At 45.1% G+C, this 141,407-nt stretch overlaps 5 protein-coding genes across 10 annotated transcripts; 4 read left to right on the forward strand and 1 right to left on the reverse strand.

Annotated features, from left to right (window-relative positions):
• Window positions 1-22,597: 22,597 nt before the first annotated feature.
• FOXD3 (forkhead box D3) lies at window positions 22,598-23,809 on the forward strand. The gene has a single exon (XM_027748785.1). The coding sequence runs from the start codon at window positions 22,598-22,600 to the stop codon at window positions 23,807-23,809; it is 1,212 nt and encodes a 403-aa protein (XP_027604586.1).
• A 7,947-nt stretch (window positions 23,810-31,756) lies between these two features.
• ALG6 (ALG6 alpha-1,3-glucosyltransferase) lies at window positions 31,757-49,290 on the forward strand. The gene is made up of 15 exons (XM_027748711.2): window positions 31,757-31,812; window positions 33,925-34,036; window positions 36,227-36,311; window positions 38,085-38,174; window positions 38,858-38,946; window positions 40,722-40,804; window positions 41,465-41,529; window positions 43,417-43,602; window positions 43,838-43,973; window positions 45,978-46,063; window positions 46,462-46,546; window positions 47,629-47,699; window positions 47,989-48,057; window positions 48,455-48,653; window positions 48,796-49,290. Exons 2-15 carry the CDS (start codon window positions 33,955-33,957, stop codon window positions 48,991-48,993), a joined length of 1,524 nt encoding a protein of 507 aa, XP_027604512.1. The 5' UTR covers window positions 31,757-31,812; window positions 33,925-33,954; the 3' UTR covers window positions 48,994-49,290.
• Window positions 49,291-49,813: 523 nt separating this feature from the next.
• Window positions 49,814-73,223, reverse strand: LOC114002640 (integrin subunit beta 3 binding protein). Of its 4 annotated transcripts, none has more exons than XM_027748718.2 (9): window positions 72,923-73,223; window positions 68,983-69,025; window positions 66,339-66,477; window positions 63,579-63,651; window positions 62,238-62,316; window positions 61,382-61,475; window positions 59,732-59,791; window positions 53,100-53,235; window positions 49,814-51,975 (listed from the first exon to the last, which is right to left on the reverse strand). In XM_027748718.2, exons 1-8 carry the CDS (start codon window positions 72,925-72,927, stop codon window positions 53,111-53,113), a joined length of 618 nt encoding a protein of 205 aa, XP_027604519.1. In that variant the 5' UTR covers window positions 72,928-73,223; the 3' UTR covers window positions 49,814-51,975; window positions 53,100-53,110. The 4 variants fall into 4 exon arrangements, with proteins under 4 accessions (XP_027604519.1, XP_039236562.1, XP_039236563.1 ...); XM_039380628.1 differs by lacking the exon at window positions 72,923-73,223 and adding an exon at window positions 71,819-72,518; XM_039380629.1 differs by lacking the exon at window positions 72,923-73,223 and adding an exon at window positions 71,819-72,516 and having other exon boundaries at window positions 63,579-63,648.
• On the forward strand, window positions 72,856-93,180 carry EFCAB7 (EF-hand calcium binding domain 7). 2 transcript variants are annotated; one of them, XM_027748705.2, is made up of 17 exons: window positions 72,856-73,138; window positions 73,384-73,458; window positions 75,500-75,687; window positions 78,115-78,326; window positions 78,444-78,530; window positions 79,012-79,201; window positions 79,852-79,976; window positions 83,080-83,221; window positions 84,217-84,326; window positions 85,020-85,177; window positions 85,383-85,516; window positions 86,948-87,096; window positions 88,832-89,041; window positions 90,114-90,221; window positions 91,230-91,526; window positions 92,021-92,089; window positions 92,723-93,180. In XM_027748705.2, the coding sequence occupies exons 3-15, from the start codon at window positions 75,501-75,503 to the stop codon at window positions 91,302-91,304; spliced, it is 1,887 nt and encodes a 628-aa protein (XP_027604506.2). In that variant the 5' UTR covers window positions 72,856-73,138; window positions 73,384-73,458; window position 75,500; the 3' UTR covers window positions 91,305-91,526; window positions 92,021-92,089; window positions 92,723-93,180. The 2 variants fall into 2 exon arrangements, with proteins under 2 accessions (XP_027604506.2, XP_027604508.2); XM_027748707.2 differs by having other exon boundaries at window positions 91,230-91,295.
• A 717-nt stretch (window positions 93,181-93,897) lies between these two features.
• PGM1 (phosphoglucomutase 1) lies at window positions 93,898-117,576 on the forward strand. Of its 2 annotated transcripts, none has more exons than XM_027748710.2 (11): window positions 93,898-94,263; window positions 104,932-105,094; window positions 105,332-105,478; window positions 108,805-108,930; window positions 109,761-109,951; window positions 110,324-110,478; window positions 110,907-111,022; window positions 114,267-114,402; window positions 115,910-116,093; window positions 116,436-116,570; window positions 117,326-117,576. In XM_027748710.2, the coding sequence occupies exons 1-11, from the start codon at window positions 94,018-94,020 to the stop codon at window positions 117,413-117,415; spliced, it is 1,689 nt and encodes a 562-aa protein (XP_027604511.1). In that variant the 5' UTR covers window positions 93,898-94,017; the 3' UTR covers window positions 117,416-117,576. The 2 variants fall into 2 exon arrangements, with proteins under 2 accessions (XP_027604511.1, XP_027604510.1); XM_027748709.2 differs by lacking the exon at window positions 93,898-94,263 and adding an exon at window positions 102,263-102,535.
• The last annotated feature ends 23,831 nt before the right edge of the window (window positions 117,577-141,407 follow it).

Here is a 141,407-nt window from a genome sequence, read left to right on the forward strand (position 1 = left end):
GGAAGAGCAGCCCGCAGCTTTGGCATTGAGCAGGACTTCTCAGGCTCCCTCCTGCCTCAGACCACTCTCCTCCCTGTGTTCTCAGCTCTTCCTCACAACATCCCAGCAGCACAGATGAAGGAAACATAACCCTAGTGCAGAGTCAGACTGGCAGTGAGGTGTCAAACCCAGGAATGTGCATCAGGGATGCAGATGTCAAGGACCAGGGCTGGAAGAGAAGGGGATTTTCAAGCAGCAGGAAAGGGAGTGCTGCAGCTGGAGAAGGCAGAGAGGAGCTCCAGACACTCAGAAATGAGCAGAGTGTGCACACATGTTCACCTGGGCTTCAGAAGCAATCACAGTGTTTGCCACAGCACGAACTGCATGAAGGAGTTGTTGCCTCTAAGTTTGTACTTTCTTGTTGCAGAAGCTGGAATCATGCAGCTGGAGACTGACTCTCTATTCAGGCACAGACAGAGACAAATGGAAGTGACCAGAATAGCCCTAAATCAGACTTTTTCTAACTTTGGCGTACTCCCCTCCAGGAATTTTGAGTGCATTCATCTAGCCCTGTAAAGCCAGCTCAGTGCTTCTCCAGGCTCCGAACACCACAGGGCCTCACCCAGTAGAGCCCACATCCACCGGACATGGTGGGAGGGACAGGGTTTAGGCAGGAGAAAGTGCAGTTTATGGAGACATTGATGTTGAAAGGCTCTGCTAAAACAGGAAAAGACTGTAAGAGCTTTGGAGAGAGGGGGTCACCAACAGCTCCCCATTTGCACCTTGGTTCGGTACATGGGACTCATCTGCACCCCACCCCATCTCTTCAGCTTGTCTCTAATATTTCAGCTAGAAATATCTGACTAGTGAGCTCAGTGTTTGCCAGCACTGAGCGAAACTTGCCGTGGGATGCAGTTCTTGAAGGGTTGAACCTCCACCCTGGGAGGATTTTTGCTGTATCACACATACAGGTACATTTGTGTCATCCTCCATAGGGCTCAGAGCTGTGCCACATCTGGACGTAGTAGATGAAGGAGGAGGGTTCTTGCACCCTGAGGGGATCCCTCTGCCCCCCAAAGCCAGATGTCATGAGAGAACACATTTGGGTGCACATCACAGATTCCCAGTAAAGGTCCCTGTGTTTCCTTTTGTGGTCTGGCCCAGTATGGTTTTTACAGCACTATCAGGGTGCTTTTATGAGATTCACCCCTTGCAATGGGAAGGTTTTTATTAGAAACATACCTTCCTCTCTGTCATTTATGATAAATAATGTTTATTGATGTTCACTTCCTTCAGTGAAATAAAGTGTCAAACAGCACGTTGGTATTTGCCAATTTTCTTTTCACATTTCATGTTATGTGCTTTTTATGTTACATGCCTGATTAAAAATTTAAACATTGTCACCGTCGGTGCTAAAATACGTTGCCAGAGCATCTCTAATTATGCTTCCTTGTCTGCTCTGAGCAGGGACTGACATTTCTGGGTCAAGATCTGGTTGTTGATATGCAGCACGGGGAGTATCCAATAGCCACTTGCTGAAAAATAGCTCCTTCTCTCTCCCACAATTACAGTGCACAATGCAGAGCAGGTACCCAGGGCAGGCTGCTCATGCCATGCCAATTCTTGGCTCATGAGGTGTTATCCACTGCCTGCACATTGTTTTGGATTGCAGTTGATTCACCCAAAATAAAAAAAGCCAACAAAGTGCTAGAGAAGGAATTCTTCTCATGGCAGGGAAGGTGGGCAGGGGTCCCATCTGCCCTCAGCGCTGCCTTTGCTGAAGCCTCTCAGGAAGGTGATGATGACCTGAGCTGAAGCTCAAGCTCCTGGACACACTGGCTATGTGTTCAAACTCCCCACAGCAGGAGATGCCAGGGGTACCCACTTTAGACAGGCCTCGGGAAGTGTTATCTCCTTTTTGAGGGGGCCTTTGCTGTTTGATCTTCCTTCAGCTGATGTCTGTTTATTTTTTCAAGAGAAAGTAAAAATATGAAATCATCCTCAAGTTTTTCTCCCTCTATAGACACATCCAAACCAACAGACCCATATCCACATGGTTAGGAAACATTTTGGAACAGACTTTTTAGCAAGAGGCTTTTTTAACCACACACACCACATCTGTTTGATTTTATATTTTTGGCAGTTTGGTTTTCAAGTACATTTTCTGGCACAGGCAGGAACCCAGGCTGGTCTGCAAAACCCCACCTGAGTGTGGAGCAGGGCATCTGAAAACACAACTGACCTCCAGGAGGAGCCTTTGTACATATAAAAATGCCACCAGTGATATGTGCTATTGAAAATATGGCTATTAAAAGAAACTCTTACAGTATTTGCTACATTTGTTTGCAATGATAACACACATCCTACAGTCAGTACCATCCAGGTTTTCCAAAAGAATCAATGTTCAGAAAATTCAGCTGTTCTCCTTGGGAACTGCTGCTTGATGAACAGTTATGAAATGCAGCCATAATTTATTGTGAACGTTCAAATTAGTTAAAAGGTGGTATTATATATGGCTCAATGTTTCATCATGACTGTCCTTATTTGACCCATTAAATGCACGTTGTATGACGACTGATATGCTGCAAGATGTTATAAAAATCCTTCCCTGTTGTTGTCAGAATTTTCTTGCATTGTTATTTAGTCTCAGAAAGTATTAACATTTTCTCTTTGGACAGAAGAAGAGAATAAGAAAAATGTGAAGCGAGTCTCCAAATTTAAAAGTAGCCAATGAATTCTAGAGGCTTTACTCAGTTTCATATCATTTTCTGAAAGCACTAGAATTATTCTGACATATTATTTTACATAGAACATCCTTAATTTGTGACCCTGACTAGCACAGAGGTGTCAAAGGTAAAAATGTGTGAGGCTAAAGAGAATTTGCAGTTTTAGCTCTGATGAATCTGGCTTTAAGTGCAAAAAAAACCCCCATATCAGCAAAATAGAGTCAAATGTGTGGCCTTAACTATCCCAGGCATTTACTTAGGTAACCTTTTCCCTTTAAATAAGTTACATTATCATATGGAACATTTCTGGTGTATTTAGCACCGAGTTGCCAAAGTACCTGTTGAATTTCTGGAGCAACAACTTGGGGTTTTGCAGCTGATTCATAGTTGATAGGGTGCTTTCCCCAGTAGTGGGGTGATTTTGTCATCTCATAACAAAGCTGCAAAAGGGGCAGGACTCACTAGTGAGAAGTGCCTCACTAATGAGAAGAGCTCACATTTCAGAGCCTCTGCAGAATATCAGGTTGGATCTGCAGAAGGGTCAGGCTGTGTCTGTGCAGACCTGAGCATGGTCCTGATGCCCCTGCGAGGGAAAATGGTTATTGCTCTTGGAGGCACTGAGAGGGACATCACAGAACCATAGAATCACAGACTGGTTTGAGTTGGGAGGGACCTTAAAGCTCATCTTGCTCCACCCTACCACGGACAGGTTGCTCAGAAGGGGAGAAACAGGCAAACTCGCATCCCTGTTCCCCACAACACAACCATTATAGTAACAAAAATTGCAGGGCCAGCAGCAGCATTTAAAAAACAAACAAACAAAAACCAAACCCCGAACCAACCAACCAACAAAAGAAAACCCACAAAAAATCCCCATGGATTTTAGTGGTTGAGTCCAATACGAAAAATCAGCGCAAACAGAGAAATTCAAATATACAAAGGGTTTCAGCAACAGGAGCATAACGCACGTTGCATCGCATGGCCGGACACAGGAGGTGGATACTGGCTGTTCCTGCAACATCAGGCTCCAGGCATCGCTGGGAATCCTGTCCAAGACCCTGAGATCCAGCTCTGAACTCAGAAACCTGTTATCACTAACGAGGATGGGAGTCATTCTGCAATAGCTGTAATAAACATTCGTTCAAACAAAAAGAAAAGTGAGATTAGAAAACATGCAATATGTCCCAGCATTAACAGAAAACCTATTTGTGCCATCTATTTTGGAAAAATTATTGAAGAACGGTTCATCCATGTGAAAATATTAGCACTGTAATTCTGTCAAGGTCAGTGAGACCTAGAGGTTTGCTGAGAAATCACCTTCATTTCACCAGGTAAATAAAGAACTCGTTTTTCAAAGGAGCCTATTGAAGAAGGCACTCCATAGCAACAGTTAAATTATGAATACAGCACATATGTTCCATATCATATCATTTACAGCACACTTTAGCATAGACATAATGCTTAGTAACAAACTACAATACCATTCACAAAATGCATTTAAATAGCATAATTTAGTTCATTAAATTCAGTCATTTACAGTAAATCAAAATTATCACAGGAATTGAAGAGAGTACACAGTTGTTTGTTTGAATAGTTAAGCTAGGGAAGTCAATTCCTTTTTGAAGGTCAAGGACACAGTTGTTTCCATTTTCTGTTGTAAAAAAGATACAGCCTGTGTCATAAGATAATTTAGTATCATCTGAATGTGATCAAGTCCTTTCCCCCTGCTTGTTCTGTATTATATAACCAGCATGCCTAAAATATATCTAAGTCAAGAAAACGCTTTATGTATAATGTTATCAAATTAGACTTCTTTTTCTTTTACGGACTAAATGGATGTGATTCTCGGTTTTTAAAAGGATTTAGTCTTGCAAATCTGCAGCCTATTACTTGGAAGCAAAGATGTATGTTTTCCTCTACTCCAGCCATCAATTGCTTGGCCTGTGGAAATATTATTATAAAAGAAAAGTGGGGTTTTTGGAGCCTTTCTAAGCGATACGTTCTGGCTTTTGCCATCAGAGGTGCAGTGAGAGTGTGTGTGTGTGTGTGTGTGGTGCTGGCAAGGTGGTGGGTGTAGAAATGACTTTGCAGCACAGACCAGCTGCACAGGGAGTTCAGGGTGAATCACCAAATCCCTCTGGGAACTCCTGAGATTTAAATCCTCCTACAATTTCTTGGATATCAGAGAGAGGAAGATTACAGGGCAAGACATGGTGCATCTCTGTGCCAGCCTGCCACACTCTGCACCACCCAGATGCCCAAAATCCTCCCAGAGGCACCCAGGTCAGGCAACTCTGCATATTTGGCAGTGTTGAGGGATATAGTCCCTTCCTAATGGCTCCACTGCAGGGATGGAGGTGAGGGCAGGACCAGGAATATGGTCCCTCTGGAATATAAAGCCAGGGAGAACTGCTATCAGAATCACTTCCGGGAATTGAGACCCCCCTGCTAGGTCTTCTCTCCCTTGCAAAATTTTGGATGCAATGGAGATAAGTTATGATTTCCTATCAATGGACTATCTAAGCGCCTTAAAGTGCTAACTAATAAAGTCTCATGTCACCCTGGTGAAAGGGGGAAGGGCTTGGGTTGGGTGTTTTATTAGTGATTGTGCTGTGTCTTGTATAAGTTTATGAGTTTAGCCTTAACTGTGCTTTTTTGGGTACTGATGGCAGCCTAGCTGGAGCAGCACAGAGGATGGTCTCCACTTCTTAGCTCAGCCAAGTCCCACATGTCTTGTCAGACCTCCTCTATCCTGAACAGGGCTCCACTGGAGGGCTGGGAATTGGGCAGCCTCCCAGCACCACAGCTGTCTTGGAGGCAGGAACATCTGAAACTGCCCCAAAGCATTTGCTTGGAGCTCTCCCCATCCCAGCTCACACCGAGCACCACCCTGGGAGCAGTCCCTGTTCTCATGGAGGACATGAGCAGCACAACAGCTACCACTTGGCAGCCAAAGGCTGACCCTGCTTCGATGGAACACCCCAGGGAAAGGCTGGGAATAGCCAGGCAAGCAGCAGCCAGCATAGGGAGGGACAATTAGGGCCCAAATATGAATGAATTATGCCAGAAAGAGCAAATTGCTTGTTGATGCTGGTGCACAACAAAGAGAGAGAAGGAGAAAACGTTCTTAAGACAAATAACCTTTTCCATCTTGCTGGGCACAGGGGGACAAACCGTGAGCAGGCACAAAGGACACAGATGGCAGCAAAAATCCTTTGTAGCACACGCTGCCAGCACAGATGTCCTGGGGCTGCGAGGGAACAAACCCCTTAGGGATTACCCTGGGCACTGAGGAAGCACCAAGAGGACTCACTATAGTAAAAGTGCCAAAGTTTTCAAAGAACAGAGCTGTGAGCCAAGGGTCAGTGCTGCAGAAATGTGTCTGGGCACACCTGGAGCCTCCTCTCCTTGTCAGAGTCCTGGAGCACTGTGAGGACCAGCCTTGCAAGACTGTGCCCAGGGAACAGGGTACCAGCAGCTCCAGTGAGAAGGACTGTGGAATCACTCAGGATCTTTCTCAACTTTTTAGCTTTTCAGCTGACATCTGGAAGAGCAGATTGTGAGCAGTTTCTTATGGGCTGGGAAACTAAGCTTCAGACCTCTGCAGAGGAGGATGCCCCATCCCTGGAAGTGTTCAAGGCCAGGCTGGATGGGGCTTGGAGCAACCTGGTGTAGTAGAAGGTGTCCCTGCCCATGGCAGGCTGTTGAATGAGATAAGGTTTAAGGTCCCTTCCAAACCAAACCGTTCCATGATTCAATGAAACCAACTTGGTGGAGTTGTTGTTTGTAATGGCTTTCCCCAGGGAACCCACGACAGGGCAGAGTTCACCTGGGAAGGTGCAAGACCTTTTCACATGCTCAAAAACCATGCACACAACAGCAGAAAAAGCAGAAGGAGTTTCCAATATTTCCCCCCTCCACCGGCAGAAGAGGATAGTCCCAGTTCAATCCTACATTAATCAGTGTCCCCTGGGACAGTCTGCGTGACCATGTCCTGTCCACAAACTGTGCCAGAGGACACAAAGTGGCCTGTTTTACAGCATCAGTGTCTTGGATCACTGTGTATATCTCATTTGGGTGCCAAAACCAAATTTTAGCTGCATCCTGCACTGCAGGGAACAGTGCTGAGTTATAGGATCTGTAATGGGATGCTTCAAATGTAAATACCTGTGTATCCACTTGAGCACAGCTATCAGACACCAAAGTCACTGAGAAAGAAAGGCAAATTCCCTGTCTTACACCATCCACCTCCTTCAGGCAAACATAGGATGCATCTGCTCAGTAAAAACAAAAGGGTTAACTCAGGACTAATTTTAGCACTGGTTTTACTGCAAGAAAAGTTGGGTTGATTATAACTCCCCTTTCCTGCTCTGAAGTATTTCCTATACGGCACTTTTCTGAAATAGATTTAAATCATTTCACAGGAAAGGCAGGATCTTTACTTATTTTATAATATGGAAACTGAGGCACGAGGAGCAAACAGTTACTTGTTCCTGGTGAGCTGCAGCCCAGGGAAACATCAGTTTCCAGGCTCCCAGGCTTCTGCTAACTGGTCTGGAAATTGCACAAAATCATTAACTCATCCTTGAAAATTTTTCATGATAGATTGTAACTATTCAGTCTGTCATCTCCAGAGCCTGCCTCTCACAGGAATTATAACCATGTACCTGAGGGCTGCCACTATGGAATAGCAGAGGGATACATCACATCTGCTGCCAGGCAATCCTTACTGCGGCTGTGCCTGAGTGCTGCCTGCTGTTATTGGTACTGGGACTTCCTCTGTTCTTACTTTAATGCAACAATGTTAATTTGGCACCAAAACTGAATTTAAGGCTTCACAGTGGGACTGAAAAGTTGCAAACTCAGGAGGAAAATTTCAGCCTCACTTGGAGGTAATTATAAGTCTTTCCTCACCCATTCAGACACTATATTAAGGCTGATGCATTGGACCAGGATTCTATCTTCAATTTACACTTTTCTTGTTTGGATGGGCTTCATCCAGACTTTGAGAGAAGGGGGGTCAGAGCTGAGCACTGACAAAGAGCCTTATTCACAAACCCCATTTGCAACTTCCCCCAGCACCTCAGAAGGGACTGTGCTGTGACAGGAGGGACGTGGACATCAGACAAACTCCAGACTTCCCCTGCAGCAACCATTCCCTGATAACAACACGTCTGCACTTCCAGGCACTGCTCTGCCTCTGGCATGGGCTTGCTCCTCTTGTGGAGCTCGGAGACCTCAGGCAGGAGCTGTCACGAGCCATCTGCCTGCATCGCTGGCTAAGGTGTTATTATTTATTAAAAAGACTTTGATTCCTTCCAAAAAACTGTCTCAGGTGAAGTTAAAGGACTCTGAGCCAACCTCACCAAGTGTTTCTTGGTCTATATCAACTGGGATGTTGAGCTCAGCTTAGGAGCTGAACACAACAACGGATTACCTGGCACACTGGAATATTACACCTCAGAGGATGGGGAGGGCTTGGGAAAAAAGAACAGCTCTTGCCCCTATAGCCTTGCCCCTATAGCCATGCCCCTACAGCCTCCTATAGAGCCCCTGCCAGCGCCCACACTACTGGGGACAGCCCAAACCCCCTTCCTGCAAGTCCTTGTGGGAAGCACCAGGAAGGACCATCATGGCCAAGGGACCAGTGTGTGTTTGCAAAGCTGACAATAATTTGGCACATCCCACGGGGCCAAAGGGGTTTCAGTTCAGCTAGCACAGAGGTGGTTTTTGGAAGGTGATAGGGAAAGTCCTCAGGGCAAGCCAAATCCTTCCGTGGAGAGAGGTGGCACCAGTGGCAGTGAAATATATTTATATCCCAACTGAAGTGCACAGCACCCCATCTGCTCCTCTGGAGTTTCCTCCCAGTGCCTGGAGCTGCCTCGGGTTTGTTAGGCAGACACCAACCTGGGGGTGTCCATCCAGCACAGAGGTCAAACAGCAGCATGGGCAGACTGAGAACAGGTCTCCTGGTCAAAGCAAGCCCACCCAAAACCCAACCTGTAGCAAACATCCTTGGAAAGCTGGGGATACAGACCCAGGGTGGGGGTCTTCAGCAACAGCAAAAGCTCTCCAAATCCTTATAGTAAGGAAAGACTTCACCCACATGGTGGTTAAGGTGCCAAAATCAGGCTCCTGCTTTTAAATTCTCCCAGGTGGTTTCTCTTTCTCACCATTGCACTGATAGAAACCCTGGAGCAGCTGGAGAGAGCCAGGCAATGGAATGTGAGAAACAAAAGCAGCGTAGGGAAGTTTTGTGGGTACCCATGGTGGTGTTCCCACCAAAACACGGGGACAAGGTGGCCATAGATGGCACAGTCAGCCTTGTTGGAGCAGGGCCAGGCTGGCACAAAGCCCTCTGCTCTCAGCCTGCCACAAATCAGCACCCAAACAAATGTTTCATGCAGCAATAAGCCTGTTGAAGGAATAAATGAGCTGCAAGGTTATGCTTTGGGAATGTCTCCACCATGGCAAAAAGGATCCTCTGTACCTACTGATTAGGGTTATATTACAATGTGGCTTTTAAGGCTCACTGTGCTGAATAAAAATTTAGGCAATTAGCGATCTTATTTCTTAGGAAGAACTGCTTGCTATCGTATATTAATACAGCTTTGGCTCAATTAAAATTGTTCGCAGTCAGCAAAAACAATTTCTGCACTGTAATGAAATAATGAAATAATTATATGCAAGGGAGGACTTCTGATCTTTTTAATTATTCTATTCTTCATTTTTAAAAGGGCTATTTGAAAACGCACTCTTATAATTGATTGCTATAAATCAGTCAGGAGCATTCTAAGGATCATAAATATTCTAACTTTTAAAAGACAAAGAAATGCTAAATATTCAATGAAATCCTTCAATATTCAGAAAATTTAATCTAGGGTAAAAGGATAGACTGCTCTTTTGAAAATAAAAAGTAAATTTGTTGTCCTGTGAAAAATGAAATATCTTGAATGTCAGTAACAGAAATGGAATTAACAAGAGATCTTTTTATTGTTTTTTAAGGTCATTAGGCTGTGAATTCTATAATTATGGAAATTGTCAGTCCAGTTCTGTGGAGTGTTTGCTCCCATCCATAAGGTATTGGAATGTTCAATCAGTCTCTCTCGTGGGAAAGTTAGGTCATAACTGTAAGTGTACCAGCAAAATTGAATTAAGCAAAGAGATTTCATTAGTATTTATAGCCAGAAGGCATCTGTAAAAGTACAGGGCAAAGAAGTTATGTGGAAGTCAAAGGAGAAAAAAAAATGGGTTTCTGGTGACAAAGGCGAATGTGAAAGAGATATAAGTGTATAATGAATAAGAGCTATTGAGCGCTGCTCCAAGGAGGGAGTTGCAAAGATGTCAAATATTGATTTTCTTGTGTATGCCTTTGGACTACATATGTAATTGTTTGGATTTGCTGTCTTCATGATACAACAATATTTGTTGTTGAAGGTTAAAAAGCAGAGTGTGAAATAACCCAAAAAAGTCTGCGACGTGTCAGAGAATTATAATAATTCCACAAGGAGGATTGCACAAGCAGAGTCTGTACTTAGGAGCAAATAAACACTTTTATGACAATCTGAAGCATTTGTCTATTGAAAGTGCAGCTCCTGGTGCTGCAGAAACACTCGCTGTGTGCAGGGCCACCAAACCATATTGCATTTATTGATGGAAAATACACAATTTGCTTCTAATGAATTTCTCCACTTTTTTATACCACAAAAATATTCTGTGATTGAGTATATACGTGCAAAGGGCTGTATGTGCTTTTGTATGTTCTCTCTGGATGTGCACACTGACAGATATAATCCTCATTTGTAAATTGTTTTTGAGGAATGACAGGGCCTCTCTGGGTCTTAATGCAGAACTGAGAATATATATTCCCCGATGCTGATTAATGCCTTAATGCAATAAAATTCTTGGAATATTTTCTTCCTGAAGAAACAAGTGCACAAATCACCTTAAAAATCATTCTGATCTTCAATGATGCTGGCATGCAAGTTCTTGATATATCTGCATAAAAGGTATTTGTGATCGTTTGAAGTGACATATCACATGTGACATTTTCCACGTGTGACCTTATGTTGGCATGCTCAGCAATCTCAATTTTACTGATGCTGGTGGGAACTTTGTCCTAAAATTCAGTGGGGTGTGGATTTCAATTAGACAGTCTCTTGGAAGTCCTGAAGAGCTAAAAGCAAACAGTGTTCCTGGAAAGTTGGAGACAACCCAAACACCAGAGCCCACCCCAGTTATTCAATCTCTTTAGGTGCTCAGGCTGGGAGGTGGGGTCTTCACTTTCAGAACCTGACAGGGTCTGACAACCAGGTTACAACTAAGAACTTCCAGTGAGGAGTAACTTGGAAAAAGCCCAAACCCCAGCTGTAAACAAGAATAAGAATGGAATGAAACTCCCAAGTCAGTGTCAGAGCTCCCCTTGCTCTCCATGGGCTGGAAGTTCACCCTCCACCTGTACAAGCTGGGAAGGAGCAAAATCCTCAGGAGACCCGGGAAAGTTGCAGTTCTCCTTAACTTGTCTAAAAGTAAAGCTCTCTCAGGGTTGAAAATCACATCTTTTCCAGGGATGCAACTTGCTGGTTATTTCCTTGCTTCTGTCCTGCATCAAGTAAGGGCATCAAGGCACCTCATTTTTCATCCCAGTCGCTGCTGCAGAGCCGTCCACAGACACAGCAGCAATGTGGGGGAATCAGGAATTCAATTTCCTCCTGTGCAGTAAATTAGCATTATTCCCACTCAACAGAGAAAATTTGGAATATTTTGCCCTGTCTGTCTCTCATCTGGAGCGGTTTCACTCTGCCACTTGTATGGTGTAACTCTGTTTGCTCTATTACACCATCAGTGAGATGGGATTACAGCACAGACGGGTGGGATTAGAGCACAGAGGCATCAAGTGATTTTCTCAGGGCCTATGATAGGAAAACCAGGCAATAGAATACAACAGCTCTGATATCCAAATCTATACGAACTTTTCTAGGCTATGCTATATTTTTTTCCCCCAAATTCAACAAATCCTCCTTAAGAACTCATTTTGAGAACACCCATTTCCTCCTTAGGAAAGACTAACCACAAATTAAATGTACAGTTAATAAGGTATGTTTAACACCAGGTTATGTGAAAATACATTTCCAAACCTGCTAAACTTGGAAACTGCTTGATTTTGAAGCACCCTCAAGAGTGCAGGGCAAGACACTGGTGTCCCTTCTCCAGCCCCCAAATCCTGCTGCCAGGAGTGAAGGGGCTGGAAGTTTTTGGAGCCCTGCTGTCAGAGTACAATGTTGCCTAAGCAAGCATTAAGAGATTATGGTAATAATAGGTGTGCTTACTCCAAATAAAAGGTTTCATTAATCAAGCCATACTGAGATAAACCTGTCAGTGGACAGAGGAAACTAGAAATCAAACGCTGTGAAAGTTCTGACAGATTGTTAAATAGAAACCCTTTAAAACTGAATTTAATTTACTGTGATATTACAGATATTTATGCATCAATAGGCAAGTGCAGATTGAGTTCGGAGGTCAGCTCTGGTGCTTGAAAAATAAACGTGCAGAATGAAACAGAAGGTGACAGTTACCTTTGGCAGAAATTACGGTTTATTAAACTAAATATGAAGCTCTCATCTGATTCCTGTTAAACAGCAAGGCACGGGGCTGGAGTGGAATTTACTGCAGTTATGGAAACACTCCCCCTTTTTTTAAAGTTGGATCTATAAACTTCAGCAGAAGAAAACAGGAGCAAACGCTGGAGCACAGAAGCACAGTCAGGCACTAACAGGCAGCAAGCACAGAGACCTTTCAGCAAGATTGTTCACGAGTTATGCCATTAAAATGCTGCTCTCCTGTCAGGCACTGTGTGTTTTTTACTTCTATATTAGCATTTATTTATTTAGTTTATCTTCCTGAATTAGGAAACTTAAGAAGAATTAACTTGTCCGTTTTCAGATTCATACCTTGCTCGGAATCAGGATGTTCCTCTTCCTGCCTCTTCCTCCTTCTCAGCTTCAGGAATTCAGGGAAGCAATGTGAGAGAAACGTAAATTAAAGGAGAGATTTCTGTCCAGGTACTTCTGCCAGAGAGTTGCATGAAGTTTTTTATGACGAGAAGCATGATTCACCCGGGCAAGAGCTGCAGCTCAACCTGTTCCACGTCATTCTGCGAAGGAATAAGACCCTGCTGACTGGCCACTGAAGTGTCAGAGGGAGATAGAAAATATGACATTGTTCCTCTTTCAAGGGATTATCGGGTCTTGTACAGGCAGGCATAAATCTTTTTGCCATTGGATCCATATTTAACGTTAATATTTGCCTTAAATATAATGGTTGCGTTGTTTACATGTTTTTATTTCAAACAGACGACTGAATTTGAAGGGAAAATTTGGACCTAATAATGATCCAGTGAATCCAATAACAAGGCTGCTACTGACCCTACCAAGCACGGAAAGAAGTCCTTGATGCCAGCAGTCCTAAGCGAAAATAAGTATCTCAGTGCTATATGATATGAACATATTTATCTGAGATCATATCTAAATACATGGCTCCAAAACATACAAGTATATTACATTTCACACACATAAGAAACATGTAAATCATGCAAGACATGTTTGCTATAGCTATGCTGGACATATGTCCTGCCCACGGCTACATTCTGAAAAATACTTCCCAACTTGAGGAAAAACTCATGCAAATAATTACTGCAGTGGAAGCAAGACAGGAGTAAAGTTGAGATCCAGCACAGCTTTATGAGAAAATGTCCTTTTCTGCATGCATGAGGAGTGCAGAACTGGGCCATTAGTTATTAGGAGCCAAATTAATTAGTTAATAAAAGCCAAAGCAGCAGGATAGTATGACTGTCTCAGCCATGAGCCTCCTCCTCTCCGTGAGCAGAGTGTGTTAACACCAACCAGCACCTCAACAGCCACTGGAGTCACTCAGGAGCTGCGTGTGCTGAGGCTCCAGAGCAGGAGTGACCATTGCTCCACATCAAGGTTCACTAGAAACAAAAATAAAATGGTAAAATCTATCAGGAGAAAGGAAGGAAAGAAGATATTTCATATATATGAAGACGAAGATTTACCTTACAAATTTCAACAAGACTTATCTGGAAAATGAAACTCTAGTTCAGCATTAGGATATTGTTAACCTGAAGCACATATTTAAGTCCCATTAATTTATATGATTTAAATGCTATCAGCCTTTAGGCACTGGAAGGGGCTCTACGGTCTCCCTGGAGCCTTCTCATCTCCAGGTGAACACCCCCAGCTCTCCCAGCCTGGCTCCAGAGCAGAGGGACTCCAGCCCTCAGAGCATCTCCATGGCCTCCTCCAGACTCGTCCATGTCCTTCTGATGTTGTTCCCCAGAGCTGAGGCAGCTCTGCAAGTGGGGTCTCACCTGAGGGGGCAGAGGGGGAGGATCATTTCTATCACAAGAATCATGAGATTGATGAGAATGTCCATGTGCCCTGAGCGATGATCTCATTTGGATTCTGAGGAGGAAAGCCACAAACTGGAAAATTTAAATAAACCTAAGGAACCAGAAGGAGCCCTCTCACACCTGTGCTGTGCAAGTCCTCAAAGGGAAGAATCTACAAGTATCACAGAGCCATTTTCACCAGTAGAACGTGCAGGCAGCAGTAAAAAAAATGAGTAAAGAGGAGCCACAAGGGGTGTGAGTTTCCAGTGGAGCCAAAAGATGCCCAAGTGGCTCCTGTCTATAGCCAAGGGTTGGTGCAGGGATCACTCCACACCGCCATGACCTGCTCCAAGCCCTGTGACAACTTCCTAAACTACTGCACTAGCAGTAGACAGTCCCAAAACAGGAATAAGCCCAGCCCTGGGCAGGAATAGAATTTTTATCTCCATGCCTTAGCAGAGAGCTGCGACAGCCTTCCACATTTTATTTATTTAGATGAGTTTACAAAGCAATTAAGACATTTTGGCAAATGCTGAGGTGCAGCTTTCCTCCCTTATGATAGATCATTCCTGGGTTTTTTTTCCCCCTCTCCTTCTGCACAGATAAATGTTTCACAGTCCCACAGACATATTTTCTCTCTGCCCAGTTGCTTAGAATCCAGTTTAAAATGCCTGTGAACTCATCTGTCATGGAATATTTTAACAAGAGCCCCTAAATAAGCTTTATTTACAGACTATAAATACTGCCTGACCAACTCAATACACTGTTTCATTGCCTCCTTAGCTGGAATTCCTCTTGGAAATCTCTCTTATCTGGTCAAAAGCATGAAATACAACAAAAAAATAATACTGATGTGGTTTAAGGAATAAATACTGCTTTTCACATCCTCCCCTTTCAATAGAAAATACCATCCTTTAAAGATTTTTGTCAAAATGAAAACCCTCCCTGATTTTATCCATTCTGTCCTAGACATGAGCTGGGCTCTGTGCTGCCTGTGATCCCTCAAAGAAGCTTCTGAAATCAGTAGGGTTTTACAACATGCCCTGGAAGGCATTAAAAGACTTTAATAAAATGTTTAATAAAATGCCTCTAATAAGGTGAAGTATCTAAATGGAATTCACAGAAATATCCTAATGGGCAAACTGACAGAGCTTTGTGGGGAACAGCAGCAGCTCTGATGGAAGGGGTCAGTGTTGCCCAAAAAAATTAAATATATATCTATATTTTGGTCTGAAAAAAATAGATTTTGGAGGTTAAAAAAAAAGCAGACCGATGCTGGCAGTTCTGCTTCTAAGAAGTTTGTGGAATCACCCACCTTTCATAGGAAAATTGTGATAACACAATTCTGTGTTTAGAATGTTGGAAGGAGAAAATGTTGGACTGGCACAGATATGTGGCAGGTCAGGATGGCCTTTCGGTGACTCCCCTTGCTCTGCCCTAAACCAGGACTTGAAGATGCTCAGCAATGCATAATTTCTTTACCAAAAATAAGCAAGGAGTCCCCTAAAATATTGTTACAGCACTCTCCAGTCAAGGAGCTACCTGGTTTAGGAGGTGAAGAGGTGCTTGGGGAGTTTTTGATAGAGAGATTATGGACCTGATTACATTAATACCTAACATGGGTTTTAACCTGCATTTTGGGTAAAATTCACCGTTCTGCAGAAGGCCCATAAAAGGCCTGTGCACCACTTACGCCCCACCAAGGCCCCATTTGGAGGGTGCACGTGGAGCTGGGGTGATACATGGGCCCTGTGCCTCTGGAGGGGCTCCAGCCCTGATCCATCAATAATATTCCATGTGTTGGGGAAAAATATTAGCAGAGTAGTTTTATTAACAACAGCGATAACTCAGTGCTTGTCTTTCCCTGCTCAGTAAAGGGAATCCAGGGTGTTGTACACGAGCCAGAGAAAAGGCTCACAAAACTATCCTGGAAAAAACAAACAAATGAAGCCTTGGGAAGCAGGAGAGCCCGTGGAGGGGGAGCCGGCTCCCACCAACACCCTGGCTGTGCTGATTAATAAAATTAAATTCTGGATCAGCTCGAGGATCCCACGATGTGGGAAATCTCACGGGAGTGTCTGTGAGTTAAGAACTATGTTTGCTCCACACTGGGAAGGGGAGTGGCCCAGCACACTGAGGGCTCCCAGCCGTGCTGCTTTCAGCAAAGGGATTTCCCTCACATCCCTGGAAATCCTCTTAGCTTCTTCATTTTCATCTCAATGGCAAGGGGAATAACTGAGAAAAAAAAAAACCTGCTGTGCCTTCCTCACACCTTCTGCCTACCTGCGAAGTCGGTGTAAAAACACACAGGGCAGCGATTTGAAACGAGATGCCACTGCTGCCTCTCAGTGGATCCTCATCTTGAGTGGTGTCCCTTCTTTTTGGGTTGCATTCCCCCTTTTTGAGGCATGTCCCCATGTTTGCCCCATAGCACCACCTGCACCATCCCTTTGAGCCATGCATAGATGGAGGGAAAAAAACTACATCATGCTGATTTATTCAGACAATTAAAGGCCTTTTCATATAAAATGAATATTCCTTCCGGAACCCACTGAGTGTCCCCTCTCCATCCATACATGGAGGAATCTGCAGGTTTTGAAGAAGCAAGATGACCCAAGCACATCCCTTCCCTGACCAGCCATTCCCTGGAGCGTGAACTGGCGGGTGTCCATGTCACATCCATGTGCCTCCCACCAGAGCACCCCAGAACCTGGGCCAGGGTCACCCTTTTACGCCCATCCCATTCCTCCAGGGATTCAAATAAATCAAATTTAAAGGATTTTTTGCATCTGCTTTTTGTTCCTATGTATTTATTATGCCTCACGATATAGGAGGGACAGGGATGTGGTAGGGTGTTTAGAGGATGAGTTTTAGCCATTTTTATGGGATGACTGGGGACACGAGCAGGGCCCTTCCAGGAATCAACACTGCTGGATGCCAGGGCTGCATGGGACTGCAGAGTGGGTGCAGGTGCTTGCAGGCGAAATTGGGGATAAATATCCGTTTATTTAGAGTGGAGATTTGCAAAATGAAAATCTGAAGAATAAACGAATTTTGATTGAACAGTTGCCATATGCTTTGGGTTGGTTTTTTTTCAAATCAGGTCTCAGCTAACTTTGCAGCCGTCTTGCCCAAAAGGCAGCAGAACTCCTTTGCTCACACACCCCAATTTACCCAATAGTAATTCTGTATTTTACCTTATTTGGTTAATTTTGCTCTGTCCCTGCTTTGTAAAGCACCCGAATCTCTGAGCTGTACCAGGCTCCACTCTTCTGACCATTTTGATTTTGTTTTGTGAGTCCCAAGAGAATTCCTCATGGGGACACCTGAGCGCTGCCACCTGCTTTTGCCAGTTCCCCGGGATGTTTTCCTGCCTGTGTCCAACACAGGGATGTTTCCCTGCGAGCCGAGTGGAGCCAGCACCGCTGTGCCTCTCCACCTGCACCCTCCCGGCTCCCAGGGGAGAGGCGGGAGCGAGGAGGCAATGACCAGGGCCGAGACGCACCTACAGCAAAATTATGTTGTTCCATAAACACGGTGTTTGGTTGGCGTTTAGATCCGGAGCGGGGAGAAGCTCGGGGTGAAACCGTAGGGGCGGTGGGAGGACGGACACAGTGCGGGGCTGCAGCGCTGCCCGGCCCCGACGGCGAGGGTTGCCCGGAGGGAGAGTGTGCGGGCACATATACCCGCATAGACAACCGCATCCCTGCGGGGGGGCCCAGGGGAGGTGGTTTGTGCCTCCCCGCGCCCGCCCGCGGTCCCCTGGGGCCGGGCGGGGAGCGGGACCGGGGCCGCGGGGCAACCCCGGCGTCTCCGCCTGGCTCGGAGGGGCGCGGGGGAGGGGGGCGTGTGTGTATTTGGGGGTGTCTCTCCCAGGAGGAAAGGCCTCGGAACGTGGAAAATCTGCGCCTGGATGAAATGCGAGCTCAGCGGGAAGGGCAGCGCGCAAAGAGCGCGGGGGGCCGCGGGGATGGGGGGCAGCGCGGGTTCCGCGGGGAACGGCGCCTCGTCCCTGCGGCAGCCCAGAGGGCTCGGGGGGGTCCCCGAAGTTGTCTTTCCCCCGCACGGCGGAAAGTCCCGCGGCCGCGGAGCGCCGGCCGCCCCCAGCTTGGGTTTCCCTAAAGGCGAACTGGGGCTAAATAATGGATCGATCTAAAATTAACCGGAGGAATGGAAATGCTCTAAAAATAAGCCAGCAGCTGCCGTGGTCGCAGCCCCCCGCTCCCGTGGGGAAGGGGGAGTGGGGCCGGCCGGAGGAGGGGGCGCGGGCAGGGCCGGGCGGGCTGCGCGGGGCGGTGCGAGCGATCCCCGCAGATCTCCGCGGGCGCGGGGCTGCCGGCGGGGCGGGGGCAGCTCCGCACCTCGGCGCGGACGCAGCCCCCCAAAACTCCGCCGCTGTCCAACCGGCGATTTTAATTTTCCTTTGCATTTATATATTTTTAATTATTTTTATTTGAGCTCGGAAGCGCCTGGGGGAGCGGCGGGTCGCCTCCCCCGGCATCACCGGCCCGGCCGGGGGGCGGTCGCGGGGGCTGCGGAGCGTGTGCGGGAGCAGCCCCGCAGCGCCGAGCAGGGAGAGGGTCCCGGCCCGCTGCGAGCCCCTCCGCGCACACACACGCACACACACTCACACTCACACACCTCCTCCTCTTCCCTCCTTTTTGATCCATGCAGCGATCCCATATCCTCCCGGCTTGTCTCTTTTATTCTTTTGTACTGAGGCGCGTTGTCCTGGCCAGCAGTGTGAACGGGGGCTTTGTAAAACGGGACAGATAAAAATGAGCAACATCATATTGTTTGACAGAATGATCCAAAATGATAAAATGCCTTCTCCGGAGGGGGTGAAAATGGTGAATTCCTAAAAAACAAGAGCGTCGCTTCTCTCCTCAGTCTCCCTGCGCTGCTCGCTGTAGCCTAAAGGGATCTGCCGCCTGCACCAGCCCGGATCACGTCCAGCCACTCTTTTCAATGGGAAGTCTCTTTTTAAAAGCCTTCATTTATTTATTTTTAAATAAATAAAGAAGGGGGGGGAGCGACTTCGTCTCGGGACCCCCCGTTCTCCTCGCGGCGAATGAAAAGCACAATTTTCGAGAGAAAGGCTCGTTTTGATTAAATCTGACATGCTGCTGATAACTCCATGCTAATGTGAAATAATTAACATAATAGCCATAATTAAAAGCACGCTAACAATGCCATAAATTTATCACACAATTTTACTAGCTTTCTGCCCCTAACTGCTCTCTCATCGTTAATTAAACGTGTTGCCTTTTACGGAATGAATGTTTATACATTTTCAATACAAATAAATCCGAAGCCGTTTTGGAAACATGACCAATTTCGTTTTACACTGAGATCTGCCGGGTTTACGGGCGATTTATTACAATTTAAAAAAAAAAAAAAAAAAAAAAAAAGAAGAAGACAAAAAGAAAAGAAAAAAGGAAATTAAACCTGTCCAGATAGAGGCCTAAAAAAATAGGGGAGAAAAAGATATATATATGATAATCTGCATCTTTAGCGAAAAGGCTGGCTGGAGGGGGGGTCCAGGCGCCGCCACTCGACCAGCACCGACCCCGTCCCCGGTCCCAGCCCCGGTCGGGGGATGTCTGTGTGTCCCTGTCGTGTCCCTCCCCTTGGATATGTTTATTTTACAGGGATTTCTCACCCGCGGCCCCTCTCCTGCGAGCCCCTTTACCCCCGCACGTTTGTACCGAACGACAATGCTGGTTTAATCCAGGTCAGGTCAACGATTTATATAACTCATTAGTGAAAGTAATAGGCTTAAGGAGCTGAAAGGGGACACCTTTGGTTTCTCCTTCCTTTAAAACGATTACAGAAGCAGAAATTGCCCCAGCCCTGCCTTTCCTCCTCAAACCCCCCCACCCCCGAGGCTCAGCCTCTGGATTTATTTTTAACTCGCTTCGCAGCCAGTATCTTGCTTTGCCATATTAGAATCAAATTGAGTTGTAATTAATTTCTCCGTCTCTATCATAACTTATTCCATCCTCCCTTTCCACGCTGCTCTGCCGTGTCTCTATTTGACTCCGTATCGATCCAGACGATACAGTTTGTTTTTCTCCTGTTGCTAAATCTATCTGTCTATATGGGCGCCCACTTTCTATTTCTGGCCGTGTCATTATTGTGGGTTTCCACCTCCACAGAAGCTGCTTTAATTATTTTATCGCTTTGCAGGACGCAGTTCCTGCTCCCGCTCCCCTTCAGCCCTTGAACTTCGATGGGTTAGGGCGCTCCCGAGATATTTGGGGAAAACTTTCCCGATTTTTAGAAAAGATTTTCTCCCTCTCCACTCCGGCTGGATGGGCTTCTAAATACTTTCTAACGGGGTGGGCTCCAAAATACTGCCCTAAACTTCACTAGATGAAGGCCTGGAACCGCAACAGCGCCCGCGGAGGGGCGCGGAAAGGCGCGGAGCGGGGCGGCCCCGCTCAGCCGGCAGCCGTGATTGAACACGGGATTAGCACAATAGAGCCCTAATCGAGGGGAAACGTTTCTTTTCACGCTAAGCACCGTAATTAATGGTATGAATCAATTAATTTGACTTTTATTGTGTCGAAGAACAGCGCAACAAATGGAACGGGGGGCTGCGGAGTTGGGGGTTTTTCTCCTTTTTCCCTGGGAGAGCCTTTGCGGTGAGACGGGGGGGACACATAACGGGAGTGTGCGAGTGCTGCTGTGGATATGTGAGTCTGTGTGTGTGAGAGGGTGGTGCGCGGGCGCGGAGCCCAGGGTCATGGTCCACGGGGCGCGGAGATCCACTGGGAAACGCGGAAAAACGGAGTGCAAGGGGAAACCAGTCTGAAAGTCCCCCCCATCCTCCCCGCGGCCCCTTCTGCGGGGTCGGGCCCGCCCGCAGCGATCCGTCGAGGCTCTGGGAGAGGCCGGGACATCGACCTTAGCGAGACTCCGATGGATTTTGGGGGAAGGGAGGGAATTGCCTTCCTAAGCCAGCACCGCTCGTAGGAAATCGTTCGCTCCTGGGACATTTTTCTAATTTAATTGCATTCACCGAAATCGGACAGCACGTGGGAGAACTACAAGAGTAAAAGGCTCAGCGGGACGGATTAAAAAGCCAAACATCGTGAGCCACCCGTGGCCGAGGGCCCGGGCGGGGGGTCCCGCACCGGAGCAGGGGTGGGCGGTCGAGCCCCCTCCCGCCCCGCCGGGCGCCTCTCCCCGGGCCGGGGCTTACCTGGGGCCGCGGCAATACGGTCCTCACATTCACACACACTCCCTCATTTCCTACTTTTTCTTACGCTAAGGCCCGCAATGATTAAGTCGTTAATACCTCTGGAAAAAAAAAAAAAAAAAAAAAAAAAAAAGAAAAAGAAAGAAGAAAGAAAAAAAAAATGAAATAAAAAAAAAAAAAAAAAAAAGAGAAAAAAGAAAAAAAAAGAAACCGGCTAAAAGGGTCTTTATTTATAGTTTCCCTTTGTTATTTTACGTCTTTTTTATTTCTCTCTGCAACTAAGTTAATAGATTAATCAATAGCCATTCTCTGATCTTCCGTTCCCAGCTGGTGGTGTGCTGCTAGAAAAAAAAAAAAAAAATTAAAAAAAATTAGAAAACCACAGAAAAGTGGTTTCTGAGCCCAAACTTGGTGCTTTTAAGCGCTATGACGGCGGCGCATCCGCCGAGCCTGCGCTGCCGAGCGCACCGAGAGCGGCGGCTCCGGGCCCGGCGCACCGAGAGCGGCGGAGGCGGCGACGAGCCCCCGGTGCGGCAACTCGTCCGCGGGGGCCGGAGGGTCCCGGTGCCGTCGGGGGCCGTCGGGGCGGGCGGAGCGGAGCCGCCGCTGGTCTTTGTTGACAGTCCATGAAACAACTCGAGTTTTGCATGACTTCACAGCGGGGCGCCTGACGTCAGGCGGTCACGTGGAGCCGCCTCCGAGTATATCTTTAACGGGAAAGTAATCTATCAGGCAGTCGGGACCGCCGCGCTGCCAAAGTGGCGAGCGAGGCCCCGCGACCCCCGGCCTCCTGCCCCCGCCCCGCCCGGCCGCCGGGAGCTCCGTCCCCTCCCTCCGCCGAGGGGGGGAAAAAAAAAACAACCAGCAAAAAAAAAACAACCCAGAGGAGAGGAGGAAAGAGGGAAGGAAAAAAAAACCCCATCCATCCAGCGCGGAGGGCGGCGGAGCGGTGCGCGGCGCCGCGGCCGCGGAGCGGAGCGGTGGAGCGGCGGCGGCCCGCGGAGCGGCCCCATGCGCGGCGGGCGCGCAGCGCGGCGGGCGGGACCCAGCGGAGCGGCCGCCTGAGCCCCGATGCCCGGCGGCGGGAGGTGACCCGGCGGCCAGCGCAGCCCCGCGCACGGGAGAGCGGCGGGCGCGGCCGCCCCATGCCCCGCGGGGACGGCCCCATGCCCGCTCGGGTGTAGCCCCCGGGGCCGGTCGAAGCCGCGGCGGGAGCGGGGCGCGGGGGGACCCCGGTGCGGTCGGGAGGCCCCGCCGCCGCCGCCCCGCCGAGCGGGGATGACCCTGTCGGGCGGCGGCAGCGCCAGCGACATGTCCGGCCCCGCCGTCCCGGCGGCCGAGGATGTGGATATCGACGTGGTGGGCGAGGGCGACGACGGGCCGGGCAAGGACAGCGAGGGCGAGGCCGGCAGCCCCGCCGCCCTGCCGCGCCTGCCGCTGGACGAAGCGGCGGAGCTGGCGCTGCCCGCGGAGCCGGGCGCGGGCGCGGAGAGCGGCAGCAGCGGCAGCGGGAGCCCGGCCGGGGCGGCCCCCGGCGGCGCGGCCGAGGGCGGCAAGGGGGGCGGCGAGGAGGGGGCGAGCGGCGGCGGCGGCGGGGCGGCGGGGCAGAGCAAGCCCAAGAGCAGCCTGGTGAAGCCGCCCTACTCGTACATCGCCCTCATCACCATGGCCATCCTACAGAGCCCGCAGAAGAAGCTGACGCTCAGCGGCATCTGCGAGTTCATCAGCAATCGCTTCCCCTACTACCGGGAGAAGTTCCCCGCCTGGCAGAACAGCATCCGCCACAACCTCTCACTCAACGACTGCTTCGTCAAGATCCCCCGGGAGCCCGGCAACCCGGGCAAGGGCAACTACTGGACGCTGGACCCGCAGTCCGAGGACATGTTCGACAACGGCAGCTTCCTCCGCCGCAGGAAGCGCTTCAAGAGGCACCAGCAGGAACACCTGCGGGACCAGACGGCTCTCATGATGCAGGGCTTCGGTGCCTACGGCCTGGCCGGCCCCTATGGCCGCCCCTACGGGCTGCACCCCGGCGCCTACACGCACCCCGCGGCGGCCGCGGCCGCGCTGCAGTACCCCTACATCCCTCCGGTGGGGCCCATGCTGCCGCCCGCCGTGCCGCTGCTGCCGTCCAGCGAGCTCAGCCGCAAAGCCTTCAACTCCCAGCTCAGCCCCAGCCTCCAGCTGCAGCTCAACAGCCTGGGCGCCGCCGGCTCCATCGTCAAGTCGGAGCCCAGCAGCCGCCCGTCCTTCAGCATCGAGAACATCATCGGCGTCCCGGCCGCCAGCTCGGCCGCCAGCGCACAGACTTTCCTGCGGCCGCCCGTCACCGTGCAGTCGGCCCTGATGGCCCACCAGCCGCTGGCGCTGGCCAGGACCACCGCGGCCATCGCCCCCATCCTCAGCGTGCCTACCAACATCATCGCGGGGCAGTTCCTGCAGCCCGCAGCCCCCGCCGCCGCCGTGCAGGCCAAGTGGCCGGCGCAGTAGCCCCGGGCGGTAGCCCCGGGCATCGCCCCGGAGGGCTCCGGCCGCCCCCTCGGGGCTCCGCGGCCGCTGGGGCTCGGGGCGGCAGCGGGCACCGGCCACCGCCGCTTGTACATATTTGTATCAAAAATCACTGACGTTGCTTTCGGGGTTTTTATTTTTCTAAAGAGGCGAAATGACGGTCGCGATTAAGGAGCTGCGAACTTTCACTTTTTTTGAAGGTTCCGGCGCTCCGAGCGGTTTTATCCGAAATAAACGAACAAACGAGAAAACGAAATTGTACAAAAAAATAAGCGGGGGAAATTTTAAGTATTAAACGAACGAACAAAAAAAAAAAAGAGAGAGAATTTTGGAGAAAAAAAAAAAAAGGGAGGAAAAACGCTGTCATTCTATTATAGAAGTCTGTTTATATATGAATGAATATATGTATTCTAAATGTTATCCCTTCGTGTTGTACACAACTTTGTAAATAAATTTTTAAAATGCTCTGCCCGTCTCTGTGTGAGCGGCTCCTCTGTGACCCCCCGCTCGCAGGACGGGATGCGCGGCCGTGGAGAATCGCGGAGGGGGGAGAACAGCGCGGGGGGCGGCCGCGGAGCTCAGGTTCTCCATCCCCGCGGAGGTTTGGGTTCCGCAGGTCGCAACGCGGGGCGGTGCGGGCGGGTTTCCCAAGGAATCTCCCGCCGCTCGGGATGTGCTTTGCGCGGCCGCGCAGCGAAAGCCACCGGCCCTGCTTGTTACCGGAGCAGCCGCCGCGGCGGGGCCAACATCGCACCGATTCTTCCAAAATCAAACCTTCCCCTGCAGATCCGAGGCTCCCTCAACCGCGCCGTGGTGATGTTTCCCTAAATATATACATTTTTCTCGGCCTGACTTCGGCTCCGCATCTCGACGCTGCGGGATTCCCGGCCGGAATTGGTACGCTTTGGGTCGGCGTTCGGGGCTAATTATAAGGAAAATTATTTTGCATAAAACACGTTGGGTCAGTTTAAGCAATGTTTATTATTTATTTTGTATGAAAAAAAATTATATATATTCAAGTCGTGCCCGTGCGGTGTCCGAGCGCGGATCTTTCGTTTTGATCAGGAAAATTATCGCTGTTAATGCAGCGGCTCTTCCCGCGGGAAGGAACTGGCCTTTCCCAGCTAATTCCTAAAAACTCTGCTTTAACGGCAGCTGCGAAAATTAAAAAAAACAATAGATTCAAGTATATTTTCGGGGCTAAAGTAAAGAGCCGGCCAAGAGGGAAAAAAAAAGAGAGAGAATTAATATGTAGTGTCATAATATTTAAAGCAGCGCTTTGTGGTGTTGAACCTGGAGAGATCTCGGTCTCTCCTGTGCACTGACAGTGTTTGATACTTCATTATCTTCTTCTTACAACGTGACATTTTTTGTCACCTTTGAAAACCTTCGTGGATTTTGCTTTTCCGCCCAAATAATTCGTTGTCTTTGTTAGGAAAATCGGTGGCGTGAAATGCAGGCGGGATGCGGCAGGCTCGGCTGCGGGAGAAGCTGGACCGGGCGCTTATTTCCCTTCCAAAAACCCGCTGGCAGCCGCGAATTTAAAATAAATATATAAATAAAAGTGTCCTTGCTTTCCTGGTAAGCAGTAAATATTATTTCTTCCTAAGTAAATATTTATACCTCCGCATACATAGACTAAAATAAACCGAGCAGCCCCGGTGATGAGATCGTTTGAACTTTATAAATAAGGACTCGCTAATCATCTGCCAGGGACAGGGAGAACCTGGAGAGAGTGGGGACACGCGGGGCCCTGCACGGGCACCCACGGCCCCGCGGAACCCCACGGAGCGGAATGTGGCGGTGCGTGGCGGTGCCAGAGGAGCGGGTTGTTTCACAGTTGTGTCTGGGTAATCGGTTTTACACAAACAGCAAATGGTGGGTGATCTGTGCGATTGAGGGGGTTTCTATATTTAGCGGATCCCCTGGGAAAAAAGGAAGGAGCCTCTGCCCGGAGTCACTGTAAGGCTCAAGAAGCTGCTGATCCAGGGCTTCCAGAGGACACCGGATAACAGGGGCTCATTCCATTCCCCAGCCTTTGTTACTTATAAAATTACTCGCTCATATTTCCCCACATAGCAGCAATACCTCGGCTCGGCATCTGCGCGGCGGCGGCGGCGGCATCGGCAACTTTCCTCCCGCTGCCTCCCATCGGGAACCGCTTCTAGCTCCGTTCCCTCAGTCCTCTCTTTCTCTCCCCCAGTCTTCCCTCGATCGTCGAGGACATCGGCTGCCAGGAGAAGCCTTTCCCCGGGAAGGGGCGACGGCGGCGGCGGCCCCCGGGGCCGGGCAGCACCGGGAGGGCGCGGGGCTGGGGAAGGACCGCGGTGAGACCCCCGCCCAGCCGCCCCCTCCCCGCGGGAGCCGCCGGGTCCCGCAGCCGCGGGGCCGAGAGAGGCAGCGGGTCCGTGCGGGCGGGGGAGGCTCCCGGTGGCCGCGGGGCTGCAGTGGCGCACCGGGGCCTGCGGGGGGCGCGGCAGGTCCCGCTGCACCCGCGGGAATGGACGCGCCCCCCCGGGACCGGGAGCATCCCGCATCCCCCGGAGCCCGGAGCATCACTCGGGGTTGGGATCACCCTCACAGCCCCCGGGGCCGGGAGCACCCCGGGGAACCGGGAGCACTTCAAGGGTATGGGAGCACTCCCGGTGTCTGCAGCCGCCCCCGGGACGGCACCGAATGGGCACAAAGCTACCGGTGGGGCTCGGCGGTCCCGGGGGTGCCAGAAATCGGTTCCCATATAGGGGAGGGTTTGCAGCCGGGACGGGAGCGGCTTTCCCGCAGGGTGCTGCCCAGAGGAGTGGGCGCAGCCTTCACAGCCGGACTGGGAGCGGCGGGCCGGGGGCAAACGGGAGCACCATGTCCTGGCGAACTTTCCTCAGCCACGGGCCTCAGCCAGACCACAGAAACTCTTTTCCTTGTTCTTTCTCTGCTTTTCCCTTCCACGAACTTGTCCGATGCATATGGCACAACTTGACACGGCCGGTGACAGATGCCCATTAGTGTAAGTCGTGTCACGTCGGTCCCTGGGGTGTGTTGGAAGTAACTAGATCCGAAACACCGCGAAAATGACCCTCCTCGCAGCCCAGAGAGTTTACCCAGAGCCACCTCCACTCCGCTGACACTTTCCCCCCTTGCTTATTGCAATTACGACCCCGCCGCTCCCTCCGTCCGGGGAAGGAATGTACGATAGGATCTGGCCCTAATCCTCTAAACCATCACGTTGGTTGAAAAAGGGACGAGATGGGCTCATCAGGGCCATTTCCTAGGCTCCCGAGGAACTCTCGTCTTTCCCTGCGCGGCCGCGGGAGTTGCGCCCCCTTTTCCCCCCCACTCCGCTCTGCCGTCTCCCAGCACCGTCTATTTATAGCACCACGGTCTGTTCCCGGGCAGAGCGCGGGGCTCAAAGTTACGGGCTGACGGGGCTAATGGGTGTTGAGAGGCTGCGGCGAGCGTTGGAAAAGGCAAGGAAAGATCTTCTGCGGACACTGTGCATTTATCGCGCGTGGACGTTGTTCCTCTGTAAGGAGCCCCCTCCGCCCCCAGTCCCCTGGCTCGGCACAGCCGTGTTCCCGGAGGGGTAGCGGTCGGAGACCCCTCTCCGGAGCTGCGGGACGGTAGAACTGAGGCCCGGTTTCCCGGAGGAAACACCGTCGGGAGCGCTCCGGGGGCACCAAGGGAGGGATGCCCATCGGACACCTTCCTTCTCGGTCTGTCCCGCAGGGAGGTGGCCGGAGAAAATCATCCACTGGGGACATCGAACCCCTTTGGGATACGGTTCCCTGTTCCTCGAGGGTTACTGATTTGGGTCCGCGCCGGCTGTACCGGGGGCATTTAACCGCCCACCCCCCGCATATCGCAGCGCTGGCCGACTCCCAGCGCTCCCTCCGACTCTGGGGATGCGGCTCTCCTGGGCCAGAAATAAAGGAAGGGGGGCCAACATTTCGCTTTGGGAAGCGCCATCCCTCGTCCTTCATTGGGCTCTCGGGAGTCTCCCGCTCCGGGAAAGACACAAGGACTTCCTTTTGCGGGGGTGAAGATTTTTTCTCCCGCCTGCGGGTGCGGGGCAGGGGGGCAGTTCCCAAGGGAATTCGATGGGATTTTGCCTCCTGGGGCAGCTCGGGCAGTTTTGTGGACTCTTCCTCGTGTCCGAGGCGCACGGGGGTCCGACCCCGCGGGGTCAACTCGACCCGGGAGGCGGAAAAACGGCCTCGCCATTCCGAGGGGGACTTTATTGGTGTTAGAAGGCAGCCGGTGACAAATCACAGCGAGCTCCACGCGCAAGTTGCGCTGCCCATCCCCGCGGATCTGGGCGCGGGAACGGGCATTCCCCGGGGCGGCGACTGATGCGCTCCCGCTTAAACCCCCGCCCGGAGCCGCGAGCATCCCTGTCATCCCTCCCCGAAGTCTCCCTTCCCACCGCCGTGCCTTTTCCCCGAGCCGGGAACTGCTGCAACTGGCCAAACACCCTCATGCAGTTTTCTTGGGAGACAACACTTCTATTTCGGGGGCTTTCACTGAAATTACGTGTTACCAGTGCTAAAACATAAAGCGTTATGTACTTAAAAGATGCAGAGCATAGGTATTACATCCACAGGAAGTATTTTAGTCAGTGAATGTTCAATGTAGCAGGTAGAGATGAACTTAGCACGTCTTCCAGACTGAACTGGGAACAGACTCTTCAGCCATAAAATGCACTTAACAGTCTATTTAATAGTGGCGAGGTCCTTGAAAATGCAATATCCATGCTAATCTTGCCTTTTTCTAAATCAGAAATGAAAAATAGGTCAGGAAGGTAGAACCTTCCCCTTCCATTTAAAATGTGACATTTAATCTATTTAAATAACTAAGTAAACTTTATTAATCCAGGATTTGGTAAGCAAGCTGAGGAAGCAGGCACTGCGCGACTTTATTAAGACGGCGAAGTGTGAGAGGGAGCGTCCTTGAACTCCAGGTGCAATAAAACCCCGGGTTTCTCGAGCTTCAGCAAAATGGGAAAAGCCGTGACACAGGAAAACGGCCCAATCTCTCCTCTCCATGAAGGGGTGGAAAGTCTCGCTCTGCTTTACCGAGGGCTCGGAGCATCCCCCGGGCTGGGAGTCCCCGGGTCGGGCGGGGGAAGCTCCGTGTCCCCCAACGCCCAGAGAACCGCAGGGACTCAGGAAAACCACCCAAACCCTCAATAATTTCTAGTTACTTTATTAAGTCCTAGTATTTCAGAGGAATAAAATAAAATAAATCCATCTCCCCGGCAGTGGTTTCAAAAATGTTTATTCCTGTTTTTGCTCGAGAAAGGATAGGAAAGAGCCGAGGCTCCAGCGGGCTGTCGGTGCGTGGCTCCCAGCGCCCAGCTCTGTGCCCGCTAAATCACGGCCGATGTTCTGGTGTCGGCATAAAAGGTCAGATTGTGAATCTGCAATTGAAAACGTCTCCAGAGTTTGTTTCTCCGCTCGCTCCTGCATCACGGCTCCGCTCAGAAACGAAATCCTTGACGAGCTGGAACTTTTTATGGCCGCAGGCTCTTCCCTCAGTCTGCCCCAGGAAAGACTTTCTTATTATCCTGACCGCATTTCACTCCAAATTTATGGAACACCCGGGAGATATTTGCCTTGCCACCGCTGGGCTTTACATAAAGCCTGAGAGCCAGGGTGGAGGAGAAGCGGCAGCGGAGCCGCCGAAGCCTCCCGAGAACGCCAAGGGTTAAGAAAAGCCGTTTATCTGCTCATTATCGGTTTCTCTTTACTCCTGAGCACCAAATCCCGCTCGTCTCCTACCCCGCGGTATCAATGTGTCCTTAATGCCTTTTCCAGTCATTGATCTGGTCAAAGTCACCGCAGAAACACTAGTGACAGAGACTCAATTCCAGGCGACGTGCCCAATGCAAGTATTTAGAAAGCATTCAATAAAAAAGCTTTCCCGGGGAGTGAATGATTTCACCTTGCAACAAAGAGCGCTCAGCTAATTGAAATAATGCACTTGAATGTGCGGCCATGGGCTCCTGCTCGCCCATTCCAGCTCCAGAAACTAATTAGGAATAACCTGCAAGATAAAACAGAAAAACTTCTTCCTTTTTTTGCGGTAGGAGCCCATAGGCAACGATCACGGACTGGGGGTGGCTGAGGGCTGCTGTGCTCCCCGGCCTCGCCGTTTGGGCAATTCCGGGCACGGAAAATCCTGGAGGGAAGAGAAGGAAAGGAGAGGAAAAGAAAGAGAAGAGAGGAGGACTGAAATAGGAATATGCCCTGGTGATTCTTCGTCGGGTTTAGGCTGGGAATTCACTTTGCATCGCGTGTTTTCAGTGTCATAAACCGGCTCCAGCCACAGTGGGTTCAGGACGTGTAACTCTATATTCCAAGTTACTTTGTGGTTGATGAGTTTTTAGGATTATGCTTATTTTGCAGAGTTGTGATCTCCAGACAACCCTTAAAATCCTACCAATATCCTGCAATAGAAGCATTACTTAGCAGCAGTATAAGTGATGGAGTACAACAGATTAGATAAACTGTGTAAAATTTGATGGGCATAATCTGCCATTTTCCACAGGATTATGGCTCTAAACATCACGGTAAAACAGCAAAGAGGTGTGATTTTTGTCTTTATCAGTTTAAGACCTCAGACTTTCAGTCTCTTCATGCTGTCTCACCTGAGGTAACACCACAAGTGACAGAAATTATGACAGGTGTCGGAGGGACCAGGATGTCCAAGCAATTTACACTCAAAAATGGTTGTGATAGTGGAAATTAGTATTCTAGATGTTGTTGCACTGGAAGAACATAAAGAAAGAAAACCCATCTCTGGTGTTATGGAATACTATATTCATAGTGCTTATTTATTTTAAAAATAACATGTGCTTCTAAAAAAAAAATAAATAATTGTTTCCTATCTCTGGTTACCTTAACATTTCATTTACAAGTAATCAGACATTTCTTCACCACACTTTCATTCAGTAGCAGTTGTATTTAAACCCATCACAACTTTCAGTCTTGGCATTCCAGTTCAAGGAGAGCACTGCTGGCAGCTCATGTGGAAGGTCTGGACACGAAAACCTCAGTATGTGGTGTTAGTTTTAAAAAGAATCAGTTTTCTATTCAGTTTCAGTCAGACACACAGCCAGAAGGAAAGGCCAGGTTGGACCGGGCTTGGAGCAACCTGGTCTAGAGGAAGGTGTCCCTGCTCAAGGTAGGGGGTGGGATGAGATGAGGAGCTTCTTCCCAGTGACCTGGTGTGTTGAAGAACAAGTCTTCCAGCTGCTCCCTTCCTTCTGTGAAAATGAACCCACACTGAGATTCAATGCCTGAACAAAAAGCTGGTCTTCCCATGTGCCAGGACTGTGCTTTTCATCAGCAATGCCCAGTAGCGCATCCCCCACTTGCCTGAGCTGCTGCCACGGAGATGTGAGCACTACATGTGCCACGGAATCATGGAACGGTTTGGGTCGGCAGGGACCTTAAAGCTCATCCAGTCCCACCCCCTGCCATGGGCAGGGACACCTTCCTCTATCCCAGGTTGCTCCAAGCCCCGTCCAACCTGGCCTGGAACACTTCCAAGAATGGGGCAGCCACAGCTTCTCTGGGAATTCCATCCCAGCTCCTCACCACCCTCACAGCCAAGAATTCCTTCTGAAATATCCCACCTAACCCTGCCCTCTGGCAGTGGGAAGCCATTCCCCCTTGTCCTGTCCCTCCAGGCCCTTGTCCAAAGTCCCTCTCCAGCTCTCCTGGAGCCCCTTTAGGCACTGGAAGGGGCTCTAAGGTCTCCCCGGAGCCTTCTCCTCTCCAGGGGAACACCCCCAGCTCTCCCAGAGTTGAAGTTCTCCCTTCCCCCGCGAATCCATGAAGGATTCCCAGGCTTCCGCCCCGCGCATGCGCACAGCCCGCCCGGAAGGCGCCTCACAGGCGGAAGCGCGCGTGGCGGCCGAGCCGGGGAGGGAGCGAGGGCGGGAACGGACGGGACAGGACCGGCTGAGCTGGGACCGGCTGAGCTGGGCGGTGAGCGGGGCTGAGGGAGGCAAGGGCGGCTGACACGGCTGGGACGGTTGAGGTGGCTGAGGGGCATGAGGGCGCTGAGGGAGGCGAGGGGGGCTGAGGGGTGAAGGGACTGCGGGGGCTGAGGGGTGAAGGGGCTGGAGGCTGAGGGGAGCAGGGGGCTGGAAGCTGAGGGGAGCAGGGTCCGCTGGTGGGCGGGAGCAGCTCGGGCGGACTCGCAGAGAGCCCTGGCCGTGAGTCCCTCAGCGACAGCTTATCCTGGGGGTCTCTGAGGAGGCCGGGGGGTGCGAAGTGTGTGAGTGGGATCTGAGAGCGGGGTGAGTGAGTTATGAGGGGGATGAAGGACTGTGAGGAGTAAAAGCACCTCCTGACCAGGGTGAGGGGAACAGCAGGATCACAGACGGGTATTGCTGCAACAGATTAAGTTCTTCATTCAGCGTTCGCGTTTCTGAGGAGGGGAAAGGCGCTGCTGAGACGTGTGCTGATTTAAAGCAAGTTGTATTAAGGGCTGTGCATCGCTGGCTGAGTTCTGTCAGCGTCCCTGTGGCCAGGAGTGGGTGTTCTGTGTTGGTGTTATTTATCTTCGTCGTGGGCAGTGTGGAAGGATAGTGGGATTTTTGAGTGATTTTCACCATATGCTTCCAGGTGGCATCTCACTATAGAGACCCTCAGTGTCGCACCTGCAGAGGCAGAAGGTGAAAAGTTTGGGACTGACCAAACCAGCTTTATCATCCCCTGAAACCTCTTCCTTGTTTAATATTGTTACTCACAGGGTAGCAGAAACTAGAGATTTGTGCTCTAGATTCTAATAAAAGCATGGCTTTTTGTTTCAGGAGGTGTGAGATAATTACTAAAGCTGAAAAATAAGTAGGAAAGAATTATTTCAAGAACCACTTTTGAGGGGAGAGAAAGAAATTCAGTATCTCAGAAAAACAAGTTATTCCAAAAGTAGGGAATGGCAGAAGTAAATGAGAGGAACAGAGATGGGGGAGTCTGTAGATGTTATGTGGAAATTAAAAAGGTGTAATTAATTAATAAATGTTTTGATGAGCTGGAAGGGAAGGGCAGATGTATTTTATAGAAGGGAAGGGCCAGGCTTGTGATGCTTGATTTTGGAATTCTCATAGACCCTGGGTCTGTTAGACCCAAATTTAGGAAGCACAAGGGTCCACTTAGAGTGAAAGGATCTACAGAGTCGACCTCATTATCTTTTATTTAGATAAAAGTGCCTCCCCTGTGGTTTAGGCACATCGAAAACATGCAAATGTCAGTGTTCACCTTTCTATGGATAGATGGTGATCTACTGCTGCCACAGATTTATATTATTAATTAACTTTTCCCTTGGTGGTGCTGGGTCACAGCTTTCTGTGAATAGGAAATAAATATGGATGTAGTTTGAGCAGAATCACCTAAATATACCTTGGATGTTGCTTGTCTGTTACTAAAACTGCTGCTGTGAGGAGGTTGGTTTGTGTTTTTTTGTTTGTTTGTTTGTTTGGTTTGGTTTTTTGTTGTTGTTTTTTTGTGATTTTGTTGTTGTTGTTGCCTTTTTTTTTTTTTTTTTTGCTCATGAACAAGTATATTAAACTCTCTTAAGTCAAATGATGCCTTTCCTGCAAGGAAAATCTGTACCAGTTGTACCCAGGCTCATCCCATCTGTCACTATCAAGGCTGGACTAGTTTCTTCCTCACTTTTCTTCTAATTCAGACTAAAATATTTTTGTTTCTTTGGGTCAACGTTTGCATATTCTATAGTTAGTTAGTGGCTTGTTTTGTTTTGTTTTCTTTTTACATAGGGCAACATAATTATTTTCCTCTTTTTTGCTTTCTGAGTTTGATGCATGTGGCCTTTAATTTTTACAGATTTGGCAATGTTTCTTATTGTTCCTGGATTCTTAGTGTGGTCAAGTAAGTTTGCTGGGAGATCAGCCCTCATTTAAATAACTTGTAATACCTTTAAACCAGCAGTGCTGCCTATCCCAGATCTACACTCTGCCTAATTTGGCAGTGCTGCTCTTAACCGAGAAACTAAGTGGCCTTAACCAGGACTAGCAGTAATCCCCAAGGAACAACCCCCTGGATGGTATTGTAGCAATGTTTGTGGTCTTTTTTCAGGTCCCTTTTGGCTTGTTACAAAGGCCAGCCATGGAGAAGTGGAGCTTAATGACAATTACTGTGTTACTGGCACTGACTGTGCGCTGGGCTGTGTCACTGGGCTCCTACTCAGGTAATGCACCTTCACAGGCTGAATTATGGACCTCGTGGTACATTAAAATGAACTTTTTATTTATGTGAAATCATAAATAGGAAACAATGTGTTATTTCAAGTAGCATCATATTTTAGTGTCTCTCGATTCCCCTCAGAATTCCTTGTTCTCGATTTTTGAAGAGTGCAATGATTAACATCACAGCTGCTTGGAACAAAACACTGGGGAAAAAACACCAAAACTTTTTTTTTGAGGGGTGGTGGTGGTCAGCAGTGTTTTAGGTTGAACATCTGGCTGTTCTCCCCTGTGCCTTTATGTGCAGAATATTGCAGTCCAACTGTAGATTTGTTTACTATTGTCCTTTAAATTCGATATCAGACAGCTAAATATAAATTATGGTTTTAAAACTACAGTAGTGCTAATGAAGACAGCGTAAAAGTGACGTGGAGTGAGGGATTACTCTGCCTTGGAGCTGTGCTTCCTTGAGCTTGTTTACAGCCTGAGCTACAGCTGTATCCTGTTAATGGATGAGTTTTTCTCCTCCCCATGTCAGAACACTTGCAAAGAATTAGCAAGTTTCTTTCCAAGCCTCTCAGTGCCATTCCCATTTAGCATAAGCTTGCTCTGAGCTTGCTCTCTGCAAACTGAGGAAAAAAATAAAAAACGAACCATTATTTTCAACCTTCATCAGTTAAAAGTATCACAAGCTCAGTTTAGTCCAGCTCTGGTTTTCTGTTGAGTCAGTTGGAGCCTCATCCCCTGAGTGGTTGGAGCTGTTCAGGAGTATTCTGGTGATTGAACTGGTAACTCCTGGGCTTCATTCAAGTGAAGGAATTTGCTTGAACTGGGAACATGCCCAGTTGTTTTGGTTTGCTTTCTGAAAATGCCATTCTGAGAGATCTGTAGGTAACTGAGGCTCTGTTACCCATCTCTAGGCAGAAAACACCCTATGTTTTGCCACACAACACTGAATTTCTCTTACACTTCAAGGATTTACAATTCCACTGCTAACAGGATTTTTAAAACTTGATTTAATTTCAAGTCAATCAAGACTTTGAAAGATAGTCTAAAATAATACCTAAACTAGAACAACATTTTTTTTAATCTGATTTCCTACACAATGATCATGTAACTCCTTTTGGAATAGGAAAAGGAACAACCCTTTTAAAATAAAATATTGCATTTTTATTAATTTTTAACCCAGTTTGTCTGTATACTCCGTGCTTGCTATGGATGGAAGCTAAATATGCGTTCTTAAATTAACTGACCAGTCTATATTTGGCTTTTTATAATAAAACTTTGGATTAAAATCTTGAATTTCAGTGATCCTATGGCAGATTCTATGTTCCACTAGATTTATAGCTCCAGAACTGACACTGATAAAACTCCTGTTCCCCGGTGACCTCACTTATTTAGGAAACTTTAGGTTGAATGTGTCATATCGTGGAGATAATCTATTCTCTCTACCATCCAGGAATAAATTAGCAGAGATAATATGTCCTTTCCACTTTCTGGGAATAAATACTACATATGTGAGCTTGTGGGACTCCCACAAACATAGATCATGTGAAGAAATATAGATGGCTTTCCTATATTTTAAAGAAACCCTTAAATCTCTGTCTGGCTCATGTCAATATTTCACTGGGAGTACAATCAGTCCAGTCTCTGTTCTCAATAAGCAGGTTAATAGAAGTAAATAAACTGTGTGAAGGTGCTTAACATGCTGCCAGTATCAGAGTTAACCTTCCATTGAGGGAACTATTTGAGTAGACACTCAAGTGTTTGCATTGATAAAGCTTTTTTTTCTCATGAAAAAAGGCTGGTTGTTGATTTTAATAGTAAGGTACCACAACGTGGCTGGAACGCAGGTGAGAACATGGACTAAGGAAGTGCAGTAGTTCACACAAAATCAGTGAAAGTGCCCCATTTTTCATCTACACTTGGAAATGATTTTTTTTGTCAGATGAGGAAGCAGTTCTTCACTGCACAGTGCCTTGATAAATGCTTATTGCAGAAATATCCAGAAAGCCAAAAGAACACATACCTTTTTTGTCCTCCCTGTGAGACTGCATAGCAGCGTCTGTTTGCTCTACAGTACCATAGAGGAATGGAGAATAAAATCAGTAGTGTATTAATATGCAATACATAACTGGGGGAAAGCAATCTGTATAAACCAAATAATTCCTGACTGCTTTGTCCTATTTTTGTAGGTGCAGGAAAACCACCTATGTATGGAGACTATGAAGCTCAGAGGCACTGGCAAGAAATTACTTACAATTTACCCATCAGGCAGTGGTAGGTGGTGCTGGTGGAGCTCAGCTTACAAAGGGTGAATGTGCTGAAATTTTGGTTGTGTTTTACACCTCTGAGTCCTTTGTTCCCACCCATTTCCTATTGGATTTTTTAGATGTGAGTGCCTGGAATGTAGATGTAAGGATAGTGACCTTAATTTGTACAGATCACTTAAAACAGAAGGAAAATTATTCCAAATATTTTATTTCTTTTTACATTATTGCTGTTATTCCTTAGATCACGCATGGAACAGTAAAAATTATTTAGTCCATATATATGATACAACACAAACTGGAATATATTGGAATTCCAGGTCATCTTCCAGCAGGGACAGTGGTGGTGTTTGTCTGGTGTAATTTTTCCTCAGCTGTTGGGGAACACACTGATATGACAGAATAGGATATTAATTCAATTGTATTTCTGTAAATATCTGCAGGTGACTCTGTGTAGTGACCTCAGACCATCCTGTTGTATCTGTATTATCATTTCCAAACCTGGGATAAGGGATATTCCATAATAATGGAGTTGGTAGCTTTGATCCACTCTGCTACACTGAACTATATCTACTTAAAATTAGGAGTTGTAGCAGCCATTATTTCCAGGCGTTCCCAGGGGCCAGATGAAAGTGTTGCAGGCTGGGTTTAGCTGATGGGCTGCCAGGTGGGCATCTTGGTCCTGGTGTATTTGCTCTCTGTTGTTATCATTTATGTAATTTTATATTTTTAATGGAAGTTTGAGGTTTTTTTGATTGGTTCTGGTCTGGGAATTCAATCTCTAATACAGCAAAGTCGTATTCAATCTTGGGCATTGGGAAAAACACATCTATGCAAGGGATTACATTCTAGAACTTAAATAATTCTTATTTATGTTGTTCTTTAGAGTCTTGACATTATTTACTAAAGGCTGCTTTAAGAACGTTCTCATCCTACTGCTAATTAAAACTCTGAAGGCTTTCTTGATAAATATTACTGGATATGGGGTTGGGGTTTTTATTGAAACTATGAGTTGATGTAAGGTAAAATTAAAAAAGATAAACTCCCCAAACTTTAAAGTTCACTAAAAGTTGCAAACCATTACATTCTGTTGAAGAATCTGCACTGCCTTGGCATGAGTGGTCTTGAATTGTAGGATGAGAAGCAGAGATGCAACTCAAAGAAATGTGATTTATCATCAGCTCATAAGACACTTCAGGCAGCTCATAAAGAATTCAAGAAATATCATTTACTATAATAAATGTCAAAAATTGGCTGCATTTGAAGAGAGAAACTGGAAAAGCCAAGAGCTTGCCCTGTGGTAGCTGGAGTAGAGTAATCAGTGTTTCACCGGGAGATAAAAAGGATCTGATGCCTTATTGTTGTAACTTTTCCTTGGACAAAACTCTCTGTTTCTCACTTGGAAGAGGTGACAATTTGAACTGCTGCCAGCCTTCCATAGAAATACTGACACAATGGAATCACAAATGGGAAAATCCTTTTCCTTTCTTGCACGTGGTCCACCTGAGTTCTGAGGGAGAACTAGGATTTTCCCGCTCCAGATAAATGAACTTTAGCAGCTTTTCTAAACCTGTTCTGCAACCACAAATATGTGACCTCTGAGTCACTGTTGCTGTTACTTTGTTGCTCGAGATTTTCTTTATTTGCAGTAAAATTAAACAGATACACAAGTTGCTACCTTCTATTTTAGATTTTGAATACATTTAGCATTCAGCCTTTTCCTTGGGCCAAAACCAAGCTGGAAATGTAGATACTTATTTAAATTTAATTTTATTTTTTCTAGGTACTTCAACACAAGTGATAACAACCTCCTGTACTGGGGCCTTGATTATCCACCTCTCACAGCCTATCACAGTTTTGTGTGTGCTTACATGTAAGTTCAGGATTTCAAATACTTCTGTGTTACATTCTCCTTTTTGCCAGGTCTAAATTTTAGCAGCTTCAGATGTGGCTTGGATATTCAGCTTTCCACTGCTGGATCAGTGATGCCCAGGGAAAAAGTGCTGTAGGAATTGGGTGCAATTGCTCGGGAAAGCTCTCGTGTGTGGAGAGCCCCAGTGTCATTTGATGACTGGATATCATGTAAATAGAATTCTGTTATTGGAATACTTTTTCCACAAGGGCTTTACTGCCGTTGGAATGAGACTTATGGAATAAGAATGTAGGTTAAAGTGCACAGGCAGAGCTATGTGGGGCATCTATGTGAACTGTAAATGGTTTATATTTAATACTTAAGTATGAAAGGTATTTACAATTGTTTTTTTAAAAGTCAGTGGAACCAGACTGAAGGTGGTTATCTTGTTCTAATAAATATTGTACTCCCTTTTTACTTTTTCCAAAGATTAGGTTTTTTTAATTGTGAAATAGTTTATAGTGTAAACTGATCTGGGGGTGAGGAAGATCTCTCACTGATCACTATTGCTCTTTGAAATATTTCTTCTCATTCATCTTGACTCTTGGAATATGCTCCTGTGCATGTCATCTTTATTGCTGAGAGGAGTGTAAAGGGAAATGAGAACTGTCTGCATTTTGATGTGTCTGTACTTTGTTTTCCAGTGCCAAGTTAATAAATCCTGACTGGGTTGCCCTGCACAGCTCCCGGGGCTACGAGAGTCAGCCACACAAGCTGTTTATGCGGACAACAGGTAGGGAAATCACATTCCTTAGCATGGCCCTGCACCTTTGGCTCACTCATTTAACGTGTTTGATATGCAGCTTCTCTGTTTTTTCTGGTTTATTCTCAGTTCTTTAACTCAGGTGGCTTTGCAGGTCCATTTATGAACCAAAGTCCTGTGTTCTTTCCTCTTCTGCCATAGTGATAAATATAAAATACAAAAACAAGTTTCCAACCCAACTGATTCATTAAAAACTCTGAAACAAAGCTACTTTTTGTAGCATAGACTAATTTTTTAATTTTGAAAATAATATTCTTATTTTCCCTTCCATTCTGATAAATAGTCTTTTCACTTTTAGCTGAGTTTGTTTTTTATATTAAAATTAATTTACATGTAGACTGGCATTCACTGACTTAACAGCCAGTTGAGGTCTCAGAGATCTTTATTATGAGCGGATACTTGATCTCAAAGGGAAAGAGATTTGATATTATTACTGTTAACAAAAAAGTAAAAATTTATTTTACCACATCTATTCTGAATTTCATTTTCCTGCAGTCACTCTTCTGACTCTTTGATTATGTTGAAGTGCCACTACAAAGAAAATGATGAAACAAGTAGAGAGAAAATGTGTCGATAACTTGATTTGGTAACTGTATCAGAAAAAAAGCAAACAATGTCTCCAATGAACTCTTCTTATCCTGTTTCTGTTTTCCTTCATTTTAAGTCTGTGTTGCTTTCTCTAACACTCAAGTTCCACAAAATGCTTTCTGATTGCAACAGCAGAATTTGTTGTTCATCAATAGCTTTTCTGTACTTCACAAACCTCTCAGTCTGGTCTCTGGTAATTGATCGAATTGAAAAAAAAATAAAAATCACTAGAACTTAATTACCCTTGAAATGGTCTTTATTAATTTTGAAATCAACTCACTTGACAAACCACTGATGGATCTAGAGAGCTGATAAACACTATTTAACAGTAGCCATTAGAAGAATGCATTAAAATAATTCAGAGTGGTCAATGTCAGCTTTATTTGAAGCATCAGTGTATTTGTTTTGCTAACACCTTGGGTATATTTGTTTAGTTGTGGCTTAAGCTGGCAAAACAATTCATCACTGGGTAACTGAGATATTGAAATGTTTTCTTCCAAAGACCTTGGCTAAAAAGAGGCAAAGTACACTTTCCCTTTTGGAACCATTGCACATTTTATGAAACTGTTTTTTTAAAATAATCTGAGGTTTTTCTCAGGCTCAAGGAGAATTCACCTGCTTGGCATAATCCCAGGCAGGGGAACCTGCCGGTTCTGTTTTCTTGTCAACTCTCTTACAAATACTTGCTGTAGGCAGGTTATCAAAGCCAAATCACTAGTTTTAGTCTCTTTACCCACATCACTAATTCACTCAGAGATTGTTGCAATCTGGAGCTTCTTAGTTGTGCCCCCAGAGTATCTGTCCCATCAAAGAACCTGCCTGGATCCAGTCAGAGCCGATTTCTTTGGGGCATTCCCAAATGCCTCCCTGGTTTTGGCATGTGAGGAACTAGAGTGTGCTCCCTGTGTGACTGAGGCTGTGCCAGGAGCCAGGACAGCTGAACACGTGGAAGCAGCAGCTTTGGGACATCAGAAATGAGCCTTACACACATTAACAAGATCAAATTCTGTGGACCTGTTTCTTTTTGTCCTTTGAAGTGGAACTGCCCAGTTTATTCTGATGAAGAACTTTCTGATATTTTAATGCTCACTTGCCTGTATGTTGTCCTTGTCATCTCCTAGGAGGATTCTAATGTGAAGTTAATCTTTATTTTGCAGTGTTTGTTGCTGATTTGCTGGTTTATATTCCTGCAGTTATTTTATATTGTTCTTCCTTGAAAGAAACATCTGCTAAAAAGAAGGCAAGTACCTGGTGTGTGTGTATGTGTAAATTAAACAAAGAAAACACTGTTACAACAGGGTAGAACTGTAACACTGAGTTAATTAACATCCCAAACCCATGTAAAGCTTACAATCAGAGTAGCTCATATTAAAGGCTTTTCAGTTAAAAAGATTTAAAAAACCATTATTTTTTCTTACAGCAATTATTTTAATGCTTTCAATAACAAGATGCTCTAAAGTTTAGTAGCCATGAACTCCTGAATGATATTTCTTTCTGAATTTGTTACTTGAGTAGTAAAAGCAAGATTATGGTGTGGCACAGGGGCATCTGAGAACTGCTTTTTCTTGAACACTCCTCACAGTAGATTCAATACATTTTGGAATAATAAGTCTTCTGGTTTTTGGAGTGGTTTAAGGTTTAAGATGGGTGTGGGTGATCTTTGAGCTGTTTGCAAAGGACAGGCAATATTCAATATTTTCTCATTTATGGAAAATTTTTAACCTTTTTTATTCCTCACATTGTTACTGACAGATGATTACTTGTACAGAATAAGATTCCTACATATAGGGTGCACCAAGGAGGGACGTATTTTTGTACTGCAGAGGTGTAAGTTCCTCTGTCTGATGTCTAATTTGGGAATAATCATTTGTCCCCTCTCATTTTTGATCCTTCTTTCCAGGTTTCCAGTGCTCTCTGTATCCTACTTTATCCAGGCCTCATTCTTATTGACCATGGACACTTCCAGTATCCTTGTTCTGCACTGAGATGAATTTGTGTTTATGGAGTAACACTGTTTTTAGCACTTTTTTTTGGCTGGGCACAAGGTTATTCTTGCATACAAAGTCATCTGAGGGGCTTCTGCCACCCCAAAGCAGAGATATCAAAGGAACTGTAAGTCTGAGACATATTTGAGATAAAAATTATTGATATTGGGACAAATCAATCCAAACATGAATATAATTCTTTCTGTGCCTCCAGCTCGTATTTCTGTCAGTCACTTTATTGCAGACAACACCAGTGGTGCTGTGACAGGGAAGAGAATGATGGCTTGTGCTCCTGTGATTTGTGTTTGGAGAGGGAATCACCTCAGATCTGCTTGGGTGGCAGAGGAGTGTCAGGAGTAGCTGTGGGAAATGTTCAGTTCTATAAAATGGGCTGTTCTGTCCTGGCTTCACAGTGAAGTGAATCCAGGGCTGACTGGTCCCTGTTGGTGCAGACACCTTCACAGGGGATCTGTTTTAATAAGAATTCTGGTTTTGTGCTGGGTTTGTACATGAACAAGCAAATGCTGTCAGCTGACCTCGTGTTGGGGGGATGCAGTGGAAGCAGAGATGTCCTGCAGAGCCTCTGTGGGCTGGTCCAGCCCTGCCACTCTTACATGAACAGCATCACTCTCTGTGCTCTGCTCCCAGGAAGGCAAAGATGTGCTTAATCTGAACTGCTGCAAGATCAGGGCCTTTTGGTGGGAGTTGGCTGATGGGAAATCAATGAGCTGTCAAATACACCTGAGGACTGGGAGTGGGAAGTGGGAGTGGGCTGAAAGCAACATGGGCCATGTGGATGTGTCCTACAGATACCTACACTGGCAGAGGGAAACCAAGTATTGTGACATTTCTGGCAATACAAGAAATGCAAGGGACTGTTTACAAAGGCCTGGAGTGACAGGACAAGGGGAATGATTTCCCACTGCCAGAGGGCAGGGTTACATTAGATATTAGGGAGAAATCCTTCCCTGTGAGGGTGGTGAGGCCCTGGCACAGGTTGCCCAGAGAAGCTGTGGCTGCCCCATCCCTGGAAGTGTCCAAGGCCAGGTTGGATGGGGCTTGGAGCAACCTGGGCTAGTGGAAGGTGTCCCTGCCCATGGCAGGGGGTGCAACAAGATGAGCTTCAAAGTTCCCCCCAAAGCAAACCATTCTGGGATTCTGTGCCCTATTGGTTGATCTCATTTTTTTAAGAATGCCAAATAAAAGACAAAGCTAATATTTTGTTGCAATTTAATAGTAAGCATAGCTTAGTCTGTTCCAAATTTACTGATCTTGTGAACCTGTTTTCAAAGTCATAAGGCAGCAACATTGCTTTTAGTAACTATTATTCATTGTTTGTGCAGTATTAGCAGTTAAGGGAACTGGTCATGGATGAGGGTGCACTGTGAGTGTAATAGAATCACAAGAACCTCAGAAGTCCTTGAACTAAATTACATATAATTTAAACCCTGATATATTTGAATATTCTGCACATATCTTTTGTGAGCTGGGAGGAGAAGCTTGTGAAAGCTTTATCCTTAATTGTGTAAATACAGAAAAAAAGTTTCCCCTGATGCATGTTGTATAGTACTGTCACCAAAAGCTTGGTTGACTGAATGTACTTTATATATGTAATTAACACACACATAATTTGTCCTCGTATTTGCCTGTGCAAGCTCTGAATCAAGCCTTAGAAATACAAAAATTACATTTTAAACGGAAGTAAAATTATTTCTCTCTCTGAACGAAATAGTCACAACTGGTGATGTGTTTTTAAAACTAACTTGGAAAAACTAATTTTCCAAGCTATTTATGCCTGTCCCTCAGGGCATTAATTACTGACTTGCAGAACTGAGATGTGTGTCTTGTCCTTGACATAAAAAACCATATACAACTCAGTGAGCCTCGGCTTTGCCTTGTGGGGTGTCCTTTGTTTGTCCCATGACTGGGACCTCCTGGGCTCGGTGGCCTTTTGCTTGGCCTTAAACTACAAGCAAATGGAGCTCTACCATTCCCTGCCCTTTTTTTGCTATTTACTGGGGAAGTGCTTCAAGAAGGGACTGAAAGGAAAGGGGTAAGTGGCTTTAAACTGTTCTGTCTTTCTCAGGAATACGCCTGGGCAGCCTGGCATGGAGAGTGGGATTCTCCTAATCTGCACGTGGGCATTTCTGAATTCAACTGTAGGGGAAGATACTTCTGTAACATCTTCCTCTCCTGCAAAATGAGTATTTGCTGCTGAGATCTAAGGCAGGTATTTCTGCTGGGTTGCTTTTCCTGAAGTGAGAGCTTTTTTCTTCTCTTGGGCCCAGGTTGGTGCTGTTGACCAAACTGGCAGGGACAGTGGTGCTGTCCTTCGCTGCCTGCTGGCTCCCGTTCGGCACCGACGTGGAACAAATCATGCAAGTACTCAGAAGACTCTTTCCCATTGACAGAGGCTTGTTTGAGGCATGCATGTTTTCTTCTCCCCACCCCACTGCCCCTGCCCTGTATTCTTAGATCCCTTGAGAAACCTTCAGTGTGACCTTTAGGGATTTCATGGGGGAGACACACCACGGGACGGGTAATTCGAGAGGCTTCTTCAGCAGGCAGTCCTTGCCAGTTATTTAATCCAGTGTTTAACCCCAGCTCAGCTGGCATCTTCCAGGATATTATACCAGTAGACAACACTTATCCCATCATCAGACCCATACTTCAATCCATACATTTTTCCATTGAAATAGATTCCATAGTAATTGACAGTGTCAGAAGATGTAACCTTGAAAGTGAACAGCTTCAGCCTGTCTTTCTCTCTTCTCAGCTCTTTTCAGTGGGATTAAGTATTTAAAAAAAGGATTTAAAACAATTTTGTGGGTACAGCCCAGAACTTCCTTTTTGACCCGCCTTGTGCCAATTTCCACAATGTTTTCCAAAAGTTTTAGGCCAGTTCTGCTTTTCCTAAGGCTATGGACAGTTGCATGCTGGCAAGTGCTGAGTACTACTGCAGCCTTAATCCAGTAAAGCAATTCCTCCCTTATCTAGTGGCAATGCCACAGGAGTTTTGGGATGAAAGAAAGGGTTCCCATTTCCCAGTTCACAGGGAGTTGTTGCTGCTCTTTTGCTCAATTAGGGCACGAGTCAGTATTACACTCTTATACAGCAGATTCTCACCTTCAAGCTTAACCAATAAAATGACGCTTTGAATTTCAGGTTGTGTTGTCACAGGGATTAAAGCAAATACTTATGTAGTTTAATTAATGTTTATTATTCTTCCAGTCTTTCTCAGATGTAGATAATATCACAGCTGGCATGTTTTTCTTCAGAAGTTAATGTTGATGTACCAAAGGCAGCAGTACAGAAGTGTTCTTAATGTGCTCTCTGCTAGTTTATTTAAGAATCCCAACAAACAAACACCAAACAACCTCTCCAAAAAAGACCCCTCCTCACACCCACACCCCCTCCCCCCCCCCAAAAAATGACCCTTTTTCTTGGAGATTATTTGGAATTTATGAAGAAATAGTTTGGGTCACCACACTTTTTATTCAGTACCAAGTTTAAAAATACAGTCTGTAAATGACAATAACCAATGAGTCCGAAAGAGCTGAAGGATTTTAGTCTAATATTAGCCCAGATATTTCCTGGGCTGCTCAGGGCAGTGACTTGCTGGATGCTAATGCGGATAAAATGAGAAATTGTCCACGTAAGCACTGCCCAGTAACTCAGCCCGGGGCGTGTGTGACAGGTTCTTTGACTTGTGTCCCTTTGCAGCCCAGGAACACTTGCTGAGGCTGTAGAATGGTGCTGGCTGTGAAGTGGTGTTTGCTGGTGCTGCCAAAGCAGTGTCCCCTCGGAATCCTCGGCATATCCCGTGTTGCTGGCGAGCACGTGAGGGAGGTGGCTCAGTTGTTGGTGCTGGTGCCTCCGTGGTGTTCTGTCCACACAGCTGTGCCTCCAGCAGCTGCTTGGGGATGAGTTTCACGAGCTGTGCTTACAGATTTAATTTGGAAAGTGATCCTAGCACAACTGCTAATGTCTTTAGACTCCTTGATTTATTAGGGGTTAACTCTGTCAGTGCTGGCGGGCACTGAGCGCAGCTACAGCCAGGCATGAATGAGAGGGGCCAGCACGGTGTCCTCCTGGAAAGGGACTCCCATGTGCCAGTGTTTGTTTGCTCAGGGACACGGTGTCAGAGCCATATTCTCACAGAATATGTGGCCTCACGAGTTAAGTAGTTGTCCCGTGTGCTGGAGAACAATTTCTCAGTTATTTTAGAGCATGTTTTAATCGAGTCTCTTGAAACTTCCATTCAGAATAAGCTCAAGTACATCTAAGAATATGATGTACATCTGCAAGTGTTTTTTGCACTCTCATAGTAGAAACCCAACAATCCCCACCTCCCAAGCCCCACTGTTGTCACAAACATAAGTTTAAATGAATATAATTATCACTAATTACCTTTTTATTTTCTTCCAGGATAAAGTGGCCAATATTTGGTGCAGTCTAAGTGTCCTTATAAAGATAAAGAATGTAGTATCACCTCAAACTCAGCTCAAACTCAGGTAAGACATAACTTTAGTGCTTTAGGTAGTTTTTATCTGCGTTATTTTTTGCAAAAGGAGTGAATTTTCTCAAAGAACTATGAGAAGTTGTGTTTAAAATATTGAAAATACATTTTCTTTCCTATGCTGTACTTTTCTCCCGAGTGATGAGGGCTTCCCCAAGTGCTGTTAGGAACTGAAAAATTCCCTGCTTGTCCATATAGTGATTTAAGCTGCCTGGTTAAAACAGTTAAAATTTGCAAATTCAAAGGATTACCCCTTTTAGTGCTCTTAGAAGTCAGAGCTCACAGGTCTGTTTCTCAACTAAGTGAAGAATTCAGGTCTAGGCCTGCAGAGTGAAGTACTAATGGATGTAGTTGCTGATATATTTAAACTGTTTTTCTTACAAAACTCTCCAGTTTTGCTGTGACATTCCTGAGCCTGCTTCCTGCCTGTATCAAACTCACTGTCCAGCCTTCCCTCAGAGGGTTTAAATTTGCTTTGGTAAGTGTTTGTTTGTAATTGCTCCTTGTTTTCATCCACCCCTCAGCACTGGGGTGTGACCAGCACTCCAACAGCAGTTGCTGCAGAGCACAGAGGGGTGTGTGCCATGAAATGCTGAAGGAATTGGTTAAAAAGGGCTTTACTTTCATGTGTCCAGGGGGTCTGACCTGTCTTTTAAACCCAGACTTTTTACTTTAGCCTCAATTTTCTTTGTTTAATGTTGTATTTTATCAACTTCCTCCAAAGAGCCTTCAGAAGATTCCATACACATTAAAGCCTCATACAGAGTTGGGATTTCTCCTCTTTTTGTTTAGCTACCAAAGTGTTAGTTTTTCTTATTGCATCGGCTGCAAAATTCAATTAAAAAGTTCCCAAATGGACACTGTGAGCTCATTAGTGGTTTGAAAATAAAATGATCCTGTTATCCCAAATGTTTGCCTTTCCTTAGTCATACCATTGAATTGAAGCACATTGCCATGACTTATGCAAAAATCAAAAATTACATGGAGCTGGTTCTAAAGTTTCGAGAGGTACAAGATAATTTCTGTTTTTGATTTATGTGAGCGATGTTTGAGAGTATATCACAACACTGCCTAGAAGTCACACTTTCTAAGATTTAGTTGATGTTTTCAGTGTGTTTTTTATTTGGTGGGAGCAAAAACAAATCCAAACCAGTTTATTTACTCCGGTGTATTAACTGTTCATGATGAGGAGCAAATTTTTATGTCAAAAGGGTGGGCAATTCTTACCATGACTGAGGTTTTCCAGTGCCTGTGTGGGTGAACATTGTGTTTCCTTGGTGGAGATGTTCTTGGTGAAGCTGAGCAGGAGTGAGAGCTCTGAAGGAAGTGCTTTCTTACTAATCCTGGTCAACTTTCAAACCAAGTGTTTTCACCCACGTGTGGGTGGTTCCAGGAGCTGCTCTGGTGCCTGTAAATGGCACTGGAGGAAATATAGCAGTTAATTAGAAAACTCAGATCACTGAGCTCCTGCCTCCATGTGGAGTCTGTGCCAGAGACACTAAAGCAGAGCTTTGCATTGCAGTCACACACACTAATCCAGCTCTGATCTCCTTTCCTAAGGTTAGTTGTGCCCTGTCATTTTTCCTGTTCTCCTTTCAAGTCCATGAAAAATCCATTCTTCTGGTGGCAGTGTAAGTAAATTATATTCCTGTGGATATATTTTGATCTTTTCCTCGAGCTCTTATTGCATGCTGCTCTTTAACCTACAAATATGTTGAATTTTAAACACTCTGCACATTTGCTTTTCTGAATAACCTGGAAATGAAGGTGTGAAGTACAGCCTGGCTGGTCTGTCCTGTGTCACTCTGGCTGAGGGAACAGTCACCGGTGCTGCTGTTCCATGTGCATGTCCCACATGGACCTGGAAGGGGTGTTTGACAAGGGAAGATCTGATCCCTGGTTTTCCTCTTTTCGTTCTAGCCCAGTTTGCTTAATCATAAATGAAATCCCCTTTATGGCCACGTGGTTTTTACTCGTATCAACTTTCAGGTGAGTTGGAAACTATTAACATGGTTGGAGAGGGAGTTTGGACAAGGGATGGAGGGACAGGACAAGGGGGAATGGCTTCCCACTTGGGTTAGATGGGATACTGGGGAGAAATTCTTCCCTATGAGGGTGGTTAGGCCCTGGCACGGGTTGCCCAGAGAAGTGTCCAAGGCCAGGTTGAAGCAGCTTGGGATAGTGGAAGGTGTCCCTGCCCGTGGCAGGCGGGTGGAACAAGATGAGCTTTAAGGTCCCTCCCAACCCAAAACCATTCTATGATTCTCTGAACACCATGTTCTTCCCCAATTCCTGTAAGGCTAAATGTATTTATTGGTTTTCCTCTTCTCATTCTTTGGAACACCTCTGGATCTGTGCCCTCACGCTGGGATGATCCTGCTCCCAGCATGTTGCCTCTCCTACTGAGGGACGGGCTGCTCCTGCCCTATGCCGTGACCATGCCGGCATTCCTGGCCACCTGCCTGGCCTCCTTCTCCATCCTGGACAAGACCTCAGCAGAGGACCTGCAGCTCAAAGCATTCTCCCTTTCCCTGAAGGGATATGTGTCTTGGTTTAAGTCCTTTCCCAGGATTGTCAGGATTCTGGTAAGCGATTTAATTGCTGTAACTCTGAGTTGCAGCACAGAAGTGTCAGTGGAGGGGGGGCTGTAACAGAGCACCCAAACAATGCAGTAACAGCTCACCTGTTTGAGGTGTTACACCTAATCCATCATTCCTTATCTTCCAGTTCCTCCTTTCCCTGTCCCTGATGGGTGTGCTGTCTCTCCTGAGTGCCGCAGTGCCTCCTCCCCAGAGCCTCCCGGATTTATTCCCCATATCCGTGTCCATTGTTTCCTGCTTACACTTCTTATTATTTCTGGTGTATTTTAATGTTGTGATACTCTGGGACTCCAAGAATAGCAAAAGCCAGAAGAAAATCAGTTAATCTACCTGTGGAGCTCCAGGACTGAACTGTGCAGGACAGAGTGTGTTTGGTGAGTGCTGTCAGCGCTGCAGGGGAACCTGTTTGGGATGGACACAACTGCTGGAACCCAGGGAAAGTCAGGAAACACGTTTGGCTTATTCAAACACAAACCAATCAAAGACTGTTTCAAAGGAGAAGTCTGTTGAAGAGCATTGGAAATATGATTTGGTGTGTTTTCTTCAGAGGTGTCATACTTTTGTTACCATTTGTAAACCTAAAATGCCTAATAAAGGACCAAATTTTGAATTAATGCTAAAATACCCTGTATTTGCTGTATTAGCAAAAGTAGCATTGAGTTTGTTCCTTTCCCAGCATAAAAAGCATAAGGAAGTCATGCAGGTAAAGTCAAAACGCTGGACCGGCAGCTCTGAATTGGTGTTGCTGAATTGTTTTGTGACACAAACTTTCCTCCACTGTGACATTTCTTCCTTCACTGTTGGTCAGCAGCTCTGCTTTAAGTGGTTTTAACACCTCTGCAGTCTTAGGACTCAACTGCTCTCTCTTCAACAGGACTGAAAAGCCAAACCCTCTTGTTTCTCCTGCTGTAAAAGCTGAGGTGCTGCAGTGCAGTTGGAAACCAGGTATGAGGGGGGAAAAAACCCCAAAACCCACAACAACCCCCCTCCTTGCACAGCAATTTGCAGACGTAAACTGAACTCAACTCTGCAATTTCTCCCTGGGTGCAGCACAGCCTCCACTGCCAATAATTCAGAGAATGCATATTGATTGAGTAATTATAAACATAACAAAGCATGGAGGAAGAAAATAAATCATAAAGCAATTTAGGGTTGTATGGTTTAATTAGAAATCAGTCTATGTTTTTCTTCTGTATCTATGTATGTATATATATTAAAAATAAGCCCCCCCATCCTTGTTGAGAGGCTTCCCCCTGCCCTGGCTGTGCTGTCACATTCCAGCCTGTCACTGCCATTAGTGTCAGTGTGTGAATCAGCTGTTCTGGGAACTTCCAACTGTGTCAGTTATGAGCCCTGTCAATGGAGTGGCTCCGAGCTGAGTGTATTTATGCAGTTTTTCCAGCCTTATTTGTTGTGGAAAAAGTACCCAGAGCCAACACTGTGCTCCTGGCAGCTCCAACAGAGTGGAAACGGTGCTCTGGAGTAGTAACTGAGGATATGGGGGGTGAGCACAGTTCAGCAAATTCTTACAAACCAACAAACTTCAATATTTTCACAAGTATTCAGAATTTTCTGTGGGGGTGACTGCAACTCACAGCACAGCCTTTCTTTTTGGAAGTGTAGGCCGGGTGGCATTGATGCGTATCAGGACACAAAAATAGGAATCTTTGTCTCCAGAGGCTGTGAAATCCCAAACCCACCATGCTCCCCCCCAGCAGGGCTGGGGGAAAGGCTGCCTGAAGTTTGTCAGCCTTGGAGGTCTCTAAGGTGACAAGGAAAATGAAGGTGGAGGGAAGCAGAAGCAGTTCAGGGTTTAATGAGCCTGGTCTGTGTGTCCAGCAGGAGCCCAGGCCTGTCCTTCCCCCCATAGCCAAACATTAGTTTTGAGTGTATCCCTTTTCTTTGTCCTTGAGGTGGCCTCGGGGGGTGATAAAGTGAGAGTCACCCGATCCACCTTGTGTGGAACTGGAAATGGTTCTTAACAGCCCCAGCTGTTTCAGAGGCAAGAGCTGGTACAGCAGGAGGTCAGAGCCACAGTAACTGCCTAAATAGCTGAGGCATGTGAGCGGGGCATGTGCAGCACAGTCTTCATGTACAGCTTTATTTCCCTAAAAAATGACTAAATACCAGATTTAGTAATTGCCATGGTGTAAGTTATGCTGTAACTCATTGCCCATCACCACCTTCACTGGTATTTCCTGTACAAGTTTTATGTTCTCCCAAGACTGCCCATAACAGCTTGATTTAGACCAGCACAGTCAGTTCCAGGCTCTTCTCAGATCAATAATTATTTAATTTCCAGCTCCAGAGGTTACAGTCAGGTTACATAAACTCTCGCTGGTTCAGAGCAACGGGCCGGTGCCCCTTACACACAGAACAACAACCCACAGCTCTGAGAGCCTGACAGACTGGTGTGGAAGGGAGAAAAACTGTCCCAATTCCCTTCCACCAGTTACTAATGTTTTTCCCAGTTGGACTGCACAGGTAGCGAGGTGCAAAAACATTTTTATTAACTAAAAACTCCCAAAGCTTGAGCGTGTGGAACATGTTCATCATTTTAGTGCCTGAGTTTTAGTCATAAAAATCAGTTTATTTCAGGAGCTGGACTTTGCAGGAGTAAAAAGGACATTCAAGTGGGTGTTTATGTTGAACTTAAGAAAGTATAGATCATTGTACTGCACTCTTCCAACCTAATGAAAGGATTTGGGATACTGGGGATTCCCTAGGTTGGAGGGGTGGAAAAAAGAGAAGCAGCTAGTTTATATAAAACAACTCTGCTCTTACATCATTAAATACCAAAACTAAACTAAAATGTTGACCTAAAAAGCAAATGTTCCCAGAGCATGTATGTTAATGCTGGGTTTGAAGCTGAGGCCTTGGCTTGGGTTGAGTTTAGAGGAAAGCTGGTTGTGGATGACATCCCCAAGTGTGGCAGCACCAACAGGAAAAGTGTTTCTCAACAGCTGAAACACGGAATAATTCCTTGCACTGCAAAACTTCCTCTGGCTTTAGAGCCCACCCCGTGTTAGAAAAGAACCTGCAGAACCTACAGTTTATTTCCCAGGCGGCAGCAGCAGCCCCAGCTCCCAGCATGGTGGATTATTTCCATTGGGATGATGTGGTTGTGCACATTGTTCAGTTTAAATGGACGCCAGGAATGTTATGTGACTGCACCTGCCTGGGCAGCGACGCTCCCGCACCGGGACTGGGGGGAGATTGGTTTACACTCAGTTCTTCGCTCCTTTTAAGTCCAGTCCAGCAGATGTAGAAGTTTGGGGTGATGTGGAATGCATTTTTCACATAATGCCTGTGGGGAGATGAGGAATGGCTAAAATAAATAGCAATTAGACAACAGCATCATCACTCAGGGGATGTGTTTGGAGGCTCAGGGCTGTCTGATGTCCAGGACAAACCTCACTGTGTGAGAAACACACACACACAGCCCCACGCAATGCAGAGCAGCAGCTGCTCTGCCCTGGACTGCAGGAACATTTTAGGATGGTTTAAGGACATTCTGTAGAAAAAGTTGAGGAATAATTGCTAAAAGATCATTTAGCCACCACAATTGTGTTTTTTTAAGCAATAAGAAATGGCCTTACAGTGCTGGTCACTCATGGAAGGGATAAGAAGTACCAGGAAATTGTCATTTTTTGGGCATGAGGTGCAAAGCCTTATGCAAATACTCACTGACTACACTCTGCTGTCCATGGACATAAACTCACAGTAGACCTGAGTACTTTGAGCCAGCTGTGAACTGAAACCTTGGAGTTGCCAGCATGACTTTACTACAAGCTGATAACCCAATGTAAGACTTAACTGTATCATGGAAAGGCCACTCAGCATCTGCAGGATTCAGGAATTATGCTGACTGGAAAAAAGGAGGATGCTGGCTCTGCTCTCCTGGGCTGGGGATGCCATCCCTTGAGGACTCTGCCTTGGGAGTGGGAACTGGCTCGGAAGGAGTACAAAAGTCTGGCATAAGCAGCCAGGAAGCAGTAGTGTAATGGTAGATTGTGGTCAAGCAGGGTTTAGAAGGCTTTTTGCTATTCAGTTACTTACGGCTGATTACAAAGTAAAATGGAACCTTCATTGAAGAGCCAAATGCAGGTGTGTGAGCTCAGCCCTGCCCTATGGCCATACAGCGCCTCCGTGCTCCTCAGTTATGGGAATTAGACTTCAGCTTCCCAAAGAGAAATATTCTCACACTGTTCAGGAATTGAGATCATCTGTGGGTATTCTCATCTTTAGACTTCATGAAACCAGTTTTCTCCTGCTCAGGTAACACACGATGACAGACAAGGTCTGTCACTACCTGGGCTTTTCCCTCACAAGGACAAGGAGCCAAAGGAGGAACAAACTGATCCCCTTGGGCTCTTGAGCTGTGCCTGCAGGACATCCCAGAGCCCTCTGGAAATGCTTTACAACAAGTACCTGTATCCTGGTTACATTCCTGGTCTCTGGGCCAGTGCCTGGGTGCTGGGGAGGGCAGAGAGCAGGCCCAGGGGCTCCTTGCTTTGTTCCAGGAGTGAGTTCAGGAACTCGGTGCTCCCAACAGTTTGGATGTACCCTGAGGAGGGGAAACGAATATAAACATGATGTGTGATAAACAGGGGTGTTATGGCAGAATGTGTGACAATCCCTCCCCAGTACAAGTTAAATAAGTTGCTGCAGTGGTTAAAACCCAGGAGCCCTTTTCCTTGGAGTCTCAGTTATGGGGTCTCATCCACTCAGCCCTTGTGAGTGGATGTGCAAGTGTTACATTACCAAAGCAGAACAGAATGTGCTACAAGTGTCAGAAGCTGGTGCTTCTTTTTTGCTATTAATAATAAAAGAATAAATAAAAATGCATCAGGACCATATTCAGCAGAACCCAACCAAGGACTCCATGAGAGGAACAACCATCCCTGGAGGCCCCCGCACCTGAGCCCCCCAGCCGAGGAGGGCAGGGCAGGATGAGGGCAGAGCAGGTGGCTGGGAGAAGGAGAGGAGAAGAGTGCAAGGGCAGAAAGGAACTCAGGGAATGAGAACATGCGTGGAAAGGGTCTGGAAGCAGGTGCATCTGAGTGCCAAGGCTGCCAAATGGTCCTGCAGCAGATGAGCAGCTCTGCCCCCAGGACCCCGAGTGTCACGAGGAGCTTTGATTCCACCACCACCGAGGGTGAGGAGAGAATTCAGAACTGTAATAAACACACCAAGAAGAACAGACAGGTGTTCAGAGCAGCTTACAATGCACAGAAACTCAGCTGGGGAGGGGCACCAAACCCCCCCAGCCACGGGGTGCTGGGGAAGGTTCTCCTCAGTTCTCCCCACACAGTTCCAGGACATGATGTAACACCAAGACCTGCCCATGGATCAGATTTGAGGTGCTGGCAACGTCACCAGCAGCTGACCCAGACCAAGCCCAGGCTCTGTCCTAAGCCAGGTCTCACACTCCATAAAAAGGCATCCAATCCAACTCGGCCTCAGGTCCCACTTCCGGCATTATTCCTGATAACCACCACTTGTTCACACAAATTATCAACAAAACCACACCACAACTGCTTCCAGCAGGAAACTGTCCAGTCTTGTATGACAAGGAACAGAAAAAAATAACAGACTGAATTATGAGCTGGTTTACTTGTACTAAATGCAATTCCTAACTCAGTCTTTATGGAACTGATTTCCCTTCAACCATGGATTGCAGCATTTGGACTGTGCAGCACGTGGAGAACCCAAACACGCCACAGCCACCACACTGAGCTGTCCTAAAAAATACAAGCTGCCCAGATTCACATAAAACATCATGAACTCAGCTTTTTTTTCAAACACAGAATCCCAGAATGGGTTGGGTTGGAAGGGACCTCAAAGGCCATCCAGTTCCACCCCCTGCCATGGGCAGGGACACCTTCCACTAGCCCAGGTTGCTCCAAGCCCCCTCCAGCCTGGCCTTGGACACTTCCAGGGATGGGGCAGCCACAGCTTCTCTGTGCCAGGGCCTCCCCACCCTCACAGGGAAGAATTCCTTCCCAAAATCCCATCTAACTCTGCCTCACCTCAGAGTGAGCTGTTCTTAAAAACCCCAACAACACAGACAACCCCCCCAATCCCTCCTCTCTCTCGATATCTTTCTATGCAGAGCTTCTGAATAAGTCAAACTACATAAAACCAAAGAGAACACTCACAAAACTCCTGGATGAGGATGGATGTGAGCAGAGCAGCTGGGAAAGGGACGTGTGGAAGGGGCCAGAAGGCACCTGGGCTGCAGCAGAAGAGGTGGCTGGTGCAGGCCCAGCTTGTTCCTCTCCTCAGCTCCAATTTTAGGGTTCCCAGGGTAAGGCAGGAGCTGGAATCACCCCACCCCTGTTCCTGGAGGGTTGGCAGAGCCCTCGCTGCCCTTGGACACGGCACCTCCTGGCCCACAAGAGCATTAAAAGGGCTGGATCTTCCCAAGTTTCCTTCCCCCTCCTAGTTCCCCTGCCACTCTTCCCCAAGTTTGACTGCTCTAAAACATTTACAGATCTAAAAAGCAGAGAGAAAAAAAATGTTCACCTGTCGGGTGATATAAAACCAATCTTCTACTAAATGTGCCAGAATAATTTTTCTCCACCTCAACCACAGTTAAAACCTTCAGTCTATTCATTACTGTCTTTTTATAGTATTTTTATTTAATAAAACCTATTAAGACTACCATACAAATCTCTTTACTTATGCTTTTATCTTTTAACTGATCAATTTTTATATTGCTGACATCCCTTCTTCACCATTTGCTCATTTAAAAATTCATAGTATATGAGCTCTGTCTCTGGAGAAAACGTCTATAAAATTTGTTACAGCTGGCAAATGTGTATGAGTCAGTGATAGCACATGACTAAATGCTTCACAGAAAATAAAATTTGTTTCTGTAGTAAGCAGAACTGTTTAAATGTTATTTATTTTTATGTTTCAAAGAAAATATATTGTGAAGTGCTGCATTGATTTAATAGGCAGCAATGTCTGTGTACACGCTGTACCCGGGAAATTTATGAAACCTTTGCACAACTCCTTTAATTGAATTTTCCAAATCTCTCACCACACACAAATAATCAATATCTTCTGCAGAGAAAACCAGTCAGAATTATTACAGTCTTTCTTTTCAATTTTGTTGTCATCAGCACATACAGAGCACCTGGATATTTGTAATGTCTGGATGGCAAGTTATTTACACCTCTTAAACATATAATTGCTACTAAGTGAGTCCAAACTAATGTTTCTTTTCTTTTTTATTTAAAATAATTATATTCATGGGACAAAGCAGTATTTATTGTCGTGTAGGAGTTGCTACATGTAGCTGTTGGAAGAACTACAATTCTTCTGAATTTTTCATTAAGCTTAATACTCTCAACTAGATCCACTAGAATTAAAAATTAATAACTGTTGTGTCTCTAAGAAGGTAAATAGGAAAATAGAGAGTAAATATGAGTGGAAATCTCTGAATAAATGGGGCTGCCACCCAAATCTGAAATGCAGGGTGACAGTTCTGGATGTGCCCACACTCATATGTCTCACATGCATTTCTGGATCTGCCACAGCAGGTAATGGTTTAATATTTTATCTGCATAGTACAGGGTGTTCCATCACTGCAGCTCTGGAACCTGCTCCTTCCTTCCAGCCCAAAGCTCCTCCTCACACCCAGAGAGACTCCTCAAACCTCGGGCTGAACTCTCAAATATGGACTGTTATGGAGTGGGGGCACCCAACAGCTCCCAATCCTGCAGGGAAGGAGCAGTGGAAACCTCACCCCAGCTCCTCTGTCAGGACAAGACTCCTCCTTGTCTTAGGGAAAGCGCTGCCACTGCAGCTTTTGGGTACTGGGTGAGTGGGTTTTGTTACCTTTCTAGACTGGGAGGGACTTGCTTGGTCCCAGACTAAACCAGACCCACCTGCACAGACCAAGGCACGGGTGCAGCCAAATTCAGCCTGAGCAACAACAGTTTCTCATCCCCAGGATACAAAGCAGCCCACTCCTCTGGGGGCAATCCCACCCACACTTGTGAGGAACCGAGAGAACTTTGCCCTGTGTTGATGGTGGAAAAGCCTCAGGAGCACAAACTCGGATATCCTTCCCCAGGGAAGAGCAGCTGAACGAGGCCACGTCCCTCCAGCACCACAAAGCTCTGATTTCTTGGAGCTGAGTCCCAGAGACAGGACACAACACTCAGAGGGTTTCAGCTCCAAGGAATCATCTCCCAGTTGGAATGTGTGCTGAGCCTCTCCCTAATCTCTGCCTACACAGCCTGGCTGGGGCTGGGCTCGCTGAACTCAGTTGAACATCAAGCTTTAGAGTGTGTTTTTTCAGAAAATATTACTTTTTAATTCAATTCCTATTTTAGTTTCAGAACCTTTCTGACCAGGCCAAGAGGACAACTCATCTCCTGGTTGGATTACAAGTTAGGAGAACAGATGGCACCATCAGGGACGTGAACTCAGGGCAGACATTTGGGATGAGAGGCAAAACACCAAACCTGGCCTAAGCATTGAGTAACAATGTTTGCAAACACAACTCTAAGTCTCCATCTAATAATCTGTTTGAAAACAAGTCCTTCAGCATCATTTTTGTTCCTTTTAGAGCTGCTGTGCATCTGAATCACAATTTGAACACTAGAAAGCAGCTCAAGTTTCTGAATCAATTTAGTTGTGAACCTACTCAGTTCACTTAAGTTCCCAAGACTTACTTTTCCCAGCAAAGGGATAATGACATTTCTTCCCTGCAAGTGAATTCAAAGCTGGGCTGAGAAAAATAACCATGTTTTTTAAGTTAAGGTTTCACAGTCAGAAAAATTCACCTCAGCAGTCTGATGTATTCCCCTTTTCCCTAGGAGATCCCAAAGGAGGAGGAGGAGGAGAAGGAAGGATAGATGGGACAGACCCCAAGCATGTCTGAAGAGCAACAAATTTGTTTTACTTTATGTGAGAATGATGTAAAAAATAAATTGTAAATGTGACTTACCCTCACTGCCTTCAACCCACCAGCAGAGCAGACTCAAGGGGTTTAGTCCTAGGATACCCAAAGTCCAAACTCAAACTGACATGAATTGGGATAAATAGTGGAACATTGTATTTTTACCTTTTTATCTGGTTGGAGAAGGAACTCTGCTTATTAAGGAGGCTTCTGTATATTGCAGTTCTGCCATGGAATTTATGTTTTGCCATCTATCCAGTCTTCAAAAAACTGGATTGGTGAATGGGAACTCAGCTTTACTTCATCCCTGATCTCTCCAGCTTTGCTTTCAGTAGTGACTCCAAGTGGCATTAAATGAAAACCCGTCCAGTTGATCCTGACCCAGTCTCTTGGAAAGCCACCACTACTGATCCAAGAGTGCAAAAGTCAGTCCCTTGTACTAAAACCAGGATGGAAGTTGGGAATGTTTAGAACTAAACTCGGGGGGTGACTGTATTTCCCCCTGAGCTGGGCAGGATGAACAACACCATGGAAAGAAAGTATTTTGGATTTCATTGTGGCCTGAAAACAGTTTTCCCCAACACTGCAAGATCTGATCTGCTCTAACACTCCCTTGTTTCCCACGTGGACAGCGGATGGAGCCACGGATATGATTTCTGTCACTGGTTTTGGGAAGCAAAGTATTAGTGTAGTTTGTAACAACCAACCAAAGAGCTTTCCTGTTTGGAATCTTATCTTCACTCTCGGAATCTCCCAATTTATTAAACTTTCCTTTAAAATATGCACAGCCCAACCTACACAGCCATTCCCAGCATACACAGGGCATGGTTGGGACTGGGACACACCGACTCCATTTCATCTCTTGGCAGTTGTTTTACCATTTGCTTACTTTCTATTCCAAAACATTTTGTTTACTGTAAATTCCAGTCATGGCCAGACAATGCTGCCCTTTTTTCCTGCTGGTCACCCAAAATGATAAACTGAGCTCCACACAAGGCTGCCCATTGAGCCAGGAATGTTCTGGATGGAGTTGTTTTAAGAGGAGGTTGTTTATGTAAAGTAAATAAATTTCATGCCTCACCATGTGATGATAATGTGACATTCCCTGGGTACCAACCCACTGAACAGTCATAAGTTCTCAGCCTTGCCATAACTAATTAAAAATAATTCTGAAAAAGCCACATCCAAAACTAAAAGGCAAAGGAAAACATTTCCAAATGCTTTCCTTTGATCACACACTTCTCTGCCTCTCCTACAACTGCATTTTCAAGATTGCAAAATTGAATTTATTCTTTGTTAAAACAAAACTCACAGTGAAACTACATCAAAATTGGTCAACTTAAACTCAGAATTCTATTTTCCACCCCACTTTCATAAAGTATTTTTCCTCTAACAAGACTGGGTATGTGTTTGGTGTTAGAGGCTGGTTTTTAGAGCAAAGATGGAACTAAAAATGTGTATTAAAGAGCAGGGCACAAAGGAGGCAGCGAGTGTTTAAATCTGCACTGGCCCATGGCATTCCCATCACCGGGATCATTGGAACAGGAGGACACAGGGAGCTGTAAATCAGAAAGAGCAGACTGCACAAATGAGCCAAATTCCTTCCAAAGGGTTGTCACTCCTTTACATTTGGAGATAATCTGCTGGAGCCCAGGAAACCCAAGTTTAAGCAGTTTTCTTTCCTTTAAGAGAATTCCCCACAGCAGAGGGAATTTAGGCCTGAGCAGATCCAAACAAAAGAAGCAGCAGAGATGCCATCACTGCTTTTAATTCTGGTTTTGCTGTATTTTCAGACAGAATGTGTGAAGAGAACAGAAATATCAGAATATCAGTGGGGAAGTTGTTGATTTTACCGTGTGTGAAAGAAAACCCCAATCCTGTGTGTGTCCCCTCCTTCCTGCCAAGGCTCCAAAGTGGCCACCTGGTATTAAATGCCACCAACTTCATGGAGAAACACCCAATACAATGAAAAGAGCAGAAAATACTAAATTCGTGTAGTGGAAGTTTTCAGAGGAAACACATTTGATTCTCATAATTTTTTATAACTCCACGTTACCCAACTTATTGCAAGTGGAAAGAACTAAGAAGGAATCAACCAAAAGGAATCAAAACACGAGTTACACGGGAGTTACACGGAGTTTCTCACCTGGGGCAGGGAGTTTTCTATGGTTTGCTTTCAACAGCTGCAGCTCTTCTGCTTGACTCACTAGTGAAGAAATAAATCCCAAATCAGAGATTTCAAAGGAAATGATCCCTCTGCTGCCTTCTTCACTTTCAATGCATTTCAAGGAAAAAAGCCCTTACCTATGTAATTGTGCTTTAAAAAATTAACAAAAAGTTTTCAAAATTCAGATAATTTTGACAAGTGGTGCTTTCAGCCTCATACCACATTTTGTTGCCATTGTTTCCTGTGCTTTGTTCCTAATTGAGAGATGGGGAAAAGAGGATTCCTTCCCAAGGAGCTGACAGAAAGAGTGGACGAGACAGAGAATGTCAGCAGTAGTTCTGAGCTCTCCTCTGGGCTGTTGGACTGTCCTATCCAGAGCAGGGAAGGGAACACAGACCGTTTCCAGGGATTTTCCTTCTGTATAAGAAAGGCTCTGCCATTACAGAGGGAACAGTGCAGTGTATACACATGCAAAAGGATGTGTATTTCTTTCCTGAGGTGTATTCAGGAAAGAAATGGTAATTTAAACCTCAGGAAAGAAATGGTAATTTAAACAAGAGCAGCTGCTGGAATTGTGTGCATAAATTCCAATGCTCTGGGAAGAAGAATTCACTAACACCTGTTGGCTTTACTGTCCACCTGCTTCCAACTGCAAACAGAGCAGTTCCAGGTTTTGCTTCCCTATAGCTGGTTCCAGTGTTTTTACACTTGGCAGAAAACAGAGCAACGAGGCAGGTTAGAGAATGATGTCTGTTGGCATTTCTGGTGCAGGTTAAGAAACTATTTTATCACCTCTGCATGTTTGTCTGGAGAGTGGACACAGGGACTGGCTGTATCCAGGTATTGCTCATATTCCCTGCTCAGCTGGAGGCTGGCATGAGAAGTCTCCAAGAGCAATGTAAATGACCTGGAAAAGGTGACCCTGATTTCTTATCCCTGGAAGCCAATATCTCTGGTCTTCTGTAAATATCCACACTGTTTTTTTTTTTTTTTTCATTAGACTATTTCCCCATCACATCCTCCCCTTCTGGTTGGGAAGAGCAGGAGGAATGAACTTCAGAACCTCTGACTTGGAGGAAGGATAAAGAGTTTCCTAAAAATGGACACATATAAGTGAAAAAACTTCAGCTTTTCGGGTTCCTTTGGCAAAGTATTACAGATGTGCCATCTGGGAAGCGCCCTTATCCCAACACAATAAGCATCTGGAATGTCCATCATTTAAAGATACATGAATAGCGATTTTTAAAGCCTGGAAATCTACAATCAGCCTAATCCTCCTGCCAGGCAAACAAACAAACCAATTTCCTCGGAAGAAGAGAAGACAAGCAAAGCAATCCAAGTGCAAACGTTTATCCTAATTCCCAGCTAAGTACCCACTAAGTATCTAACTATTTACATGAGAAAAGGTGTTGCTTTTCCAAGTTTTCCCTCCCCATTCAGTTGGAAAAGCAGGACACGGGGCTGCCTGTCTTTTATGTCCCTGTTGGATGCACGAGGAGATTTAAAGCATTTTTCTTGACCAAAACAGAATCCTGGGCTCTGACACTCCATTATAACACCGGGAACCATCTGGAGTGATCCTCGTTCAGTGGATAGAAAGGGGATAAACAGATTGGAAACCCTCCTTACGCAGTGTTTGGGTTTTCTGCACTTCAGCACTCAGGGCACGAGAGGAGTCTGAGACACCGAGGATATTTTCCAGCTCTCTGCTGCCCTCCAAAGCCTGGAAAACAACAATTAAAGACACTGGTAAATCCCATTCCTAAACTATCTACTAGTTGTCTACAACTTATCAAAAACACCTGAAAGAAAGAACTTTTGGAAATTGCTAACAAATAAACATTTCAATTAAAATATTTCAAATAAATTCTAACAAATAAATTAATATTTTAAATTAGTGTAAGCCTTTTTTTTAGTAAATAAAACCTTGTCAGATCATATAAAATAAATCACTACAGTACTCTGAGTACACTGAATTATTTCCCAGCTATTGATATAGAGCAATGAACCTTCTGCTACATTCATTAAAAATGAAACAAAATGGGAATAAAACAGAAGAGTGATTTGCATTTTAACATGCATTAAACAAACTATTAAATGATGACATATTAGTGGTAAGTTAAATAGTACCATCACTTCATCAAAAAAGGGATATTTCATTTTTAAGGACACAAAAATCTATGTAGTAATAATTCATATTTCAAGTTATAAATAACAGTTGAGAACTACCTATGTTTTTATTTGTGAACAAAAGGAGGAGTGATACAAATTAAAAATGGTGGACTTGGAAAAGCAATTCTTCTAGTTTAAAAAATTTTTCTAAGTTCTGAGGTTTTTTGCATTTTCTGGATTTCCAAGTCAAACCTGCCTGGCTTCAAGTCTTTTATTTGCTTCCCTAAAATTTAAATGCTGCATATAAAATTTTAATTTTGATTTCAAATCCTGTATTAAAAGCAGCTAAAAGATAAATCAGTGTAAAGCAGACCTGGAGGCTCGTGAGATTTGCTCTTATTTTCAGAATTCTGGCCAATGAACTTCTCACTTGGGACTGCAGTTTCAGGAACCTGGGTCCAGAAAAAGTAAAACAAGTCCAATTACTCTAATCACCACTCACTGAAATTCCATGTTTGCAATGTTTCCCAGAGTTTCTTCCCAATGGAATCAGGTTGGATGCAGCTCAGTGACCTGTAACACCAAAACCAACCTGCCTTTGGTTGGGATTCATATCCCAACCGCCAAAAATCCCTATATCCTAATTTTAAGGATAGGAACTCAGGTTCAGCAGTATCAGAGGATTTTCTTCAGGATTTGCACATTAAAAAAATTCCTGCCATGATAGTTTAGGGTATTTTCTCTTTGAACCACTTAAAGATGCAAATCAAATAATCTATTTACTGTTTCCTCTCACAGAAGGGAGAATTACCCTCATAAAACCCTCAAATTTAGGAACAGAGCTACAGTATGGAAATGTAGAAAACTACATTTCCATATGGGAAAAGAAAACAATAATAGCAGTGTATTGGACTATATATTTTCCACCTGTGAAACTCAAGTGTCTGGAAGTTCACATAAATATCAAGTGTAGGTGTTGGTTTATAAATGTTTTTAGTGGCAGGTCAGTAACTGCTGGTCTTCTGCAAAGCTTTTAAAAATATACTGAATTACTGAAGGCAAACATTTACATGTTAATGAAGGCTCTGATTACTCCAATTGTTCTGTAGTTCAGGGTTCTGTCACCAAGAAATGAGTTGCCCAAAGGAATTGCTGAACCACCAAAAAAGCCCTTTAGTCAGTTTAGTTTACCACTGGTATAATTTTAATATTTTATTTTTCACTATGTAACATGTCACCCAAACAATTCTGTCAAACTCCATCACTCAGAAAACACCGTCCTACAAGGAAGGAATTTCAAGCTCATGGTGGGGGAAACATCCATGACAAGGAAAAAGCCCAACAGATAAATTGAGAGCTCAAAAGGAAGAGCTACAACTTCAAACACGACATTTAGTTCAATAATGCCTATCGAGGAAAACAGCCCATCACACACCTCACCTGAAACATTTATTTAAGTGCTTTACTAACTGGGGATTGCCCCAAGTTCATTAATGTCAAGAAATTTATACCTTAAAATTAGATTGTGGCAGAAAAGACGAGAATTGTAAAAGATTTTGCATTAATTTACACCTATAACCATTCAGTGCCTTTGAATATCTAATCCTGTGCAATCAGAAGCACTAAAAATAATGGTTATTAATTGAATTCTGTGTGAAATATGAAATAAAAATCACTGCCCCCATGACAAAGTGAACACATTTGATGCACTCACCCATCCTGCTCTGTTGGAGGCTGCCCTCTCCTGGATAATCCAGTGTGGGAATTGCTCTGCTCTCTCCCACCTCCTCGGAGTTCACAAGGAAGAAAAGAAACAATAAAGATAAAAATAAGATATTTTCTATTTGAAGCACGTGAAGTAGGTGTCACTATGAATCTTGATTTTAGAATGATCTTTTAGGAAGAGGGGAAAAAAACCCCCAAACTCACTTGGAAAGCAGGACAGATCCCCTGGAATGAACCACACTAAATTCACTACAATTTACACTTTTGTAATTTGAGCTCTCATCTACTCACTTTACATTTATATTCCTGGAAACCTTGGGATTAGAGTATTAATAACTGGAAGTTGGGATAATTCTGGCAATCCCAGATCCCACCCTGTGGAAAGAGGTGCTTTTCACATCTCTCTGTAATAAACCTTCCTGACATCAGACTAAAAAAGGGAGGCCACGCTAAGCATTAAACACTTCGATTTCTTATTAAATTTGAATTATTACACACAAGTATCAGCACTCAAGGATGAATCAACTTTTAATTTTTATTTTGTAAAACACTTAGAAATATCTCAGAATGACAAAGTGCTATACAAGTTTAAGCTGTTCCAATACAGCAGCTGAAGGTTAAGACCCTCAAAGATTCAATTTTAAATCTAAGTAGTCAATAGAACTTGAACTTAATTTTGTAGCAATTTTTGTTCTGTTGTTTTCTTACATATTGGTCTCAGAAAAACAGAATATTGATTAAAGTGTAACACCTCAAAGGTGATATCCAGAACCTATTAAAGCACCACAGCTCTTAAAATAAAAGTGTTTTTTCAGAAGGAGAACAGAGATTGTGGGTTTAAAAGGACACCCTGAAACCTGTGATTTAATAATTGTATAACACCATTTTGTACCTATATGAACACAGGAAAAAAAGAGCTGGTTAGTGCTACATTACTGAGTAATTATCCATCTAAATGTCAGCTCTGCTCATGTGATCAGGCTTTTTATAGGCAAAAGGAATGTTCCCCTATGTCCATCCTTAATATCAGGCTGGAAATACACGTTCACCTTTCCCACTGACATCCTAATATACATTTTAATTCAAGACATTTTGCCCCCGTTCTACTTTCACCTGAGAGATAAGGCATCATCTAATTCAAGTGCAGAGAGGCTGGGAAAGTTTGAAAAGTTGTAGTAATTTAAACATTTGTGTGTCCTCATGAAAATTAACAGTTCATTAAAGCAGGTAATAAGGATAGTCAAGAGAACATATCTAGAGAGCTACAGATTTTTAATTTTAACTGCTATCATTATATACAATTTTAAAAGCTTTTGCAAAGGTAAGGAGAACAACTAATGGCAACTCTTCTTGTGGAAAGGTTTCTTTGTACAGGGTGAAGAGATTCATATTTACCACCAAGTACTACCAAATCTAAAGCATTCAAACACAAAATTTCCTTTCTGCTGATAAAAGCAGAGACTGACAGAGAAATCTGACCTGGGAAATATTTGAAAATACCTTTCTCTCTGTAGGAAAACAGAGTAGATAAATTTAGATGCCAAGGACATAAGTTCCCTAATAAACAGAGTCAGGAAGCTGCTCACTGGAACAGTTACTTTTCACAGCAAGAAGAAAGTTGGAAACCAGTGGGTTTGGATTCCAAGAAAAAAATGCAACACATAACCAGGAGTATTTGTGGAAACATTTAAGACACAGCTTTAATGCAACTTTGTTGAAGAGGAAAATAATCCCAAAGAGAAACTGTTTAGAGTCTTTTAAGATGGCAGGAGTCAGCACCTAAAGAGCTGATTAAATGTCTCTTGAAGATTTTGGGATGCGAAGGAAGTGGGAGCATGGATATGCCCACCATGCCAAATAACCATCTTTTCAGGAATCAAGAAGAAGCCACTTAGTTTGAGAGGAGGAATTGCTCACAAGACAGGGTAGGCCCTGTGACAAAGACAGAGGATTGCTGCCTCCATCCCAGACCTGGAAGTACATAATGCAGGCCTTGCATTGCAAATCCCAACACAGTTCCTAAAAGGCCACAAAAATAAAACACATATCAGCTGATAAATCTTCAGTTTTGTGGAAGCAAGACTGTCCTTTCAATAAATGAGGTTTCCATGACTGGTTGAGACACACAATCACTTCTTCCCTGTGGCTCCCTGACACTTAAAGAGATCACCCCCACAACCTACAGAGCCATAAAAGCACGTCAGGCCACTGAAAATCCACTTCTTGAGCACTCGGAGCTTGCACCAGAAACTGTGACCGTGGAACTAAGGGGGTGTAAATCCCAAAGGGAACTGGAAATAATATAATTATAAAAATAATTATATATTTTCTGAAAGCTAATGACATTCAGTACTATGTTCATTAAAAATTGCCTTGAAGTGCCTTACCATGAAAAATAAAAAATACACAAAATAAAAAAGGACTTTGCTAACATGCCAAACCAGGGGAATTAATGGAATTATTGACAAAAATGCCAGTGTGGAAGTTTTTTACTGAGTCAAAGCCAAACATTTTTAATACTGAGCAACAGAAAGCAAAACTTGCCTCATAAACAAGTTGTTTCATAAACACTCCCAAGATTTAGACTGAAAAGATTCAAGCTTTAAAAGTCAACATCAGCTTTTCCAAAAGACATTAAAAATTTTTAAGGTGAAAAAGGAAACAAACATAGTACAGGAGAGACAAGTTACTAGGTTAAGCCAATAATCAGGAAAATATTGTATTAAGAAAGAGGGAATGTTCAACTAACCTTTTGCTGGGGGGTTCCCGGGATTTTGTTCCTTGTGGCTCACAGGGGATGAAAAGGGACTCATCTGGCGTGTTCCTGTTGTTGGGGAGTAAGAATTCAGATTTTTGTTTCTGATCTTCTGAGGTGTTGCATCAGATGGCTGAAATGCAGCAAAATACAAAAATATCGAGATTAACACTGATAAAATCTCTCTGAACATTTACCATCTGGTAAGAGGTTCTCCTCAGTAATTCCTAACTTTATGTACTCCCATAAATTGGAAGCCCATGTTGTATGTTGTGGTGGGTTGCTCTATCACTCCCCCTCCTCATTAATATTAGTTTTACTCTAAAAAAATAAAAGCTCCTTTTTCCATAAAGAAAAGTCTGTGTTTTCCAGAGATTTAGGTATCACCTGGTTGGTTGGTTTGGGTTTTCTAAAGCAGCCTAAACCTGATATTATTTTTCCTACAGTATTAAGAATTTAAGACACGTAAGAACTATAAGCAACTATTTTTAGATTTTAATTGCATCAAAAGATAGTTATTTCTAATGATTATCTACACAAATGTTAATTTAAAAAATCCCAAGTAAGTTCCTTAAACCCCAAATTTTGTGTCTGGTTTAGGATTTCAATATGTCTAATGGCAGCGCTGGTATTGGTCATTAGTAATATGACTTACACCACATTTTGAAATGTTTAGTTTGCTGCCCACTCACCTCTGTCTTGTTTTAGCCTCAAATACTCTAAATAATTTCACATCAGCCATCTATGCTCTTGTCTACCAGTACTGACACAACACCTGATGGAAACGCTCAGTCTGTTGCCACTGTCTTGCCACATCCAAGCAGGTTAAAGAAATGTTTCAAATGATCTTTAAATGAAATATTAATTTAAATATCAATGCCAATTTAGGCACTTACATGTCAGCAAATCTCCAATCTGCTCACGGTTTCAGGATATTTTTCCTGCTTGAACAGCAGCCACCTCTGGATATGGATAAGCACATCCACATCTGAGCAACTACCTGGAGGAAGTTACTGTTGTACTTACAAGGACAGTATTTATTTGGCAGTAAGAATTTCTCCTCCAGTTATGCAATTTTTTAATGATATCATGCAAACATTCCAAAATCTAAAAACACTGATTTTTGATCTTTAGTTCATAGGTATTTTAACCAGGAGGTGGAATGACGGACTCCTGAAAAATAGGGAATGAACTGTAGAAACAGCAAAGATGAAACAGATGCTTCAATCAAATAATGTGTGTTTACTACTTTATGTTCCTTCCTACCTTCTAAAAAGTTATTTAATTATGGCACACTTTAAATCTCTGACATGTCATTAGAGGCACCGTATGAACTAAAAATCAGTGTAAACCCACATCACTGAGCTCCCACTGAAAGTTTTGATCACTCAGATGGGCTTTTGTGAAGCTTTTTGCTACACAAAACCTGAATGCAGGTAACCATCCAATAACTCCTTTTAGCTCATCTGCTTTAAGGCAGAAAAAGAATTCCATGGAATTTCAGCTGGACCACTCACCTACAAAAATGTTACCACAGCCTAAGAAACAGATGCAAAATGACACTCACAGCTGCACTGTGAGCAGAACAAGTTGGGTAATGGTACACTAAGCTGCTAATTAAATTGCTAATGATTTTTTTTTAGTGCCACTGCGGTATTTTGCCACCTTTGTTTAAATTTATAAAAAAATATCTAGAAAAATTTTTTAAATTGTGAATTTCTACCTTGCTAAACACCAGTGAGGCCTCCAAAGATGTGCTGCATGGGAGCAAATCTCTTCACAATGGCACAGAGATGGAGATTTCCTGGGGGCTCGTTTGCTGATCAGTTATTTCCCCCTGTACTTTTCCCAAATTTTCCTTCCTTTAAAGCCTGCCATCCTCCCAAAATCCTCTACAGCAACACCCACCGTGGTAGGAGAGATAATAAACCCACATATGTCCCACCATGCTGGGACTGGGAGGACGCTGGAGCTGCATTTACAAAAAATAATAGCACCAGTACAATTTTATTTTCATTGTGATAACTGGGGTGAAATTTATGGCACTGTTTGTACTTGATTGTTTCATTCTGCCAGATTAGCTGAGGGAGGTAATTACAGCTCTGACATGAAAATGCCTTTGATGTTTTCATTTCAATTTTGCAGTTTGTAATATGCAGATTCCAGCATTGCCATAATTCCATATTGTTCCATGTACAATTACAGGGCAGAGCATTTGCTCCCCAGGATAATGGAGCTAATTTTTAATAAATTATTTCACCAAGGATCTTAACTCATTCAGCTCTTGGGTAAATAGTGATGGCAATAACAATGTGCATATTTTTCAAGTGATTCATGCAGAGGTACATTACTTAACACCAGGCAGTTCTGTGACAAATGAAATACTATCAATTTTATACTATAATATTTGTCAGCAGTAATTTTGTGCCTTAGGATTCTCCCAGACAACAGCCAGTCTGTAACAATATAAATGCAGCTCTAATGAAACAGCACGTTTATACACACATAATTTTTGCACACAGATACATACACATATAAATATATATATACATCTATAGAAACACACACATATAGATATAAATAGATAGATAGATAGATACATATAAACTGATGGTTCCACACACCAAAAAATACTTACATTATCTTTTTTGACAGTGTCCAACTTTAATGCTCTCTTAACTCTGCAAGAGAAAAATATGGACAAGTTTTATGGTATCTAGACACAAAGATGTCTTTTAGAAACATCTATAATTGATATTTTTAAAGACAGTTTCCTTTGTTGTGTTTCACATTTACACAGGAAAACAAATGTCATCCAAAGCAAATCTATTAACTGATTAAAATACTGTGTACCAAGAACATTGTTTGTTTAGAAGGATAAAGTGTTTGCATAAGAAAACCTGATTCTCCATTTTATAATAGAGATAAAAATCAAGACACTGAAGCGAAATCACACTGAATATTTGCTTTTTCCCCAAGATATAAACACCAAAAAACCCACAAAAGCCTTTTCTTTTACATACCTTGTGAGCAAGGGTTGAAAGGATTTTGCCATTAGTTGAAATAATGCATAAAGCCATTTAAAATACAGGTACAGCCAAGGAGAAAAAAGTAGTTTTTCCCATCATTTTAGCTCTTAACATGATTCAGTGCTGCCAGACTATGACTTAACAGGGGAACAGATGCTCTATGTCTTTACAGGTCCCCAAACCATAAGAAACTATTTGCTTCCCTTCTTCCTTCTCCTGATTCAGGAACATGCCAAGCTCTCTCTGCAAAATCTGCTCTGCTGAACTGGATGCCCAGCTGTTAATGGCAACACTGGAAGGGGAAAGCTGAATATTTATAATACTTTATATGGTACAGCTGTCTGCTAAAGAGCAGTCATCAAAATTTTATTGAAGGCAGGCTAAATGCTCCAAGGAAAGAAAGGTCAACATAAATTAAGACTATTTTTCCCACAGACAACTGAAAGTTTTTAAGCACGCTCCTAAATCTTGGTCTAAACCACGATATAAAACAACAAGAAACAAAAAAATCTGTGTAAGAACAGTCCCCAAGAAATGTATATATTATATTGAATTAAACAGGATTTGCAACATACATCATATTTCAAGAACTTGGTTCAGTTTTCATCTTGGAAAAGAACGTTTTGCCTTGTAAGGAATTAAGATGACCTCATTCCAAACATACCCTTTTTAAATTTATGCTGCTGTAAATTAAAGACAATAGGAATGGAAGCACATCTTTGATATGTAACTCAGGTAAGGGTCTTATATGAAAACTGTTTTACAACCCTCTCCATTTCAAAAAGGGGAAGAGAACGTTCTGTCTTAAAAATGCCAAAGGAACAGGTAACATTAAAATTAAAAAAGCCTATGAAATTCTGGCCAAGGGGCAGTGAAAGCTGTAACAGTTTGATGGAATTCTTTACAATGTATTTCTTTTTTAAAGAGAAACCCATATTGAAGGAATCCTGACTCCATTCCACCTTCCAGCCCATGGCAGCAGGGAAATATCCTATTTATTAATGGAGAGGATGCTCTGGGGGCCAGTGCATTTGCATGTTGTACCAAGGCGTGTGATGATGGAAGATTTTATGACTGAAAGGCAAAGTAAAAAGCAGGATCTGGACTCAGCACAGCTGTAGGATGAAGAGAAATGAGAAACTAAGTGAAAATCCCATTAAATTACAAACATTGAGAAAAATTTCTTAGGGGGAAAGTTGTGGACTGATCAATGGTATGTTCTTTGGAGTCTGTCAAATATTGTGGACAGGAACAGAGAAGCCCAAATTTCTCTCTGCTGGCCTCCAAAACCCCTGCAAACTCCCCAGATTATGGGGGCAAAGCTGGAGCCTCATTCTAAGCACTTAAACATTGGAAAGGGCTGGAATATTACATTGGAAGACACAATTTTAGCTTTAGACAACCTTTCCTTGTGTTTCCCAATCCATCCTACACAGCAGCCTCGTTTGCTTGTGGCTGTGTTTTTACTGTTTGTCTTTTCAATGCCCTAATGTGAGAAGTTACATCAAAATCATTTAAAATTTGTGCTCCCTGCCTTGGACTCTGAAACCAAATTCATCCCCACACCCAACACGAAAACCCTGTTGGCCAAACTGTCTTCCCTCTGATCTTCCAAAAGGTGAGAAACCAATACATGCAAACAAAATTCCTGAAGTATTTTAGGGAACAACACGAAGAGCAGCCATTCTAGTTTGGGTTATCTTTTTTATATGGCTGGAAAAGCCTCACTTTGGCTCCAGTGTAGAACCAAATGTCAGACTGTGAACAAGAAAAGGAGATGGAAAGATGAGGTACATGAGGTGACAGCATTTAACAACTCAGTCTGAGTTTTCTACCCTTGAATTGTAGCCTGACTAGACTTAATTTATTTTCTTGACCATGCAGAGTATGACAGCACATGTTTCCAGCCAGCTGTCCAACCTGAAATGATTATTTTGCCCATAATATTTATCAGGTTAAAGAACTTCACTTCCTCTCCTTTATAATTTATGAATGAATGCAACAGCAACAGCCATGTCCAAGGTTAATGCACAAAAAACCCATAGAGAATCAGGGATTTGATCATATTATTTCATTATTTCATTTCAGGTTATTGTAGCGCATTTTGAAGCCACTTCAGTTTGCTTCCTCTTTAGGTTCTACTTTTACTGGAGAAAAAAACAAAGCACCTCTCTGCTCTTTACATATTGCTCCATCTTCAAATGTGCCAGTGAAAATGCCATTTCAATTGGAAAAGCAGAAAAAAATCCTATAATTTCCTATGTTCAGCTTAAATGGTGGTGAAACTCAGTGTGAGAGAAGCCAACAAAACAAACAAACAAAAAAAACCAAAATTTGTGTATTGTTAAGTTTCCTTTGTATTTCCTTTGTATCCTGCCATGACTACTACAGATTCCATGGTCAGGACTGGCAGAGGTTGGAACCTTTGGTAGCTTTAATATTTACCTTTGAAATCCATAAGGAGTTATAAACTGGGATAATATCCCAAGCCTGTATGGAGGCATCATGGATCTTACGGCCTCACCTTCCTGCTGTTGAAGTTGGTAACACCTTTTGCACCCCTATCTTTTGTATCCAAATCCTTTGCACACCTGACCCTTCAGTATCCCGTCTCCATGTAAATCATCCTAAAGGGATTCTGATCCTATTTTCTTGTGTATGTTTCATCTATGTAGTAATAGAGTGAACCTTGCTGCTGAACTCCGTTAAAGTCACACTTTCATAAATCCATATTAAAACCTGCTTTTTGCCAATCCCTTCAAGGGAGGGGTCAGAGGATGGACCAGGCTCTGTTCGGGGGTGCCCAGCAATGGGACAAGAGGCAATGGGCAGAAACTGATGCCCAGGAAATTCCACCCGAACATGTGGAAGAAACTCTTTCTAGTGCAGCGACCGAGCATGGGGATTGCCCAGAGAAGGTGTGGAGTCTCCCTCACTGGGGATATTCCAGAACTGGAGCAGGTGACACAGGAACGAGTCCAGGTGGGTTTGGAACGTCACCAGAGAGGGAGATTCCAATGCCCTGCCTGGGCAGCTGTTCCTGTGCTCTGCCACCCTCAGTGCGAAGTTGTTCTTCCTCGTGTTGAGGTGAAACTCTCTGTGTTTTCGTCTAAGACCATTGTTCCTTGTCCTGTCGCTGGGCACCACTGAAAGGAGTCACCCCGGCCCCCTTCGGAAATAGAGAACACAGAGAGTATCACCCGCAGCAACATCACCCACCCAACCCCGCCAGGGGAACCGCCATCGAAAGCATTCCCCGGTCCCTGTTTTCCTCTGGAAGCAAATCCCGCCCTGTCCCCAGCCGCTCCTCCCCTCTCCCGGACGACCCTCGGCGCACTTTTCCCCCCAGGGAAGGGGCTCGGGAGCCGCCGCTCGGCGGGAGCCGTGCTCCCCTCACGGCTTCCCGCCCTCGGGATCCGCCCCGCCGCCGTGAGGGGAGGGGAGCGGAGGGAAAGGGGAGAGGGAAGAAGAGGAAGAGAGGAGGAAAGGGGAGCGGAAAGGGGAGCGGAAAGGGGAGCAGAAAGGCTCCGCTCGCCCCTCGATACCCACGACATCCCGCCGCCGCTCCCGCCGCCTTCTCGCAGCTCCCGCCGCCTTCTCGCAGCTCCCGCCGCCTTCTCGCAGCTCCCGCCGTGCTCCCGCCAAACGCCGCCGGCTGGAAACGGCGCCGAGGGCGGGCCGGGCCGGAGCAGGGCGGGGGAGCCCCTCAGGGCTGCGGGGCCCAGGCCGGGGCCGAGTTGGGCTCGTCGGGCCCCGCCGTGCGCGGTACGAGCCGGGCCGGGGAGCTTCGGGCGGGAGGTTCGGGGCGGCCAAACGCACCTCAAGGGTCCCCTCAGAGGCCGCCTGGGGAGGGCGGAGGGAGGGAGGGTTGTTGGTTCCCCTCAGATGCGCTGGGGGAAGGAGATTGTAATGTTTTCTACAGTGGGGGGTAAATTTAGTCCTTGAAAGGGGCTGCGCCCACCCGTGAGGGAGGTGACGAGATCCATGAGGTAAAAGTTTCCTCGTTTCAGGTGGGCGAGGCAGGAGGAGGGCGAAGCTTCCCTGTGCAGGCGTGCATGCTCTATGGATGAGCCTCGGTCCTGAAGGTCAGTGTTGTCGTGAGGGGTCTGACTTTGTATAAATAATTTCTTCACATAAAGGGTGTTCAGGCATTGGAAGGGGCTGCCCAGGGAGGGGGTGGAGTCTCCATCCCTGGAGGTGTCCAAGGAACGACTGGACGTGGCGCTCAGTGCTCTGGGCTGGGTGACACGGTGGGGATCGAGCACAGGCTGGACTCGATCCTGGAGGGCTTTTCCGACCTCAGTGATTCTGGGATTCTGTGATTCAGTGACTAAATTCCTGTTTGGAAGATGTTTTTTATCTGTTAGAATCATACGACCAAAAATCAAAAGTAGTAGTTCTTGTGTCATCTTCCTGTTCTGTAGAATCACAGACTGGTTTGGGTTGGGAGGGATCTTAAAACCCATCCCATTCCACCTCCTGCCATGGGCAGGGACACCTTCCACTATCTCAGGTTGCTCCAAGCCCCATCCAACCTGGCCTGGAACACTTCCAGGAATGGGACAGCCACAGCTTCTCTGGGCAACCTGTGCCAGGGCCTCACTACCCTCACAGGGAACAATTTCATCCCAATATCCCATCTAAACCTGCTCTCTCCCAGTTTAAAAGCCTGGCCCAGAATGCTCCCCTCCACCTATTTTGTCTATAGTGTCATTTATCCTGTAAAAATGTCCCAGCGCAAGCCATGGGGCTGCTGGCAGTGCTGTCACTGAGCCATTGCTCCCTGGATTTCCCTCAGTGGATTGGTAGCACTTCTTGGCAGACCTGTGGCCCACACAGGAAATATCTCAGCAATGGGAAGTCCAAGGAGCACAAACGAGAGTTCGCATTTTACAAACTAGTTACTGGAAAATTAACATTTATTCTTCTTTTCCTCCTTGACTTTCCCCCCAGTTCCATTTTGAGTGTGTAACACTGGTGCTTTATTATAGTGATACCCGTTTGCAGGAGCCAGACTGTGGCAGGGGGTCCCTGTGGGGTCTTTCTAGTGCCTGTGTAATATTAAAGTGTCAGGCAGGCAGGCTGGGTATTACAAATAGGGTACTTCATCCATGAGAAGAGATTATTATCTTCCTTTCCCAGGTGTAAAAGACCTGTATAACTCACCAAGGTGCAAGTGATTTAGGCCTCCCGAGTCAAAATCCAATGAGTCCTGAAGGGGACCCTCTGATGTCGTTGTCTTGTTGCTGAACTTGAGCTATTCCATTTATTATACTGGAATATATTTTCTGAAGTCAACATTGGGTAAAATAATACGAGAGGCTGTTAGAGCAACAGCAAAACAGGATTTAGTGGCCCTCTGTGGTGGCCTTCTAAAAACCTTAATCACCCTTGGAAAAAGCAGAAAGCTGCTGTTACCATTTACTGGCCATTGGTGAGCAAACAGCATCAGTTACTGCTTGGAACTGTTTTAATAATTGAGGAAAAAAGCGAGTTTCATGGTTTTTTCAATTCATTAACAATTATATAGTCTAAGTTGCTCAAAGTTTTATGCATATTCTTAAAGTTTTATGCACATCTGTTTTTATTATTTATATTTGGATAGCTCTTAGAAGTAGAATTGTGTGCTTGACTTGGCATATTTGAAAGACTAAGGGTGACGGTTTTGATCAGTTTTGCTTTTATCCACATGTTTTATTGAGTTACAACTGCAAGAAGAGAAAGCATGGATAGCAATGGCTTGTTTCACAGATAACGTGAAAAGGTGTTTTTATGCTTTCAAAAAACATGATTATATAATATTTGTATTATCTAACATATATTAGATAATAATTGTAATGTCAAACGTCTGAAAGTAAAATAAATTACCATAAAATTAAACTTTTTTACTGCCAGTGAAGAATAAATTGTGAGTTAATAAGTAGAGCTCAAGCTTTTTTTTTTTGTGGATCTCATGGTGCTACCTACAAGTGTAGACAGTTATTCCCATCCCAGATTGAGTCAATGGGAAGGATATCACCTGAATGTTAGGATAACTGGTGCCAGTCTGTGTTTCACAGGACAAACAAAGCCATTATTAAGCAGGGAAACGGTAACAAATTCTAACTGTAATTGTGCCCTTCACAGGATGGCCAGCAGTCCCAGGAATAACGCTTCCCTCTCCGTTCAGAAAGCCACACAGGTGGAATATTCCCAAGGGAAGAAGTCCCAGCATACAGAAGAAGCAAACTTCTACATGAACTGCAGAGCAGCTTATCTGACTGTTCTGAAAAGCAGCTTGGAAAATATCAAATCCAGAGAACAGCTCAGCCTAGGTAATGATTTGATCCTTTTCCCTGTACCTGTTGTGTGGGATGGGGACAGTGGGTGGTGTACAAGCAGTTCAGCACTGAGAGTATCCCAGTGCATAGGCTCAGTAATAGTTTTAAGGAATTCACAGTAGTTTTGGGTAAGGTTCAGATTTCAATATCTTTGAAGACATTTTCCTGTTGTAAAATATCACATAGTGATTTTTCAAAGTTTATAGGAACTGCCGTTCCTCAAAGTTTTTCATTTTCCTCAAATCCTTAATCTTTGTTGCTGGGTGTTGGATGACTCATGGAAGTGGGAATATCAGACAGAGCTTTTTCTCTGTAAATCACCAGTGTGAGTGCTCTCAGTTCAGTTTAGGCTGGGCAATTGCCCTGGCACAGAAAATCACCATAACTGATATTCCATAGGAATTCTTACTCTGTATTTCCACTCCTACTGAGTTAGGATGCTTCCACAGAATGAAATAAAAAGTTTTCATTTTTTAATCCAGACTGTATTTGTGTCAAAGTAGTTCCTGTCAGCAGTACAGCAGGAAAGAAATCTCTCTGGCTGCTTCAGCTGCACTAAATAAAGCTGTTGGTAGAATCTGACTGTACTTCTGTGTTACACTGGTTGGAGCTTCTTTCCCTACAGCAGTACATGAAATCCTACCCATCAGCAGGCACATTCTTACAGCATGTGACTTAGTGCTCTCCAGGCTTCCTCAGCTGTAATAAAAGTGCCTTTATAACATCCTAATGATAGTTTAGGATAATCTGGATTTTAAGATAGGGGTGGTGTGAACAAGTGTCATCTCTTTAATATATGCTTTGGCTTTCATCTCTATCCACGTGCCACTCGGCTCCATAGCAAGTGTTTGGGCAATTTGGTTTCAAGGTTAACTTTGAGAGGGCAATTAGTCGCTCAGGCTCCCAGTCTTTTCAGAAGTATTTAAGAACTTGTGTTAGAATTTGTAAGCATTGAGAATTATAGAATTATATTGCATCTTAATTCTGGCATTTCTCAAATGTGCTAATGTTTAGACATCTCTTGCTACATGATGTTTGGCTGATACTCTAAACTGTAAAGTATTGAACTTAGAGATTGGCCCTGTGACATTTTATTGCTAGGAGTTTTGCTTATTCACAAATGGTAGCTTCATTTCCTGTGCATTGTAATAATACTGAGGTTATTTAGCAGAATCAGTCCATAAAGAAATATAAATAAAAGGTGCAGGCTAATTGAATTTTCACAAATGCAGACTTGGGAGGCAGGTAGGGTATGGCAAGTGCTGGTCTCCCTGGATATATAGAAACACAGAGTTGTACATTAGAAAGATAATCTGTTAAATGTAAGTAAATACTGTGCTATGCTGACATTCCAGGGAACTCTGCTATCCACAGAAACAACCACACAGAATAACTGCCCTTCCTTGGCTGACCTTGACCGCAATCTCCAAACAATTGCTTTGTGCCCAAGTGTGGCACAGATGAAGGTATAAACTGTGCTGTGTCCTCCTGGCGCTGCCTGCAGAGGTGACAGGGCAGAAATCTTTATTTAGTCCTTGGCATTCAGCTGCAGATTAGCAACAAAGGTGTCTGGTTTTGTTTGTTTGTTTTGATGGTGACACAGTTGCCCACCGAGCATTGTAACAATGCCACCCCCTCATTTCACAGATGGTCCTGGGCAGTTCTCAGCACAGGCCTGGTCAGTGCTCAGCTGGCTCAAAATCAAATGTCAGCCCAGGTGGAGATGAAGGATCTCTTGTGCTTCCCTAAAAGACTTGATTATATGGCAAGATACAGAGGCATCCCTCTGGATTCACACAGACTGTTCATTTGAGTTTAATTTCAATTTAACATCATACCTTCATCACACTGAGAACTGATTAAAGGATGTTTGCAGTGAAGACTTGGAAGAGGCAAACTAGATCTGGGAAATTAATGTTGAAGAATGCCAGGTGTGAGATCCAAGGCACTGGTTACATGTGTGGGATTGGCTGTTGGCTTTAATGTGTATCTGTTGGTATCATTTTTCCTTTCATGTTGTGTAATTTGAATTGATGAGCTCGAATGTGTAGATGTGACAGAAAATATTGTTTAATATAAATTCTACACTAGATCTCAGTTTTTGGCAAACTAAGTGGAAAGACAGAGATTTTAGTAGAAACAGGATCTAATAATGTGCAGATTTACAAATAATGTGCTATTGATATTAAGGCACAGGATATAGGCTGAATTTTACACTTGTCACTTGGGAAGACTTGTCTTTGAATTTGTGGATATTTTGATTGAGACTATACCCAAGACTGTCCTTTAGACCCACTTTTCCCTTGGAGTGATTTGGCTTAAAAAAAAGGTCTGAACATGGAAAATGATTCAAGAATGTTTTGAGAAAACTCCTTTACTGACAGCTGGAATATATAGTTAATATTGTGTTATATTGTTCAGTACTTCAACAGGCTGGAAGAAATCCATCTCAGAAGACCATTAATAAATATTGGACTTCACAAACAACTGCACTGAATTTTGATGATTTTTGTGCTATTTTAAAACAAGAAAAGCCAGTTACAAAAACTGAGCTGCTCGAAGCATTTGGAAAAATAGACACAGATAAAACTGGATATATTTTACATGATGAACTCTATAAAATCCTTACAACAGTAAGTAGCAGTGGAAACTCAATTATCCGTCTTTAACCATTAGCAGAGATTTTGGAAATGAGATGGTAAAACTATGCTACAGTATAAGAATGATTGGTTTGGGTTTTTTTATTGCAGAGAGGTGATAAAATGACTTGGGATGAAGTGAATGCAATTACTAAACAGGCTGATTTTAACTGCAGTGGCAAACTTCATTACAGCAAGGTATGGCAAACAGAGACACTTGGTTTTGTCTTACTGACTTGGTGTTACTGACTCGATCAAACACAATATTACCACCTCCATGTGTCTAGTGATGATCTTACCCAGGATCCCAAATTGCCTGTGACTAAATTGTGAACTGGATAAACAGCTCACAAAGATTTGTGCATAAGTATAGTTTCATAGGAGGAAAACTAATATGATTTTTAACAAAGGATTCTGTCTTCAAATTTCTAGAAAGAAATATAAATCATCTGTTGGGTTGAAAGGCAAACTTAATTTTTATTCAATATTTGGACCTCCTTGTTGAATGGCTCCACTTTACTGTGTTACTGGAGTGGTTGTTCTGATTCAGGAAAATTAAAATTGTGCTTGAAATGCATCACATCTGCTGACCTGTCCTTTCCTTATTGATGTTAATTTTACTCCTTAAAATCATGAGAAAGAATGTTTCACTTACCAGATTCCCTTTCTTTCCTTGCAGTTTTGTGAGTTGTACCTGACCACCAGGGAGCAGAGCTGCAGGACTGCCCGGGAGAGGCTGGAAGTTGACAGTAGGTTGAGGCAGCAGCAGTTTGGGAATCAAGCTGAAACTTCCTCTGAAGGGATCCCACTGCCAGTGCCAAAACCATCGCCCAGAATCTCCAAGAAAACTGATCACAAACTACCAAAAGGTGTTTGTATTTCACATTGGGAGTTTTCTTCTGCTGGAGGTGAAGCTCTGGGTCAATGAGCAGTTGAGTTTTTGTTGAATTTTTCTCAGATTAGTGAGGAGGTTATTGATTAGTGTAATTTCAACAGTGACAATCACATAAGTATCTCAGCAGAATATGTTCTCAAATTGCTAAGAATAAGCTCTCAGATTCCTAAGAGCGAATTCTGTTGGCTGTCATGTGACACAGCCCAGAGGGAAGAGAGAAAATGAATGCTCAGATGTTGCAACATAGACAAGTTATTTATTTCCTTCCCAGATCAGAGATGAAACCTTAAACATTTATCAATAAAATGTGTGTTTGTTTCAATTATCGAGGCTGCTCTTCCAGCACAATCAATAGGGGAGTTTAATGTTCTTCCTGGAGTTACAAAGATTCTTTAAAACCTTCCCAAACTGGAAAAAGACCACAGGCTGCAGAGGTGCAGTGTATGGAATATTGCATGGAATTTGTGCTGGTTGCAGCTTCAATTCTGGGCAAAAAACCATTCTGACAAACCAGTGATGACGGGACTCAGTTTGTCTGTGTGCTTACAAACACAAGGTTTATGATAAATAGCACTAGGAGGGGGTTGAAATAATGTAATTGTAACTAAATATCTGTGTTTGTAGCTGACAGCAGAGCTCCTTCAAGGCCCTCATCAGCCCAAAGTGGCAGAGCTTCCACTTGCCCCGCTGTCAGTGTGGGTTCCAGCAGCAACAGGAGCACAAAGCTAATTGAGCCCGACACAATGAAGGTATCACACTGAAATTATGCTGTTTTCCTCTAGGCACACATGTTATTGCATTTTAAATAAGCTAAAAATCAGAGAAAAATTACTTCTTATGTTTTATTAAGAGTTTGTCAAGGGCAGCTATAAACTACTGAGAGTTTGAAATGTGTTATTATTAACATTTTTATATACTGTTGGTTTTGCTGACATCTAGTTATTGAAAATAATTTTTCAGGTGTGAAGGTTTAATAGAACCAAGTGTGTTTTTTTATAAATGAAACCACTGTTGGAGAAAACGTTTTAATGACTTCTTGAGAAATTTAAAGTTTAATAATTTATTAGGTTGGTGAGAACTTTAAATGCTTAAGTAGTCTGAAAGATTGTGTATCATAAACCTTTACATGAAAGGTAATTGGAAATAAATAACAGATCTGGGAGCATATTCAGTTTGTTGGGCATTACTTTCTAAATATATGCTATAGCCTGAAAATATTGATTTTTAGTTAAACTAATATGTTCTATCAGTATTTTCTTTTGAATAAATCACTCATTCAATATAAATTCCTGTGGGAGAGAGACAACAAAGTCACTTTGCTAAGTCAATATTTGTAGAGTGTTAATATTGATCTTTTTCCTTTGTTTTCCCTTTCCTGACTGAACCTTTACTAGTTTTCTTTCACCAGAAAATAATAGCTGCAGAAATATAAAGCATTAACTGGAAACTGCTCAGATACATTAAAAATGTGCACCTTGAGACTCCTGTATAAAAGGGAAAAAATGGTTATGACCACACAGTGTAACTGCTGCTGGAAAACTGAACTGATTGTTCTCAGGAGCTACATTTTTGTTTCAAATAACAACTCTGGATTTGTTATTGAACTCCGAAGTCCTTTATATCTTCCACATTGCTATACAGTGACATTTGTTCTATATGAAAATTTAAAAACATCATCTCAGAGGAATTTTTTGCAGTCTGTTTTGGTATCTGGACCTCCATGCAATTTAACCTGCAATTTCACCTTGTTCAAGCCTGATGTGTGGGGTACAAAAGCAGCACACACTTAGCTGAGATTGGATTCTTCTTTCTTTGCACAAGCCAGTAAGAACTGACTGAAAAAACCAAAGCAGCTGCAGCTATCAGTTAGTATTGATTAGCATCATACAAACCCTGCAACCAATCAATAAACATGAAAAGGTAGAACTAGAACTGTTAATTTTTTATAAACTCTATTTTGCACAATGCAAACTCGGTCAGAATCAGTGAATAAATAAATACCCAGGGATTCATTTGTGGTGTGGATCGGAATGTAGCACCCAAAAATTCTTCTTAGTCATCTTCTATTCAGAAATATGTATTTATTTTTCTCTGCTGTTCACCTGTGGTTTTGGGGCAGTAAGAAAATATTGCCATGAGGAAGTTGGACCAAAGCCAGTGTAACATTTCTGACAGAGGAGAACACTGGAAGTCAAAATACGGTAAATGTCCGAATTAAAAAAATGTGGAATGTGTTCCTAGTGCATTCTTCCATGTGTTTTCTTTTTCTCAGTGGAGTTTTGGGATGTGTTCAAAGCCATATCAATAAATTTGGGGAGAAAAAAACCAGCCAGTTACAGATGTGCATAAACATCGTGTTGACCTGTTGGGCTTCAACTGCAGCTGAATCCCAGTTCATGAAAAGACTGATGGAGATGTTAAATTTCTGCAGAGTGTTCTTGGTGTTGGTTTTAGTCAAGATTGAAAGACATCAGGAAAAAAAGAGAGTGGATCATGTCCTAAAAATGGAGGTCTTTGCTTTAATCACAGGAACAATTCCTGTCACAAACACTGTTTTTTATTTGGAATTCTGCACCGGTGTGTGGACAATTTCAGTAGTAACTTAAATTGCAGTAGCAGTGACCAGCAGCAGGTAGTGCCTAAATTTCTGTACAATCAACATTTCTAACACAAACATTTCCCACTTTGGCTGTTATTTGACAACTTCTGTTATGCTTTGAAGTGACATAGTAAAATCAAACCAGAAAATCATCTTTTATCTTCCCAAATTTGCCTATTTGTAATTTGACATGGATAATTTAGGGCACTTAGCACCACCTTATGCTCTCTGCAAGAATAACAGTTCAGGATTTGATTTCCTAAAGCTTTGATCAACTTTTTGTCCAACAGTTCTATCAGATATTAAACTGGGAGACTAAATGAGCAAACACCCACTTACCTCAGCTGTGTCATGTTTTAAGGATGAAATAATTGTTGCCTTTAGATCAACATCTTGGGGGAACATAACAATAAATAATTTGAGATTAAGATAGTTTCCAGCTATGTGAAATGAATGTTTGAATGACAAGTGTTTAGAATAGAGGAGCTGATCCTGTTCCCACAATAGTCAGTGGCAAAACTTAAGGCTCTTAGATCCATGAGTCCCTGAGTACCCATTAATCCAAACCAGGGAAGGCAAATCAAGGATGTCTCACATTCCTCAAGGCATACAATGTGTCTGTATTTATTTTATCTCTTTTTTTTTTTTTTTGCCAAAGAAGTATCATTCTAATGATATTTGAAATTGAAAATTGGGAGCTGCTGTTCAGAAAAAATAAATAATTGAAGCACAGGGCTGTTTCAGCAAAATCAGGGTATCCCTAGAAACATTTATTATTATTCACAAACACAGCACTTTTCAGTTTGCCTTTCCAACAGCTTTGACAGAAGTCAAGAAAATTCACATTATTTGACCAGTACTTGTGTTTGTGATTTGTCTGAGCAAATAATCCCTCGTTGCTCAGCTAATCAGTTGTGTTCCTTGCTTGGTTGGCCTGAGGGATGTAGCAAAATTCCAGCCTTTTGGTGGTAAATCACACAGTTCGGAGAATTTCATGAATTCACTGGCAATTCAAATTTGATTTTATCTGTTTGAGCATTGGGGAAGTCTGTTTTTGAGGCATTTTCACAAGTGAAGCAATAAAAATTGACTACAAAAAGGACTATTTAAGATAATTCTTGTTTTTAAAATAGGGTATCAGTGCTGTATCTTGTGTATTTTGTGCAGGATTTATTAAATAATAAAATCAATATTTCAGAGAAGGTGCTTTTATCCTGATCAGAGATAAAATCTAATACTCGCTCGGTTCCCAGGAATGGCAATGTGCACAATCCAGAGGCTGCTTCTACTTGGAAGAAGATGGTGAAATCATCAGTCACAAGTACAGGGTGCACTTCCCTCAGAGGTCCTCAGTTTGTGTCACCATCAAGCCTTTAAATGTTCCCCAGGTAGAAGGTGAGTGTATTTTTATTTCATTTTTGCTCTTCAAAAGAGTGAAAGCCACCATTAGATCCATCTGGGATCAGTCAGTGCTTTCCAAACACTTTGTGGTTTACAAAGGGGCTTCGTCTTGTTGCTGCATTGGAATTATTTTCTCTCCAAGAAGATTATTTCTTTTCTAATCCTGTAAAACAGGAGCCATGAGATTCCAAAGTTGGTTTAGACTCATCTGTTGTGCTACAGGTTGGTGATTGATTCTGACTGAAGCTGGTAATAAAAACTTCACTGCAAATAATTGATGGAAAATAGTCGTTTTCCAGTTACTGCCTGGCTGAAATGGGAAGCTGATCAACAGACTTCAGTGAGAAAAAGGGATCTGAATCTGACAGATTGGAGTAATTTAACAGATTTGAGGATGTCTCGGTGCTCTGCTCAGAACTTTGGGGTTTTTTATGGCACCCTTTGTACCTGGACCTTAGACGGTTCTGCTGCAGGATTGTCCAGACATTGTAACCAAAAAAACCCTCATCTTTTGTATAAAAACATTCTACTTTTGCCCAATATTATTGTCCTGTGTATGGAACTATCTCCGTGTTTTCTTGTGGAGAGGAAGGCACAATGCCGGTGTGTAAGGAAAGGATCCATGTCAGCAGAGCAATGACCTTTTCAGGAGAAAAATGTCTTCACATTTTGAACAAATTTGTGTGGTGTGTAACCACTCTTTGGTATTCTTGACTCTTAATGATAGAGCTATTCTATCAATACTTCCTAATGATAGAGCTATTAATAGGAATAATTATCTGTAAGACGATCACAAGGCTTGGAACAATTTCCCTGATTGGCCTAAATAGGAAGGAAATCCCAATATCATAGAATGGATTCTTAATTTCCATTTTACACTAACAGGGATCAATATTATAAATACCATGAATATATGTATTTTGAGGTCCAAGGAAAACCACTTTTGTGCCATCATTAAGCATTTATATGTGGGATATTTTTCTTTTTAGGAAGATCTTGTCGCTGGTTGTCAGTGGATACAGCTTTATTTATTCTGAAGGAGAATGAAACCCAAGAGAATCTACAGCTTGTGAGCTTTACTGAAGTACAAAACAAAGAGGTCAGATATTGTTGTGTTCCAGTTCTGACTTTGTTATTTAGTGTGTATGTTGATATTATATGGGTGAGTCCCATGTGATTGGAAGGAATTCAAGCTGTGCTAGTCAGACTAGAGAGAAGCAGCACATTTTCCATGCATGTTCCCTTTCAAAACTGACAGCACTTGTGCAAAGTAAGATGTAACAGAATCACAATTCCACATGTATGGAAGTTTAATGGAATTCTTGTAAGAACCACGTTATTGTGTGACATGTTGGCAAGTATTGCTGAGTTGCTGGTTACATTTCCAGATACTCTCAGAAACTCACTTTATTCCTGTGCCTTCAAACCCAAAATTTCAAAGGCAAAATGTGTTAAAATTTCCTCTAATTTTCTTTCTCCTTCCACATGTAGTTTTGAACTTCACAGAGCACAGGATATTCTTATCCTCTGACAGAAATAAGGGAGGAGAAATGGCAGCATTAACTTAGTTCTGCCTTCTCCCCTCATCTCTGGTCCTGTATGTTTTCTTTAAATCTTATTGTAAGAGATTCACTAGGTGTTTTTATCTTTAAAATGGCATCTCTAAGGAAAGCACCCAGCATTACCAGTGTTTTCAAGTGATTAATCACTTTTGTCTGGATATTACTGGTAATAAAGAAAGGCATCATTTGAGAAGTGAGTGACAAACTTGCCTGTCTTCCTCCAAGAGCAGATGTTTGGCTGGAAAGGGGAGCTTGGATCTGGGAATTACTGGCTGCTCCCGTTCACAACAGGCTGCAGGCTGAGGAAGGGGAGAACACAAGTTACTGGAGAAGCAAAATTGGTGTATAGGGATGAAGATGGAGAGCTGACCCTCACCAAAGATTTCAGGTGAGTCATATTCCCAAACAGGAATTCCCAAACTTTCTAAGAGGGTGTGCTCCAGCTAAAGTGCAGCTTTTTGAAAGCTGTATCTTCCAAAAGTACTCTTTATACAGGATATTCTCAAATGGACTGAACAGTTCCTGACAACATTATGAGCCAGTAAAGCAAACAGAAGCCTTTGGAAATAGTTTTGCCTTTTTTAATCTTTCAGAGCTGCTTTATTGGATATATTTGAAACAATAGATTTGGATGGGAATGGCCTCCTGAGTCTGGAGGAATACAACTTCTTTGAGCTGAGAACTAGTGGAGAGAAGTGTGATGAGGAAGCATGGGCTGTGTGTAAAGGTAAGTTCATTGCTGTACTTAATTAAACTAATTAGGGCCATCAATCTACTTCCAAGTTGTACGTGTATAATATAGAAGAACTGAGTATTTTGTAGCCTATTCCAAGAACACATGTGGATGTTGTTCTCTTCTCCTTTTGTTTTCTTTTTTTTCCTTTTCCAGTCTCCTGTCCTTTGTTTTGCTTCATTCTGGTGTGTGTGCCACTGACCTTCTGCTGAGAAAGTTCTTCCCATTCCTAATTGTTTTGTAGCTGCCAAAAACTACAGGTTTTCTAATCCTGGATCCCGTGGTGAATGAAACTGTAACAGGTATTTGTTTAATCCCTGTCCTTTGTGCAGATTAGGCTGGGGCTGCTTTCCTATCTCACAAAGGGCTGAGAGGTTCATTTCAGTAGTGTCTGTGGTGCTATAAAATGGCATCCAGAGTTGCTGTGGATTGCCAGTGTCTCACTGGGTATCAGCCCACGTCATGTTTGACATAATTCCTTTGTAGGCTGTGACATGCTGGCTGAGATACTTTAGATCTGGCAAATCCTTCTCATCATTTCTCCCCAAAACACTCCAAGGTATTGGATTTTTTCCTAATTGATGGAAAACTCATATAAAATCCTTTTCTCTAACTTTCTCCTCTGTTTCATCCCTGTACTTTTCCACACTTGGACTCTGCACTTATCTCCACACAAGTAGGAGGGGTAAATATGTGTCAATAAATAAGGGAGGAAAGAGGAGAATCTGGTGAATGTTTTACCAGGTCATTAATCAGTTGAAAGGGTTCAGACAAATATCATAAATCTTGATACCAAAGTTCAAGCCATTTATTACAGCAGCTGTACCCTTGGATAGATTTATTAAATTGGTAATCCCTTTTTAATAATATATAGTAAAGATTTAGCATTGTTATGAAGATGAGAAAACCATTTTTAAAACTCTCTGACACAAGGACATTTCCATTATGTGTTTGCTGACATTAGAGTGATATCTATGATATTCTCCCTAGAGAGGGGTGTTAGGATTACTGGAATTTTATTGCTTTTTAGGAACTAAGTAAATCATTTCTATATCAAGGACCTCAAGCACTAAGGGTGCTGGTTCCAGCTGACTTTCATTTCCCGTTCCTAAAATACCCCTTTCTGCAAAACTCAACCACGAAGTTTTAGCATAAAGAAAAAAATCAATGTGAACTGTTTGTGTTTTGAAATCTCCCCCTCTTTCGGGTTATCCAAGGGACCAGCTGTTTCTAGGTATTATCCAAAATCCACAGGGAAGCTCTGCAAAGAGCACGTGCCTGGTCAAGGACAGTCCTTCCTAAAGAATATTGGAGAGCCCGAGGTTGCAAAATGGCTCCATCTTTTAAACTTTGGCTTTGGAAGGATAAAGGGTGTTTGCAGAGAGAACAGACTTTTGAGGAATACTTTCTATTTCCTTTAAACAGAGAATTTTGAGATGAAGAAGAATGAACTCACGAGACAAGGATTCCTGGATTTGAATCTCATGGAAGCCATGGACCGGGAAGGGGATCCCAGTGACCTCTGGGTCACTCTGTTGTCCCTGGGCTACAACAAGGCCTTAGAAATGACAGAGGTATGAGGGACACAAAGCAAAACCAACTGTTTAACTGCAGCACTGTTTGTGTCTGCCATGAACTGATTCCAGCAGCTCAGGGATCCACTCCAAACATGGTGAATTCAGGATTTACACTGTTTCCTAGGATAGCACTTGGATTGCTGAAAGAGGAAGTTTTCTTTTTGCTTTAGAGAAAGACAGGATTTTGTGGGTTGTAGGGGAAGAAATTTTGGATTATACCCATTGAAAGAGTTCATTGCCCTTGCTGGTGAGATGTGATAAGACAGTGACGGTAAACTGTGACCTCTCAGCAAACTCAGAAAATGCAGCACTTGCTCTCCTTAAAAAAGCCACTTTCCTGGCCCAAACCACAACAAAAATGGATCGTTTTTTTCCACATGATTCAGAATTCCTAATTTTCAGACATGACTATTTCTGTTATTGTTGCCTTTCACAACAGTGTCTGAATGTGTTCAACATAAAATTTTAATGAAGAGGCTTTGGGTGACACGCTGTTTACTTACAGGCCCAGGGATTTTTTTCTAAAGTGTATATACACTTAGATATTTTATTTTATTATTTTATTTCATTTTTTAAATTTATTTTTACAGAAATAATTTTGGTGTTAATAGTTCTCGCTCAAGAAAGAGGATCTTTTTAATGAAGAGGAAAAAATTTATGAAAACTTAAAGAAAACATTAAATATACAGATAATTAAATATTTAAGTTTCATTCCCAAGAAAAGACTTCTAGGATCATAGTCTGATAATGTCCTTTAACCTTATTAAAGTAAAACAGGTTAGTGTAGTCACTGTATAAAATATCTGTGTGAAACAAATATATGCAGACCCCAAAACAGTCAGTATGAGAGATACCAGCTCTCAGTGAAAATCTTGGCATCCTGGTGAGTGATTTCACGATGAGCAGTTTCTCCTTTTCCTCCAAGCTGTGGTTGGCAGAGCCCCTGCAAAGCTGTTTTTCTGCATTTCAGCCGCGAGAGGGAGCGATCCTCCAAGAAAGAGGATTTTGGGGAGGTTTTTATCCGGTTGGGAATTTCAGGCAGGTGTTTTGTGCCTTACACCAGCTGTGGTTTATGGCTCCAGCCTTTGCTTTCCAAAGGACAACATTAATCTAAATATCTCCATCTGTTAACTTGTGTCTATCACTTAACACTTTAATTCCTTGATTTCAAACAATTCAAGAGTGGTGTTTTGGGAGCATTGAGCCTCTAACAAATTAAAGGCAGAACTTGGGAAATCCTGGTGGATTCCAGCAGGCATTTGAAAGGAACTGAGGTGCTGTTACTGTATCTGAAAAAATGCAAACTCCTGGTTGTTACACCAGGAGTAACATTGCTTGGTGCAACAGGGCAGGTGTATTAAACCTGTGGGAAGTGGCACAAATAGCAACAGTGTGACAGGGAAAGGAGTCAGGGTTGTTTCAGACACTGGAATACATTTGTACTTCATCCTAATTCCTGTGCATTTTGCTGTCCAAGGAAGGGTTTCCTGTGTTGGAGCTGAACGCACCAAACTAGATATTGAGTGTACTGTGGCTGGCATGAAAAATGTCATTTGTCCTCTAAAATATTGCCACGGCTCTCAGGTTTGGCATATTTGATATTCAGGGACATATGTGTATTTGGGTAATTCTACTTCAGAGCAGATATGAAAATACTGAGGAGCTGTGGATGAAAACCTGAGGGGAAAAGCTACAGCTCAGGTGATGATAAACCCCATATTTTCCATTGCAGGCCTGTCCCTTTGTCATTGACATCTATGCAGAGAGATGCAAACCCCGAATTAAAGCCATGTATCTGGAGGCAGGGGGCTCCCAGCTCAGCAGGGCTGTTTGCAGGGCCGTGGTGAATAAAGGAGAGCCCAAAGTACTGGATGGCTCTGAGAACACTGTGGTCCACACCTACAAATCAGGCAGGAGAATCACTTCTGTTATTGAAAATAAGGTATGGCATGAGACCTCTGTAGGGTACTTTGGGAATGTCGATTATTACAGTTCTTCCTCCCTCCTGTTTGTCATATTTGAGAATTACATTTTCTGATATCACATTTTTGTATCTATTTCATAAAAAAACACCCCAGTGCCTGATGTGCTCCTTTTGACATATGACTCAGACTTCTAAACATCAGTGTCAGAAAGGACAGTTTATTAAAATGAGGCAACGGTTCTAAATATCATATCGAATCTGAATATTTTTGCGTTCACATTCCAATTTTTCAGTATTTTGATAATAATTGGAGACACAATATCATCATAATATGAGAAAACAAACACTAAGAACAGGAAATAAAATTACAGAAAGTTCAAAGAATACAGCATTTACACTATTTAGCATTTTCGGTGTCCACAAGAAAGTCAAAGAGCAGTGATTTGCATTGACTGTGTTATGGATGAATTATTAACTGGTTAGTCCGACAGGATTATTACTAATCCAAGCTAAGAATTGTAAATGCAAGCAGAAGTGGTTGGTGAGAAGCAGAGATTTTAAACCTTTCTGCATAGAACATAATGAACCTGCTGTTCCTTCTCAGTCTCATTTGTACCAGGAACTGTGAGTAAATAAACACAGCTCAGTAAGATGCTGAACTTAAGATGCTTTAAATCTGAAAAGATCACAGCAAGAAGTATATTTTTAAAAGGAGAGACATGCAAAAGGGAATGGCTTAGAGGACTAATATTAGGCTCCCTGAACTCTGGGTTTAGATGTGCCCTTTAGGGTAGATGTTCCAGAGTTATTTATATGTTTGGGAATATGTCAGAGAAGGAGGTGAGGTCTGCACTCAGACAGCTGGATGCTCTCTGGTATTTCAGTGAGTCTTCAATTCTGGCAGTAGATCTGGGCTCTGTTGGTGCAAAGGTACATTTGAAACTATTACTCTTCAAAAAGTATCCTTAAAGCATTTCTGTGCTGTAAAATAGCAAAGTCAGAGGAGGCCAGAGGGATGTGTAGTCCTTACAGGAAGAATAGACAGTTAACCAGAAAACTAATGGGTTCCCTCATGTTTTTTCACTTACAGTCTGAAAACAAAGTGATTATTCATGTCAACAATGAGCAGAGTAAGAACTGCCTAAATAACAGGGGACTTACAGTTTTTGCTGTAGAAGTGGCACCAAAATCCATGATGGTAAGGGTTTTTTTTAATTTTTATTGCTCAGCCAACTTAAAATCTAAGCAATAAGAAAATCATATGACATCTTTATAGTTTTCTTTTGTAGATCTTTTATCATGAGAAGGAGCATGTGGAGAGTGACCAGTACAGATCAGATGTAGTTCTTGATGTTTTGTTATAAAAGTCCATAACAGTTCAGTTTTTCATACTTGGGCCTGTCTCAGTTGTTCATCCAATACATTACCATTTACTAAGTTTTAATAATCCTTTTCTAAGGCTGTGTTTTCTTTTTATTTTTCACTTTAGCAAATTTTAATCAGATACATTGATACCTGTGAGGGACAGATCAAGCATGCACTAACCAGAAAGAGCAATAAATGCATTGCAGTCCTTCTGCACAGTGTGATTTGCAGACAGCTGCTTCTGTTAAACTTGGCTTAAGGATGTTTAGCCACGAGGCATTTTGATCTCCTGATCCTTGTTGCAGAGCTGGGCAGGCTGTAGTGAAAATTCTAAATGAGAGTTCTAAGGGATAGAATGTGAAAATGCATTACAAATGCAGATGATGTTTTTCTTCATTTATTTATGAATAAAATCCTGGTTTTATTATTCTAAAAGTACAGTCCCTTTGTTTAAAAGAAGAGGCTTCCAAGCTATTTTATATTTCCCAGCTTTCCCGTGTGGATTCAAACCCATTGTAAACAGCACAGTCCCGTGACACAGGCAGGGCTGGGGCCTATTCTAATACTGCTGCTGACACTTTAGATATCCATAGGTTGGTCCTCTAAGGTGTCTTTTAGTTGTAATTTAGGCTTCATTCAGTACTGGGTTCAGTGGCCCTGTGAATGTTTTGCTTTTGTGTAATTAAATTCCGTGGTAATTTTTGCCTATCCATCAATATGGATGAGGAATGTTCATCATTTAGTGGTGCAAGCACTGAAACAGTTCATTTTGCTTACACAGCACGTCAGGTGGCAGTTCTCCAAACCCAGCTGTTTCACCTGTTTTCTCTCTCCTGTCCAGGTCTGTCAGCACGTGGTGCCCCTGAACGAGCAGGAGGAGTGGATTTATAACTGCGTGCACTCCCTTGTACGTTAAACCTTCTGGTTACAGAGTTGGGAACATTCACACCAAACCAGGAGTGGTTTTTGGCAGCTTCCAGACAATTTATAATCTCGTCCTTCTCAAAAAGCTGCCATACATTTGTGCTCTGCAGAGTTTGATTTGTTAAAGCCAGTGAATCACATATTTCTGATATCACTTATTTCTGCTAAAGGCTGTGAAGAAACACGTACAGTGATAGATTAGGATGGAATAAGTGTAAGTATGTAAAATCCTTGACAGCATAAATTATTGGTATGAAAACACTGAGGCACAATAAAAATTAGTGCTGTTCAGTAGAAATACAACTGACAGCTATAATATAATAGTGTTTTATAAAGGCTGGTTTCCCTAAATATACTCTAGTTTTCTATAGCATGTAGTGTAGTCCCAGCACAGGCTGGAACTGCTTCAGTGAGGAAAAACTTACTTTGGTGAATGAGTCTGGTGGGTTCCTAATTAAACACTGGTGTGGTTTTGGTGTGAGATGGATAAAGGGATGAGGCTCAAGATTTTATTTTGCCTCTTTTTCCTTTTTCCCCCTCATTGAGAATACTCATCTTGCACTTTTTCTGTAATGACTGCCTAATTTTATACTCTTTTATGTAAAATAAAGTCTGCCTTTTTGTATGTAGTAAAGAAATATTATCATTTGAGGAAAATGAAGGTTTGTCTTGAGCTCTTGACTGTTAACAACAATTAATTATTTCCAGGGTAGCTGAAATAAGGAGACTGAAGTGCACCAAGTTTAGGCTGCAACAGCAAAGAAAACCAGCTTTGAGGTACTAAAAATATTCATCTTACTTTTCTGGTTCCTCTAAATGTCTGTTAATGTGGGGAAAAAAAAGGATGACCCTGCCCACTGGATGCTTAAAAAGTGTCTGAGTTTAAAATAGCTATTAAATGTACGTGACCTCATGTGTAAGGGCAGCGAGGAGTGTTGCAAAGCTATTTTTATCTGCCATAACTCCTGCACTCTGCTGTTCCTCTGCTGTAATCTTACACTGGGCAAGTAAATGTCAGTGCCAAAAGGAGAGCTGGGCTCTGATTTACACACTTGGTGCTAGGGCAGGTTTCCTGGTAATCCTTTAGTTTTCCATTTTTTCCCCATAGCGAGTACAGTAGATGTGGTTTTCATTTTCAGAACTGTCTAAAAGAAGTAGAAGTTGAGGCCACACAAATATTTGGTGATTTCTAGCTCTGCCTGAGTTCTTGAAATGCTGCCTCAGGCAAGGTGTGGGTAAATCAGAAGTTCCCAGCTACGTGTCTAAGGAGGAGTTAGGAAATGATGAGACACATTCTCTGTAGAACAGACACTAGGAAGTGAGCAGCCCATTATTTGCATTTCTCTTGTTTGTCAAATCAGTCTTTTTAGATGTGGTAGGAATTCATATGCAACTCTCTCTGCATTTTAGGAAAGGAATGGTTAAGGCTGAAGGAAGAGCTTAGTGGAGAAATCACTGCACAGGAAAGACTTGGTTTTGCTGCAGGTAAAAAACATGGCACAGCAACAGGGGAACCTCATTTATGTTCTGATCCTCTTGCTGCTAGGAAGGGTTTAATTACCCAGATTTTAAAGGGGGAACATGAGCAAGCTCTCCATGGCAGGCTCTGCCTTTCCTGCCCTGGAGGAGATGAGAATAGAGATCTCAGAATCTACAGATTATTTTCCAGTTTGCTTCAAGTCCAGGTGCTACCAAGACAGAAAAACACTCCAGCTTCTCTTTTCAAGGCTGAACATAGGTACCAGCTTATTTTCTTCAACGGCAGACATTTGAGAGAAAAAGTGTCTGTAACACCTGTAATTTTAATTTCTGGAATTACCTTACTTTTGAGAACTGGTGCTATAATAACAAAGTTCAGCTTCTTCGTGGGTTTGCTAGCACTGACCTTCTCTGACCAACCTTCTGGGGGTATTTGGGGGGGTCCTGGTTGCGTGGGGTGGTCACTTGAGGCCAGGGCCTGCCTGTAGGGCCTGTGGTGACATCCTGCTGGTAGCTGTAGGGACATGGAGGGTCTGGAGCACCAGGAGCAGCTGGGGGGGCTCAGGCTGGAGAAAAGGAGGCTCAGGGGGGACCTTGTCACTCTCTGCAACTCCCTGAGAGGAGGGTGGAGCCAGGTGAGGGTCGGGCTCTGCTCTAAGGGAACAAGGGACAGGACAAGAGGAAATGATCTCAAGTTGTGCTGGGGGGGGTTAGGTGGGACATCAGGAAGAATTTCTTCACGGAAAGGATGATCAGGCTTTGGAAGGGGCTGCCTGGGGCCGTGGTGGAATGCCCATCCCTGGAGGGATTTAAAAACCCTGTGGATGTGGCACTTGGGAACATGGGTTAGTGGTGGCCTTGGCAGTGCTTGACAGTTGAACTCCATCACCTTAGAGATCTTTTCCAACCTAAACCATTCCACGATTCATGACACCTGGCCCAAGCAGAGCACCCACCCACGGAGGTGCTCAGTGCTGTGGCAGGACAGGGGAGCTCAGTGCTCCTCTCTGCACACCCAGAGCTCGGCAGCGCGGCACCCGCACCCTCTGGGAGCAGGACAGGACACGGCAGGGCAGGGCAGGGCAGGATGCTGTGTCTTCTCTCCGCTGGGTGCCCAGGCGGCCGCGCGGGTGGTGCCTTTAAGGGGCGGTCTCGGGGCGGTGCTGGCGGCGGGGCCGGTCCGGCCCGGTGCCCCCCTGGCTCCCGGAACTCTCCCGGCGCCGGCCATGGTGCGGATCGAGACCGTGAAGACCAAGCCCTACGGCGACCAGAAGCCGGGCACCAGCGGGCTGCGCAAGCGGGTCACGGTGTTCCAGAGCAATGCCCACTACACCGAGAACTTCATCCAGAGCATCCTGGCCACGGTGCCGCCCGCAGAGCGCCAGGAAGCCACGCTCGTGGTGGGGGGCGACGGCCGCTTCTACATGAGGGACGCCATCCAGCTCATCGTCCGCATCGCCGCCGCCAACGGGGTAAGGATCCGGGATCCGGGATCCCGGAAATCGCTGGCGCTTTGCGTGTCCGCGGCGTGGAAGTAACTCGGTGAGTGACAGATGAGCTGACGAAGCTGCCGTGGGCACAGCTCGCGGTGCAGGCAGGAGAACCCCCCCCGGCAGCCTTTCCCCCCTTGCGGGACGTGCGGGAGCGAGCGGACATTGGCCAGGGAGGCAAACACCACTTTCCTCATATTCCTTCTTCCTTTGGGCCGTCGGGGGGTTTTCCAGCTGAAACACAAACCAGTGCACAGCGTGCAGGTGGTGAGGTTTGGGAGGGGAGCGGCGTTCCCTTCCATGACACTGGGATGTGTCTCCGTGCTGGGGTTTCATCCCTGTTGCTTCATCTTGGTCCTGTCACTTGGGCAGCCCGAGGGAAGCCCAGCGGGGACCGGGATGTTGGCAGGGAGAGCTGCACTGGAGCCGAGTTTGTAAAGGGAGGCTTTTTCTTACATTTTGTGTTTTCCAAATGAAAAATATCCCCTTCTCTTGGGACACCAACATCAGCAGCAAACATTCTTCCTCATGGACCACGAAGGAGGGAGTGGGCTAAGGATGTTTGGTGCTCTGGGTTGGACATAGGGTAAAACCTTAGAGTGCCCTATTTCAGCTTCCCAGTGCCTCAATTACCTTAAAGATCTGACTACTTACGAAAAGAATTAGCAATTTGAGATCTCTGCCTTCTTAGGGCACAAAAAAAGCAAATAACTGGTTTATTTGGAATGGGGGTGTTAAGCTATGTAGAAATTTGCTTTTTTGTGATGTGTGGTTCCCTATTCCAGCATCCCTGAGCAGCACCAGCCTTGCTCTGTGCACCTCTGGAAGTGATGGATAGTGCAGCCTTCCCTGATGGAAAAGCAGCAGACACTGGTATATTTATCTGTTCTAGGAAGGGGTTGGAGTTGGAACATGCAGCTTTCATGCCCGACAGCACACACAGACAGGATCCCTATGGATCAGTGTGAATAAGCAGAATGGGAAACTTGTTCCCTGGGATAAAGTGTTTGTGCAGGTTTCTGGATGTGCAGCCGGGGCCTGGCGGGATGTGGCAGCTTTCCAAGCACTGAGTTCTCCATCATCTGCACCTCAGCTCCATCCCAGGAGTAAGGAAAGGCCTGGAGGTAGAGCCATGCTGGGCTGCGAGGAGGTGTTCTGGGAGGGTGTGCAGACACTCACGTACGTGCAGAGCTGAGCTCGCTGCCAGAGCTGCAGCGGGTCCCAAGGGGTGCCCTTGCCAACAGCAGTTTGCCTTGGAGCATTTTGTCCACATGAATTCAAAGTGCTGGGAGAGAATTTGCTCAAAAGGCAGGGAAAATGGGAGGTGGAGGAAGAACACGTGTGGAAGAATATGTGGGTTAATAAAGAGAGAGCAGGTAAAGCCTGAATAAGTAACCAGAGGAGGTACAGAGGGGTGATCTACAGAGTAAAGAGCTACTGAAAACTTGATGTACAGTTATTGGCTACATTTGGTATAAGGCAGTGCAAGTATTGCCAAATTTAAGAAGGGCAAAACCTCAAGAAATGAGGTGACTGAAAATAGTAGTTTTTAATAAAATTTTAATACATCTTTTTTGTGCTTGCCTTCCTGTTTTGGAATGGTTAAGGGATGGTTGCTTTGTGGTTTTTCCCTGTAATTGTAAGTATTAGTTCCTAGTGGTTACCACAGTGTAGTTAAGGAAGAATCTATGAAAATCCTGTTTCTTCATAGTAAATGTGAAGTAACTGGAAGTTGCCAGCCCTTCAAAGAGAAGGGTGGACAGCTGCTGTTAACTGGTAAGAAAGTGTCCAATAGAACAGGGAACAGCACATGGAGACTCATTCCTGGAGCCTTTGGTTTTGTCTGAGTGCTGGGGCTCTTGAAGATCTCCTGATTCCAGCAGCCAGGACTCAGGGAAGGACTCAGTGTGAGAAATGCTGAGAAATACAGAGAAAACGAGTGCTGGAAAACTGCATTTCTGGTCCTAGGGATTAAGAGGTGATTGGATGAATACTTTAAAACCATGTGGTCTTAAGACCTGGCTGAATGATCCTCTGGAAACACAGGACAGACCTGAGGGCCACAGTTGATGATTGTTAGTTTTACAAGTAAAAAGAAAGGATGCTAAACTGAGTTTTAGTTTTGTCTCTAACTGGAGTGGTTAATATGTAACTAAGTAGTTATATTTTACTGGCAACTCAGTTTGGAGTTGTAGAATTAAGGAATGTTTATCTTGGTTTTAAGTTTGCATTTATATAAGTAAACTGCAACAGAGGTTGTTGGGTTTGGCATCCAGCGTTGCCTCCCTGCTCTGTTTTGGTCTGTGTGCCAGGTTCCCTGAATGTGATTCCCACATAGTGAGTCTGACTCTTAACTACACGAATAAAAGCTTGAAAACTCCTGTTGGAGCATTACATGTCAGTAGAATGATGGCAGTGCAACAGCTTTATTTCAAAAACAACCAAAAATGACAGAACTGAAGCTGTAGATCCAGATCTGATCATATAACCAGCACCAGGCTGATTCACTGACATTGTCACCTGCTATTCCACAAATTTACTGTGCCCTTGGTTCCTTCTTAACTAAAGAGTTTTCCAAGTGCTGCAAAGTAGCTGGAAGGTGTTTTGAATGCCAGGCAGTGCTTTGCATGCTAAATACTGCCTGGCTTTGTTTTACAGCTGCAGGACACAGGGATTTTATTAGAAATGCTGCTCTCTACCCTAGGAAGTTTGGTTTCCTGGCTTGGCTGCTCTTTACCTTTTTCCCCACTCAGTTATCCAGGGAAACCAAGTGTTTAAACGCTCTTTACTTGCCACTGCTCTACTTTTGGAGCTCCCTTTGTGTTGTTCTGCCATAGCCTCCAGATCAGTTCCCACTGAGATCTTTCCTTCAAGTTAGAGCTTCTGGTGTTAAAAATATCAAAATAAAGTGATCATACAGAAAGTCATTCCAAAAAGCAATCCCTGTGTACCAGAACTAGATGCAGTGATGCTGGATCCTGCAAGCCGGTAAGAAAAGCCTCAATTTCTGGGCTTTCTAATGTTCCTGTTGTTCTCAGAAGCAGAAGGGGAAACTGAGGTGTGATATGTGAAGTAAGGAAATAAATACGAACTGCAGGTATTTCCTGGCTGCAGATGATGGTGGGTTTTAGGAGGCAGCCAATGCTGCAGCAGCTCTTACAGGTTGCAGGCTGCTGTTACACCAGCTTAGCCTCTTTCTGCCTGTAAAGTTAATTGGCTTATGCCAGTTTATAGTGGAAGGTGATTAAGGCAGTGTCAGGTTGTCCAGTTTCAGTGCCTCTTTGGAATTTTAAACTCTACACTAATGAAACTCCAGCTCAGAGACAGAGCTAAGGTGCTTTGCAGTTAATCTCTGCAAATCCAGCAGGCAGAGTTGAAATTCATCCTACAGGGATTTAGCTGTAATCTCTGGGACAATGACTCTGTATAACCAGACACCTCAGCTGTGGCTGGGCTGGCAGGGCAGCAGGATGGAGCCTAAAGCCTTCTCTTGGTCAAGGCAAAGTTTGGGATGGGAACTGGGCTGGAGAGCTGCTCTCCATGTGTGCGATGCCAAGGCCAAGCTCATCGGGATCTAGGAATGCACTGTGGGGGGTCCTGCCCACCCTGTCATGGGTCTGAGCTAGCCAATATATGGATTAATGTTTCAAATGATGAGCTGGAACGTATTTTAGGAATAAACATAAATAACATAAATATCAGTAAAAAGTGTGAAGAATGCAGAAGTCCTAAGAAATGTAATATGTACATACTATATATTCATAGCACAAGATGCAGAGTAACACACTAAGCAGCAGATCTGATGAACAGAGGACAAAGACTGGTGGCAGGATCATCCAGTTATCCAGAAAAACATCATTTCTAGATTTTAAGGTCAGGCTGCGTAAATGAAACCCAGGAAATAAAGTCGCACCAGGAACTTAAGTCCTGACCTGGGGCACCACCCTCAGAGAGGATCCAGTGTGGTTGGGGGAGACACCAACAGGAATGGCCTGAGGTCATTCTGGGGGGGAAGGAGTTTCTCCCAGTGAGGGTGGTGAGGCCCTGGCACAGGTTGCCCAGAGAAGCTGTGGCTGCCCCATCCCTGGAAGTGTCCAAAGCCAGGTTGGATGCAACTTGGGATAATGTCCCTGTCCATTGGAGGGGTTGGAATGAGATGAGCTTTAATGTCCCTTCCAACCCAAACCATTCTGGGATTCTATGAGGAGGGACAGGTGGGGCCAGTGAGGAGGGAATGACCTGAGCCAAGGGATGGGGAAGCACAGAGAGGCTGCAGGGAACAAAGTGACATCATTCTCTGGCCTGGTGGGGACGGGACAAGAATTATAAGGTCAAATGTTGAGAGGCATTTTGGGAGCTTAAGGCTAAGGAAAGGAGTGTGTTGCCTTGGGAAGGTCAAATAATCTCTACCTGGGAAAACCTTTAAGGAGAATGGTTTGTGTAGGGTCATCCCTGCCTAAGGGGATTTTTTTGGGGTTCAGGTTTTTAAGAGGATTCAGGGATAGGTGCTGTCAATCAGTAGGCTGGGGCCAGAAATCCTGGAGCATTCCTGGGTCTGCTTGAGGCAAACCAGCTGGAATCCCTGCCCTTTCCCTGGTGCAGGGGCAGGACACTGGAGATAATATGCAGCTTTGGGTGTGCTTTGAAGGGCTGACCTTTGAACACAAAGTTTCTCAGTCCTGGTCACTACCGTGGACTTCCCTGGGACAAACCTGGACATGGGGGTTTCATTCCCAGCCCTGCTGGGCCCCTTCTGTGCCACCCAGTTTGTCTGCTCATTTTAACTGGGATGCAGTGCAGGAACAGAACAGTGTCTCTTAATTCTGGAGTGACTCATGTGGATGTGCTGTGCAGATGGTGCCAGATAGTTTTTTGCCTCTCCATAATCTCTGCAGCAACTTCCAAACCTGGCTTTTTAATTAACTCTTGATAGAGACAAAGTGCAGTGCGGTTGGAGCAGCACTCCTTGTATGATTAACAGGCTTGCAGTCTGTTTATTTAACTTGGGCTCCAGTTGTCCTGGCATTGCCAAATGTCACAGCAGTGGCTGCCTGGACCAGAGTTGTCCTTGGGCACAGAGTGCCAGGTTTTGGCAGCTGGTCAGTGGGGTTTTTCAGGGCTCTTGGCACCCTCTTATGGCCAAAGTGCATGGACAGTGCAGGGAACTGTGCTTTTCAGAGGGCAGGAGTCAGGGGAATGGGATTCTGTCCTAAAGGAAAGTCACCAAATAAGCATGAAGTGATTTTACTCCGTTTGCTGCCTGGGATTTTGTGCTCTGTGTCTTTTGGACTAAGCACAGAAAAAGGGTGTAAGGAGATGATGCCTGTCAGCAGCTGGTTGTTGTCAGAAATTCCTGCAAAGCTGGAAAAGAAGGATTGCAGCTGAACACAGCCCCACAGAGGGTACCTGGGCTTTATGTGCCCTCTGAGTGGGGCAATTAGTTATTTATTTTCACTCAGTTCTTGTGTGTCTGAAGTGCAGGTCAGGAAAAGGACCCAAGCTAACAAATGTTCTGGCCTGCAGTGGGAGGGGGAGATGCCCTCACCAATCCCTAAATTCCATCAGGAACAAGAGACCCAGGAAACATGCCCACAAGGAAAAGCCCAGGGGATTGGGGTTGTTTGCTGTAGCAGAAAGGACACTCAGAGTCTATAGCCAAAGGATTTCAAGTGTGTCAGGAGTTGTCAGGAAGAGGATTATGATTTGTTTGCTGTGTCAGCTCAGGAGGACTTAAACCACTGCAAGGAAGATGTCCAGCAGATTGTAGGGAAACAATTCCAGCTGCAAGGCTGGTGATGCACTGGCATTACCTGGAGAAAAAGATTTCAAGAACAAGTTATATCAACTTTTGGGGTGTATTTGATCCAGTTCTGGGGAGGGAGCTGATGACCTGCTGAATTCCTGAATTCCTTTCCAGCTGTGAGTGATCTGTAATGATCACAGTCATCCCAGCAAAGCCTCCCAGATCATGGATTTAATGACCCTGCCTCAGTCCAAAGGTGCTCAGCATCAACCTTTTCCACCTCTGAATCCTGTGGCAGCCTGTGATGCCCAACCCCTCACCAGTCCTGCTTGGCCAGTTAGTGGTGATTTTGATTATCCCAGCAGTGATGCAGATGTTTCAGGAAAGCCCTGGGAGCAAGTGAGCACCCCAAAACCAGGGTTGTTGTTATGCTGTTCTTGTCCCTAAGCTTTCTATGCACTATTTTATATTTCATTTGACAGAATGTGTTTTACTTTATGTACACAAACATTTCACTAATGGCCAACACCCTCCTCTCCAGCTTAATCTAATTTGATTCCTCTGTCCAGTCCACATGTACTTTATTGCACACACAAATTCCAACCTTTCATAGGCCTTTTCCCTGCCAGTAATTCCACATGCAGTCACAGGAGCTGGGAGGTGGCCCGTGCCTCCTCCTGTCACTTAATGCCACGACATTTCACAGGGCACCAAGTTTATCTTGAGATTAAGAAGGGAAAGAGCTCGCTTAGGCCTTTTGCTGCCAGGTGTAATTTTGGGAGCTGGATTGTGGTTTCTGTGCCACTAGAGGGAAACCTGTGCCTAGGAATTAAGGGAGTCTCAGGATGGATAAAACACAACCCAGTTGTTTCTGTATCCCAGGAAATCTCACTGTGGGTGTAAAAGGTGTGTCAGCTCATGCAAATTATGCAACTGGATTTTAATGTACTGATGCATAAAACAGGATCTGGGGGCCATGGGTTAGTGGGGCCTGGGTGACTGGTTGGACTCAGTGATCTCAGAGGGCTTTTCCAACCTCTATGATTCTATGATCCCTTTACCTGTTGGAAGAAAATATATCAATGGCTGGAGCAATGACAGACTCGGCACCTCAGGAAAGAGTCTCCGAGCACCTTTGTGAATTCTCCCTGTTCAGCTGAGTACACACCTCCTGTCCCCTGCAGTCATAAGGGACAGATGGAGTTGTTACAAAGTGTCTGTGCTTTAACTGCTCCAGTAACATCCATACATTGTTTCCAGCAGCTCAGACAGAGGGCTCTGAGTGTTACTGAAGCGGTTTGGAGGAAAGTCTGATTTAGAATCGTAGCGTAGTTCGGGTTGGGAGGGACCTTAAAGCCCACCTTATCCCACCCCTGCCATGGGCAGGGACACCTCCCACTAGACCAGGGTACTCCTTTCCCATCCAGCCTGGCCTTGGACACTTCCAGGGGTGGGGAGTTTAGAAGTTTCTTGGTGTCTGAGTCTCTCCTGGACATGTTTAAGCTGCTCCCAAATGAGTATCTTTGCTGGATGCAGTTTTCCAAAACATTTGATGGTTTTTTGTGGTTTTAATCTCGCTGACGTTTGCTGGGGATGTTCAATTGAACCTATTGCTCCTGTAGCTTTTCAGCTTCTCTGGGTTTTTCCCACTGTTCCTGGTGGATAACATCCCTGTGTTTGAGGAGGGAGAAGTTGGGTTGTCAGGGCAGGAGCTGCGTGAGCAAACGGGAGGTAACGGATCCGCTCCCTTCCATTTTAAGAGTGACCTTTAACTCACCAGACTTTGCTAAATAACTCCAGCAGGATCCCTCTGGAACGTTGCCTCCCAGGGACCCAGCCTGCTGGCCTGGCCTGGCACTGCCCTGTGGATCTGCTGGGCTGGCAAAAACACCCGAGCGGGAGCTGAGCTGCTCCCGCCTCCCTGTTGTCCCTTCCCTGCGGGAGAACCACATGGATTGACACTGCTGGGCTCGGGAATGGCCAGGAGCTGTGCCTGTGGGAACCAGCAGATGGTAAAGAAGACAGAAACCCTTTCCCAGCAGCGTGGAATTGTGTGTTATCCGGGACATTGATCCTCCCCAGCAAGTGCGGGAAAGCGTCTTCAGTTACAGAAACCAGCAGCAGCTCAAGGTTCAAGGGGCTATTTTTGGGTGTCCAGCGGCTTCCCTGAACTCCTGTCTAATAGGTGGGCCAAGGCTGGGGACTAATTTTGGCATATTTTGCTTTTTAAATGCATTTGTATGAAAAAAGAACATGGAAGACGCTCCTCTGCCCGTGCTAACTGTGCCAACAGCCCCTTACAATGACCAGAAACCGGGAACCAGCGGATTACGGAAGAAGACCTTTTATTTTGAATCCAAGACGAACTATTTGCAGAACTTCTTCCAGAGTATCTTTTTTTCCATAGACCTGAGGGACCGCCAGGGATCTTCTCTGGTCGTTGGAGGTGATGGGAGGTACCTCAATAAGTCTGCAGTGGAACTGATTGTCCAAATGGCTGCTGCCAATGGGGTTGGTAAATGTTAAATCCCTAAATTCCTGTCGGTGTGTGGCTGATAAATGCAGGAAACCTTAATAAATTAGTCACTCTGAGATTTAATTTCCCCAAAGGCTTTATTCAACTGTAGGAGTTAAGTTTTTAAAGGAAAACCAGTTTGGTAGTACAGAAATGACTGATTTCACTCTAAGTGATGCAGTTGGGTAGAGAATACACCTGGAGAATGGAAAATAAATACTGCTTGGTGTTTGTGTGTTCTTGGTTTGGGGTTTGACAGCCCCAGGCTGCTGGCACTTGGATTTTGTAGCCTTTCCATGAGAATATAACCCCCTGATATTGTTCAGAAATGAAGTTACAAGGAGAGCCACCAGAGTGGCAAAGGAAAAGGTAAAACATGGTTGTTTCTTTCTCACCATATATAAGTTGTGATAAATACTCCAGGAGCCTTTGAAAATTGAGATGAGGATGAGGAAGTGAGTGGCAACCTTTATGTGGATCTCAGTTGTGCTGGAATTCTGTGTTTTGGAAGCAGGACAGGCTTGTCTGTTTGTGGTGGATCATGATTTATGCACTGCAAGGCTCTTGGGCTTTGGGGTTTTGTATCTGTTTTCTTTTGCTTTTTAAGAAGAAAAGGCTCTTCTGTCTGTCCTGGATCTCTTGTTATTCTGAGAGACCTGAATCTTGGGAATTTTAGGTGTTCTTTATTTCCTGTGTGCATCTTAGTGGGCTCTCAGTAAAACGAGGGTGGAGATGTTGCCTGGATTGCTCTGAGGGGCTGTAACCCAAAATTGCTGCACCAAGTGGGTCTGTTTTGAGAATTCCATGAAAGGTGTTTCTCCAGTCTTAGGTTTTTCTCAGAAGAAATTCCAGAGAATCCAAAAGGATTAAGTGTAAATTTTTCAGCACATTGTTGCCATGAGCAACCTTTTCCAGTGGTTACCACAATGGATTGAGCATTGGAGGGGTGGGGAATGACAGCTGAAAACCTCTGGAAGCCAAGGAGGGCCCTAAATCAGAGAGCAGCTCGTATGGAGACAAGTGTTTCTTCCTTTCCTTCCTCACTGTGGGGAGGAAAAGCTGCAGTTCAGGTGTGTGGGGAGGACCAGGAGCTCTCCTGTCTGGTGTGGGAGGGAAAATCCCTTGTTTTGCCAGTCCTCTGCAGCATCCCTTGAGCTGCTGCAGACCATGGGGGTGCTGCAGAATGTGACCCTCAAAGGGAAACTGGGGAACAAGAGGTGAAGTTTTGCAGAGGAGTTTCCTGGAGGTCCCATGAATTTTTGGGGAAACTGGAGGAGCAAAATTTGGAGGCTGGAATAAAGCACAGGACAAGATGTGCTGGTGACTAAAGCACAGATCAAGCAGCGCTGGCTTTGGCTGAGAATGGGGAAAAGCAAACCCTGTGTAGGTTGGGCCACTTCAAATGAAAACCCAGGAGGGCTCCACCATGAGCTGCTGTCCCACGAGCTCCCCCCATGAGCAAGGCCTCACCTTGGGGTCCTAAACTGCTGTTTCATATTTATGCTCATTATTTGCTGGAGGTGCAGATCTTTGAGCAGCTGGTCTCTGACAGCTGTACTATGCACTAACTGGTGGGCAGGAGGCTGGGGCTTAGCACCTGACAGTGCCAGGGGCCCGGAATCACACTCATCCCATGCCCTTGGCCCAGCTCCCATCGCAGGCCTGCAGTCGGGAACACTCCTCCTGATCCCTGCTTTATCTTGTGTTTGAATGGAATCCCTCCTCTTTTCTCTTTCTGTTCTCTCTCTGATCTCAGCTGATGCAGAGTCTGGTGTGTTTTTAAATCTCTGTCACCTCATTTGGGGGCTGTGTTGAGGAGTGTGTTCTGTCAGGGAAATTCATCCTCTGCTTTATTGCATGGACTCCAGCAACTGGATTCTGATTGTATTGCTCAGCACATTGCTCTGGATGCAATCTCAGTGAGCTTACTGAATTTATGGGAAGGAGGTGTGTTACTCACTGGAAGAACCTGCAGCTGGTCCCATGGGAGGAGCCGTGATGTTCGATTTTTGTGCTGTTTTGGCTTCTCTCCATCCCATCGTGTGTTTGGAAACCAAAGTTCCGAGGCCACAGCCAGAGGGGTTGATTGGTTTTTGGTGTTGTTTAGAGACAACTAAACAACATAAAAACAGGGACAACTGGAGAGCTCAGCCCTCCAGTGCACCACATCCAGCTGAGCTGCAGCATTCCTGAAGGAAAACGCTCCAAAGACCCAACAGCGTGGGGTTGGATGCACCATGGAGAGCTTGGAGGCCTCCCAGGAACAAGGGTGCCTCTGCCATCCATGCACCTCCAGGGCTCTGGTTTACCTGTTGCTGGCATTTGGGATTTGGTGGATTTGGCATTTGGGATTTGAGCCTCACAGGAGTTTGTTTTGCTGTTCCATCCCCAGATCGGGCGCTTGGTCATCGGGCAGAACGGGATCCTGTCCACCCCGGCCGTGTCCTGCATCATCCGGAAGATCAAGGCCATTGGGGGCATCATTCTGACAGCCAGCCACAACCCTGGGGGGCCCAGCGGGGACTTTGGCATCAAATTCAACATTGCCAATGGAGGTGAGGGCCCTTGGCCCCTTATTTGCTTAATTTGTTTGGTTGTTTCTCATGTTGACCCCAAGGAACCCAACTTCTGCTTTAATATCGCAGAGATCCAGTGCCCTGAGCAGTGGGTTTCCCTAAACAGAGCAAACCTGGGATGCTCAAACTCTGGGATTCCCAGCCCTGGGTCTTTCCTGAACTCCTGAAGTACATCCCTCTTTTACCATCTTCCCCCTTGGCCATTTTCTCTCCCAGGTCCTGCTCCTGAAGCCATCACGGATAAAATTTTCCAAATCAGCAAGAAAATTGAGGAGTATGCCATCTGCCCAGATCTCCAGGTGGATTTGAGCACCATTGGGAAGCAGCAGTTTGACTTGGAGAACAAATTTAAACCCTTTACAGGTAAACAAGTGTTCTTCTGGTGGATGATGTAGTGGTTGGAGGCCGCCTAGGGCATAGTGACCACGAAATAATAGAATTTTCAATCCTCAGGGATGTAAGGAGAGCCATCATTAAAACTTCTACTCTGGACTTCCGGAGGGCAGATTTTGGCCTATTCAAAAAACTAATTCAGGGCATACCCTGGGAAACAACCCTTAAAGGCAAGGGGGTCCAGGAGGGATGGACATGCTTCAAGCAGGCAATTCTGAGCGCACAGGAACAGGCTATTCCAGTGAGCCGAAAGGCCAGCCGGAGGGGAAGACGGCCGGCTTGGTTAAATAGGGAGGTTCTGAAAGAAATCAGGGATAAAAAGAAAGTTTACAGACTGTGGAAAAAAGGGCTGGCTACTTATGAAGAATTTACGAAGAGAGCTAGGTCATGCAGGAAAAAAATTAGGGAAAGAAAGTGGAATTTGAAGTTAATTTGGCTAATTCAGTTAGGGATAACAAAAAGTCCTTTTATAAATACATTAATAGCAAAAGAAGGGGCAAGGAAAACCTCAATTCTCTGTTGGACGTGGAGGGAAATATAGTTAACAAAGATAAGGAGAAGGCTGAGGTACTTAACACCTACTTTGCCTCAGTTTTTAGCAGTAAGACAGGTGGCCCTCAGAACAACTGGCCTCTAGAGCAGATAGACAGAGACAGAGAGCTGAATAGCCGTCCTGTATTCCAGGAGGATGTAGTTAGCAACTTACTGAGCCAGCTGGATCCTAACAAGTCTATGGGACCAGACGGGATCCATCCCAGGGTGATGAGGGAGCTGGCAAAAGAGCTTGCCAAACCGCTCTCCATCATCTTCCAACAGTCCTGGCTCTCTGGGAAGGTCCCAGATGATTGGAGGTTGGCGAATGTCACCCCAATCCACAAAAAAGGCGGCAAGCAGGACCCTGGCAACTACAGGCCTGTCAGCCTGACCTCGGTGCCTGGCAGGGTTATGGAGCAGATCATCCTGAGTGCAATCACACAGCACCTTCAGGATGGACAAGAGATTAGACCCAGCCAGCACGGGTTTAGGAGGGGCAGGTCCTGTCTGACCAACCTGATCTCTTTTTACGATCAGGTGACCCACCTGGTGGATGAGGGGAAGGCTGTGGATGTGGTCTATCTAGACTTCAGCAAGGCCTTTGACACTGTCTCCCATAATATACTCCTGGAAAAGCTGGTAGCCCATGGCTTGGACAAGTGTACCCTCTCCTGGATTAGGAGCTGGCTGGAGGGTCGGGCCCAGAGAGTGCTGGTGAATGGAGCTGCATCCAGCTGGCAGCCGGTCACCAGTGGTGTTCCCCAGGGGTCTGTGTTGGGTCCAGGCCTGTTTAATATCTTTATTGATGATTTAGATGAGGGGATTGAGTCCATCATCAGCAAATTTGCTGATGACACCAAACTGGGAGGGAGTGTCGACCTGCTGGAAGGCAGGAGGGCTCTGCAGAGGGATCTGGATAGACTTGAGAGATGGGCTGATTCCAATGGGATGAAGTTCAATAAAGCCAAGTGCCGGGTCCTGCACTTGGGCCACAACAACCCCCTGCAGCGCTACAGGCTGGGCACAGAGTGGCTGGAAAGCAGCCAGGCAGAAAGGGACCTGGGGGTACTAATTGACAGGAAGCTCAACATGAGCCAACAGTGTGCCCAGGTGGCCAAGAAGGCCAATGGGATCTTGTCCTGTATCAAAAATAGCGTGGCCAGCATGAGCAGGGAAGTGATCCTTCCCCTGTACTCTGCGTTGGTGAGGCCACACCTTGAGTATTGTGTTCAGTTCTGGGCCCCTCAGTTCAGAAAGGATATTGAGGTGCTGGAGCGGGGCCAGAGAAGAGCAACAAGGCTGGTGAAGGGACTGGAGCATAAGTCCTATGGGGAGAGGCTGAGGGAGCTGGGGTTGTTTAGCCTGGAGAAGAGGAGGCTCAGAGGTGACCTCATCACCGTCTATAACTACCTGAAGGGAAGTTCTGGCCAGGTGGGGGTTGGTCTCTTCTCTCAGGCACTCAGCAATAGGACAAGGGGGCACGGGCTTAAGCTCTGCCAGGGGAAATTTAAGTTGGATATCAGGAGAAAATTCTTTACAGAGAGAGTAATCAGGCATTGGAATGGGCTGCCCAGAGAGGTGGTGGATTCACCATCCCTGAAGATTTTTAAACGCAGATTGGACGTGGCACTGAGTGCCATGATCTAGTAAATGGACTGGATTTGGACCAAGGGTTGGACTCGATGATCTCGGAGGTCTTTTCCAACCCAATCGATTCTATGATTCTATGATTCTATGATTCCTTTTGGAAAGGATGAGGAAATTTGGTTTGTCTGAGGACAGACATGGCCATTCTGATCCCTCCTTCTCATCCATTGGATAAGCCAAGAAAGACATTGCTCCTGCATCCTGATATTTATTTATTTTTTTGGTTTGTCCTGCATCTTACCTTGTGTAGATCAGTTTCTGTCCTACAAAAGTTTCCACTTCAGTGGGAAAATCTCGATCCATCAAATTTCTCTAAAATCAAAGGCTGTTTTGTCTGCAAAGCAAACTTGTACTTGAAAACAGACACCTCTGCAGTTACAGTGCATTTTCTCAATTAAAAATATAGTGTTTAATCTTGTAACTGATTTTTTCCATGATTTCACAATTAAAAGCTCTCCCCATGAGTGGGAAAACTGTTATATTTCATATGTGATTTCTGTCAGTCAGCAGTGAAATATGAAAATGCATTAAAAAAAGACTTTGGAAAAAACACGGCAAGTATTTTTTTACCATCTCCTGGTGACTTGTGCTGATTAAAAAATAAATTAAAAAATGATAGAAGTTGGTGTTTCTCTCAGGCCCCATTTATGTAGTGGGATTTTTATGTTAATGGGGTTTTTATATTGCCTGTTGGCTGCAAAGGTGCAGCTCTTTTGAACTATTAAGTTCACAATTCCCATTGACTTTGGTGGAATTAAAGATCTGATTTTATATCTATCTATCTATCTATCTATATATTCCCCTTTTCCCTTAACCCCTCTCTCCAGGCAAGAGAAGTGGGACTGAGCCTCTTAGGAGTCATAGCTGGGAACAGAATTTTCCTTAAGGATTTTGTTGGTCCATTTGTCTGTGACCTGATTAGCAGTGAGAACCTGTAATTAAATTCTTAATTTGACACCATTATTCCCATCTTTATCAGCTGATCCTGTGGGATGTGGAAGGCTTTGTGCTGAGCCCTGGCCGTGTGCTCTGAGGATGCTCAGCACAGCAACAAGGACTTTGTAACAAAGATTTCAGACTCTGAGAGTTGCTCTCTGCTCCCTTTTCTTTTCCAGTGGAAATTGTGGACTCTGTGGAAGCTTATGCCAACATGCTGAGGAATATCTTTGACTTCAGTGCATTAAAGGAGCTGCTTTCAGGGAAAAACCACCTCAAGATCCGCATCGATGCCATGCATGGAGGTACCCCGGGTGGGCTTGGGGCATTTTAGGGAGATGGGTGTCCCAGGGGCTTTCCCACCTCCTTCAGAGAGAGAGATTTTAGTGGAATTTATATCCATCACTTGTAAGTTTGATTTTTGTTTTGTAGCATCCTGGATTTTTCTTCTTGCAAGCAAACTTTTTATGCCTTACGTTATTTTCTTTTGTCAAATATTGTATTTTGGGGGTTGGAATGAGATGATAACTTTGAGATCCCTTCCAACACAAACCATTCTAGGGTTCTGTGAAATGTTTGGGCTTGGGAATTGCCCCGGGGCAGAGGTATTGGTGGAGTTTGGGGAGTGCTGGAGGGCTCACATGTGTCAGTCAGCACTTGAGAGACAGAGGACGAAGCTGTGATCAAAGCTGCCCTGACTTCCCATCAGTCAGTGACCCATGGGGGTGACAGCAATTAGGCAAAGATGTGCCCATAGAGGTTTGAGTACAAAAATGAGACCATTAGACTGATTTATATAATTTAATATATCAGCCAGACTTGTGAATCCCTTTCACAGATGTCATTGGGAGCATCCTGGCTTTCTTGGCACCTTGTTCCTCTTGTCTCGAGATCTATGGAGCTCCTGTGCTTCAGTACCATAAACCACACAAACTGACCATCCTATGGGAGCTCCTGTGCTTTAGGACCCCAGCCCACACAAACTGACCATCCTATGGGAGCTCCTGTGCTTTAGGACCCCAGCCCACACAAACTGACCCAGCCTGAGCAGCCCAGGGGTGGGTGGTGACGTGGCTGGTGCAAAGCTGACCAAGGGCAGAGACAACTTGTTTCTCTCCATGTTTTGCTGTGACAGTTGTGGGCCCTTACGTGAAAAAGATCCTGTGTGAGGAGCTGGGAGCCCCAGCAAACTCAGCTGTGAACTGCACCCCACTGGAGGACTTTGGGGGCCACCACCCTGACCCCAACTTAACCTATGCTGCCGACCTGGTCCAGACCATGAAGACGGGAGAGTATGACTTCGGAGCTGCCTTTGATGGAGATGGGGTAAATGAGCTGATCTCTGGTCACTTTTTGGCCTTCTAATCAGCTGTGGGAGACTGATGCTCAGCTGATTTTAAGCAGAGGACGAAGGCAAAGCTCTTTTCTCTCCCTCTGTAGTCTTGAATGGAAGCGAACCACTTGCTGCATTTTGTCACCTGGGCAATAGTTGGCTACTGTGTCAATAAAGAAACCCAAACTGCATTTAAATAACTTTAAAGGCTGTGAAAAACCAGCAGGAAGGTGAAACACTATCCAGGTGTTTCAAAGCTCTGCTTTTATTCCAGTGCAGTCAGAAAATCCCTGGGAGCTGTTGGGTTTATGAGCAGCTCTTGTGCTGAGCAGGGAGCAGAGCTGTTCCCCTCTTGTCCTCCTCAGGATCGCAACATGATCCTGGGAAAACACGGCTTCTTCGTGAACCCCTCCGACTCCGTGGCCGTCATCGCTGCCAACATTCTCTGCATCCCGTACTTCCAGCAGACTGGAGTCCGTGGATTTGCCCGGAGCATGCCCACCAGCGGGGCCCTCGACAGGTACCAGCTGTTCAGGTGGGAGGGGGGAGGGATCCCTGTCCCTTTCTTGGGATTTAACACATCTCTGTAGTGGGGAGCAGAGCTGGGCTGTGCTCTTGGCTCTTTCTTTTCTCTACAGATAAGTCCAAACAAATGACCTTCCCACCCTTTTTTTTCCCCTTAAATTTTATAGTGCTAATTTGTTAAATGTTTGGAGATCCATAACTTAAAGTTGCTTTAGAAGAGCTGTGTGTTTGTATCTGTTCTTTAAATGCACATCTCACCCATTTTCCAAAGGTTACACTGGCATAAAATAGAGGATAAACCCCCAAAGCAGTGGCATTCCCTGCCTGCAATGTCACCCCAAGGGAGAGGCTGATACTGCAGCATCTCACATGGGAGCACCAGGAATCCAGCTGGGATGTGACTTGGCCTTCTTACCTTTGCAGGGTGGCCCAGGCTACAAAGATCGCTCTGTATGAGACTCCAACAGGCTGGAAGTTCTTTGGAAACCTGATGGATGCAAACAAACTGTCTCTGTGTGGAGAGGAAAGTTTTGGAACTGGTAAGTCAGCAATTCCTGGGATCACCCAGGATGGTGTTAGTTCCTCCTGTTAGTTCTTTATTCTTTATAGCTTGGGATTTCTCTTTCATCTGTAGTTGTTAATGCTTCTAAAATAATAAAATATGAAAAAAGGCTTGGAAGAATCAGTGTGGAAAAAACCAGTGCTGAAGGTTTTGTGAGGCAGGAGCCAGTTCTCCCTCAGTCCTTCAGGAAGGCACGTGGAGATATGCAGGAAGTTTGAGGGCCTCTTTACTAGTCCGGTCATTGAGTCTGTGGGGATTAAGTGCAATGTTAAATGTATTTTTCAACTCTTGGTGGCCAGGAAAGCCTTCTAAATGTTTTCATTTCTGGAAAGAAATATGGTTTGGAGCATGGAGTTTTATTAGGGAAGGTTTCAGGTCACTATTAAATCTCTGAGCTTAATAGGGCCCTCATTTTCCTGTTCTGAAAACAAGGTATGATTTATAAAGTTTAAATTAACACTTGCCTTTGAACAGTCTAAGCAAGTTATTGGGTTACTGAGAAACAAAGTGAACATCACAAGGAATTTCTAGGGGTATGCACGTGACACACAACTGTTATTTGTGCAGGGAAGTTGAAGGGAGCAGGTTTTGCTCCACATTGGAGCAGCATGTGCAGGACACTCAGAATTCCTGGGAGACCTCAGCAGTTTCTGAGCTCTCCCATGGCATCTACCACATGGTGTTAACATCCTGACTGTGGAAAAGGCATCTAATTCCTGCACAAAGGCGGAGTTTTACCTGGTCTGAATTCTCTTGAGATCTTGTTTTCCCTGTTCTCTAAGGACCTCTGGTGGGATATGCAAGGCACAGGGTCTTGAGGGAATTTAGGGTGGATGATTTCACACTCAAACCTTGTGTGTTTTTCATTCCACCACCTTTTAACCTGTGCATGGGTGCCTTAAATCCCCAAATGCCTGAGGTGAAGTGCTTTGTGGAGCTGGGGTGCACAGCTTGACAGGAAAGGATTCCCCCAGCTTCTTCCCTGTGCCTGAGGAAGGGGATCCCAGGCTCTGGGTGAAAGCAGGGGGCTGTGGGGCTGAGCAGTCCTCAGTGGCAATATTTTTGCAATCATATGCTATTCTGATACACTGGATTTGGCCTCAGGTTGGAAGGAAAGGGGGATTTCAGGAAAAGTGGTATTTCTGTAAAGAAATATTGAAGGAAATTGTGAGTAAAGATTTTGGAGTGCCTGAGTGATTTCAGCATGTGCTGAGTTTATATCCTGGACCTTGGCTAATGAGAGAGCACTGGTGCTTCAGGAAATAAATCAAACCAAAAACCAGCAAATGCTTTTCCACCTTCCTGGAGCTGCTGATGGGATATGGTCTGGGATGAGCAGCTCTCTAAAACTGTTGTATGAGCAACAAGCTCCCAGTTTCTCTCCATCCCCCAGCAGGGAAGTGACTCCATCCCAAATAAAAGTGACTGATTCCATTTGCAGCAGGGGCTGAGGGAGAGGTTTGGGATTTTGGCCAGGCAGCATCAAATCCAAGTGGCTGGGGGCTGCAGCAGTTTGGGGGGACAGAAAGGGCCCGGGAGTGCTGGGCTCCCCCCACAGTGCAAAGGGTGTTTGTCCACCTGGCAAATGCACTTAGGAATGAAAAAGGAATGAAAAGGGGTGAGGAAGGTTGGCTGATAGGAAGTTAATGAGGAGTTGTTTGGAGCTGGACATAATGTGAGTGTTGAAGGGGAGAGAGGTGAAGGAGCAGCCAAATAGATCCAGTAAAAATTGAAACAAACTGTGACCTGGTGGGACTGGAGTCCAGGAGCAATTAGAGTAATGCAACATGACAGAATTCCTGCTTGCTTCCTTGGGTATTTTATTCCAGCCATAAGCTGATACATCACATGGGACTGGTGTTTATTTAGCATTCCTCTCCATCACCTCTGCCCAGCTCTCTCCTCCCTCAGGGACCATGGGGATAATTTATCGCTGCGTCCACAATAGTGGGATTTGTGCAAAGCTCCACCTAACCCATGCCCTGCCCCCAGCCCTTTCCCAGAGGATTCCCACTCTGGCACTCCTGGAGAGGGTGACATGGCAGCTCTGGAGTGCTCTCTGCATTAGCTCCTTGGGATTCATTAATACCTGTTTGGATGTTTTCCAGAGTGGAAAGGCGAGAATTTTGCAGCTGTGGAGCATAGCATGAGCTGACGAGGCAGGAGCCCTGAGGGTGGGTTGGGGGTGTTCTGGGCCATTTGATCCCATTTCATTTGGGTGCTCAGGGGGCTGTGTAAGGTCCAGCCCCTCTCGGATTTCCTGTGTGTTCCCAGCCCCCTGCTGTGCTCCCAGGGCAAGGCTGGGCTGGGCTCCGGTGGCTTCCTGCTCTCTGTGCAGTGCCAGCTTTGGTGGAATCAGGAATGAGAGGCAACAGGCACAAACAGGCACAGGAACTTCCACCTGGACATGAGGGAGAACTTTTTCCCTGTGTGGTGACCAAGCACTGAACAGGTTGTCCAGAGAAGGTGCAGACTCTCCCTTACTGGAGATAGTGAAAAACCTGGATGCAACCCTGTGCCATGTGCTCTGGGGTGACCCTGCTGGAGCAGGGAGGTCAAACCAGATGACCCACTGTGGTCCTATCCAACCTGAACTGTCCTGTGATTCTGTGAGTCCTCCTTTATCTAAAAGAGGGTTTTTCCAGCCTCTCCGTGCCTGGTGTGTGGGAGCTCTCCTGGTCTCCACAGGTGGATGGAGTCTCTCCTTGCCCTGCTATTTTCCAGCCCCATGGCCAGTGCTCTCTGACCTGCTGCTCCTCTCCCCGTTCTGGGCTAATTCCAGAGTTGCTGGGGTTTGGTTCCCCAGGAGGGCTGACATTTGTCCTGGTGCTGGGCCAGGATTTGTGCTGATCCCAGTGTGCTGCTTGGCAGACAGAACGTGGCAGCTGCTCAGGAGCTTGATGTTCTTCCTGAGTTGTTCCTCTGCATTTGCCTTTTTTTTTATTTGATGACCTTTTTACTGTGCATTCCCCGTTCCTTCCTTGGGAACAGAGTTGAGGATCTGTGAACAATAAGAGTGTGTGTGTTGAAAGGGGCCGAATGTTTTACTTGGGCTGTAGCTGAAAGCAGATGATATCCTGCCCCGTTCTAATGATGCAGCCCGGATGGAGCTGTGGGAATGCCTTCCATTTGGGAGCCTGTAGTGCTGCCAGATGGATGCAGGAGAGGAGACAAGGTAGGTGAAAGGAGTGGGAGCTGTGTTTGTGCTGTTCCCTCCACAGGCTCCGACCACATCCGGGAGAAGGACGGGCTGTGGGCTGTGCTGGCCTGGCTGTCCATCCTGGCCACCCGCAAGCAGAGCGTGGAGGACATCATGAAGGACCACTGGCAGAAGTACGGCAGGAACTACTTTACCAGGTGGGAAAAGTGCTTCCAACACCTCACACTTCCTTCTGTCCCGTGTCCAACCCTCCAGGTCAGAGCCAAAGCACTGATGGCACTGGTGTGTCACCGTGGGCTGCTCCTGCCCCGGGGCACTTGCTGCTTCTCTCACAGTAATTTAAAACTCCCCGAGCAGTTTGTAACACACCTGGGTTACACGGAATGGGATTCACCAGAACCCTTCACTGTGTCCAGCTTAGGGTTGTTATTCTAGACATAAATCTGGTATTAAAGTCTGCCCAGGCCGTACATTTTATACATGCAAAGAATCTTTTTTTTTTAATTATTTTTTTCCTTTCAAGTCTTTTTTGCCATCAGTTCAGTATGTTGGGCTCTTGTGAGCCCAAATCAGTAGTGAATTTGTGATACCTTCAGTGACAGCACTATCTTGTGGAATGCCCAGCTCCCAGGCTGTTGCTTACCTGGATGAGTTTCTGTCCAGTCCCAAAATACTCTAATTTAAGCTGCAGTACACATGGAAGATGGAAAGGGAAGGAGTGAGAACCAGCCTGCACACAAGCAGAGGTGGGAATATCACCTGGAGTGAAAGCATTAGGCAGAAATCTTTCAGCTTGGAAGACCTACATGAAAATTCCCTCTCAAATTGCCAAATGAAAGAATTTGCCTTTTCCTTTTTATTTTTTTTCTTCTTCCTTCTTTTTCTCCCCACACCACAACGGCAGCACACACCTGAGGCATGGAGACCTGGGGGGAAATGCCAAAGTCTGGGATAAAAAGGCAGCCTTTTAGCACTCGAGGTGTCTGCAGAGCACACTCAGTGCAGAGGTGGGCTGGCAAATAAAGTGGCACAAATCCCACTGGCACTCGGAATGCAGAGTCTAGGATCCCTTCTGTGCTCCAGCCACTCTCTGCTGTCTCTCAAAGCTGGCAGTGGGATGTTGTCCTGGTGCAGTCACAGTTGCAGGGGATGCAGATGAGGGTGTTCAGCTGTGTCTGTCAGGGGCCTGCTGAGATGCTGTCGGCAGAATTACAGCAAATTCCTGGCAGGAGTTGGAGCCTGGCCCTGGATCTGTAACACACCCACTGTGAGACAGCACTTTGTGCTTCCATCTCCTGACACCAGCTGCTGCAGTGTATCCCAGGAGGCTGTGTTGGATGGAGCTGTAGTGCTGCACACAGACCCTCCTCTCTTTTCATAGAATCCCAGACTGGTTTGGGTTGGGAGAGACCATCAAGCTCATCTCATTCCACACCCTGCCATGGGCAGGGACACCTTCCACTAGACCAGGTTGCTCCAAGCCCCATCCGACCTGGCCTTGGACACTTCCAGGGATGGGGCAGCCACAGCTTCTCTGGGCAACCTGTTCTGGTGCTTTTTATGTGCCTTTTCTTCCCGTGCTCCCCTGCAGTGTGGGAGCAGAGGACATCCTCAGGGCAGAAGGCAGAAGTCAAAAAGGGCATCCCAACCCACCAGTGCCCACTGCACCCTCCCCTCCCTGACCTGTGTTGGTGCCTGGTGCAGGTATGACTATGAGGAGGTGGATGCAGATGCAGCCAACAAAATGATGAAGGATTTGGAGGCGGTGATGTTCGATCGCTCCTTTGTGGGGAAGAAGCTGTCGTGTGGGGACAAGGCCTACACGGTGGAGAAGGCTGATAACTTTGAGTACAACGACCCTGTGGATGGAAGTGTCTCCAAAAACCAGGTGGGCATAGGAGTGTTTTCTTTGTGTCTATTTTTATGGAATATCAATGCGTTGGGAATGTTGTGTGTGGCGGCTCTTGTTTCCAGGCATGTGCTGAGGTAGGAACCTCCCAGCAACAACATGCTTTGTGTTCGGGAGCTCTGGCAAGTTCTCCAGCGTGGGGTAGGAGGGACAGTAATCCCTGTGGGAATGGGGAGAGAGTTACAAAAGAGCCTTCTGTGGCTCCCTGAAGAGGAGGAGCACAGGGATGGTGCAGGTTGGGCATAGCCACACTGGCTCTCATGGAAAATACCTCGGATACCCAAGAGCTGAGAGGCTCTTCCCTCTCTCCTCCCTGCCCAGGGCTTGCGGCTCATCTTCTCCGACGGCTCCCGGATCATCTTCCGGCTGAGCGGCACCGGCAGCGCGGGAGCCACCGTGCGGCTCTACATCGACAGCTACGAGAAGGACGCACAGAAGATCCATCAGGATCCACAGGTGGGTGTGGAATCCCAGCTGGGTGCAGCTGTACTTAAGGTGGCACTGACCGGTTCTGTAGTGAGTTCAATATGTGTTCTTTACAGCTTAAAAACGCTGCTGTGCTCTTGTAGGCACGGGAGGAAAAGAATCCTCCTCTTATATTTAGGTTGAGGATGGATATCAGGAAAAGGTTCTTCCCCCACAGGGTGGTCGGGCACTGAACAGGCTCCCCAGGGCAGTGGTCACAGCACCAAGGCTGCCAGAGCTCAGAGAGTGTTTGGATGATACTCCCAGGGACAGGGGGGATTGTTGGGGTGTCTGTGCAGGGCCAGGAATTGGACTGATGATCCTGATGGGTCCCTTCCAGCTCAGCCTATTCTGTGATTCTATATTCACCAGTAAACACTCTGTGAGTTCTTTGTGGACAACTTGCTGTGCCACTATTGACAAATAGACTAAGAATCCCACATTCTGAGAGGAACAAACTGAACTCAGGATTTCCCTGTCCTCTGCCATCGTGCAACAGAGTTTGGGATACAGCACAGCGAGGGTGCAGCAGCAACACTGGAGCTGAGCTTGGGATTCCTCTCTGAGCACTGCATCCCTCTCACTGGTCCCACAGCTCATGTGAGCCCAAACTAGTCCTTTGGTCAGCAGAGCTAAGCTTTGGGTGTCCTGGGCTGAGCCCAGGTGCCCACAAGGGAAGGCTGGACATGGCATGTGAGAGCTCCATGTGCTGCAGTAGTTCTGAGCCATCTCTCTCTTCCCTGCAGGTGATGTTGGCCCCTCTCATCTCCATTGCACTGAAGCTCTCCCAGCTCCACGAGCGGACCGGCCGCACCGGGCCCACCGTCATCACATAGAGCGGCACCGCCGCTGGATGCACGCGGGGAAGGAGGTCAGCCCACCTCCCCTTGTCCCACCTGTCACTGAGAGAGGAATGTTCATTTTATCCTTGTAATTAAGAACACTGTTTTGCTGCTAAGGATAGACAATAATAAACCCCAGCCCTCAGCACCCCGTGTTCTGTTGCTGTGCTGCTTCTCTGTGTCCCCGTGGGTTGTGTGCGGTGCTCGTTAGACAACCTTTGGGTCAGCACATGGACTCTTGGCTTTTCCATAAACAAAAGCCACTAGGAATAACAAAAAGTCTACATTTTTCAATATTCAGAGGTTTTTTTCCTGTAGTGAAAACTTTCCTGGAAAAGAAGCACAAATACTTTTTGGTAATACGCAGTCTTTTAATCAGCCATGGCTGTGTATTCAAGCTGAGTATTTTTCACTCAGGTGGATTTTCCCTTTTAAACACCAGTTATGAAAATGAATCTCCATTTGCCTTCTGTGTGAAAAACCCCCCAACAAACCCTCCATGCAGAAATGAGCATTGCAGGGTATTAAAGTGATGGGCCACAGTCACTGCTCAGGGCTCTTTTATTTGCCCACATCGCAGCTCCCGAAAAGATGGTTTTGATGAGCTTGTTTGGTTGAATGTGGACAGTAAGAGCCTTGGAATAATCAGATTTGCAGGCATTAATGTGCAATGTCTTATCCAAGGGCACAGAGAGGGTCACTTTGGAGACAGGTGTAGCTGTTTGGTGTTAGCTGTGTGAAAACAATGTAAAGCTGCAATTATTAAACACTAAGAGGGACCAGAGAATTTAGATTTGCACCAATGAGCATCTGATTTGATTATAAAGAACAACTGGAATTGCAAATAATGGAGTTTGTAAATTGTGTTAGTACCCTAAAGCTGCTCCATAAAATGATCTAGATCAGGGTTAGGGGTAAAGAGAAAAGAGGAGGTGTTAATAAAGGCTAAAAGCTGAGGTAGGACCCGGGAAAAACCTGTGCCTGAGGTTGGGAGAGCCGTGTTTTCCATGCCTGCCCAGCACTTCCCTTGGCAGGATGGTGTCCCGGAGGTTTCCCTACAGCCCAATGCAGAGCACTAAAGCAGAAAGCTGGATTAGTGGGGGGGAAACAATTTGGCTGCTCTAATTTGCCTTTTAAGCGTTGGGTGAACAAGTGACCCCAGAGTTTATGGTTGGCCTCTTAAAGCAGGTCAGTCCTGGGCTCCTCCTAATGGAACCATGAGCACTGCTCAGTCAAACTGGGCTAAAAGCTGCTCTCTGCCCATACTGGGGCTGACTGCTGCTAACAGCTCTCTGGTGACACCAGCTCTCCTCTCCTGGGGCTCCTGACTTCTTTCAGCACCTTCAGAATGAGAGGCAGAGCACCAGGGGAGGTTCAGGTTGGACATCAGGAGGAATTTCTTCATGGAAAGGGTGGTCAGGCACTGGAAGGGGCTGTCCAGGGCAGTGGTGGAGTGCCCATCCCTGGAGGGATTTAAAAGCTGTGTGGATGTGGCACTTGGGGACATGGGTTAGTGATGGCATTGGCAGTGCAGGGTTAATGGTTAGACCTCATGATCTTAGAGGGCTTTTCTAACCTCGGTGATTCTGTGATTCCATGGCTGCAGGCCAGAGATCTCTCCTGGGGTAGCCTGGGTGGATTTGCCTGTGGGGTCACTGAGCAGGATGCAGCTCTTGGCAGCTGCCCCAGTGCCAGCAGTCCCTGACCAGACAGAAAGGAAGGGACAGTGGCTGGTGGTTCAGGATAAACAGTGCAGCTTTGGGTACAGGAGGCTTCTGAGCTTCAGTTAGTCCTGATTTTCTCAGGAAACCCACTTTTCCAGCAGATCCCTTCCCAGTCAGTGACTGCAGGAGCAGGAGCACCGTCAGTCCACGCAGCACTTAATGGGCCACCTTTGCCAAAGCTGTGGCCACAGAGGGTTTGCACAGACCCCTCTGCAGCTGGAAATTTGCATGAAAAATTACTGCTGCTCTTTCCTTGCTTCTCTCCAGGCCAAAGCACAGGACTCCTGTCCCGGAGGAGCCCAATTAGATCCAGATGTGTGTCCAGCCTATGTTTTAAGCTTTACCCCGTGGTTACGTAATGCAGGATCTCATGGCTGCAGTTTCACTACACAGAAAGGAAAAGCCATCACAGGAGCTGTCTGGGAAGAGCAGCCACAGCTGAGCCTGGAGCAGAGCTCAGGGGTTCCTTGTCCCATCCAGGGGTTCACACAGAGGTGCCATGGCCAGAAGTGGAGCTGGCAGGAACCAGAGTGTCCCAGCACACGGGGTGATGGTTTTACTGCACACGCACCTTGTGGTCCAGGCAGAAAAGCTCTAAATCCTGATTGTCTGTAGGATCTTCCATCCTAGAAGAGACTCTCTCTCTAGATGGCAGCATTGGTAAAGAGTCTCCAGGCTGTCTCCCACCGAGCCAGGGTCTTGGCACACCTCACTCCAGTGTGATTTCACCAGTAATCCAGGGATTCAGTCACAATTCCTGCATCTCTGAAGCCCTTGGTGAGTGCACCGGCTGCCCAGCTGAGCCCGAAGTGTGGACTCCACAGCACAAAGCTGAAACCCAGCCTGGTAAACCACAGGTCACTTTGAGACTGGCTAAAACAGTTCAGGGAAATGCTGCACAGTGCTGTTATTGGTGGGGTAATTCCATGTCATAAATCCAAAGTCTAATCCCCAGATCTTCAGCATGCCGAGTTCGGGGCAAAATTTCGAGGTACCACTGAAAAAAATGTGTTATTTGGTATGTTCCCATCACAGCACTGAGAGCTGTGCCCAGGCTCAGGTGGGGACAGTGGCTGCAGGTGAGCTAAACAAATTACCAAATCCAATCAACCAATTCTCATTTGTTCCCTCCATGTTTTCACACACTGACCAGGGACATGGGACCATCAGCACATTCCAGTGTCTCTGCACTTCCTCCACCATCAGAAGAGCTGCTCTCATCTCTTCCCTTAGTGTTCCTCTGCACTCCCCACCTCTGTGAGGCTCTGGAAAAATCCCAGAAATGGTGAAGTGGGACCAGCAAGGAGCAGGATCTGGATAAGGAGCAGGTCAGGGAAGCCTGGCAAGAACGGGATGGGATCAGGAGCTGGTGCTGGGATGGAGGTGGGAGCAGTGGGAGGGGTCTGTATGGAGACTGGAAGGGATTAAAGCTCCAAAACAGGGAGGGATTTGGTTTTACTGCCTTTGTTTTCACAGGTTGTGATTCCCAGCCAGAATTAACAGGGATAACAGCCCCATTCCCCAATCTGGGAAATGGCTTTAGAGGTCAGCACAGAACCTGCTGCTCACAGCATCCCACCTGCACTTCAGTTCTGGAAACTCCCACTCTCCTCTGTGGATGAACACTCAGCTACACACACAGCTTGATTGCAGGGAACAAATTAAGTTTTAATTAGGATGAGGAATCCTAGCAAGGAGCAACAGTCCAGGTCTGAAATTCATCCAGGCTTGTGTGACAGTGTGTGAGAGGAGCCAAGGCTGCAGCTGTTGGGATGGTTCATATGGCATCTGAGTGATGATGTTGAGATGTTCCAAGGACTGGAGAACCTCTGCTATGAGACAGCTGGGGGTGTTCAGCCTGGAGAAGAGAAGGCTCCGGGGAGACCTTAGAGCCCCTTCCAGTGCCTAAAAGGGCATTGGGATGAAATGGGATGTTGAAAAGGAATTCTTGGCTGTGAGGGTGGTGAGGCCCTGGCACAGGTTGCCCAGAGAAGCTGTGGCTGCCCCATCCCTGGAAGCGTCCAAGGCCAGGTTGGACGGGGCTTGGAGCAACCTGGGATAGTGGAAGGTGTCCCTGCCCATGGCAGGGGGTGGGACTGGATGGGTCTTAAGGCCCCTTCTACTACAAGGCAGAGGCTGGTGAAAAAATCCTTCCTGTCCCCAGGGTTCCTCCTCCACTCTTTCCAGTCCTGGTGAACCTCCTGCATCCACAGCACAAAAGAAAGAAGGTAAGTTGTAGGGGGAATAAAAGGCAAAGAAAGCCCTGTGTCACAGTGAGCAAGTGTGCAGAGCTTTGAATCATTTGACTCCATGTTTATCCAGCGCTCCTGGGAGATGAGGGGAGCTGGAGGGAAGCGGAGGAGTTTAGGAAGTTCACAAGCAGAGTGCTTGTGTTGTTTCTGGCACAAATTCCCAGTCATGTGTGTCCCTTCACAATGCCATTAACTCCCCATGGTGGGGCTGGGAGATCTTCGGGAATGATCAGCTCCACCACATCCATGAGGGAGGACTTGGACAGTTGCTCCTGGGCTGCCCAGAGGAGCTTTGCCTTCTCCTCTGGGGTCACCTGCCTGCAAAGAGCCTTTCTGGGTAAAAAACTGGAGACAGGGTCTACAGATCTGTCCTGTCCCTGTGCAGCCCCAAGATAAAAGTGTTAAAATGCTCTGTAATTACAGTCAGCCTCAAAGAAAAAGCTTTATGAGGGCAGGAATCAGCAGCTCAGCTCTTACAGTCCGTGGCACAACATGAAAGAATGTGATTTTTAAACAATGCTGTGGTTTAATTTGGCTCAGGTGTTTCTCCCTTTGCAAGAAATTCCAACTGTTTGAGAGTTTGGCCACTGGAATGACAGAGAAAGAAATACATATACATATAGTTAAATATGGTCCTGCCTAGTTCTGGGTACCTACATCACCCAGGGTGAAGCACAGCCTTCTCCAAAGCAAAATGAAAGCATCAGTGATATGCTTCAGCTTAGGCTGAAGAAGTTATTTAGTATGCAGGTGTTATTTAAATATCTAAATTGGAGTTTATTGGAATGCTAAAATGAATATAGCCCAGTTAAGTGCCTTTTTCACCTGAGCTCCCACCAGTTCCAAGAGGTCAGAGCACACCCCACACTCACTGGTTTATAGCTTTGTGTCCTCCTGATAAAATTGTTGCTTTAGTGGAAGGTGAATTGTTAGGTTTTATGGAGAGTAGAGAAATTCAGTGTAAATTGAAGCCCTTTATTTTTTACTTTATTGCAAAGCAGAAATGTGTGCCACGTCCAGGGCTGTTCCTCAGTGTCTGGCTCGCAGCAGCAGGTGGGACAGTGCAGCTCCTGGCAGCATTTCAGGCAGTTACTGCTGATAACATTTATGGCAGTATGAGCAATGTAAGACATTTTATTTTTCTGCTTTCTCAAAATAAAAAGAGATGGAATAGATCAGTTCAAATTAAAGAGCAGCAGCAGTGAAAGTAGACATCAGTGGTTTCAGCTCTCCAGCTGCACTGGTGAGCTCTCTATCAGGGGGAATCAAAGTCAGTTTTTAAGCAGCTCTTGGATGTTCAGCTTTGAACTGGCTCTTGTAGATATCTTATAAAAGCAGCTGAGCTGCATTTTTCAATTTTAGGTACAGGCCTTGAAAAGCCAGAGTAGCTGAATGTCCCCATGTATGTCTGGGAAACTTACTGTGTGTGGAAGAAGGTACAGCAATAGCTCAGCTCCTGTAGAAATAACATAGTGCTGATTTCTTCTGCCATTACAGCAAATAGCTGCTTGGTGTTTCATAGGAATGGTTTTGTAGATGCAGGGAAATGCAACAGATTCCTCTCACTGTGCACTAATTCCTGCACAATTGTGCCCAATGGTTTGTAGCTCAGCTTGCACACGGGATCCTTCATCTGAACTTCTGGAGTTTCTTCTCTCCTTTTTCCCTTCTTTGTTTCCAGCTTTTCCTCCTTTTCAGCCTCCTTCACAGTTTCCCAACTTGCCACCTCTGTACACAATATGTTTCCCCTCTAGACTTCCTTTCTCTTCTGTAGTACTGTGGGAACTCAAGACTTCAGGATCAGTATTTAACATCATCTACAAACCCTCCTCTGGTCCTTACTTCCAGCACTGATTAAATTCCCTTTGTGGAGCTCCAGTTTGGGTGTCCGAGGAGTTACTGTACAATCAGGTGGAAAAGAAACTCCATAAACCCCAATTTTCAGAGCTGGTAAAAGCAACTTATAAATGAATCTGAGAAACAAACGGATTCAAACAGAGAAAAAAAATGGAAGAGGCTCCATCGTGAGCTGGATGGATTAAACCTCACTTGTCCAGTTGTGCAGCAGCCCCATGGCCACAACCCTGCACACCCCCCAAAGATCTTCTGAAAAGTTGGTCTCCCTCAAAACAACATTTGAAATGTCCTTCAGAAACAAGTTTTGACACCATTTTTTTCACTTTAATGATGATTACCATTATTTTAAATCTCTGTGGAGAGCCTGTGAGTGACGGCCAAACACAGAAGGTGCTGATGCCAAAACCAGAGAGGACGTATCCGTGGCGGGAGGATACACAGGCAGGAAGATTCCAGGGAATTTTCCTAACAGCAAGAGACTTTGCTAAAAGTTATTTGATGGAATTTTTGCTGGAACACTCTTGAAGACATCTCTAATTTTTATGCGTTTAAAGCTCTGTAGATTTTCACTTTAATTCACTCCCTAGAAACTGCTACAAATGTAAAGAATGTTTCAGCAACATCTTTTAGCATAAACGATGCACTGGAAACATTACAAAACCTGAAGTATTCAGTTACATCCCGGGGTCCCATGGCTTTTATTCCACATACAATGAGATGTATGAGGCCTGAGAGGTAAAGGTTAAATTATGGATATGTATTCAGCTTTTCAGAAGGCTGAGAAGCTGTCAGGCCCCGCAGCCCCTCTCACATGAAAGGCTTGTCAGCACGTGTTGCCCAGATCGGTGGGAGATCCACACTGGAGACAAGCAGACATGTCAGGGGCTGAAAGGACAAAGAAGAATAGAACTAGTAGGGTCTATAAACCCAATATAACTTGTGTTTGTTCCCTAACCACTCCAAAACAGAGGCCAACTGTTAACAGAGGCAAAGCCAACTCCATCTTTTGCAGGCTGACAAATGGTCATGTAAGTTACCAAATAACCCAAGACCTCGGGATTAAACTTCTCCAATTGTTTTCACATGATGCAACTTTAAATCTTGCTTTTGAGCAGTATTAAATTTCCTTTCATTCCCATAAACTTCAGAAAAAGTTGACTGCTCTCACATTTCAGACTGTGACCCAGCTAACTTGCACTTTTCCCCTCTGCTAGTCTGGAGAACAGAATAATGAAATTCAGACAACAGTGACCAAATGTTGTTCCGTAGAACTTTCCTTTTACAAAACAGATGAATACTCCTGGGCTCCAAAACACTGCAGGGAACAAAACTTTCAAACCTTATGGAAATAAAATAGTAAGCCTATGCAGTGACTTCATCTCCTTTATCAGATCAGAGGCATTTTCACTGGAATTGAAATGGATTTAAAAAAACCCACCAACTCTAAATAGAGGAAAAGAATTAAAAAATCCCACTGAAGCCATTACTGAAATACTGCTTTATTTAAAAACCCACACCCATCTGAGAAAAAGCTAAATTTCACAGAGCTGTAGAGGGAAAAATACATCTCCATCATCCTCCTAGTTGACATAATTCTTTGTTGCATATAGAAGTGTGCTTTTAGAACACAGGAAAATAAATATTTCAGAGTTTGTGATTAAAAAGGTGATAAGCAAATGCACTGTGTGCTGTGATTGGGACAAAAGGCTATAGAAAGGGACCACAGACACTGTGGGGAGGTTGGAAGGGTTGGAATTTCTCCCTGGAGGTACTGAGCAGTCTCGGATCTCACCGAAACCCCACCAAGTGGGTCCCCTCAGCATCCTCCCAGACTGTATTTATACATCCCTGTATTTACACAACCAGAAATACCCACTGTGCTGCTGGTGTGAGTGGAATTGCATTCATTCAAAGCCCATTGCAAATTTAGCCACCAGAGTCAAAATAAAAGGAGCCAAATATATAAATCCAGCAGACGAGGTTTATGGGGGAACTAACCCAAACATTCAACATCAAGATTTAGTGCAGCCAAATGGTTCTAAGTAAAGGGGGTCCCTTACATCATGTTGGGTCCTGGGGGCATAGTCTCAGTTTTAGTGGCCCCCTAAACTCATGCTGATAGCAGTAAAAGTTTTACATGCAAAATGAGTGGAAAATACGAGATGGGAGATAGTACAATATCAGGCTATAAACCCGATACCCAAACCCCATAACTTCCATGCAAATTCCATCCAGGGATCCCCAGTTCAGTTTGTCTTAACTGAGAGTCTTAAGGGTGAATTGAAATGCTGTTGGAATAAAAAGCTGTTTAAGATGCCAAATCCTTCACAAAATCCCTGGGTAGACTGGTAAGTAAATACACTGTAAAGGCAGATGCAGAGGCCACCTTGTGAACCTGTTAAAGCACCAATCTTGGATCTGTTGTTCTCCTGCAAAACTTGATGTTCTCCTTCCTCTAACGACTGAAGGGTTTTTCTGCTTCACGTGCCAGGCCACAAAGATGAGAACATTTAGGAGGGTGGTGAAATCTCCTGTGTTCATCCTGACGGTGCCTTAGCCCTTCCCTGCAGGACTATTTACTCCCACTTGGGCCGGGGCTGCCTGCAGGTGGTGTGATCATGGATTATTGAGTGGACTATTGTTCAGTTTTCTAAACTATTGCCTTAATAGCCTCCTCCCTGAGTCAGGTTTTTTGAGGATTGGGTTAGTTGATTCCTTTTGGAAAAAGCAAACAAACTCTGCATGAGGAACTTTGAAGTTAAGGAGGAGTTTCACCTGAAATTACCTGAGACGTTCTGCAAAGGGACAACCAACCCAAACTGAGCCGTAAATCCATTGCCTTCTTTCCAAGACTTCCCTCTGGAGCTAATGAGAAAGACAGAGATAAAATAACCATAACTCCTTCCTCCCAAAGGATGACTACAAAGCTCAGCATGTGAAGTGTAAATACCCACACTGTGTGACTTACACACTTCTCCCTCTGACTGCACCACGTCTGCTCGTTAAATTAAGGCCTTCAAAGTGCACAGTGGAGCTCAAATGTAAGGAAATGCTGGAGTGCCAACACACAGTTCCAAAAATAAAGTAATAACAACAACAAAAATAAGGCATAACAAGCGTGCCAATATTTGTATGTGCTATTAAGTAGTTGCTGCTGTTTGTGTCCCATTCTATCACCCTCATTTTTCCAGAAGGGTGACATTACATGTTATGAAGGTCTGTAATTTAAGGATGTAAAGAACAGAGTCCTCCCAGTGTATATACATATACATATATACATATATATATATATATATATAATTCCAGTGTAATACACATATGAAAGAATTGTGGTCTGTTTCAAGGCTTTCCTTTTATATTTTCCATACTCTCCTGCCAATTTTCAAAGTACTCTCAGACCACAGACTGAAGTAGATGATCTGAACAAGGCTGACCTGCACCTCCTGGTGCTCCCTGTGTCATTCCTGCCTCCAGCAGTGCTCTCTGCCATGTTCCCTAAGGCTCCCTGATCCTTTGCTTTCCTCTTAAGGCAAAGGAAAAATGCAGCCTGAGAAAGAGACGGAGCTGTTGCAAAGACTGGCACAAATGCACTGCTCTAACCTGTTGCCCCTGGAAGGGGATGTGTATCCCACTACCTATGGACATACCTTGGGCCACTCTCCGATGACCTGCCTGATTCCAGCAGGGAAAGCCACGGACCAGCACTGGATTTAACTCAACTAAACCATCCCATCGAGCACCATCCATTATCTCCCTGTCCTTGGTGTCTTTTCTTAGTCCTGCTGCAAACACAAACACTGAAACCAGCCTTAATTGTTAATGGTGTCCTGTCATATCAACCATTTTTCATGGACCTGTGAACAAAAGGAAAATTATCCTTTTTTTGCTACAGGATAGTGTAAAATTTTTCACATGCACATTGGCCAATATCTGTATTTCTTAAGCTGACTTTTACAGGACACCTATCACACAGCACAAGGCATGTCTGTCTTGTATGTGCCTGTTCTCTATGCTGTGGCTAATTCCTTTTAGGGAATTCAGATTTATGCTCATATCTCCTGTTCATTTTAAAGAAACATGTTATTATTTGTATTGCACTTACTCCTGAAATTCCACAAGAAAATGAAAAACACATCAAGTGGATAAGTCCTCACCTAAGTTAGAGAGAATCCCTTTTCTAAAGAACTGAGTGTAACATATGTCTAAATCTTCCATCTTTTAAAAGTAACAGCAATTGTTCTCCATCTTATAATTTAAATATCTACAGTGAAATCAGATTTACACATGGTCTTTTCTTGGATGCACAGATTCTAGTAATCCATGGGAAGTTCAAACCTCACTTCAGGTTCCACTCTGGAACCCTGGACACACTGGTGTAATTCCAGTTGAATTTCAAGTGGGCGAAGGATGACTGATACAGCTTCAAATGCTGGAATCAAGAAATCTGGAATAGATTAATAGGAATATTAGTGAAAGACAGAAAGGAAAACAAGGATTCTTTTATAATGTGACATGATACTTAAGAACATACATTGTCAGTAACTACAAATGCGAAATGTTTCTCTTTTATTTTGCTGTACTTCTGACACGATTCTCTTACAATACTTTGCTTATCATCCTCTTGTGAGGTTTATTGTACTTACAAATCATTCCCAGACAGCTTCTTTGCTATCTTTTCATTAAACAAAAAAAAAAGAATAAAAAAGTTTTGTGTGTAATACATTTTCCCTGCGGGAACTAATTCCACAAAGATATTGACTACAGGCCTTTCGTTGTTTTAAAATATGTGGACATGGACCAAATGGTTGATTCTTCTCCCCAGAGTCACCTTCTAGAGCTTTATCTGTGCACTCCATCTCCAAAGCCATGTAGGAGAAACCCTAATTTGTCCTCCCAAGCCAGTGCTTGTCCTTACCTTGGCTACTTTTTACCATCACTAAGGATTCTCTGTGCTATCCATTTTTTGGTGTTCAGGCTGTGTCCACTCTGTTCCTTTGTTCAATATATTTTTAGCCCTTCCACTGTGGGCTGACAGACTGCAGCATGTTAAAGCAGGGGGAATATTTGTATTGATTTCCAAAGGCTGCAGATTGAGAGCAGATGTACCATGCGCTCCCCAAACGTATGGTTTAACTTTCATTTCTGTGCTGTGCTGAACAGTCTGAGCCAGGAAGTGATTTAGATTTGCTAATTGCATGGACTTTGGTAGATTTGCAGCTAAAAATAAGTGGTTTGTTTTTTAATTATAAATGATTTATCCTCTCACACTGCATGTAGCTAAATGAAAACTTGGAGAATCTGCTTTTAGTTTCTCCATCTGCCACAGCGTTTTTTCGTATCGTTAGGCCAGGAGTGCCCAACTCAGAGGGATCTGGATCTCGTGGACATTTCACTTCATTGCACAACAAACAGAGAGGTGAAGGAAACACTTTTGTGTTGCAGCTGAAGAAGTGTAACAGCAGGTTGCTGCCAAAAGGATAACTGAAGGCCCTGGAGAAGGATCCCACTTGCCTTTGCTGGCTCCAGCACTCCAGCAGCTGTGGGGAACTGACCCAGCTGGCTCATCTGGAGGAACATTGCTCCTATTTTCTCTCATCACAGGTTTAGTTGAATGGCCTTGCCTGGGTGAACATACAGGAAACAAAAGAGATTTTTCCTTGCTGTTAGATCAGTCAGAAGTAACATGAAATGTCACTTCAGAGGGTCAGGGCAGGCAAGCCTGGGCTGGTGCTGCAGCAATCCAACCCCAGCTGCATGGCCTGACATTCCCACTGGCACCAGCTCCGGTATTCCCTGTCTACATGATAAGTGTCAGGACCCTGAGGGCTCTCATTGCTCTTAATGACTGACCACCCTCAGCTGGGGCCTCCAACCCCACCCTTGCCCAAGAGGCTCTCTTTAAGCTCAGCTCTGACCCCCCTTAGCTCCTGCCTAGGAGGGGAAGTCTGTCACTTCCTCGTCCCTGTGCCTGGCTATGGACCCTACTGGGCTGGACACTGAGGTGTGGATGGACTTCCCTGCTTGACCTCAGACCTGCCTTATCCCTGTAGACCTGCTGGAATGGATTGTGAGGAGTGGGCCCTGACTTGTAGCTGACTTCTCAGTGTGATGTCAGACCTTGCCTGATGATCCAGACTCTTGGCTGGACCCAGGCCTGCCTTGTTCACCTCGGTTGTGAGTAGTGGTTTAAGGACCTAAATTGGCAGAAACACAGGCACCAGCAGCTGATAGTTCCTTCCATGTGTCATATCAGATCCTAGAACAGTATCCAGTTTGGCTTACCTCTTCCATTTAGTTCATGTCTGTGTACTGGTGAGCTTTCATGAGGAAGTGGATAATCTCTCGTCCTTGCCCTCCCTGGTGTGAGGAGGAATATGTGTATGTGTGAGGAGAAGGTAGTTCCAGACCTCAATCTCCTTCCCCAACATGCAGCCAGATGCTTATCTGCGTTTCTTCCTCCTCTTGAAACTCTCTTAGTGTCTGACAAGAAATACAAGATTCATATGGCACAAGGCAAGCCTAAGGGATCTGATCTAGCAGGAAGTGAGAAGGAAATTCCTTTAATCTTGTCCTTGTTTCCACTCTGCTTATGAGCTTTTTATTAAACAGTTGCTGACTTTTGAAATCTTAAACCTCATCTAAGCATCCCAGGAATGTGATCATTTTCCTGAATGGAAAGTAGTTATCACTCCTGGAGCTTCAATGAGCTTTGGCAGTGCCCTGTCTCTTTTTCAGGAAGGGTTAGGAGAAATCAGTCTATTCAATATTGATTTCACTTAGGTGAAATTCCACCTCTGCTCTGGAGACAGGCTGGGAGAGCTGAGGGTGTTCACCTGGAGAAGAGAAGGCTCCAGGGAGACCTTGGAGCCTCTTCCAGTGTCTAAAGGGGCTCCAAGAGAGCTGGAGAGGGACTTTGGACAAGGGCCTGGAGGGACAGGACAAAGGGGAATGGCTTCCCACTGCCAGAGGGCAGGGTTAGATGGGATATTGGCTGTGAGGGTGGTGAGGCCCTGGCACAGGTTGCCCAGAGAAGCTGTGGTTGCCTCATCCCTGGAAGTGTCCAAGGCAAGGTTGGGCAGGGCTTGGAGCAACCTGGCATAGTGGAAGGTGTCCCTAGACTTATGAGTTCCTGACTGACTGTGAAAATAGGAGAAATCTGAAATGTTGCGAAGGGAAAATTAGAAGCTTTTAACTATCAACTCATGTATGAAGAACAGTGGAGAAATAATTTTTCCGCACTGCTGGCTTTCAGTTTCTTTGCCTGTTTCAATGGGAAGACTCTAAAAAGTAGAACAGATCCATGGATCTCAGTGGGATAAACTTAAATCATGTAAGACTGATCATCTGCCCTCCCCATAGCCATGGCTGTATCTGGGCAGTGAGTGATGCCCCTTCCAGGATGGAACAAAACTGGATGGACTCTGCCTGGAAAAGTTTAGATTTGTCGGACACTGGGAGAATTTCTTCATGGAAAGGGTCGTTAAGTACCCCTGGGGCTGCCCAGGGAGGTGGTGGAGTCCCCATCCCTGGAGGTGTCCAAGGAACGACTGGACGTGGCGCTCAGTGCCCTGGGCTGGGCGTCACGGTGGGGATCGAGCACAGGCTGGACTCGATCCTGGAGGGCTTCTCCAACCTCAGTGATTCCGTGATTCTGTGAAAAGCGTTTTCCCCGCAAGTGCAACAATCCCACGGACTGCAGTTACTATCTGCGGAGCAGCCCCTTGGGAAGGGATGATATCCCCAAGTGCCGTCTTCCAAGCTCGGCTCCGAGGACGGGCGGCCCCTGCATGGCGCCCTGGCCCCGCCGCTCAGAGGGGGGACAAAATGGCGGCGGCGGCCGAGCGGCGCGGGACAGGAGGGGGCGCTGCGGGCCCGGGCAGCGTGGGGCGGGCGGGCGGTGACAGCGGGAAGGGGCTGAGGGAGGCGGAGGTGGCGGCTCCGCGCTGCCTTCCCCGCCCGCGCTCCCTTCCCCGCCCGCCGGCACAGCGCGGGACGGAGGAGCGGCGGCCCCGCGGTGGATGCGGGAGCAGCGCCGGCTCAGGAATGCAGCAGCCGGGCGGCGCGGACCGGAGCCTCCCGCTGCTGCTCCCGCTGCTCCTGCTGCTGCGCGCGGGCAGCCGCGCCGAGCCCGGGGACGCCACGCAAGGTAAGGGGGCACGGCGGGGATCCCGGGGCGGGATGTGCCGAGCGGCGCCGAGCCCGCGGTGCTGAGGGGCGAGGGCAGCGCAGCCCGGCGGCCCCGCCGCCTCCCGTTGACGAACTCGGGGGCTTATACTCGGTCTGGATTTAATTGCTTCGTAAAAAAGCCCTTTCCAAGTGTTCGGGCCGGTAACTATTCCCAGGCGGTCCCGCTTTGCGGTCCGTGATTGATGGTGCCCGAGGTGTGTTATCACACTTGTGACTTGTGCTTTAGATCCAGTTCGGGGGGGGGGATGTTTTGCCATCTCGCTCCCCTTGTATCCCTCCAAAATGTATATCTGTTTATTTATCTATTTATTTATTTTTACCAACAGCCTCCTCGGTTTGGTTTTAACGACTGATACTTATCCCGCGATCCCTCTGTTTTATCGGGGTTCTGGTTTCAGCCTTTTTTTGCCAGTGATTTACGTGTAGAGGGTAGCGTAGCACATGCATAAAGGGACCTCGGAGTTGGGATAGCTGGAACTGGGCAAGGACTGAGTCCTCGGGGCCAAGTCAGTAAAAAGTGAGCAGTGTTTTTGGACGCCTGCATGAGAATTTCAGTAAGAGTTGGATGTTCGTGAACTCCGGCTCCTTAAAAGTGTTTTATGGTGGGTACTTAAATCACGAGCCACTTCTGAGAAGTCCTGGGTGATAATATGGTTGTATTTAGTATTTCAGAAGGCGAAAAAGTGAATGCTAAAGAGATAAAGCTGATTGAGTTTCAGTTCAGAACTGAAAAAAGCCAAAACTTATGCCAAGGGATATTGCAGATATAGTGGGATAACTACCTTTAAAAGTTGGTCGTAGCTAACGGATACAACCCTTGTAGTATCCCTGTGCCTGAATTTCGGTGTTTCAGGGTGTCCCTAATGATGCCATTACCTGGGACTGTGTGTTAGGAGTGGATGTTTGAATGACTTCCCGATATCCCAGTCTCCTGCTGCAGATTCAATGGCTGGATGAGTTCTGGCTTAGCGTAGGAATTCTTCGTGGCATCTCAATGGGAAAGTTTTCAAAAGTTGTTTTCTAGTGTCCCCAGGGAATACTATGTATGCTTAACAAATAGCTATATTTTTTAAAGGGGAAAAAAATCCTTTCCCCCCCCCCGTTTTTCAGATAATTTCAAAACCTTAGGGTCATAATATGAATTTTTGTGGGTTTCTAAGAGTCTGAAAGAGAAAAAAAAAACCATGAACATAAAGCAACTGATCTCATTGGGTCCAGAACTGGCCATTTCTTATTTACTGTGAATTCTGCTGGGAAACATCTTTCATTGTATGAATTCATCTTTATGTGTGATTTAATATAGTCATTATAGTACAAGTTGCGCCAAGAGGGGTTTCAGCTCAACATATGAAAGATTTCCAAGATGAGACTGGATAATCTCGGCTGGGCTCCCTTTCCCACATGAGGTTGGACAAGGTGATCTTTCCAGTTCCCTTCCAACCTGGACTGTGATCTGTGACTGTGTACAGTTACTGTCCACACTGAAGTATTTCCTGTATTTTAAGTAATATCTCTGGCAAATGCTTTACAGTATTGATTCATGGGCAGATCAAGTAATTTATTTTTTAATAGATAGACATCTATCACATGTTACAACCACACACTGTGTTTTCCCCCAAACTTGTTAAAGATCTGCGTTTTGTGGAAGAATAAGGGAAGCTGAACATCTAACACTAATTAAAAAAACAAAGAAAGAGAAAGCTATCATAAAACTTCTTACAAATTTCTTTAAGGTAACTAGAATGGTTGGGTTAACAGATTCTGCAGCAGACATACAGAACTCTTCAGTCCCTGCCTTTTAAGACTGATATTTTTAAAAACAGAATGTGGACCCCTGTCTGCTAGTGCTTCCTTTTTGTCCATGAGCAAAACAACCCGAAAAGCACGTTTTCCCTTGTACATTCCCACTGTCTTTAATGCTCTTCCCAAGGTGCTCATGGGCTGGCCCAAGTGTTCTGAATTAAAGCACAAAGGTAATGTCAATATAAGCAACAGGAACTCTCCACTTGGATGTTTTTTGCAGTATGTGACTCTGGATATTCCCAGTTCAGCTTTATTATTATTATTATTATTATTATTCCAGATCATGTAACTTTGTGAGGAGTCACAATGGAAGAATCATTAATAGTATAAAAGCATTTTAAAAGCGTGTAGTAAACCCACAGATCTCTAGATCATGTTTTAGATTATAAGTACTACTGATTTCCCTGAAACTTGTGAGATAAAGTTCCCCAGCTCTTGATTAGTCCCTGTGGTTAATTGTTTCATCCCTGGGTCACAGGCTGCTGGTTCAGCCACAATCCAGAAACGAGTTTACAAACAAACAAAATGCTTTTGTTGCCTTAAGCCTCTTAGAGGATGAGAGTAGATGTCACTGTTTGAGCTTGTAGTCTGGTATTTTTTGACAAAAGTGGCTTGAAGTATCAGTAAATTATCTTCAGGACACCATTTCTTTGTTTCTGTAATTAACATCTACTGCAACTGCTGTGTTAATTATGTACTCACAGGGATTTAAAGCACTGCAAATGAGAGCTGGGCAGGGGAGTGTTTTAAACTTGTGTTTGGATTTAAGTAGGCAAAGAGAGGGGGAAAAAAGAGTTTCCCTGAGGTGTGACACTGGATCTCACTCTTTGGAAACAGATGTAGAAATGCAGAAGTCTTCTGAGACTGAAAAGAGCACCTCAGAATTGAAAACTCTTTTAAAACGTCTCTAACTAAATGCAGCTGCTTTGCACACAGCGACTGTCTTGCAAGCCAGAAATATGTAGAAAGTTAACTCGCACAAAAGAAAAAGTGTAAACCTTTTCTTCCCCAAGCCCTGTAAAAAACCCCCTCGGTCATCCTCAGTTGCGAATTTGATGTTCACAGTTGTGCGTGTTTTGAAATGTTGTATCCTAAGGAACAATCTTTAGGACTCTGGCTGACTCTTGAGCTGGAGTTATTTTCTGCAAAGCCCTGAGGTTTATCTGCTGTGTCAGAGTGATGTTCTCACCTTGCTGTGGGTATCCAGGTAATCTGTGCCGGTGCTTCACGGGGGAAATTGCTCCCTGAACCAAAGGAATTTGGGCAGCCCTGGCACAGCTGGAGAGTCTCACACCCAGCCTTGTGGAGGTGGAGGTGTGACAGGGATAACCCAGCTTGAGTTTTGACTCCTACGCCTTGGAACACTTAAATGAATATCAGATGAAGTTATTTTATTGTTAAGATGCTGGTTTTGATCCAAGTTTCTGCTCTTAAAAATCAGCAAAGTGGGGGCTGTGTCTTAAAACCAGCTCGCTAAAGCTGAGCTTAAAGAAATTAATTTGGGACTGGGACAGCTCCAAACAGTTGAATAGTTAAGTGACTTTGTAGGGCTTCTTCCATCCTGGTTTCTTTTCTAATTGTGGAGATATTGAAAGTCAAGGAGTCAATCCATTTTTAAATGGAACAATAGTGAAATGAATGTGAGAGCAGTTGTCTGTGATTCTTTGGAAAGAATAACAAAATCCTGGTGTTAGCTGAAGGATGCTTCTGTAGGTTTGGTGATTGCAGTTTTACACACTTTGTGGTGAAAGAAATGGTGTAAAATACCTGGAATTTTACATTTGGTGTAAAATTTCATTTGGTCAGGTGCTGCAGGAGAAGTTACAATTTTTTCTGTGTGTTTACAAGCAGAGTCACTGCTGTCCCTGCCAGGAGTGTGGCATGTGAGAGGCTTGGACATGTTTAAGGTCATTTAACTAGCCTGAAAAGATGATGCACAGGAGGGCTATGGAGTTTGCTAAGGTGGAAAAATAGAATAATTTCAGCTTAAACGGATACCACTGGTGTGTTATATAATAATAAAGCTCTAAATATTACTAGTATTCAATAGTACAGTTCTTTTAGGTCTCCTTGGGAATATAATGTAAAATAAAAGAACTTGCAGATATTTGGAATCTAATGCGATGTGATATTGAAAATGATGCTCTGCCAAAGTCAGGCAGCTTGGGAAAAAGAAGTAGCTTGGGAAAGGAACCCTTTAGTGAGGGAAAGCAATAAGGCAGACTCCTCAGCATACTTCCATGCCAGCATCCCGTAGTGAGGAAGATTGCTTTCCAGGATCTCCTCCTGAAGTGGAGACATTGCAGTGCCACTGTTTCCAAGTAAATCTGCACAGCACTACATGAAAGGAAATGGCTGGTGGCTCGGGAAGGGAATCCTGTGGCGCGTGTTGGTGGGATGGAGACAGACTTGGAGGCTCATTATTAGATAGGATTTCTGAAGAAATAACGCAGAGTGGTCACCAGCAGGGACAGAGAGGCAGGCACTGCCCTGGAGGAGGAGCTGACAGGTACAAATGAGCTGTGGGGCCAGGGCCCTGTTCCAGCAGGGCTGTGTACAGAGCTGGGCTCTTTCTACTGTGTTTCAACAAGTCATTACCTGGAGTTCCTGCCCAAGGCAGAGGCAGAAGAAAGCTCAGGTCAAGTCTGCTTTGTTACATCTTTTGAGTTTCACAGAGTAATTGTGTTTGAGATCCTGCTCTAACAAAGCCCTTTGGAGAGCTGTGTGGAGGCTGTGCCTGTGTGGTCAGAGTGTGCTACAGAGCACCTTCACAGGAGGGCAAGAACAGCAAAGCAGGGTCTCCTGCAGGCAGTGTCCTGTGTCACTGCTGTCAGCAGGGACTGGGCAGTGTGGCCCTGTGGCTGGGACAGGCCACTTTGGTGCTGCTGGTCCAGGCACAGCTTAACCCAACCGGGGCTTTCTGAGACTTCTGGTCTCTTCACTCTTGTGACCAGTGACAGGACTCGAGGGAATGGCATGGAGCTGAGCTGGGAGAGGGTTAGGTTGGATATCAGGAAAAGATTCTTCCCCCACAGGATGGTTGGGCACTGAACAGGCTCCCCAGGACACTGGTCACAGCATCAAGGCTGCCAGAGCTCAAGGAGTGTTTGGACAACGCTCTCAGGGACGGGGGGGATTGCTGAGGTGTCTGTGCAGGGCCAGGAGCTGGACTGATGATCCTGATGGGCCCCTTCCAACTCAGGATATTTTATCATCCTGTGATGTCACATTGGAGGCAGGGATCCTGAACATATTTGTGGTGTTTTGGGAACATTGAAGGCAAAGGAGATCTGTCTGGCCTGGTCAGGGAAAGTTAAAAAAAAAAAAAAAAAAGGCAAGTCCCTGTATGTGGAGGCAAGGCACACTCCCAAAGAGCTGGAGCAGAAGTGCTGATAACTTTGTGCAGATGTTGCATGGTTTTTATAAGCTCTGCTGATGCCCTGATCTGGCCTTACAAAGCTGTGCTTTCACTCACTAACAGATATTTGGGCCCAGCTTTATGTTCAGGCTTTGCCATCCCAACATTCAATGGGGAAGTTTCATAACTAGATGAGTTTTTGAGAAAAGCTAGTGGAGGCTCCAGGGGAAGCCTGCATTTTATTAAAAGCTTTTTTTCAATCTGCTCAGGTCACATGTTGAAACTGATACTGCACGAGGGCTTCCTGTGACCCTGTGCTCCTTTCCTCCAAGGGGTGTCCCTTGTGTGTCCTTCTGTCCCGTTCCCAGATGCTCTGTCTGTCTGCAGCAGAGCTCTGAACATCTGTGAATCCGGGAAGAGCTGGAATGGTGGAGCTCTGTCAGAGCACAGCAGCAGGCCATGGGAAATGGGAAGATCGGAGATAAGCACGGAAAAACGTTCGGCATCTTTATAACCTCCTCACACATTCCCTCCGCAGACTGGGAGTATGCTTTTCTTACCCTCAGAGTTTGAGATTATCTATGGAAGGAATATGCACTTCCACATTCACAGTGTGAACGTTCCTCTTCAAAGACAGCTGTTGTGTCCCCCTCTGAAGGAGGTGGCCCAGTCCCTCCTGAAGATGTTAAGCCAAGCTTTAAAGGACGGATGGTGTAAGTGTGATGAGCTGTCTGAGGGTGTCCACAGTGTGGCTGGTCAGTACAGACCACCGGGGCTACTCCTTCAGGGAGACTGCCTCAGTGTGAGAAACATGCTGGAAGAGGAGGGATTTGGGTTTGTGTGGCCTTAGTTTCAAAACTCATGAGGACCTTTAGCTCTTAGCATGTTTATGTCCGTGTTTGTGGATTGTGGAACTTGGAGATGAAATTTGTTTTTTTCCTGTTGAAGTCGGTTTCAGTAATTCTGCCTTCCAAGATAAGTGTCATTGTGAACAGAGCAGCCTCTAAGAGAAAACAGAAGCTTGGCCAAATGATAAAAAAAATTAAAATCAACGTTAGAACTAAGACTAGATTCATTTTTAATCAAGTGAAGTTCTCTCTGCAAAGCTTCTGTTACCTCACCTCTCTTCATGGAGAGGGATCATCCTCCTCGTGCAGGGAATATCAGTCACCTGTGACACCTCTATAGAGTTCATGTATATCTGAGCACTGTGGAGTCTACACTGTATTACAAGGGATGTTGCCTCTCCCAGTTTTTCCTGTAGTAGGTGAGTTATCATGGGTGAACATCTCTTCTCCAAAATTAACTTGGCTTCAGATAAAAGGAGGTGTCTTTGTAATTGTTTTGTTTACTCTGAAGCAGTTGATGTGCTGTATAAGTAACAAGCGTTCTATGCATTTTCATTTTAGGATTTTTTTTGTATATGTTAATTATTCATTCCATATGTTTTGATTTTTCTTTCTAAAGCACATTATCTCTCTGTGAATTTCCTGCAAATCTGTAGCATGATGGAGACATCCCTTTTTCTCCAGAACGTGCTGAGTGGAGAGAGCACCACGTTGAGCTCTGCTTTCAGTGTGTTTCACCTACAATGACAAGAGGTCATTTAATTCCCAGTTGATTGTCAGGAAGATGGATTTATATCATTAAATGCTTTCAGGAGGCCAGGGAATATCAGTAGGTGGATCTTTGCTGGCATCTCTGAGCCTGAAACACTTCACGCTCACGATGGGACGTTTTTGAACTGAGGGCCCCTGACTTTTACATTCACTTTTCTTGGCAGCCTGTCAGAGCACAAGTCTGGCAACCTTTGTAAGTGAGATGCAACAAGCCTCACTTATTTTAGCTATTGCTCTGTCACTGTGTTTTTAATTTACTGTAATTTAATAACTGACACAATGCTGGAATAAATAAATGGGCTGTGAACATTCTCATAGACCTTGGAAGTCCAGCTCAGGGCAAGATTTAGCTTTTAATTAACACTGTCCTTGAGATTTATTGTTAAAATTGTATCCTTTTAAATAAGTGAGTCTGAAGTTGATTAAGAGATGAATAATTGAAACCTGGTGTGGGCTAACAGGCTGCATTCTAGTGGATGCAGCAGTGGAGGACCACTGGAGCTCTACACTCCTTTCTCCCAGGTTCTGGGTCATTCCCCTGCCAGGCCATGAGTTGGATGTTGTTGTTACCCTTTCTGTGTATGATTTGTTGCTCTGTGTTGGAAACGCGTGTTCTTCATGCTGGTAAGAACAGTAGCATCTTACATGTGTATGAAGTAGGCTTTTAGAACAGCAAAGGGCTTTAGGAAGGGCTTTGAACACCCAGCTAAACACTGTTGGAGGGGTTTTGCTGCTTTTAGTCCTCACTGCTATGTAAATTCTCCAAAAAGAGGCCCAGGCAAGAGAAGAATCTGTAAAAGAATCCTCTCACTATAGAGGAATCTAGTCATTAGCAAAATTCTATTTCATCAGGGACTAAAAGATGTTCTCCTGCTTTTCTTGCATTACACAGGGAGAAATGATATCTGATTTGCCATTTTTCCTTGGAGAGTCTGTTTGTAGGATGTGATTTATGTTCTCGCATTCTCTGTGATTTTTTTTTTCAAACAATCTTTTTTTAAATTCCAGTGAGTATTTCTAACTTACAACTGGTGCTGTAGTGAACCCTGAGCAGTAGTAAAAGGTTCACAAAACTTGGGAGTATTTTATGTGCTGAACTTGGACATTCCATATGGACTTTTCTCTTAAAATCCATGATCTCTTACTTTTCATAGCAGCAAATGTGGTCCTGATATGAGGAGCTCTGTGATCAACCCTTCTCATTTCAGGCTGAAAATCTCCAGGGAATGTCAAAGTCAGACTGATTTGGTTTGTTTTGTTGGCTGAGCTATTCAGGGTGAGACAGATTAGGTTGGACATTAAGCAACTGGCCCATTCCTTCCTCCCTGAACTGATTTTGATGGGGAGCCACATTTATCCCTGATCACACTTGTGTCTCTGTGGTTCTGTAGATCTTAATAATTCAAGTTGTTTGATCTGTCTTGCAAATTTAAAAAGTTGATAGCTGGTACTGGGGGGAGGAGGAAATGGTCTTCTCAGTGTCGACAGCAGGTACAGTGAATTTTCAGTGAACTCGCTCAATAAAGGAGCAGAGACCACCTGCAAACTCACTGCTTTTCCTTGCCATAAGCCCTTGGTGGGTGACAGAATCTCATGGTGAGTGCCACAGGTGGAAGTGGCTTCTGTAAACGTGGGACCTCTACAAGGATTTTTGGGAACCCGAACATCAAAGGCTGCTCTGTTGTCATTTGTGGGGCATGTTCAGTTCTATCATCCCAGGCTATTCTGAGGACTCTGAAGCACTGGGTGAATTTTTTGGTCTCTGGCATATTTATCATGAAGTACCTCTGGTATAATGGTCCCATCCAGTTTTAAAAATCCAGAGGTAGCTCCAAGAGCAATCCCCTTTTTCAGGAAGATTTTGGCTGAATGCAGCACCAAAGTCTTAACTAGTTGTTCTTCCAGGAGATGAGTGAAGCTGTTGCCTCAGGCATCCCAGACCATCCAGCAGGGTCACAGCAGGGACAGCAATGCTTTGAGAATACCCCAGTTTAGGGTTCTGCAGAGGTTCCTGCATTAGGTGGTGTTTATTTTTTTGTCAGCTCTACAGAAATCCCCTCCCCAAACCCTGTAATTGTCGGATGTTCTGTTATGCTATTCCTCCTGCCAGTTATTATCTCCCGAGATTATCAAGGGTAACTTCACATGGACTAATTGTAATAACTGAAAGGGCCCGAGGGCAAGAATTCAGTCTGGTGTTGCAAGAAGGGGATTAGGTGTGTATATGTTCTGTGTAATTTGTGAGAGGTGTCTCTGTAACATCTGTCAGAAGAACTGTAAAATCACTTGAAATGTTGCAAAGGATAGATATGTGGTGATAGGAGGCTCAACTTTCTTCAGCTTTTGTTGCTTTATCCCACTGAAGCTGATTTAATACACTTTTTTCTCCCCTTGCCTGTATAAGCTGGTGTCAGGCTCCTTGAGAAGGCATTTATGTTCTTGAAGGATTATTGTGCTAATTTAGCTTTCATTTCATCAGGTATTAAGGCTTGATATTATCCTGCTATTTGTAACTCTGCTCTTACTGTAAATTACTGCCACCAGAGATGGTTGGGGATTACAGTGACTGAGGTGCAGGAAGGAAATACTAATTTTTGATCTACTTGCTTTGTTCTCTTAAAGATCCTACAAGTGGTTATGGGCTCAGTCATTCACTAATGCTGATTAATATAATTTGAGCAGCAGAACCTGGGAGATTTTCTGCTTGGGTCCTTTGAAAATACATGTAATGAATCTTTTAGTAAATGTAATGGTCAGTTGCTTTCAGTCAGCTGCAATATTTCCTGTGTAAAGGGATCCCTGCTCCGCTGGACTGGTGATGGGAGGTTCTGTCCTGTCAGAAATAACAGGCTGGATTCATGGCATCTTCTCCTTACAAATATCTTTTTCTCATGATCAGTGTTTTGTGTGACCAGCACTGGATTTGTATTTGTTCTGTAGTATTCCTGGGTTCCAAGTTGTTTCTTCCAAACTGTAGCATAATAAGTAATCCAGGTGTCTGAAACTAGTCAGCATATGTTTTATTTAAATAAGGGGTAAAGGTGAGTTGCTTACCCTTTAATAAAAGCCCTGTCTGTCTTAATTTTGGCCTGAGTAGAATCACTCCATAAGTTTTCTTAGGACATGTGGGTAAAACAGAACCACTTTCCACGTGGAAGTGATGATGTGCCCACCCCTTGTGTGGGA

Source organism: Pipra filicauda, unplaced genomic scaffold, assembly GCF_003945595.2.
Source record: "Pipra filicauda isolate LSUMZ 115617 unplaced genomic scaffold, ASM394559v2 scaffold19_size4547281_pilon, whole genome shotgun sequence".
Lineage (NCBI taxonomy): Eukaryota > Metazoa > Chordata > Aves > Passeriformes > Pipridae > Pipra > Pipra filicauda.

What these genes read in the sequence shown, in the direction of transcription:
- FOXD3 (XM_027748785.1), top strand. Translation starts at nt 22,598, where the DNA reads ATGACCCTGTCGGGCGGCGGCAGCGCCAGCGACATGTCCGGCCCCGCC.
- ALG6 (XM_027748711.2), top strand. Translation starts at nt 33,955, where the DNA reads ATGGAGAAGTGGAGCTTAATGACAATTACTGTGTTACTGGCACTGACT. An exon ending in TCCATTCTTCTGGTGGCAGT is followed by an intron (nt 47,700 to 47,988) that starts GTAAGTAAATTA and finishes TTTTCGTTCTAG; the next exon opens with CCCAGTTTGCTTAATCATAA. An exon ending in TTACTCGTATCAACTTTCAG is followed by an intron (nt 48,058 to 48,454) that starts GTGAGTTGGAAA and finishes TCCTGCTCCCAG; the next exon opens with CATGTTGCCTCTCCTACTGA.
- LOC114002640 (XM_039380628.1), bottom strand. Translation starts at nt 71,880, where the DNA reads ATGATGCCTCCATACAGGCTTGGGATATTATCCCAGTTTATAACTCCT. An exon ending in CAAATCTCACGAGCCTCCAG is followed by an intron (nt 61,476 to 62,237) that starts GTCTGCTTTACA and finishes GTTGTTTTCCAG; the next exon opens with GCTTTGGAGGGCAGCAGAGA. An exon ending in TAGAAAACTCCCTGCCCCAG is followed by an intron (nt 53,236 to 59,731) that starts GTGAGAAACTCC and finishes TCCCCTCCTCAG; the next exon opens with GGTACATCCAAACTGTTGGG.
- EFCAB7 (XM_027748705.2), top strand. Translation starts at nt 75,501, where the DNA reads ATGGCCAGCAGTCCCAGGAATAACGCTTCCCTCTCCGTTCAGAAAGCC. An exon ending in CAGAGAACAGCTCAGCCTAG is followed by an intron (nt 75,688 to 78,114) that starts GTAATGATTTGA and finishes TATATTGTTCAG; the next exon opens with TACTTCAACAGGCTGGAAGA. An exon ending in TGATCACAAACTACCAAAAG is followed by an intron (nt 79,202 to 79,851) that starts GTGTTTGTATTT and finishes CTGTGTTTGTAG; the next exon opens with CTGACAGCAGAGCTCCTTCA.
- PGM1 (XM_027748709.2), top strand. Translation starts at nt 102,278, where the DNA reads ATGGAAGACGCTCCTCTGCCCGTGCTAACTGTGCCAACAGCCCCTTAC. An exon ending in CATCGATGCCATGCATGGAG is followed by an intron (nt 108,931 to 109,760) that starts GTACCCCGGGTG and finishes TTGCTGTGACAG; the next exon opens with TTGTGGGCCCTTACGTGAAA. An exon ending in GGCAGGAACTACTTTACCAG is followed by an intron (nt 114,403 to 115,909) that starts GTGGGAAAAGTG and finishes TGCCTGGTGCAG; the next exon opens with GTATGACTATGAGGAGGTGG.